This window comes from Didymosphaeria variabile, assembly GCF_027946475.1.
Source record: "Didymosphaeria variabile strain IMI 356815 chromosome Unknown scaffold_11, whole genome shotgun sequence".
NCBI classification, from domain to species: Eukaryota; Fungi; Ascomycota; class Dothideomycetes; order Pleosporales; family Didymosphaeriaceae; genus Didymosphaeria; species Didymosphaeria variabile.
Window position 1 is genome coordinate 1 of NW_026611630.1, and position 144,179 is coordinate 144,179.

Genomic DNA, 144,179 nt, shown 5'->3' on the forward strand with positions numbered 1-144,179 from the left:
ATTATAAGAGATATGAAGGAGTTGAACCTTATATTTATGATCTGGAACCAAAATGCATAGTCTTATGCAACATACCCCTTTTTTTATATTTTTATATTTTAATACTATTAACCTAATCTTTTTATTAAATTTTAACATAACATTTGCATTTCGTTTTTCTTATTAAGAAAAACACAGTACCGTTAACAGATAGAGTTACTGTAGAGTAGACCGTTTAACTCATAAATACTAATGTTTGTATAATTCATTCAATCTCCTAAATTCCTGTATTTGATCAGATAATTGAGAAACATGCTCAGGATTTTCTGCTTTAACTTTAGATAGTTGTAGTCCCTTCTGTAGTAAAGTGTTTATTTCTTGACCTAAGATAGAAGATTTATTTATCTTACTGATGGCAAAACCGGGTTAGATTTGTTATTAAGATCAATAAAAGTATTTTCAACTAGAGTAACACCATACATTACTATAGAAAAATATAGGAAATAAATAACAGTAGATATTTGACCAAACTCTATGAATGGTGATTCAACGTGTTTAGCCCCTAATTAAAATTAAGAAATTAGCTACAAAGATAAAGAAAGCTATTTTACTTAAAGGTCTAAACTGCATTCCTCTAGATCTACTTACATCTGTTATAGGTAATAACAGTAAGATAAGAATAGCAGAAAACATAGCAATAACTCCTAATAATTTATTAGGTATAGATCTTAATATAGCATAGAAAGGTAAAAGATATCACTCTGGCACAATAGCAGCTGGTGTTTGCATAGGATTTGCCATTACATAGTTTTCTGAATCTCCTAGCACATTAGGCATAAAGAACACAAATAAAGATAATACGAATATAAATAAGAATACTGTAATAAGATCTTTAAATAAGTATATTCCGACTGTGCATTAAGCATCATTTCAGATACCCATTAGTGACCCAGCCTGTAGCGATCATATAAATAACCGACGATCTCTAACTCTTAGTTCTATATTTTATTAAGGTTAGCCTTTATCTAAATAAAACAAAACTAACAATTCTTTGATCGTATTCACTAACATTGCCAAAGAAATATAAACATTTCTTCAATAACCCTGTCGGGCTATTCTACTTTACTTTTTATTTTTTCTTATAAATTGCATAAAAAATTTTACTCGTAGGACTATAATTTCAAAACATATGTTATAATTTGGTAATAAAGATTTTAAGTAAAAGTCTTCCAAATCCAACAATTTTTTATTGTTTTCTTTATCAACTATATCAGGGAACAATTCTAAGACTATAAATAAATACCACTAAGACCACGAGTATCATTCAAAACTCTAGATTTAACAGTTTTATCTAATAGATCTTCATATATAAAAATAGGATTAAGATTTTTTTTCAGACATGAATTTAGTTAACTCCTCACTAACTAATCTCCGCGGGGATGCCACAGAAAAATGTCTTCTACCTATTGTATTTGATTTATTTACATTTGTAGAAATACCAGGTCTATAATAAGAGTTGAATTTGTTTACATTGTTGTTTTTGTTGTTATGTTTGAATTGAAACCATTTTGGGCTATTTGACAAACCCAGGAATGCTGTAGCCATCATTAAAATAAATATAACAGTACCAATAGTTCATACTAGAGGTTCTTGGTGCTCTGTATGACCCATAGTACATACCTCTTCCTATGTGTAAATAAACTATGAAGAAAAATGCTGAAGCTGTATTACTATGTAAATAACGAATTAATCATCCATTATTTACATCTCTCATAATATGCTCAACACTGTTAAATGCTTCTGCTACACTAGGGTTGTAATGCATTGCTAAAGTTACACCTGTTATAATCTGTATAATTAAACAAACTGCCAATAAAGAACCAAAGTTTCATAAGTAACTTAAATTTATAGGTTGTGGTGCATCAATTACGTAAGAATTAGCTAATCTTAATATGGGGTGACTTTTTAATAATCTCATTTTTCATTTATTGTTTAATGCTTTTTTTTATATAGTATAAAATTATGATTTACACTAATATGCTTATCTGATCTATATAAATATTATTAATAATTTTAAATATTTAAATTAAGTGTAAATCATAAAGGTGTATTGTTTTAATTTTTATAAATTAATGTTTTTATTTTAATTTTTAATGTATAAGATACCTGAAAATATCTTACACACTATATATTAATATAAGATATATCTTACTTTTTAAAAGAATATTTAATATTGATTTAGATATATTAAATAATAATGTATTAGTATTTTTTATACAAGAGTCTCATAATATTATATGTGAATCCACTTAAAATGTTTAATAACATATGACCTGATAGTCGCTCACAAATTTATCCTTTCTTTAAAGGTTTATATAAACTTTGTCTCTTTATTTAAAAGTGTATATATTTTATCCTTTCTTAAAGGTGTTTTAAAATAAACTTTCGTACAAAAAAATATAAGGATAGGCTAATGTGATATCTTTAATCTTGATTTACTTAATTTCTTCCAAGAACCGGATTTCCCGGCGACTAGAGTACACCTTACCATTATTTTAATATAATGGAAGAACCGTCTACTCGTTGCTGCACCTAATCTCGTCTTTTTATGTTTGCTGCTAATCTAAGACCTAAAGAAACATTTCTAGCTAAATATGAAATGAACTCTATTAACACTAAAAGAGGTAGTAATCCTAAAGGACATCCTGCTGGAACAAATAAAGAAAAGAATTTTAACCCATGTTCTTTGAACCCTAGTACAGTAGCACCTAATACTACTGTGAAACTAAGTGAAAATGTTAAGATAAAATGAGATGTTGATGCAAAACTATATGGTATCATTCCAATAAGATTGTTAATTAAAATGAAAATAAATAATGCATACATAAATGGGAAATAAACTTGCCCATTTTTATTATTAATTTGGTTTATTACTATACTATGTATAGTAGCATATAATGTTTCTTGACTTAAAGATCACTTGTTAGGAGTAATTACTGAATGGTTTGTAGCTAAAATACTAAAGTAAAACGCTAAAAAGGCAGCTATAGTCATATATAGACCTATGTTTGTAATTGATAAATTAATATTCGCTAATAAAGGTGTATCTACACTAAATAGATTTCTTATTTCAAATTGATCAAGGGGACTTATAATATAGTTAAACATGTTTAAAGTTATTTATTTTTACTACAAGTATAAAATATAGTTTAGTTATTCTAAAAGAAAAATAGAATGGTAAATTACTTATGGTTTAGCTATTGTAAATGGTAAAATAATTTATTATTGTTGCATAAGATTACTTAAAAAAATATTATCTCATACATACTATACATTTGTATACTTTTTTTTTTTTTAGTTTAAGGTATCTACGCTAGATTGCAAATATGATATAAAGACAATTTACCATTAGAAAAATAAATGAGTATTTATAATATAAAAGATGGTTTGTAGATTATTTATCGTAAATTACATTAAGATATGTCTAAATTTTCAAGTATAGAATATCTCTATATTCTATTAAAAGATATTATATATAATTAACAATTAACTCTACCTTCTGCAGGGTTTATTTAAAAATACCATATGAGGATCACTCATACTGTTTGACCTCTTTCTAAACAGGCAGGACATCTTCTCCCAGGTACAGGGTCAGATGGTTCTCCAAAGGAATCAATACCAGAAGAGTTTCCAGTCTCGGGTCAATCTTTAACATCAAAGAGATTTTCTCAAGTTTCTGGTCCAGTACAATCAATGATATTAAGATCAAGTGAATAAATTATATACCAAAAATAACGGTAGGCACTACTAAAGTTAATAAAACCATAAACTCTCTTTTATTTAAATCTGGTATATTAATTGTAAACATTCTTGAATATGCCCCTCCAAAGCTTATTTTTTGGTACATATACATAGTATATGCTGCTGAAAAGACTATAGAAGAACTAGCAAATACACCAAACAATGAGGATCTTTCAAATACTCCGTAAAGTGATAAAAACTCTCCTATGAAATTTAAAGATAAGGGAGCACCACAATTAGCAAGACATAATATAAAGAAGAATATTGCAAATAACGGCATTATTTGAGCCATTCCCCTATAAAAAGCTATTAATCTTGTATGTGATCTGTCATATAATATACCACCTGCACATATAAATAGCCCAGGTGAAACCAATCCATGTGCTAGTCCTAAATTAATACCTCCTTCTATCCCTTGTAAACTATTACTAAACCCCTAAAAGATAAACTGCTGCATGAGAAACTGAACTATAAGCTATCAGTTCTTTAACGTCAATTGTTCTTAAAGTACTAAGACTAGCATAGATTATCGTAATAACACCTATTAAATAAATTATATAAGTATACTCCATATAAGCCTTAGGTAATACCGGTAATATTAATCTAAAGATACCATATAAACTTAGTTTAAGAACAATAGCAGCTAGAATAATACTTCCTCCTAAAGGTGATTCAACGTGAGCTTTCAATAGTCAAGTATTTAAAAAAATTGTGGGTGTTTTAACTGCAAAAGCTATAAATATACCATAAAACAGGAAAAGTTGTGTTAAATAAACGAAATTCCCTTTGAAAAGAGTATCAAAATCTGTAGTACTCATAATAGATGACATAGCCAATATAGATAGTAATAAAAATAGAGAACCTAACAAATATGAATAAAGGTGGTAATATACTTTCAAAGAATATATAGAAAAGTAAAATATCTAATACCAAGAAAACTGCTAATAATAAAGTTTCTAACAATAGTATTATTATTACATAAGACTCTACATCTTTTGAAATAGATGTTCAATTAGATAATAAAGATATAATAATCTAACATATAAATACTCCATAAGTATAAACATATAATCTATATGTTAATATTTAATTCACACCATAAATATATTAAGGTAAAAAAGCGTAATTCTATTCTTTATTTCTTTTAGTGTTGTTATCTAAAATTCGAATTTAGATATATAATTTAGGTACTTTTTGTTCTACCGTTAAACTAATAAGAGTTTTTTATTTTATATAAAAAACCTTAAAGATGGAAGATTCTTGTACAAGTTTTTATATCTTTTTTTTTTTTTTTTATTGGGCTTTAATCTTTATAAAGTTTAACCTTTAAAAAGCTTCTCCCTTACAAACCAGGTTGCGGCTGGTATGCAATTTTCAATTAGATGTCAACTCATAAACTGGGGTTTGTTATACTAGAGAGAAAAGGAAGGATTTTTACATCTTTTCTCATAAAATAGGTTTAAGACCTACCTTTTTCTAAATATAACAAGTTTTAACGTAGTATACATTATAAAAGATAGTATAACCTATAACACAGGAAACTATATAAGATACAAGGGACTAGTATAATGAATGCAATAACTATAGGTAATAAGACTGTTCAACAATATGACATTAATTGGTCATATCTTATACGTGGAAATGAGGCTCTCGCCCAGATGAAAGTAAAAATCATAATACAAGCTTTTACACCTATAACTAAACCACTTACTAATGTTCCTATTACTGTACTATAATTATCAAAGTTAATAACATTAAAATTAGATTCATTATCTGTTAAAGACATATAACTATCACCAGCAATATTTTGTAATAACAATAAATATGGATAAAGGAAATAGTTAAAGTCAAAAAGATAACCACCTAAAAATAAAATACTGTTTAAAATACAAATAAGTACAATACTAGCATATTCAGCTAAAAAGAAAAATACAAAAATAACAGCTGAATGTTCAGTCATAAACCCACTAACTAATTCTGATTCAGCCTCTGCCAAATCAAAGGGTGCTCTGTTTGTTTTGCAATAGATCCTATAAAGAACACAAGGAATATAGGAAATAAAGGTATTATATATCAAATAGCTCTTTGAGCTTCTATAATAACAGTTATGTCTAAACTACCTGCTAATAACACTACAAGAAGAATAGCAGAACTTAATATTAATTCATAGCTAATTAATTGAGCTGTACTCCTTAAAGAACCTAAAAAAGCATATTTAGAATTAGCAGATCATCCTGCTAATAATATTCCATATGTAGCTAAGGAAGACATAGCTAAAAGATATAGTATACCAATATTGTAATCTAGTATCATTAAACCAGGACCATATGGTATAACAGCATAACCTAATAATGAAAATATTAAAGTTATAATAGGACCAAGAAAAAATAAAAATATATTCGCTTGTGTAGGAGAAACATATTCTTTTAATAAAAGTTTAAGGGCATCTGCAAAAGCTTGAAGTAGACCGTATCAACCAACTGCATTGGGCCCGTTTTTCTTTCTGCTATGGTTATAAAAGCTACGGTTAATAATACAGGCACGGTAATAGCTAATACCTCCAGAATGGACATAATTGTTTGTAAATATAACATCGTTTAATAAAAATAGACTATTATAAAGTTACACATAAGGATGGCATATTTTAAAGGATAGTACAAGTATATCTGTTAAATAAATATATTAGATATTTTAATAATTTTTAGCGTGTAATTTTAAAGAATATCTTTGTAAATAATACTTATTTCCTATGCTTTATTTTAGAATTTGTATATTATAGATAAAACAAGATAAACTTTGTAATAGCACAAGTATAATTAATAAAATATCCGCTATCTAATATATAAATCAAACCATTTAAGAATAGAGACCAGCTTAGTTTTTTTTTCATTATCTAGGTACCCCGGGTGATTTAAAGGAAAACCCTGGTAATTAAGAGGTCTATTAGGGTTAGCATTATTATGTAAAAGTTGAGCTATTAACATTATACTTAATTTTTGCCTAGGATTAGAGGTTTCACCAGCTGTACTACCCAAAAAATTAGTATTAGCATTATAATTACTAGACATAAGCAATATACTTATAATTATAATACCTAATAAAAAACAACCTGTAATGAATCACACTTCAAGAATGGACATATTTGTTTGTATATATAACATTGTTTAATAAAAATAGACTATTATAAAGTTACACATAAAGATGGCATATTTTAAAGGATAGTACGAGTATATCTGTTAAATAAATATATTAGATATTTTAATAATTTTTTTTAATTGTAAATTTTTGATGTATAAATATGATGTATAAATATGATGTATAAATATGATGTATAAATATGATGTATAAATATGATGTATAAATATGATATGCAGGCTTTCTTTTTAAATAAAATAAAACACGCTAGGTTTTTATTTTTTATATTTTCTGTGAATTACCTAGGCTTGTGCCTCACTTTAATCTCCAAAGTTATGTTTAAATCACGGACTTTCCTGTTATATTATGATCTTTAAGTTAATAAAGTAAATATAACTTACATTTTATATCACAAGTTAGATTTTTAATATTTTTAAGTATCTTTTCTTACCTTTAATAACAACAAACGTAATATCTTGACCTAGTTACTAAAACGTTAATACTTATGTTAAATATTCTGAGATTAGTCCGTTCACTATTGATATTATTAAACCTACTAATGTTTTTATTACAAACTTTACACATAGTCATTGTATTGTTAAGCTGTTAACTCTAAAACCTCTTTGCGTAAAGGTAATTATAATAGGGCTATTATTTATTTCATTTATAAGATTTGTTCTTATGTCATCTAGAAAATAAGTTAATTCCGTTAATTTATATAGAAAACCTAGAAAGCTGAAACCTTTTGCAATATTGTTGGAATTAACCTCACCACTATTACCACCAGATCCATTCTTACCCTTGATGCACTATTACCTCGATAATTCTTATAACCTTTGTAATTAACAGTATTATATGTGTATTGTTGTCAAATGTTTGACTTTGTGAAGCAATAGCATCTTTAACAGGATAGTAATATTCCGTCACACTTTAAATATATTTACAAAATCTGAGTCTGCCTATGGGTTTGAACCATATAAATAAAAACATATTTATGCCTTTTGCACAGGCTTTTTTTGTGTATGCTAATATATTAGCTGAATTTAATAAACTTTATGGGATAAATATAAATGTAATAAGGATACCACTGCTCATACAACGGTCAATTATAAACAATAGTTCTTTCAAAAATAAAAAGTCTTATTTTGATTAAGAGTTATTTAATATATTTAAAAATCTATGTATAGAATAAGTTATAAAAATAAAAATTTTATGGGTAATAAGACTCGAACTTATATGAATTAACTTCACCCCGTCCTAAGCGGGACCTGTCTACCAATTTCAGCATACCCATTTTTTTCCATTTAAATTAAACTAAATATATGAATTCTTAATATCCCCTTAGAAATTTTTAAAGGGTAAGAAATAAAGGATTCGAACCTTTAACCCAATACACTGATCAAGATATATTTTGCTCTACCAATTGAGCTAATTTCTCTTTTGTTTAAAAATTTTCTTGCTCCTAATAAAAGTACAATAAAACCACATTAATCTATTTAAACCGGAGTGGGATTTATATATGTCTCGACTGTGGCCAGTATCTACTAGCTGATATAATTACCACTCTTTCTTCTATAGAGGAAGATCGATGGTTATCTACTCACGCCCAAGATAAGATTTGAACTTATAACCTAAACACCTTCAAAGTTTCGCTCTACCAATTGAGCTACCTGGGCTTTTTTTTTTTTGTAAGTTACCCCTATTTATCTACAGCTAATATACTTCATCTATTTTTAAAGACAGCTCCATTCTTTTTATATTTAGAATAGTTCATTCACTAATCTTTAAGAAATTAGCAGCTTGTACATTATAATTAAAAAGTTTTTCCTTACCTGTTTCAAGATATAGTTATTTAACTGGTGAATATAGACGAGATGAAAAAGACATTTTTAACTTAGACTCTTCACTGTGTTCTCTACCTAAAAAAGGATGGTTATTATTATTTCTTTCCTTCATTTGTACTATAGTGGAGTAAAAATGCTTAAACCCTAATGAAGAACCAGCCAATTTAAGTATATTGTAGGTTGATTTTATAGTATCTAAATAAAACTGTTCTCTCAAAGTAACATCTTCTTTAGCACAACGCTCAAGTATCTCCAACCTGAACACTTAAACCATACTTTAGAATATCTGAGTATATAACAGACCTATGTTTATATGTTTTAAGATAATTAGTATCTAAATAACATTTAATTCTTCTGTTTAGAACCGTACTACTTCCTACATAAGAACTACCAGTAACTGTATTTATTCACCTGTAAACACCAGACTTACCTTTATTATCCTTTCAAAATTCTGCTTTCTGATCTTCCATGTTATCATACACGAATAGGGGAGTAACGGATAGAACTTAATTTAAAATTTAAATCTTAATAGGAAAAGGAAAATAAACTTACAAATAAATAAGGTATTAGAAAGACGCAACATAAAAAGCTCAACATACTTTTTTGTTTTTAAAGAAATCAAAAATAAAATACAATCTTTTTTGCAAAATGATCTTTTGTATTTTTTATATAATAATAAATGAATAATACCAATTAAACTATATCCCCTTAAGTTTATAAACCTTTATTTTTGTTAAGCCCAAACGGGGTTCGAACCCGTGCATAGAACAGTGAAAATGTTATGTCTTAACCACTTGACTATTGGGCCTTAGAGCTGATATAAAACTTAAACCGATAGTTTAAAAAGATAACTAAAGATGATAGCTTAAACTAACAGCTTACAATGTTAGCTAAAATGCTAGTTTAATTCTGCTTTTGCTTCTGTAATAAAATAATAAAGCATGTGTTATACAAAAATATAATGTTTATATAACTGTGTAACTAAAAAGCATATCAGAAAAACAAAAGTATATACGAAACAAATTATAGTAGATTGAAAATACATACTAAAAAAGGAATAACAAAGTAAAATTTAAACATATAAAGCTAAAAAGCTGAAAAATTACTAAACTTTAATAATCTTTTTTATTAATAATAGCATATATTTTATTTAGGCTTATTTAAAGCCTTATCCGAAGAACGACTTGACAGAATGATTCGAACACTCATCTGAGCTATTATGAGCAGCTTGCTTTACCTATTAAGCTATAGCCTTTACGTGTATAGAGGCTATGCGGACAGAGGATTTGCACCCCTATTTACTGGGCATGAGCCAGGTATGTTACTATTACATCAATCCGTATCTGTAACTAGCCCGGTACGAGATTTGCACTCATATCTTCCGATTACAAAACGGGTGCATTACTATTATGCAAACCAGGCTAAAGTGTATTTTTTATGATAAGTATGTTATTTAGTTAGTGAAACCCTGTAATTATCAACTAGTTAATATCCTAGTTCCAAAAAATTAGTACTTTATACCTTAGAACATCAAAGCCCTTACAGCCAAAGCCTATTATCCATTGCAATCGGTTACCATCGCCACGGCGATAGAATGGAATAATTACAGTCTAATATGTTATAACTAACATACGTGCGGATCGTAATGTTATACTACGTTTCTAAGAGTATCCTAAGGTAAGCTTCGTGCCTAGATGCATTCAGCACTTATCTTAACTAACATAGCTTTCCTGCCATGCCTATACTATAAATAAATACTTGAGTATTAAGTATTACCAATCGTAACTAGAGTCATCTTTTTTAGTGTATTCCCTAGTTAGATGTTTTGAATTTGATATAGGAAATTAGTTTTTTACAAATTAATCTGTATTACTGTTCTTATTCACAAGATACCCATTATCCATTTACTAAGAATAACCTATTCTCGTTCTCAACCCTTTTTAATATCTCAGCGTATAAACAACAGGTAAACCATAGGTTACCATACCCAACTCCTTTCGTACGAAGGGGCTATCCTTATTTTACTCTAATTTCCTCTAGAAGATAGAAACCATACTGTCTCACGACGTATTTAACCCAGCTCGTGTAGCTCTTTAATCGACGAACAGTCGTACCCTTCATGATTCCTACATTCATGTGGATGAGCTAAGCCGACATCGAGGTGCCAAACTGCGCACTCAATTTGTACTCTCTGGCGCAATTAGCCTGTTATCCCCAGCGTAGCTTTTTCAATAATACAAGACCTTTCCTTACTGCGTCTTGCGGTCTTTATGCCCTGCTTACGCAACTGATAGACGTGTATGTCAAACAGTAAAGCAAGATTAACCATTAAACTTTGGAAGTATATATCAATATCATTTTTATTATGATTAAAAATAACTGATAGTATTATCTATATAAAAACTTGTAAGTAATTATTAATGATTAATACCATATATACACCTATTTTCCACATAGGTAAAATCTTACTTAGCTTAAATTGTTTTAATTCTAACTCAAATAGAAATATAACTGAATTAGTTATAGATACTTAAACCTTTATTTCGTTTCTTGACTAGTGAATAGTCAATTATGCACCTGGATTGCACATATAAAGTAAATATAAAAAATAACAAACTAAATATAATTAATTTAAAAATACATAAAGCAATAATTTAATAAAGCCCTATGTATTTTGCGTATTGCATATTACAAAATTAAATTTGGATACTCCCAGGTACTCTTTATGGGATCTGTGCCCCGCATAAACCATCTGCTAGCCATTGTCTCCTGAGATTTATCTCCTTTTCTGGATTACCTTCAGACGTCGGTAAACAATATGAATGTAAACATATTCTACTGATATAACAGTCAGAGTAAAGGTGTTTCAATTGTGTATAGCAACTACCTTATTCACTAGAACCTGTCAAATTATACCCTATAACTAGTAACAGTAAAGCTGCATGGGGTCTTCTCGTCTATCTAGAGATAGGCAGTATCTTCACTGCCATTCCAATTTCACTGAGCCAACCATTGAGACAGCTGTTGCATCGTGAGATCATTCATGCGCGACATCATTTAAATGCCAAGGTATTTCGCTACCTTAGGACCCTTATAGGTAAGGCCGCCATTAAATGGGGGGTTCCTTCAAAACCTAAACTATTTTAGTCGTCTAAGAAAATCCGTTAACCAGCCATCATTGGGCAGATAGCGCACTCTATACATTGATTTACATCTTACGCAAAGTGCTGTGTTTTAATTAAACAGTCGTGCAACACCATTCTATGTCTCCTCTTCCTATCCTGATATTAATCAGTAGGAATGGCACACCTTCTCCCTCAGTTACGGTGTCAATTTGCCGAGTTCCTTAATGGTTGTTAGCTCAAACGCCTTCGTATTCTCTACTAGCTTACTTGTGGTAGTTTTTAGGTACGGTTTTTTTTCTTAATCTTAAATTGAGCTATAGTTTATTTCCTAAGAAAAAAAATGCAAAAAAATATTTTAATACTTTTATAGTTTTTTCTCTTTTCGCCCTCGGAATTCATATAATTCCTTCAGAAGTATGTTTTTTTTCCAGAACATTTTACTCTAGTTTATGTTGTCAAAACATTTCCTTTTTCCTCATCACTTTACCCTTTAGGTTAAATTTAGAGACCGATTTAATCCAAGTTCAGCCCTTATAGGGATCATTCTCCTCGACTAACCCATAAGCTTAAGGCGAGAGATTACTCTTTTTCGTTACTCATGTCAGCATTCTCACTTGGGATATTTTATTGTAATTTACTGTTTATGCAGCCAAGCAAACTTTCATCTATATATACAACGTTCATCCTACTCGATAATAAATACAGGTGTTGTTTGATTTTGCAAAGAGTAATTGCTATCTGTGTTTTTATTGAACTCATGGTACCTTCCTCTTATATAGATATACCTAGCATCTGTTTGCAATACTAATTTACCCAACGTTCCGCTACCCCATAAATAATACTTAAATAACTTTAAGTATATTAAAATAGGCTTAACTTATTCCTATCTTTAATGATGGATCCTGCTTAAGCCTAATAATATTCTTATGGACAAGGTGTCGGTGTTTTGTTTTAGATCCGTTATATCTTCGGCGCTTTTAACTTTTAAGGTTAACTAATTAACCTTTTGAACCAGTGCTCTGTTACGAGGTCTTTAAAAATGGCCGCTTCTAAGCCTATTTCCTGGTTGTATAGTTTAAATACTTCCTTACTTTCACTTAACAAAAACTTTGGAACCTTAAACACTTGTTCTGGGCTGTTTCCCTTTTGACATACAACCTTATCGTTAAATGTCTGATAGTTCAACATTCATCATTGCCCTTGAGAGCAAATCCTCGCGAATAGAGTCTTCACGACCCCCCCATATGCACAGGGCATTACAATCCTAAAGAGGGTATATAACCCCAAAGGGTAATAAAATCCCTCCGAAAAATAATGCACAATTGTCCGAGATCACAGTTCTGTACCTGCTATGATGTAATTAAACCACATACTTACATATGTTTCGCGGAAAACCAGCTATAGTAGTCAGGATTGTCTTTCACTAACTTACCACAGTTCTTTGGATATCTTTACAACGATAACCCATTCGGCCTTTTATATGCCTGACCATGGTAAGATCACTACTCTTCGGGTCTCTATTTAGATACTAATTCATTAATTAATAATTGGATTATCTAGGCAAATTATATAATATTAACGTCTAATCTTAGAAAACAATATTAGCTTTCTATATTAGAGTTTTATGTTTTATTTTTAGTTACTTGCTTGCATCTAATTAGAACTTGCTGACCCATTATACAAAAGGTACGCTCTCATATGTTTATTAAACTTACCTTGAGCTGCTTATAAGACTACAATTTATTTCTGGTTTCCTTCACAGTACTTTACTCTATCGCTTGTATATTATATTAAGGCTTAGAGGAAGGTTCCCCTTTATTCAAACAGATTAACCCATTTTACTTGCAGCCTATTATCTAGTTTCATTCACACTACTCATAGAATCTCGTTTGATTTATTTTCCTGAAGCTACTAAGATACTTCAATTCACTCCGTTTCAGTCGAAAAATTTAGCCATTGGGTCTTTTGAATTATACCCAAGTTTTATTTAATATACAGCTTTTTAAGCTCTCTAATAGTCTCTTTATATACTTGCCATAAAATTACCTCTTAAAATATATAACAAATATTTTTAAGAGTTTAAAATTATGAAATAATACATTACATATCAAATACATTACTATATATTTATATATACAATTTTTTTTAATCATATATCGGGTTATTATGATTCGAACATAACTATTCCTCAACCCAAATGAGGCTAACCAACCCGGCCCTAACCCGCTTATAATGCTAAATGTATTTTATAAAAAACATTATATTTATAAAAACACTTTACATTTATATAAAAACATCCTATTTATAAAAACATCCTATTTATAAAAACATCCTATTTATAAAAACATCATACCTTAAAAACACCATATATTTATAAAAACATCCTATATTTATAAAAACATCGTATACCCTATAACTAGTAACAGTAAAGCTGCATGGGGTTTTCTCGTCTATTTATCTCCTTTTCTGGATTACCTTCAGACGTCGGTAAACAATATGAATGTAAACATACTCTACTGATATAACAACCAGAGTAAAGGTGTTTCAATTATGTATAGCAACTACCTTATTGACTAGAACCTATTAAACTATATTTTTATAAAAACATCCTATATCTATATAAACATCTATTTATATAAAAAAATACATTACAGAGAATATCCGATTCGAACGGATGTGGTTTTTCAACCAAATAAGTTTCAAGCTTATCACTATAAACCACTCAGTCAATTCTCTATTAATTTATAAAGCTTATGTTTCAATGTATAATCCTAGTTTTATAAGTAACTGTAAACTCTATAAGTTAACTTTAATAATTGATTAATTAAATTAACGGAGTACTTGTTTTTAAATATCTTTAAGGCCAGTTGTTACTAGTGAACATATTTATAAACATATATATAATTTTTGGTAAACAATATAAATGTTATTTAGAGTAAAAAATATATTAAAACATAAAATATATTTTTCACCCTTAAAGTGCGTACAAGACTCGAACTTGTAAGAACATGTCCGTAGCATGTCATTATACCAATTTAACTAACGCACTGATTGATTCCTCAACGAATTGAACGTCGATCACATCCTTATCAAAAATGCGCTTTACCTATTAAGCTAAGGAACCTTAATTATATAAATAATAACATAATAAAAATTAATAGAATATCCTTAAAAAAATACAACAACTTAAAATGAGATTTAAAACATTTTTATAAAAAAAATTATTAAATTCAAATAAGTGGTATTATAAATTCGAATAAGTGATATTATAAATCTAAATTTATAAACAATATAAGAATATTATCTAGTAATTAATATTTATACTATAAAAATAGTTTTTATAAAATAAATAATCTTAAAATATCATTATATTTATAACAAGAGCATCCAGACTTGAACTGGAAATTTGAAGTTTGAAGCTTCCTATTTTACCAATTAAACTATACTCTTTTTAATAAAATTTCTAACACCATATAATGTAACTAAGGAAGTGTCATAAACTTAAAAATATATTTATCTAAGTTAAACTGTATACCATAAACTATATCAAGTTCAATGTTCTTTTTTTTTAATATATAAGTTAGCATAGTTAAATAATTTTATGATAATTTGGTTATTATATTAATTTAGCTATTTATATAGACATAGTAGTTTTTACCCTTTCCGGAAAAGAGTGGATTTGAACCACCAGGTGTTAAACACAATATTTAGCAAATATCTCGCCTTACCAATAGCAACTTTTCCTTTCCTGCGGGTACCCCCTTAGGGTTCCTAAAGGAACCCTACAAGGGTAGTTATAAATATAGTCTTGTTAAATGTTTTATATTTTTAAATTAAATATAATCTTAAAATCAAATACTATGTTATAATAGAATACAATGTTAGAATCAAATACTATGCTATAATAGAATAAAATGTTAGAATCAAATACAATAAAATACGAGTTAGACCGGACTCGAACCAGCACCTCCTTTCGTGACAAGAAAAGCCTCTACCAATTAAGTTACTAACTCTACGGCTAACCGAATTCGAATCGGTATAAATCGTTTGGAAGACGACAAGTTTACCATTAACCTATAGCCGTATATATTCACAAGATCTAAGGGACTTGAACCCTTATAATAATGATTAAAAGTCATACGCTTTACCATTAAGCTAAGATCTCTTTATATCTACCCACGGCTGTGGGTGGTAAGAAATAAGTGATTCGAACACTTAACCTGCCGCGTGTAAAACGGATGCTCTACCAATTGAGCTAATTTCTTTTTTTTATGTATAAAAATATATATATTATAATATGATTACAATGAATTCTTTTTTTCTTTCAAAGTTATAACTATACAACCCACCATCGCTAATAATAGTATAATAGAAGTAATTATTAATCATATAGAATAATTACCATATAATATGTTTCCTATACTTGTTATATGAGAAGTTTCTGCTAAATATCCGTCTCATGATACAGATGTTACATTCGTTAATTTTTTTTTTATACTAAAATTATAGAATAAACCATTAGTCATCACCATGTAAGGTAAAACATTATTAACAAAATAATTAAAAAAACTACCTAATAATATAGCTAAGGGTATACTATTAATACTGTCTATTAGCAATTCAGATATTCTTACATTTATTAACATCAATATAAATAAAAATAAAATAGATACAGCTCCAATATACACTAACAAGTAAGCTATTCCTATAAATTTAGTCCTGTTAAAATTAAATAACCAGAGATAGATAAAAATAAACCTATTAAAAATAAAACAGATACAATAGGATTTTTACTTATAATAACTAATATACCGAATAATATGGCAATTATGTGTAACAAATCTAAATTATATACACTATAACCATTAAATGTAGTTTCATTAACTATATACAACATATAAAATTGTTAATTACCAGTTTCATGACCATTCTTAGACACCTATTACATTTCTAATCACTAGACTACATTTCTAATCGCTTTATTCCACTTAAAAATTCTTATATTACGCTTAAACAATTCTGATATCACGCTTAAACAAAAAATCCTAAAATGAAAGTTATGACTATTTCAGCCCATAATGCAAAAAAACTAAAAATGATAGTTATGACTATAGCTAAGAAATAATGTAATAGGTAAATAAAATTCTTGTAAATGTTTGAAAAGTAAATAACAAGTTTATATAAAATTGTAAGAAATGTTTGAAACTAAAATATAGGGGTAATTTAAGGGTATTGGATATAGACTATTTACTTTTAATTCGCTAATACCACAAGCCCTTAAAATAAATCGAGCCCTTAAAATAAATCGAGCCCTTAAAATGAATCGAACATTTATCAGAATATTAACAGTATTCTGCTCTACCGTTGAGCTATAAAGGCTATTAATTAAAATATTATACCCAAATATCTAGAAAGCTATTTTACCCTAAGGAATGATATCACTTTGGCTAGGAGACAAGAGATTCGAACTCTTAAAAGCACAAAACTATTGAGTTTACAGCTCAACCCTTCTTACCAATAAAGGAACTCTCCTTTATATTATGTTTTAAATACTTTTTAATATTTTTTTTAGTTTTTACGGTTGTCTTCGTTTTTCAACCGTTTAACTGTCCGGTCACTTTTCAACCGTTTTTACTGCTCAGTAGTTGTTTTTTTGCTTTAAAAGTAATAGTATTAGATAAAAATCTATTTTAATAAGAACACTTAAAAATCTATTTTAATAAGAACACTTAAAAAGCATATTAAAATCACAAAGTAAACAATATATGAGCCTGGCTATGGATTTGAACCATATAAATAAAATCATATTTATGCCTTTTACACAGGCTTTTTTTGGGTGTATCGTTAATATTAATTAATCCCGGGCTAGTTCCCCAACCCGAACCGTATTTCGACTTAACACCAATTAGAGTCACGCATACGAAGATTCTTCTGTCAAAAGATCTAAACCCATAAATTTAGAATACCAAACAACAGCCACCAAACTTATTGCGCATACTCCTTTCAGCGCCTGACGAGTGGTTAGTACCTATCTGAGATAAGATTCACCGTGATGTGATTACTCACGATTACTAGTAATTCCTTTTTCATGCAGTCGAATTTCAGACTACAATCCATACTTTATCCTGTTTTGGGATTAGCTCCAATTCGCATTATTGCATCCCTTTGTAAAGGTACATGTGGCACGTCTATAGCCCACAATATTAAGGCCATGATGACTTGTCTTAGTCCCTGTTATCACATCCAATTGTAGGTGGAGAGCTGTCTTATTGTATTAAATAAAACAAGGGTTTACGTTAATTTAATGGACCTAACCAAATCTCACGACATTAACTGAAGACAGCCATGCAACGCATGTGGTCTAAACCTTAGGTTTACATATAAAGTAAACCTCTTTTTTTTAGATCATTCAAATTGTGGTAAGGTTATTCGAGGATCATCGAATTAAATAACATACTTCACTACTGGTTTCAGAAACGGTCTAATGATTTCAGTTCCTGCGTTGCCACATTACTCTTGAGGTGGAGTGCTTCCACTTTCATTTATAGTTCAGCCTAAGGCTAACCTATGGCACTCATCATTGTCTGCCCAGGCTACGGGGTATCTAATCCTCTTCACTTTCTGAGCCTTCGTCCCTCAACGTCAGTTATAGTACTTTTTATTAAGAATTTTTAGAGTAAAATTTCTTATTCTTAGATTGAACTTTTTGATTGTTGTTTTTGTTTCAATTTTTAAGCACTTGTACATAGAGGTTTGCCTTCGCCGTTATCAGTCTTATTAGTATTAGCCGATTTCATCTGTACTCCAATAATTCTGACATTTTCCTCTCACATATCAAACTCAAGTGTGGCAGGTACTTTTATAAGCCTTTGCACACCGTCTAGGTACCCTATATACCTGTTAAAGATGACTAACACTCGTCTCCCTTGTCTTACCGCGGCTGCTGGCACAAGATTTGGCCGAGACCTATAGATATAAAGTTTTCATTATAAGCTTTATCCAGAATTTTATAAGACCTAGTCAAGCAAGTTAATAAACCATTTATATTAACTCTCATTCCTGCAAGTTGCTGGTTCAGCCGTTAGGCCATTGACCAAAATTCCTCACTGCTGTACTATACGCACTGGGGTTTTTTCAGACCCAGTGTGGTCAATAGACCTCTCAGTCTTGACTACGGACATAAGCTAAATATGACATTACCATACTTACTACTTATCCGATGGTTATTAATAATCAACTAAGAGCGAAATACTTTTTCTTTCAAAAACATTTTATTATTATCTATTAACCTATCAACATAACCTTCAATTTAGCAGGGTATTTGGGGTGGTTAGAGGTTAGATTTAGTATTAATATATAAAAACAAACTGTTAGTATAAGGGATTTATTTTGCCTTACTCTTAGGTAGCCATAACACCACTTACTCACCTGTACACCACTTCAATATACATAATTTTAACAAATTAAATATTGACGTTCGATTAGCATGTGTCAAGCATTTGCATAGCGTTCAATCAGAGCCATCATCAAACTCAAATAAAAAATTGTTTTAAGTAATTCTTATATAAGAATCAAACCTCTACGGAGGTATTATAGATAACAAGTTTTTTATGTTATTTTTTTTATAAACTACCGTTAAACTAATAGAATTATGTAAGATAATTGTTATAAAAATACGTTATCAATTTTTTTTTTTTTAGAAATATTCTTATCTAAGAATTAAACTAATAAGAATTTATTGATGTAATAAATGTTTTTTATTTTTAAATAAAATATTACAATGGGTTGTAATTTTAAATCTAAGAGTTACATTTACATTACTATGTATTAATATATATACCACTTAAATGTATTAATCTATCCATATTATTAGATTACTGTATAATTAAATATTATTACTATCCATTAATCTATACGTTACTGTATATTATGTATAGATAAATAATCTATTGAGGTAAATAACATATAGAGATAACATTTATAGACAAATAACATATTTGATAATAATAAATAACATACTCGGTAATTATAAATAACATATAGGGTATTGATAAATAAGATATTCGGTAATAATAAATAATATATCTGGTAACGATAAATAACTATATTAAGAATCCATTATAAAACTAGATATTTAAATAAATTTATTATGCAATAATATCGTTTTAATATAGAATTATATAAATAGGACTAATTGTATATAATTATTTATAACCTATACATTATATTAATAACTATACATGATATTTATAGCCTATTAATAGTATTAATGGTATACGGTTGTTATCTGGCCTTATATAGGTTAAGACTATCTCTTACTATTACAGGTTATGGTTATAGTTAAAAATAATAATGATACTATTTATACGGCCTTCTACATATTATGTTACATGCTATTCATTATTTCGTTAATACATTTATTTTGTTGTTCGTCGTTATCTTACTTCAACGTTATTTTACTTTCGTTTTAACTTTGCGATTTTACCTAAGTGTTGTTTTACTTCGGTTTTATAAACTAAAATACTACATTTTTATTACTCCCCTTACACCCCACCCATGGATATAATTATATAATTAAATTTAATTTTTTTTTTTATTTAATTTATAAAAATGTTTTTAAATGTTGTTTTCTTAAATCAAATAGATTTTATGTACCACGTAGAACTACCTATTACATCTTTATTTATGGTATTAATTACAGATACTTAGTTTAACTGTATATTATTACCTGTTTAAAGATTTTTTATATAATGAACTAAAATTAGTTTTTAACGGTTAAATTGCTATTAGCTATTTTATTTTGTTCTAATGAGAAATTACTTTAGAATATTTGCAACGTAAAGGTTTTAACTTACTTAAGCGCAAAGAGAGTGAATCTACTAATGTATAGTAAGGTTTTTTGTAAACTGGATTTAGAATAAGCATATCTTTATAGAAAGTTTTAATATCCAAAATTATTTACCCTATTGTTCACAAAGTAAGTCTATCTAATGAACTAGTACTTGCTTTATAAAAGGATCAAGAAAAGTAATGTATCGTTAATATGCTTTCTATAAAGATATGCTTATATAAATAAGAGATTTAATTATCTCGTTTATTTTAAAATTGGACATTTTTTTTTCTACTTCGTCCTAAACTATACTTATAATTATTAATATATTTAATGTTAAATATATTTAAAACAAAAAAAACACTTTTAATGACTTATCGTTAAAACCTAATTACAAGGATGATTCTATAAATAACGAAAAAAATCTTGAAATACAAACTAAAATTCAGAAAGAGGAATATAATAATATTATATATTATCCATCATCCAGTAAAGAATGATTTAGCAGTGTATATAGCTACAACAAAGCATATATTAAACCATTAGTAGTTTTTGACCTTATATCAAACAAACTATTTTCAAGTTATTTTAATATGTTCCGAGATAAAATAAAAATACTTTTTAAACGTAGACGTGATAACAAGAGTCGTTATTCCGCTAATAAAATATATATAAGTAGAGCTGAATTAAAACATACTAATACTAAACTACTTATTATACTTTCTACGTATAATAAACAAAAATCAACCTTATTAAGGTGAACCAGGAAAATTATATATTTTAAAAGAATGTATAAAATATTTGTTGATTTAAAGGATAGGTATGTAGTGGAACATAGACGTTCTTTACTAGATTCTTAAAAAGTATGACAGGTAAATCTAGAATAATTATAGTAGAAAAACTTCTAAAAAATAGAAAAATTAAGCTAGAAAGATATATACCTGCTCAGATAAACAGACTAAATCATAAATGAAATTATGTTTTTAAAAGAAAATTCTTTTTATTTATAAAATGAAATATGCCTTTCTTAAAAAAAAAAAACAATAATAATATTTTAACTAATTTTCTACTAAATCTTAAGAATAAAAAGTTATACAAAGTCCCTGCATATAGTAGATGACTTTTAAAAAATAATTTTAGAGTAGTAAAAATGTTATTTAAAAATACAAGATTAATTAGCTTTAATAAATCTAAATTTAATAACTTTGTTTTAAACTTAAGGAATTTAGGTTTAACTAGTTTATTAGAAAAAATATATGGTAAAAAAGTAGAAATTAAATTAGTTGACTTAAAGTCAATTCATTTAAATAGTGATGTTTTTTCATCAGCTGTAGCTCTAAAATTAAGAGATAGACAAAATAAAGCGGTTAGAGTGTTAAGAAAGGCTATATTACAAATGGTAAGAATTCCTGATTTTCATACACTTATAACATTTGATGATAGTATTCAAACTATGAATAAAAATAACATTGTAAATACTATTAAACAACAAATTGTAAGCGGTGTTAGATTTGAAGCATCAGGTAGGCTTACAAGGCGTTTAACTGCCATGAGATCTGTATTTAAATACAGATACCTAGGTAGTTTAAAAAACATACGTTCATCTTTTAACAACAACCCCTCGACATTACTAAGAGGTTATGCGAAAGCTAATTCTCAATACACACTTATAAACAGTAAGACTAGAAATGGTACTTTTGGCTTAAAAGGATGAGTAATTGCAGATCATAAATATAAGGTTCAACTCCTTCATATCTCTTATAATGGAAACTTATTAGTAAAACCGTTAATTTTTACAAATAAATATTTAAAGGGTTTTGTTTAAAAGACTAACCCTCTAATTTATTTATTTATTTTTTAGAATATTTTACTAAGTATACAACTTTCTAATGTATTCTAAAAGATTTAGGTGGCTTAAAAAAAAAAAACGAACAGTGCAGTAAAAGAGACTTTTATATTTTTTAAAAAAGTATAGAGAACTTCTTTTTAAAAAGTAAAGAGAACTTCTCTTTTTTTAAAATCTAAATTACACTGAACTTTAGATGAAGTATGACCTATTCCTCCGAAGTTATTAATAATAAGGTTATCTTAAGTGATAAGTCTTTATACAAAAACTTACATGTAAAAACATCTGGTATTAGTATGTGATTTGAAAGATGATTTTTATCTTCAAATGCTAAAGATATTGGTGTATTATATTTAATATATGCATTATTTTCTGGATTAGTTAATCAATTATATAATAGTATTATTACTGCTCATGCTATAATTATGATATTCTTTATGGTTATGCCAGCTTTAATAGGAGGGTTTGGTAACTTCCTTCTTCCATTAGGTCTAGGAGGTCCTGATATGGGATTCCCTAGACTTAATAATATAAGTTACTTAAGTTTAATACCTAGTATTGTGTTATTCTTATTTGCAGGTGGAATAGAAAACGGGGTAGGAACAGGGTGAACTTTTAATATGGAGTACTCCGATCAGATGACAGTGCTAGGAGTAATTAAACTTTTTTCGATGCGTGAATACCCCCTACTATTTAACGGATTAAGCTACTCATGATTGTTTAAATCGTATGTAACAACGCTTATGACTCGGGGGCAATACGCCTGGGTAGCAAAAAAAAAGATTTTTTACCTATCAGAGACTTAACAAAGAGTATCTTGAGAGAACAAAAAGAATGCTTTGGACAACGGTTGGTAGAAACAACAGATGGAGAAGGTACTTTTTATTTCTATAAAAAAATAGTACATGAGTATTACATTACATTACAAAATAGCTCAATCTAAATATAATTTAACAGCTTTATACTATATTAAAACTAACTTAGGTATAGGAACCATCGTGAAAGGCAATGGTAAAGCACTATTAATAAGAGATAGAACAAGATTGAATGATGTAATATTTCTTAAACATTATCATACTAAAATAAATACTTTTAGTGGAAATAAATGTTTCTTAACTGATTGAATAATACCAACCTCATCTATTACAGTTAAATTTTTCTTTTTTTGAGTTACTAGGATTATTATCCATAAGGTATTCCGAGGACTATACAAAAACAACTCTGGCTTTTTTTACTATCTATTAAATAAATTTAAATTATATAAATTATTTAATTATATTATTACCTTTGTTTACTCTATCTATGTAAATATAGATAAAATTATTTTAACTTATAATGGGTTGTGCTTTTTTATAATTTTTGGTTTACTTACAGAAGACCCATTTTCATACTATGAAACTTTATGGTTATTATATAGTGTAACTATGCTTAAGAATTATCTAAAATTAACTAAAAATGTTTTATGTAATAATCCTACTATAAAAACATTTTTAATCCTTTTCCTGGATTATGTACAAGTATTTCTATTAGGTAAAATATTAATAAGTATTATAACTAATATTCTATCTTTTTTAAAAAATGTATTAGGATACATACTTAAAACCAATTCTCCGGATAATAATAATCCAGAAAATAATAATCCAGAAAATAATAATCCTCATAGCCATAATAATGAAGATAACAATAATGGTAAAGGTCCTAATAACCATAGTAATATTTTAACAAAAGAAGAAAGTGATAGCGAGGAGGATGACAGGGAAGAGGCTCATTGTTCTACTTATATTGATAAAAACACTTTATCACAATATGGTGAAGGAGTAGAAACAAGTTATGACTATAAGAATAGGAAGATTTCTAAGATTTATTGAAAAAATGTGTTTGTAGATGGTAAATTAAAGAAACAAATTGAAAAAACGGAGTATTATAACAAAAAAGGTGTGCTTTATAATTCTGTTAAATTAAAAGATGGTATTGAACAAGCTACCTATAAGCATAAAAAAAGTTATATATATAGGTAAACTTTAGCTTTTTTCTATAGCATTTTACAGATTAACATCTAATAATAAAACTATTTATCTAAAAAAGATAGAATAGTTCATAATTAAAAGTTATACTTTTAAAATCCTATAGAAGATAATTATTACTACTATTACTGTTCAAAACTTGTTTTTATAAGATAAAGGTATAGTCCGAACAATGCACAAAAACATTGCGTGTAAGGAGTATATCTAGTTTACTAGGAGCTATGAACTTTATGACAACAACATTTAATATGAGAAGTCCTGGGATAAGATTACATAAACTTATCCTATTTGCATGAGCAGTTGTAATTACAGCTGTTTTATTATTATTATCTCTACCCGTGCTTGCCGGTAAACTAACTCTGCCGGCTTTAAACTTGGCTATTTTCTGGGAACCGTTATATATTAATATATCGCAATCAGCAGGTAATCTATTAGGTTTGAACTTTTTAGAGAACCTCAGAGGCCACACGCCAAAATATTTTGGTTGTAGTTTAGAATTTTTAATCCTTCCTTTCTGCACAAAATTTAGATCTATCCATATGGATAATAAGAGTCAAAATTTTAAATCTCTTTTTAGTTATTATTTCACCGGTCTTATGGAAGGTGATGGTACAATAATTACACCTAAAACCTTAAGATCTACTAAGGGTAATTTAACTTACCCTTCTATACAAATAGTTTTTCATTTAAAAGACTTACCTTTAGCTTTACTTGTTCAAAAAGAACTAGGTGTAGGTTCATTATCTAGAAAAAAAGGGGTAAATGCTTATATATTAACTATAAATAGTTATAAAAATATATTGCTAATTATATCATTAATTAATGGAAAGATGAGAACACCTAAAATATACAGTCTTAATACATTAATAGATTTTTTAAATATAACTAAAGGAACTAGTATTGAAAAATACCCTATATGTATAGAGCCTTTATACTCCAATCCTTGGCTGTCAGGGTTTATAGAAGCAAACGCCTCTTTTCAGGTAAGAACTACTCTTTCAGGTAAATATCCTAAATTGGAATGTAAATTAGAGATATGTCAAAGACGAGAAGATCACAAAGGATATGATAATTTAGAGTTTTTAACTTTTATTGCTGAATTCTTAAATACAGAAGTAAAAAAAATAAGATCGGATAAACCAAAACCTGAGTATAGAGTTAGAACTACTAACCTTAAAGGTAATATTCATATTAAATTACCTTTAAAATATCCTTTATTTGGAACTAAACATTTAGATTCCTTAGATTGAATTAAGGTAGTAGACTTATTTGATAAAGGTGAACATAAGACATATGAAGGGAAGGAAAAAATAGTAAAAATCAAATCAGGTATAAATAATTATAGAACAGTTTTTACCTGAGATCATTTACAAAATTTCTACAACGTAAAAATATAAGATATGGTCCGATCAAGCACGAGAGTGTTTGCGTACTTACATTAAGTTTTAAGAACTTTTTAAGCTAGGTGGCAACGCCTAGGCTATGGGATTTTATCCAGTAAGTCAACAATTTTGGGAATTACTATGGTATTAACAGATAGGAACTTTAATACTTCATTCTTTGAGGTAGCAGGTGGTGGTGACCCTATATTATACCAACATCTTTTCTAAAGAGTATTGTTTAAAGAGGATTTGATATTATTAACCTTATTTATATTTGTTTTTGCAAATTTTATATTTGTTTTTGCAAATTGTATATTTGTTTTTGCAAATAGTATATTTGTTTTTGCAAATTTTAGGTTAAATTCTTAAGAGATTTAACTATTAATTATATCGTTCACTTTAAACATGTACCTTTTTTTCTACTTGGACATTTTTTTTTCTACTTGGACATTTTTTGTCTACTTCGTCCTAAACTATACTTATAATTATTAATATATTTAATGTTAAATATATTTAAAACAATAAAAAACATTTTTAATGACTTATCGTTAAAAACTAATTTTGCTCCCGTGTTAAAATGAACATGGGAGAACCCTCCTAGACCTCACGCATTTACCAGTGTATCTTTACAAAGTGGACCTAAGAGAAGTTCTCGTACTGTATGAAGATCAGAAAATCATCGTTATTCGCGTCCATATATAGAATATGTGGATACAGATAGGCCTGTAGAAAGAGCAGGTAGATACATACACTGGCGTAAAGATATTAATACTATGTCCCTCGCGGAACGTCGCATGCATGTAGAACAGGACCTGAGTTTTTACCAGGATATGTTAAAAACACATCCCAATAGTATTTATTTTAGTAGACACGCGGATGCTGCTAGAAATGAACTAGATATACTAAGACTAGGTCCTGTTCAACTGCCTGTTCCTGTTCAAGAACCAGTTCCTGTTCAACGTGGAATACAACCTGCTCCTGTTCAAGAACCAGTTCCTGTTCCACGACGGACACAACCTGCTCGACACCCCTCAGGTTGAACACCTATTAACTGAGATCCTTATAAAAATATCTTTTTTATAATTACTAGTCCTTTAACAATACCCTCATTTGTTAGAGTAATGGTAATTAAATTGATACCATTATTCAGTGTAATTATTGGTTTAGTTTCTTGTTTAATTATTATTAATATACCTTTCATTCCAGATATTTATAACTGGTTGAGTTCATAAGAGTATAGGTAAATATGATAATCTGTTTGAATATATTTCTGTTCATAGATCATCTATTGTAATGTATTTTTTTATCATATTATTAAGTGTAGGATTAGTATACGCTTGTGGTGATTTTGTTGTATTGGATTAATAAAAAAAAAAAAGAATTAAAAATACTAGGACAAAAAAAAAGAAAAAAAAAAATTAAAAATACCAGGAAAAAAAGTCAAGGTTTAACCTCCAAGGTTTTGAAACTATAAAGACAGATGTAAAAAAAAAAATATAAGATCTAAAATAGTGAAATATTTTTATAAAAATATACCTTTACTTAGTTAATATACATAAGTATTACTTGCAACTCTTAAGTTTAAAGGTTATATTCTTTTATATAAAACTTTAAATGTATTTTGGTAATACAAGGAAAAGTAATAAAAATATTAGCGATGCTAGTGCAATAACGGTCAAGAAGTATCTCGCTTAAGACCGTCGGCTATTTAAGCTAGGTCGCTACAGACTGGTTCACTGGTGGGTGTCTGAAAGGATGCTTCATTACAGTCAATTTCTTCTATCATATATGTATGATACACAAGTTAAAAATCTCTTATGGGTTTAATAAAAGATTTTTAAAAGATAGTAGATTTTTAAAAAGATAAGTTAGCGAGATACTTCTTGACCGTTATTGCACTAGCATCGCTAATATTTTTATTACTTTTCCTTGTATTACCAAAATACATTTAAAGTTTTATATAAAAGAATATAACCTTTAAACTTAAGAGTTGCAAGTAATACTTATGTATATTAACTAAGTAAAGGTATATTTTTATAAAAATATTCACTATTTTAGATCTTATATTTTTTTTTACATCTGTCTTTATAGTTTCAAAACCTTGGAGGTTAAACCTTGACTTTTTTTCCTGGTATTTTTAATTTTTTTTTTTTTTTTGTCCTAGTATTTTTAATTTTTTTTTTTTTATTAATCCAATACAACAAAATCACCACAAGCGTATACTAATCCTACACTTAATAATATGATAAAAAAATACATTACAATAGATGATCTATGAACAGAAATAAATAACACCCCAACAATTGACGCAATATACTCACCTAATATACTAGTTAACCAGTTATAAATATCTGGAATGAAAGGTATATTAATAATAATTAAACAAGAAACTAAACCAATAATTACACTGAATAATGGTATCAATTTAATTACCATTACTCTAACAAATGAGGGTATTGTTAAAGGACTAGTAATTATAAAAAAGATATTTTTATAAGGATCTCAGTTAATAGGTGTTCAACCTGAGGGGTGTCGAGCAGGTTGTGTCCGTCGTGGAACAGGAACTGGTTCTTGAACAGGAGCAGGTTGTATTCCACGTTGAACAGGAACTGGTTCTTGAACAGGAACAGGCAGTTGAACAGGACCTAGTCTTAGTATATCTAGTTCATTTCTAGCAGCATCCGCGTGTCTACTAAAATAAATACTATTGGGATGTGTTTTTAACATATCCTGGTAAAAACTCAGGTCCTGTTCTACATGCATGCGACGTTCCGCGAGGGACATAGTATTAATATCTTTACGCCAGTGTATGTATCTACCTGCTCTTTCTACAGGCCTATCTGTATCCACATATTCTATATATGGACGCGAATAACGATGATTTTCTGATCTTCATACAGTACGAGAACTTCTCTTAGGTCCACTTTGTAAAGATACACTGGTAAATGCGTGAGGTCTAGGAGGGTTCTCCCATGTTCATTTTAACACGGGAGCAAAATTAGTTTTTAACGATAAGTCATTAAAAATGTTTTTTATTGTTTTAAATATATTTAACATTAAATATATTAATAATTATAAGTATAGTTTAGGACGAAGTAGACAAAAAATGTCCAAGTAGAAAAAAAAATGTCCAAGTAGAAAAAAAGGTACATGTTTAAAGTGAACGATATAATTAATAGTTAAATCTCTTAAGAATTTAACCTAAAATTTGCAAAAACAAATATACTATTTGCAAAAACAAATATACAATTTGCAAAAACAAATATAAAATTTGCAAAAACAAATATAAATAAGGTTAATAATATCAAATCCTCTTTAAACAATACTCTTTAGAAAAGATGTTGGTATAATATAGGGTCACCACCACCTGCTACCTCAAAGAATGAAGTATTAAAGTTCCTATCTGTTAATACCATAGTAATTCCCAAAATTGTTGACTTACTGGATAAAATCCCATAGCCTAGGCGTTGCCACCTAGCTTAAAAAGTTCTTAAAACTTAATGTAAGTACGCAAACACTCTCGTGCTTGATCGGACCATATCTTATATTTTTACGTTGTAGAAATTTTGTAAATGATCTCAGGTAAAAACTGTTCTATAATTATTTATACCTGATTTGATTTTTACTATTTTTTCCTTCCCTTCATATGTCTTATGTTCACCTTTATCAAATAAGTCTACTACCTTAATTCAATCTAAAATCTAAATGTTTAGTTCCAAATAAAGGATATTTTAAAAGGTAATTTTTAATATGAATATTACCTTTAAGGTTAGTAGTTCTAACTCTATACTCAGGTTTTGGTTTATCCGATCTTATTTTTTTTACTTCTGTATTTAAGAATTCAGCAATAAAAGTTAAAAACTCTAAATTATCATATCCTTTGTGATCTTCTCGTCTTTGACATATCTCTAATTTACATTCCAATTTAGGATATTTACCTGAAAGAGTAGTTCTTACCTGAAAAGAGGCGTTTGCTTCTATAAACCCTGACAGCCAAGGATTGGAGTATAAAGGCTCTATACATATAGGGTATTTTTCAATACTAGTTCCTTTAGTTATATTTAAAAAATCTATTAATGTATTAAGACTGTATATTTTAGGTGTTCTCATCTTTCCATTAATTAATGATATAATTAGCAATATATTTTTATAACTATTTATAGTTAATATATAAGCATTTACCCCTTTTTTTCTAGATATCCTACACCTAGTTCTTTTTGAACAAGTAAAGCTAAAGGTAAGTCTTTTAAATGAAAAACTATTTGTATAGAAGGGTAAGTTAAATTACCCTTAGTAGATCTTAAGGTTTTAGGTGTAATTATTGTACCATCACCTTCCATAAGACCGGTGAAATAATAACTAAAAAGAGATTTAAAATTTTGACTCTTATTATCCATATGGATAGATCTAAATTTTGTGCAGAAAGGAAGGATTAAAAATTCTAAACTACAACCAAAATATTTTGGCGTGTGGCCTCTGAGGTTCTCTAAAAAGTTCAAACCTAATAGATTACCTGCTGATTGCGATATATTAATATATAACGGTTCCCAGAAAATAGCCAAGTTTAAAGCCGGCAGAGTTAGTTTACCGGCAAGCACGGGTAGAGATAATAATAATAAAACAGCTGTAATTACAACTGCTCATGCAAATAGGATAAGTTTATGTAATCTTATCCCAGGACTTCTCATATTAAATGTGTTGTTGTCATAAAGTTCATAGCTCCTAGTAAACTAGATATACCAGATAAATGTAATCCAAAGATAGCTAAATCAACACTTGGACCACTATGACTCTGTATACCTGATAACGGAGGGTATCAATAATGTGGGTAAGCTCATAGTAGTATGTACAACTATCCTTACACGCAATGTTTTTGTGCATTGTTCGGACTATACCTTTATCTTATAAAAACAAGTTTTGAACAGTAATAGTAGTAATAATTATCTTCTATAGGATTTTAAAAGTATAACTTTTAATTATGAACTATTCTATCTTTTTTAGATAAATAGTTTTATTATTAGATGTTAATCTGTAAAATGCTATAGAAAAAAGCTAAAGTTTACCTATATATATAACTTTTTTTATGCTTATAGGTAGCTTGTTCAATACCATCTTTTAATTTAACAGAATTATAAAGCACACCTTTTTGTTATAATACTCCGTTTTTTCAATTTGTTTCTTTAATTTACCATCTACAAACACATTTTTTCAATAAATCTTAGAAATCTTCCTATTCTTATAGTCATAACTTGTTTCTACTCCTTCACCATATTGTGATAAAGTGTTTTTATCAATATAAGTAGAACAATGAGCCTCTTCCCTGTCATCCTCCTCGCTATCACTTTCTTCTTTTGTTAAAATATTACTATGGTTATTAGGACCTTTACCATTATTGTTATCTTCATTATTATGGCTATGAGGATTATTATTTTCTGGATTATTATTTTCTGGATTATTATTATCCGGAGAATTGGTTTTAAGTATGTATCCTAATACATTTTTTAAAAAAGATAGAATATTAGTTATAATACTTATTAATATTTTACCTAATAGAAATACTTGTACATAATCCAGGAAAAGGATTAAAAATGTTTTTATAGTAGGATTATTACATAAAACATTTTTAGTTAATTTTAGATAATTCTTAAGCATAGTTACACTATATAATAACCATAAAGTTTCATAGTATGAAAATGGGTCTTCTGTAAGTAAACCAAAAATTATAAAAAGCACAACCCATTATAAGTTAAAATAATTTTATCTATATTTACATAGATAGAGTAAACAAAGGTAATAATATAATTAAATAATTTATATAATTTAAATTTATTTAATAGATAGTAAAAAAAGCCAGAGTTGTTTTTGTATAGTCCTCGGAATACCTTATGGATAATAATCCTAGTAACTCAAAAAAAGAAAAATTTAACTGTAATAGATGAGGTTGGTATTATTCAATCAGTTAAGAAACATTTATTTCCACTAAAAGTATTTATTTTAGTATGATAATGTTTAAGAAATATTACATCATTCAATCTTGTTCTATCTCTTATTAATAGTGCTTTACCATTGCCTTTCACGATGGTTCCTATACCTAAGTTAGTTTTAATATAGTATAAAGCTGTTAAATTATATTTAGATTGAGCTATTTTGTAATGTAATACTCATGTACTATTTTTTTTATAGAAATAAAAAGTCCTTCTCCATCTGTTGTTTCTACCAACCGTTGTCCAAAGCATTCTTTTTGTTCTCTACAAGATACTCTTTGTTAAGTCTCTGATAGGTAAAAAATCTTTTTTGCTACCCAGGCGTATTGCCCCCGAGTCATAAGCGTTGTTACATACGATTTAAACAATCATGAGTAGCTTAATCCGTTAAATAGTAGGGGGTATTCACGCATCGAAAAAAGTTTAATTACTCCTAGCACTGTCATCTGATCGGAGTACTCCATATTAAAAGTTCACCCTGTTCCTACCCCGTTTTCTATTCCACCTGCAAATAAGAATAACACAATACTAGGTATTAAACTTAAGTAACTTATATTATTAAGTCTAGGGAATCCCATATCAGGACCTCCTAGACCTAATGGAAGAAGGAAGTTACCAAACCCTCCTATTAAAGCTGGCATAACCATAAAGAATATCATAATTATAGCATGAGCAGTAATAATACTATTATATAATTGATTATCCGCAATAAATTGTACACCTGGTCCAGACAACTCTAATCTGATCAATACAGAAAATGCAGTACCTACTAATCCAGAAAATAATGCATATATTAAATATAATACACCAATATCTTTAGCATTTGAAGATAAAAATCATCTTTCAAATCACATACTAATACCAGATGTTTTTACATGTAAGTTTTTGTATAAAGACTTATCACTTAAGATAACCTTATTATTAATAACTTCGGAGGAATAGGTCATACTTCATCTAAAGTTCAGTGTAATTTAGATTTTAAAAAAAGAGAAGTTCTCTTTACTTTTTAAAAAGAAGTTCTCTATACTTTTTTAAAAAATATAAAAGTCTCTTTTACTGCACTGTTCGTTTTTTTTTTTTAAGCCACCTAAATCTTTTAGAATACATTAGAAAGTTGTATACTTAGTAAAATATTCTAAAAAATAAATAAATAAATTAGAGGGTTAGTCTTTTAAACAAAACCCTTTAAATATTTATTTGTAAAAATTAACAGTTTACTAATAAGTTTCCATTATAAGAGATATGAAGGAGTTGAACCTTATATTTATGATCTGCAATCAAAATGCATAACCCTATGCAACATACCCCATTTTATAGAGCTAATTAAATCTAGCACGATAATTGGATGAGCACGATCATTTAATGAGCACACCTAAGTTTAAGTATAATAGTTACTAGTGACTGCTTACTCATCCTTTTAAGCCAAAAGTACCATTTCTAGTCTTACTGTTTATAAGTGTGTATTGAGAATTAGCTTTCGCATAACCTCTTAGTAATGTCGAGGGGTTGTTGTTAAAAGATGAACGTATGTTTTTAAACTACCTAGGTATCTGTATTTAAATACAGATCTCATGGCAGTTAAACGCCTTGTAAGCCTACCTGATGCTTCAAATCTAACACCGCTTACAATTTGTTGTTTAATAGTATTTACAATGTTATTTTTATTCATAGTTTGAATACTATCATCAAATGTTATAAGTGTATGAAAATCAGGAATTCTTACCATTTGTAATATAGCCTTTCTTAACACTCTAACCGCTTTATTTTGTCTATCTCTTAATTTTAGAGCTACAGCTGATGAAAAAACATCACTATTTAAATGAATTGACTTTAAGTCAACTAATTTAATTTCTACTTTTTTACCATATATTTTTTCTAATAAACTAGTTAAACCTAAATTCCTTAAGTTTAAAACAAAGTTATTAAATTTAGATTTATTAAAGCTAATTAATCTTGTATTTTTAAATAACATTTTTACTACTCTAAAATTATTTTTTAAAAGTCATCTACTATATGCAGGGACTTTGTATAACTTTTTATTCTTAAGATTTAGTAGAAAATTAGTTAAAATATTATTATTTTTTTTTTTTTTTTAAGAAAGGCATATTTCATTTTATAAATAAAAAGAATTTTCTTTTAAAAACATAATTTCATTTATGATTTAGTCTGTTTATCTGAGCAGGTATATATCTTTCTAGCTTAATTTTTCTATTTTAAGTTTTTCTACTATAATTATTCTAGATTTACCTGTCATACTTTTTAAGAATCTAGTAAAGAAACGTCTATGTTCCACTACATACCTATCCTTTAAATCAACAAATATTTTATACATTCTTTTAAAATATATAATTTTCCTGGTTCACCTTAATAAGGTTGATTTTTGTTTATTATACGTAGAAAGTATAATAAGTAGTTTAGTATTAGTATGTTTTAATTCAGCTCTACTTATATATATTTTATTAGCGGAATAACGACTCTTGTTATCACGTCTACGTTTAAAAAGTATTTTTATTTTATCTCGGAACATATTAAAATAACTTGAAAATAGTTTGTTTGATATAAGGTCAAAAACTACTAATGGTTTAATATATGCTTTGTTGTAGCTATATACACTGCTAAATCATTCTTTACTGGATGATGGATAATATATAATATTATTATATTCCTCTTTCTGAATTTTAGTTTGTATTTCAAGATTTTTTTCGTTATTTATAGAATCATCCTTGTAATTAGGTTTTAACGATAAGTCATTAAAAGTGTTTTTTTTTGTTTTAAATATATTTAACATTAAATATATTAATAATTATAAGTATAGTTTAGGACGAAGTAGAAAAAAAAATGTCCAATTTTAAAATAAACGAGATAATTAAATCTCTTATTTATATAAGCATATCTTTATAGAAAGCATATTAACGATACATTACTTTTCTTGATCCTTTTATAAAGCAAGTACTAGTTCATTAGATAGACTTACTTTGTGAACAATAGGGTAAATAATTTTGGATATTAAAACTTTCTATAAAGATATGCTTATTCTAAATCCAGTTTACAAAAAACCTTACTATACATTAGTAGATTCACTCTCTTTGCGCTTAAGTAAGTTAAAACCTTTACGTTGCAAATATTCTAAAGTAATTTCTCATTAGAACAAAATAAAATAGCTAATAGCAATTTAACCGTTAAAAACTAATTTTAGTTCATTATATAAAAAATCTTTAAACAGGTAATAATATACAGTTAAACTAAGTATCTGTAATTAATACCATAAATAAAGATGTAATAGGTAGTTCTACGTGGTACATAAAATCTATTTGATTTAAGAAAACAACATTTAAAAACATTTTTATAAATTAAATAAAAAAAAAATTAAATTTAATTATATAATTATATCCATGGGTGGGGTGTAAGGGGAGTAATAAAAATGTAGTATTTTAGTTTATAAAACCGAAGTAAAACAACACTTAGGTAAAATCGCAAAGTTAAAACGAAAGTAAAATAACGTTGAAGTAAGATAACGACGAACAACAAAATAAATGTATTAACGAAATAATGAATAGCATGTAACATAATATGTAGAAGGCCGTATAAATAGTATCATTATTATTTTTAACTATAACCATAACCTGTAATAGTAAGAGATAGTCTTAACCTATATAAGGCCAGATAACAACCGTATACCATTAATACTATTAATAGGCTATAAATATCATGTATAGTTTAATATAATGTATAGGTTATAAATAATTATATACAATTAGTCCTATTTATATGATATAAATTCTATATTAAAACGATATTATTGCATAATAAATTTATTTAAATATCTAGTTTTATAATGGATTCTTAATATAGTTATTTATCGTTACCAGATATATTATTTATTATTACCGAATATCTTATTTATCAATACCCTATATGTTATTTATAATTACCGAGTATGTTATTTATTATTATCAAATATGTTATTTGTCTATAAATGTTATCTCTATATGTTATTTACCTCAATAGATTATTTATCTATACATAATATACAGTAACGTATAGATTAATGGATAGTAATAATATTTAATTATACAGTAATCTAATAATATGGATAGATTAATACATTTAAGTGGTATATATATTAATACATAGTAATGTAAATGTAACTCTTAGATTTAAAATTACAACCCATTGTAATATTTTATTTAAAAATAAAAAACATTTATTACATCAATAAATTCTTATTAGTTTAATGGTAGAACAAGATACTTCTAATATCTGAATCTAAGTTCGAGTCTTAGATAAGAATATTTCTAAAAAAAAAATTGATAACGTATTTTTATAACAATTATCTTACATAATTCTATTAGTTTAACGGTAGTTTATAAAAAAAAATAACATAAAAAACTTGTTATCTATAATACCTCCGTAGAGGTTTGATTCTTATATAAGAATTACTTAAAACAATTTTTTATTTGAGTTTGATGATGGCTCTGATTGAACGCTATGCAAATGCTTGACACATGCTAATCGAACGTCAATATTTAATTTGTTAAAATTATGTATATTGAAGTGGTGTACAGGTGAGTAAGTGGTGTTATGGCTACCTAAGAGTAAGGCAAAATAAATCCCTTATACTAACAGTTTGTTTTTATATATTAATACTAAATCTAACCTCTAACCACCCCAAATACCCTGCTAAATTGAAGGTTATGTTGATAGGTTAATAGATAATAATAAAATGTTTTTGAAAGAAAAAGTATTTCGCTCTTAGTTGATTATTAATAACCATCGGATAAGTAGTAAGTATGGTAATGTCATATTTAGCTTATGTCCGTAGTCAAGACTGAGAGGTCTATTGACCACACTGGGTCTGAAAAAACCCCAGTGCGTATAGTACAGCAGTGAGGAATTTTGGTCAATGGCCTAACGGCTGAACCAGCAACTTGCAGGAATGAGAGTTAATATAAATGGTTTATTAACTTGCTTGACTAGGTCTTATAAAATTCTGGATAAAGCTTATAATGAAAACTTTATATCTATAGGTCTCGGCCAAATCTTGTGCCAGCAGCCGCGGTAAGACAAGGGAGACGAGTGTTAGTCATCTTTAACAGGTATATAGGGTACCTAGACGGTGTGCAAAGGCTTATAAAAGTACCTGCCACACTTGAGTTTGATATGTGAGAGGAAAATGTCAGAATTATTGGAGTACAGATGAAATCGGCTAATACTAATAAGACTGATAACGGCGAAGGCAAACCTCTATGTACAAGTGCTTAAAAATTGAAACAAAAATCAACAACAATCAAAAAAGTTCAATCTAAGAATAAGAAATTTTACTCTAAAAATTCTTAATAAAAAAGTACTATAACTGACGTTGAGGGACGAAGGCTCAGAAAGTGAAGAGGATTAGATACCCCCGTAGCCTGGGCAGACAATGATGAGTGCCATAGGTTAGCCTTAGGCTGAACTATAAATGAAAGTGGAAGCACTCCACCTCAAGAGTAATGTGGCAACGCAGGAACTGAAATCATTAGACCGTTTCTGAAACCAGTAGTGAAGTATGTTATTTAATTCGATGATCCTCGAATAACCTTACCACAATTTGAATGATCTAAAAAAAAGAGGTTTACTTTATATGTAAACCTAAGGTTTAGACCACATGCGTTGCATGGCTGTCTTCAGTTAATGTCGTGAGATTTGGTTAGGTCCATTAAATTAACGTAAACCCTTGTTTTATTTAATACAATAAGACAGCTCTCCACCTACAATTGGATGTGATAACAGGGACTAAGACAAGTCATCATGGCCTTAATATTGTGGGCTATAGACGTGCCACATGTACCTTTACAAAGGGATGCAATAATGCGAATTGGAGCTAATCCCCAAAACAGGATAAAGTATGGATTGTAGTCTGAAATTCGACTGCATGAAAAAGGAATTACTAGTAATCGTGAGTAATCACATCACGGTGAATCTTATCTCAGATAGGTACTAACCACTCGTCAGGCGCTGAAAGGAGTATGCGCAATAAGTTTGGTGGCTGTTGTTTGGTATTCTAAATTTATGGGTTTAGATCTTTTGACAGAAGAATCTTCGTATGCGTGACTCTAATTGGTGTTAAGTCGAAATACGGTTCGGGTTGGGGAACTAGCCCGGGATTAATTAATATTAACGATACACCCAAAAAAAAAGCCTGTGTAAAAGGCATAAATATGATTTTATTTATATGGTTCAAATCCATAGCCAGGCTCATATATTGTTTACTTTGTGATTTTAATATGCTTTTTAAGTGTTCTTATTAAAATAGATTTTTAAGTGTTCTTATTAAAATAGATTTTTATCTAATACTATTACTTTTAAAGCAAAAAAAACAACTACTGAGCAGTAAAAACGGTTGAAAAGTGACCGGACAGTTAAACGGTTGAAAAACGAAGACAACCGTAAAAACTAAAAAAAAATATTAAAAAGTATTTAAAACATAATATAAAGGAGAGTTCCTTTATTGGTAAGAAGGGTTGAGCTGTAAACTCAATAGTTTTGTGCTTTTAAGAGTTCGAATCTCTTGTCTCCTAGCCAAAGTGATATCATTCCTTAGGGTAAAATAGCTTTCTAGATATTTGGGTATAATATTTTAATTAATAGCCTTTATAGCTCAACGGTAGAGCAGAATACTGTTAATATTCTGATAAATGTTCGATTCATTTTAAGGGCTCGATTTATTTTAAGGGCTCGATTTATTTTAAGGCTTGTGGTATTAGCGAATTAAAAGTAAATAGTCTATATCCAATACCCTTAAATTACCCCCCTATATTTTAGTTTCAAACATTTCTTACAATTTTATATAAACTTGTTATTTACTTTTCAAACATTTACAAGAATTTTATTTACCTATTACATTATTTCTTAGCTATAGTCATAACTATCATTTTTAGTTTTTTTGCATTATGGGCTGAAATAGTCATAACTTTCATTTTAGGATTTTTTGTTTAAGCGTGATATCAGAATTGTTTAAGCGTAATATAAGAATTTTTAAGTGGAATAAAGCGATTAGAAATGTAGTCTAGTGATTAGAAATGTAATAGGTGTCTAAGAATGGTCATGAAACTGGTAATTAACAATTTTATATGTTGTATATAGTTAATGAAACTACATTTAATGGTTATAGTGTATATAATTTAGATTTGTTACACATAATTGCCATATTATTCGGTATATTAGTTATTATAAGTAAAAATCCTATTGTATCTGTTTTTTTTTTAATAGGTTTATTTTTATCTATCTCTGGTTATTTAATTTTAACAGGACTAAATTTTATAGGAATAGCTTACTTGTTAGTGTATATTGGAGCTGTATCTATTTTATTTTTATTTATATTGATGTTAATAAATGTAAGAATATCTGAATTGCTAATAGACAGTATTAATAGTATACCCTTAGCTATATTATTAGGTAGTTTTTTTAATTATTTTGTTAATAATGTTTTACCTTACATGGTGATGACTAATGGTTTATTCTATAATTTTAGTATAAAAAAAAAATTAACGAATGTAACATCTGTATCATGAGACGGATATTTAGCAGAAACTTCTCATATAACAAGTATAGGAAACATATTATATGGTAATTATTCTATATGATTAATAATTACTTCTATTATACTATTATTAGCGATGGTGGGTTGTATAGTTATAACTTTGAAAGAAAAAAAGAATTCATTGTAATCATATTATAATATATATATTTTTACATAAAAAAGAAATTAGCTCAATTGGTAGAGCATCCGTTTTACACGCGGCAGGTTAAGTGTTCGAATCACTTATTTCTTACCACCCACAGCCGTGGGTAGATATAAAGAGATCTTAGCTTAATGGTAAAGCGTATGACTTTTAATCATTATTATAAGGGTTCAAGTCCCTTAGATCTTGTGAATATATACGGCTATAGGTTAATGGTAAACTTGTCGTCTTCCAAACGATTTATACCGATTCGAATTCGGTTAGCCGTAGAGTTAGTAACTTAATTGGTAGAGGCTTTTCTTGTCACGAAAGGAGGTGCTGGTTCGAGTCCGGTCTAACTCGTATTTTATTGTATTTGATTCTAACATTTTATTCTATTATAGCATAGTATTTGATTCTAACATTGTATTCTATTATAACATAGTATTTGATTTTAAGATTATATTTAATTTAAAAATATAAAACATTTAACAAGACTATATTTATAACTACCCTTGTAGGGTCTTTAGGAACCCTAAGGGTACCTGCAGGAAAGGAAAAGTTGCTATTGGTAAGGCGAGATATTTGCTAAATATTGTGTTTAACACCTGGTGGTTCAAATCCACTCTTTTCCGGAAAGGGTAAAAACTACTATGTCTATATAAATAGCTAAATTAATATAATAACCAAATTATCATAAAATTATTTAACTATGCTAACTTATATATTAAAAAAAAAGAACATTGAACTTGATATAGTTTATGGTATACAGTTTAACTTAGATAAATATATTTTTAAGTTTATGACACTTCCTTAGTTACATTATATGGTGTTAGAAATTTTATTAAAAAGAGTATAGTTTAATTGGTAAAATAGGAAGCTTCAAACTTCAAATTTCCAGTTCAAGTCTGGATGCTCTTGTTATAAATATAATGATATTTTAAGATTATTTATTTTATAAAAACTATTTTTATAGTATAAATATTAATTACTAGATAATATTCTTATATTGTTTATAAATTAGATTTATAATATCACTTATCGAATTTATAATACCACTTATTTGAATTTAATAATTTTTTTATAAAAATGTTTTAAATCTCATTTTAAGTTGTTGTATTTTTTTAAGGATATTCTATTAATTTTTATTATGTTATTATTTATATAATTAAGGTTCCTTAGCTTAATAGGTAAAGCGCATTTTTGATAAGGATGTGATCGACGTTCAATTCGTTGAGGAATCAATCAGTGCGTTAGTTAAATTGGTATAATGACATGCTACGGACATGTTCTTACAAGTTCGAGTCTTGTACGCACTTTAAGGGTGAAAAATATATTTTATGTTTTAATATATTTTTTACTCTAAATAACATTTATATTGTTTACCAAAAATTATATATATGTTTATAAATATGTTCACTAGTAACAACTGGCCTTAAAGATATTTAAAAACAAGTACTCCGTTAATTTAATTAATCAATTATTAAAGTTAACTTATAGAGTTTACAGTTACTTATAAAACTAGGATTATACATTGAAACATAAGCTTTATAAATTAATAGAGAATTGACTGAGTGGTTTATAGTGATAAGCTTGAAACTTATTTGGTTGAAAAACCACATCCGTTCGAATCGGATATTCTCTGTAATGTATTTTTATATAAATAGATGTTTATATAGATATAGGATGTTTTTATAAAAATATAGTTTAATAGGTTCTAGTCAATAAGGTAGTTGCTATACATAATTGAAACACCTTTACTCTGGTTGTTATATCAGTAGAGTATGTTTACATTCATATTGTTTACCGACGTCTGAAGGTAATCCAGAAAAGGAGATAAATAGACGAGAAAACCCCATGCAGCTTTACTGTTACTAGTTATAGGGTATACGATGTTTTTATAAATATAGGATGTTTTTATAAATATATGGTGTTTTTAAGGTATGATGTTTTTATAAATAGGATGTTTTTATAAATAGGATGTTTTTATAAATAGGATGTTTTTATATAAATGTGAGTGTTTTTATAAATATAATGTTTTTTATAAAATACATTTAGCATTATAAGCGGGTTAGGGCCGGGTTGGTTAGGCGCCTCATTTGGGTTGAGGAATAGTTATGTTCGAATCATAATAACCCGATATATGATTAAAAAAAAATTGTATATATAAATATATAGTAATGTATTTGATATGTAATGTATTATTTCATAATTTTAAACTCTTAAAAATATTTGTTATATATTTTAAGAGGTAATTTTATGGCAAGTATATAAAGAGACTATTAGAGAGCTTAAAAAGCTGTATATTAAATAAAACTTGGGTATAATTCAAAAGACCCAATGGCTAAATTTTTCGACTGAAACGGAGTGAATTGAAGTATCTTAGTAGCTTCAGGAAAATAAATCAAACGAGATTCTATGAGTAGTGTGAATGAAACTAGATAATAGGCTGCAAGTAAAATGGGTTAATCTGTTTGAATAAAGGGGAACCTTCCTCTAAGCCTTAATATAATATACAAGCGATAGAGTAAAGTACTGTGAAGGAAACCAGAAATAAATTGTAGTCTTATAAGCAGCTCAAGGTAAGTTTAATAAACATATGAGAGCGTACCTTTTGTATAATGGGTCAGCAAGTTCTAATTAGATGCAAGCAAGTAACTAAAAATAAAACATAAAACTCTAATATAGAAAGCTAATATTGTTTTCTAAGATTAGACGTTAATATTATATAATTTGCCTAGATAATCCAATTATTAATTAATGAATTAGTATCTAAATAGAGACCCGAAGAGTAGTGATCTTACCATGGTCAGGCATATAAAAGGCCGAATGGGTTATCGTTGTAAAGATATCCAAAGAACTGTGGTAAGTTAGTGAAAGACAATCCTGACTACTATAGCTGGTTTTCCGCGAAACATATGTAAGTATGTGGTTTAATTACATCATAGCAGGTACAGAACTGTGATCTCGGACAATTGTGCATTATTTTTCGGAGGGATTTTATTACCCTTTGGGGTTATATACCCTCTTTAGGATTGTAATGCCCTGTGCATATGGGGGGGTCGTGAAGACTCTATTCGCGAGGATTTGCTCTCGGAAGGGCAATGATGAATGTTGAACTATCAGACATTTAACGATAAGGTTGTATGTCAAAAGGGGAAACAGCCCAGAACAAGTGTTTAAGGTTCCAAAGTTTTTGTTAAGTGAAAGTAAGGAAGTATTTAAACTATACAACCAGGAAATAGGCTTAGAAGCGGCCATTTTTAAAGACCTCGTAACAGAGCACTGGTTCAAAAGGTTAATTAGTTAACCTTAAAAGTTAAAAGCGCCGAAGATATAACGGATCTAAAACAAAACACCGACACCTTGTCCATAAGAATATTATTAGGCTTAAGCAGGATCCATCATTAAAGATAGGAATAAGTTAAGCCTATTTTAATATACTTAAAGTTATTTAAGTATTATTTATGGGGTAGCGGAACGTTGGGTAAATTAGTATTGCAAACAGATGCTAGGTATATCTATATAAGAGGAAGGTACCATGAGTTCAATAAAAACACAGATAGCAATTACTCTTTGCAAAATCAAACAACACCTGTAGATTTATTATCGAGTAGGATGAACGTTGTATATATAGATGAAAGTTTGCTTGGCTGCATAAACAGTAAATTACAATAAAATATCCCAAGTGAGAATGCTGACATGAGTAACGAAAAAGAGTAATCTCTCGCCTTAAGCTTATGGGTTAGTCGAGGAGAATGATCCCTATAAGGGCTGAACTTGGATTAAATCGGTCTCTAAATTTAACCTAAAGGGTAAAGTGATGAGGAAAAAGGAAATGTTTTGACAACATAAACTAGAGTAAAATGTTCTGGAAAAAAAACATACTTCTGAAGGAATTATATGAATTCCGAGGGCGAAAAAAGAAAAAACTATAAAAGTATTAAAATATTTTTTTGCATTTTTTTTCTTAGGAAATAAACTATAGCTCAATTTAAGATTAAGAAAAAAAACCGTACCTAAAAACTACCACAAGTAAGCTAGTAGAGAATACGAAGGCGTTTGAGCTAACAACCATTAAGGAACTCGGCAAATTGACACCGTAACTGAGGGAGAAGGTGTGCCATTCCTACTGATTAATATCAGGATAGGAAGAGGAGACATAGAATGGTGTTGCACGACTGTTTAATTAAAACACAGCACTTTGCGTAAGATGTAAATCAATGTATAGAGTGCGCTATCTGCCCAATGATGGCTGGTTAACGGATTTTCTTAGACGACTAAAATAGTTTAGGTTTTGAAGGAACCCCCATTTAATGGCGGCCTTACCTATAAGGGTCCTAAGGTAGCGAAATACCTTGGCATTTAAATGATGTCGCGCATGAATGATCTCACGATGCAACAGCTGTCTCAATGGTTGGCTCAGTGAAATTGGAATGGCAGTGAAGATACTGCCTATCTCTAGATAGACGAGAAGACCCCATGCAGCTTTACTGTTACTAGTTATAGGGTATAATTTGACAGGTTCTAGTGAATAAGGTAGTTGCTATACACAATTGAAACACCTTTACTCTGACTGTTATATCAGTAGAATATGTTTACATTCATATTGTTTACCGACGTCTGAAGGTAATCCAGAAAAGGAGATAAATCTCAGGAGACAATGGCTAGCAGATGGTTTATGCGGGGCACAGATCCCATAAAGAGTACCTGGGAGTATCCAAATTTAATTTTGTAATATGCAATACGCAAAATACATAGGGCTTTATTAAATTATTGCTTTATGTATTTTTAAATTAATTATATTTAGTTTGTTATTTTTTATATTTACTTTATATGTGCAATCCAGGTGCATAATTGACTATTCACTAGTCAAGAAACGAAATAAAGGTTTAAGTATCTATAACTAATTCAGTTATATTTCTATTTGAGTTAGAATTAAAACAATTTAAGCTAAGTAAGATTTTACCTATGTGGAAAATAGGTGTATATATGGTATTAATCATTAATAATTACTTACAAGTTTTTATATAGATATACTATCAGTTATTTTTAATCATAATAAAAATGATATTGATATATACTTCCAAAGTTTAATGGCTTAATCTTGCTTTACTGTTTGACATACACGTCTATCAGTTGCGTAAGCAGGGCATAAAGACCGCAAGACGCAGTAAGGAAAGGTCTTGTATTATTGAAAAAGCTACGCTGGGGATAACAGGCTAATTGCGCCAGAGAGTACAAATTGAGTGCGCAGTTTGGCACCTCGATGTCGGCTTAGCTCATCCACATGAATGTAGGAATCATGAAGGGTACGACTGTTCGTCGATTAAAGAGCTACACGAGCTGGGTTAAATACGTCGTGAGACAGTATGGTTTCTATCTTCTAGAGGAAATTAGAGTAAAATAAGGATAGCCCCTTCGTACGAAAGGAGTTGGGTATGGTAACCTATGGTTTACCTGTTGTTTATACGCTGAGATATTAAAAAGGGTTGAGAACGAGAATAGGTTATTCTTAGTAAATGGATAATGGGTATCTGTGAATAAGAACAGTAATACAGATTAATTTGTAAAAAACTAATTTCCTATATCAAATTCAAAACATCTAACTAGGGAATACACTAAAAAAGATGACTCTAGTTACGATTGGTAATACTTAATACTCAAGTATTTATTTATAGTATAGGCATGGCAGGAAAGCTATGTTAGTTAAGATAAGTGCTGAATGCATCTAGGCACGAAGCTTACCTTAGGATACTCTTAGAAACGTAGTATAACATTACGATCCGCACGTATGTTAGTTATAACATATTAGACTGTAATTATTCCATTCTATCGCCGTGGCGATGGTAACCGATTGCAATGGATAATAGGCTTTGGCTGTAAGGGCTTTGATGTTCTAAGGTATAAAGTACTAATTTTTTGGAACTAGGATATTAACTAGTTGATAATTACAGGGTTTCACTAACTAAATAACATACTTATCATAAAAAATACACTTTAGCCTGGTTTGCATAATAGTAATGCACCCGTTTTGTAATCGGAAGATATGAGTGCAAATCTCGTACCGGGCTAGTTACAGATATCTAAATTAATGCGGATTGATGTAATAGTAACATACCTGGCTCATGCCCAGTAAATAGGGGTGCAAATCCTCTGTCCGCATAGCCTCTATACACGTAAAGGCTATAGCTTAATAGGTAAAGCAAGCTGCTCATAATAGCTCAGATGAGTGTTCGAATCATTCTGGCCTTAAAAGGTGAGATCTACATCCACTATGCATACTAGTACCCACTAAACCTGTATTCGCCTACTGTAGGCCAGTAATTGGTTAAAAAGGTGGGGGGGCGACAGTATGTAACACTACTGCGTATTTACACGTAAAGTTACCAAATACTTACAAAGCAGAGAGCATACTATAAAAATATATTATAAATCAATTTAGCTTATGAATTATATAAGAAAAAATTTATATGTAATTCACTATAGCTTGTTTTATAAAACATTTTTTTTTTTATGTTTTATTCATAAAAAAATCGAGAGTGCTGGAATTGGTAGACAGGACAAATTTAAGCTTTGTTGACATTATGTCGTGAACGTTCAAGTCGTTCTTCGGATAAGGCTTTAAATAAGCCTAAATAAAATATATGCTATTATTAATAAAAAAGATTATTAAAGTTTAGTAATTTTTCAGCTTTTTAGCTTTATATGTTTAAATTTTACTTTGTTATTCCTTTTTTTAGTATGTATTTTCAATCTACTATAATTTGTTTCGTATATACTTTTGTTTTTCTGATATGCTTTTTAGTTACACAGTTATATAAACATTATATTTTTGTATAACACATGCTTTATTATTTTATTACAGAAGCAAAAGCAGAATTAAACTAGCATTTTAGCTAACATTGTAAGCTGTTAGTTTAAGCTATCATCTTTAGTTATCTTTTTAAACTATCGGTTTAAGTTTTATATCAGCTCTAAGGCCCAATAGTCAAGTGGTTAAGACATAACATTTTCACTGTTCTATGCACGGGTTCGACCCCGTTTGGGCTTAACAAAAAATAAAGGTTTATAAACTTAAGGGGATATAGTTTAATTGGTAAAACTGCGATTTTGCATATCGTTATTTTAGGATCGAGTCCTAATATCTCCAGATGGTAAAATTAAATTTAAAATTATTATTCATTTATTATTATATAAAAAATACAAAAGATCATTTTGCAAAAAAGATTGTATTTTATTTTTGATTTCTTTAAAAACAAAAAAGTATGTTGAGCTTTTTATGTTGCGTCTTTCTAATACCTTATTTATTTGTAAGTTTATTTTCCTTTTCCTATTAAGATTTAAATTTTAAATTAAGTTCTATCCGTTACTCCCTATTCGTGTATGATAACATGGAAGATCAGAAAGCAGAATTTTGAAAGGATAATAAAGGTAAGTCTGGTGTTTACAGGTGAATAAATACAGTTACTGGTAGTTCTTATGTAGGAAGTAGTACGGTTCTAAACAGAAGAATTAAATGTTATTTAGATACTAATTTCTTAAAACATATAAACATAGGTCTGTTATATACTCAGATATTCTAAAGTATGGTTTAAGTGTATTCAGGTTGGAGATACTTGAGCGTTGTGCTAAAGAAGATGTTACTTTGAGAGAACAGTTTTATTTAGATACTATAAAATCAACCTACAATATACTTAAATTGGCTGGTTCTTCATTAGGGTTTAAGCATTTTTACTCCACTATAGTACAAATGAAGGAAAGAAATAATAATAACCATCCTTTTTAGGTAGAGAACACAGTGAAGAGTCTAAGTTAAAAATGTCTTTTTCATCTCGTCTATATTCACCAGTTAAATAACTATATCTTGAAACAGGTAAGGAAAAACTTTTTAATTATAATGTACAAGCTGCTAATTTCTTAAAGATTAGTGAATGAACTATTCTAAATATAAAAAGAATGGAGCTGTCTTTAAAAATAGATGAAGTATATTAGCTGTAGATAAATAGGGGTAACTTACAAAAAAAAAAAGCCCAGTAGCTAATTGGTAGTAGAGCGAAACTTTGAAGGTGTTTAGGTTATAAGTTCAAATCTTATCTTGGGCAAGGTGAGTAGATAACCATCGATCTTCCTCTATAGAAGAAAGAGTGGTAATTATATCAGCTAGTAGATACTGGCCACAGTCGAGACATATATAAATCCCACTCCGGTTTAAATAGATTAATGTGGTTTTATTGTACTTTTATTAGAGCAAGAAAATTTTTAAACAAAAGAGAAATTAGCTCAATTGGTAGAGCAAAATATATCTTGATCAGTGTATTGGGTTAAAGGTTCGAATCCTTTATTTCTTACCCTTTAAAAATTTCTAAGGGGATATTAAGAATTCATATATTTAGTTTAATTTAAATGGAAAAAAATGGGTATGCTGAAATTGGTAGACAGGTCCCGCTTAGGACGGGGTGAAGTTAATTCATATAAGTTCGAGTCTTATTACCCATAAAATTTTTATTTTTATAACTTATTCTATACATAGATTTTTAAATATATTAAATAACTCTTAATCAAAATAAGACTTTTTATTTTTGAAAGAACTATTGTTTATAATTGAAATACTTATTTTAATATGTAGTAGACTAATGGTAAGTCATAAATTTTTGGTATTTACTTATGGGTGTTCGAATCACCCCTACATAGAACAAACAATTTAAGGTGGATATAGTTCAATCGGTAGAACAACTGTATGTGGAACAGTAAGTTCCCTGTTCGATTCAGGGTATCCTCCCAGGCTCAGGCCTTCTCAACGACAATTATAAAAAAAAAAATACTGCACAGCTTCTTTTTGAGCTATGTAAGATCGAAAATATGGCGAATTTAGGTGAGTAAGCCAGGATAGTTCAATCGGTAGAACATTAATTTCATGCATTAAGAATGGGAATTCAATTTTCTCTCCTGGCTTAAAACAACAAAAAATGTTAATTCTATCACTAATTATATCATAACATTATATGGAATCCGTTGTATGAGCAGTGGTATCCTTATTTACATTTATATTTATCCCATAAAGTTTATTAAATTCAGCTAATATATTAGCATACACAAAAAAAGCCTGTGCAAAAGGCATAAATATGTTTTTATTTATATGGTTCAAACCCATAGGCAGACTCAGATTTTGTAAATATATTTAAAGTGTGACGGAATATTACTATCCTGTTAAAGATGCTATTGCTTCACAAAGTCAAACATTTGACAACAATACACATATAATACTGTTAATTACAAAGGTTATAAGAATTATCGAGGTAATAGTGCATCAAGGGTAAGAATGGATCTGGTGGTAATAGTGGTGAGGTTAATTCCAACAATATTGCAAAAGGTTTCAGCTTTCTAGGTTTTCTATATAAATTAACGGAATTAACTTATTTTCTAGATGACATAAGAACAAATCTTATAAATGAAATAAATAATAGCCCTATTATAATTACCTTTACGCAAAGAGGTTTTAGAGTTAACAGCTTAACAATACAATGACTATGTGTAAAGTTGTAATAAAAACATTAGTAGGTTTAATAATATTATAGAGTTTATTTGAAATATTCCAGAGCATCATAGGTATTTCTTCAATAGTGAACGGACTAATCTCAGAATATTTAACATAAGTATTAACGTTTTAGTAACTAGGTCAAGATATTACGTTTGTTGTTATTAAAGGTAAGAAAAGATACTTAAAAATATTAAAAATCTAACTTGTGATATAAAATGTAAGTTATATTTACTTTATTAACTTAAAGATCATAATATAACAGGAAAGTCCGTGATTTAAACATAACTTTGGAGATTAAAGTGAGGCACAAGCCTAGGTAATTCACAGAAAATATAAAAAATAAAAACCTAGCGTGTTTTATTTTATTTAAAAAGAAAGCCTGCATAAATCTTTTTTAGTCAAATCTTACAAGACAAGACTCGGCTTACTGCTATCCAAGTAATTTATAAAAAAAGTTATATATTTTAAAAAAGATATATATTTTAAAAAGATATTCTACAAAATATACATATATAAATATATAATAATGTGTACATCGTATTTATACATCATATTTATACATCATATTTATACATCATATTTATACATCATATTTATACATCATATTTATACATCATATTTATACATCATATTTATACATCATATTTATACATCAAAAATTTACAATTAAAAAAAATTATTAAAATATCTAATATATTTATTTAACAGATATACTCGTACTATCCTTTAAAATATGCCATCTTTATGTGTAACTTTATAATAGTCTATTTTTATTAAACAATGTTATATATACAAACAAATATGTCCATTCTTGAAGTGTGATTCATTACAGGTTGTTTTTTATTAGGTATTATAATTATAAGTATATTGCTTATGTCTAGTAATTATAATGCTAATACTAATTTTTTGGGTAGTACAGCTGGTGAAACCTCTAATCCTAGGCAAAAATTAAGTATAATGTTAATAGCTCAACTTTTACATAATAATGCTAACCCTAATAGACCTCTTAATTACCAGGGTTTTCCTTTAAATCACCCGGGGTACCTAGATAATGAAAAAAAAACTAAGCTGGTCTCTATTATAAGATCTTCCACCATTTCTGATCAGTATAGGTTTGGGTCATCGATTAATAACTTCTATATTAAACACACATATAACTATCCAGTTATAACTCCAGAAATCATAGGTACAGTTTTAGAGGTAGAATCCTTATCTTAAATGGTTTGATTTATATATTAGATAGCGGATATTTTATTAATTATACTTGTGCTATTACAAAGTTTATCTTGTTTTATCTATAATATACAAATTCTAAAATAAAGCATAGGAAATAAGTATTATTTACAAAGATATTCTTTAAAATTACACGCTAAAAATTATTAAAATATCTAATATATTTATTTAACAGATATACTTGTACTATCCTTTAAAATATGCCATCCTTATGTGTAACTTTATAATAGTCTATTTTTATTAAACGATGTTATATTTACAAACAATTATGTCCATTCTGGAGGTATTAGCTATTACCGTGCCTGTATTATTAACCGTAGCTTTTATAACCATAGCAGAAAGAAAAACAATGGCTAGTATGCAAAGAAGAGTAGGGCCCAATGCAGTTGGTTGATACGGTCTACTTCAAGCTTTTGCAGATGCCCTTAAACTTTTATTAAAAGAATATGTTTCTCCTACACAAGCGAATATATTTTTATTTTTTCTTGGTCCTATTATAACTTTAATATTTTCATTATTAGGTTATGCTGTTATACCATATGGTCCTGGTTTAATGATACTAGATTACAATATTGGTATACTATATCTTTTAGCTATGTCTTCCTTAGCTACATATGGAATATTATTAGCAGGATGATCTGCTAATTCTAAATATGCTTTTTTAGGTTCTTTAAGGAGTACAGCTCAATTAATTAGCTATGAATTAATATTAAGTTCTGCTATTCTTCTTGTAGTGTTATTAGCAGGTAGTTTAGACATAACTGTTATTATAGAAGCTCAAAGAGCTATTTGATATATAATACCTTTATTTCCTATATTCCTTGTGTTCTTTATAGGATCTATTGCAGAAACAAACAGAGCACCCTTTGATTTGGCAGAGGCTGAATCAGAATTAGTTAGTGGGTTTATGACTGAACATTCAGCTGTTATTTTTGTATTTTTCTTTTTAGCTGAATATGCTAGTATTGTACTTATTTGTATTTTAAACAGTATTTTATTTTTAGGTGGTTATCTTTTTGACTTTAACTATTTCCTTTATCCATATTTATTGTTATTACAAAATATTGCTGGTGATAGTTATATGTCTTTAACAGATAATGAATCTAATTTTAATGTTATTAACTTTGATAATTATAGTACAGTAATAGGAACATTAGTAAGTGGTTTAGTTATAGGTGTAAAAGCTTGTATTATGATTTTTACTTTCATCTGGGCGAGAGCCTCATTTCCACGTATAAGATATGACCAATTAATGTCATATTGTTGAACAGTCTTATTACCTATAGTTATTGCATTCATTATACTAGTCCCTTGTATCTTATATAGTTTTGATATTATACCTTGTAATATTCCTGTGTTATAGGTTATACTATCTTTTATAATGTATACTACGTTAAAACTTGTTATATTTAGAAAAAGGTAGGTCTTAAACCTATTTTATGAGAAAAGATGTAAAAATCCTTCCTTTTCTCTCTAGTATAACAAACCCCAGTTTATGAGTTGACATCTAATTGGAAAATTGCATACCAGCCGCAACCTGGTTTGTAAGGGAGAAGCTTTTTTAAAGGTTAAACTTTATAAAGATTAAAGCCCAATAAAAAAAAAGATATAAAAAACTTGTACAAGAATCTTCCATCTTTAAGGTTTTTTATATAAAATAAAAAACTCTTATTAGTTTAACGGTAGAACAAAAAGTACCTAAATTATATATCTAAATTCGAATTTTAGATAACAACACTAAAAGAAATAAAGAATAGAATTACGCTTTTTTACCTTAATATATTTATGGTGTGAATTAAATATTAACATATAGATTATATGTTTATACTTATGGAGTATTTATATGTTAGATTATATATGCAATAATAGGCTATACAATACTCCATAGAGAGGTACTTATCCTTTTTTTTATTATAAATGTTATTATTATCTTTACTTTTAATTCCGATTTTTGGTGTAGTTGCAATATTAGTGAATAAAGAGAATGGAGTTTCATTAAAAATGTTAAATTAATAGCTCTAACTACCTCTATAGTTAATTTATTCATTTCTTTAATTATTTTCATTTTATTTGACTTTAGTACAAATCAATTTCAGTTTGTACAAGAATACCATGAAATAAGTTATTTTGATTTTTATTTAGGTGTAGACGGTTTATCTATCTATTTTGTATTACTAACTACAATAATTATCCCTATATCTTTATTATCTAATTGAACATCTATTTCAAAAGATGTAGAGTCTTATGTAATAATATATACTATTATTAGAAACTTTATTATTAGCAGTTTTCTTGGTATTAGATATTTTACTTTTCTATATATTCTTTGAAAGTATATTACCACCTTTATTCATATTAATTGGTATTTTTGGGTCAGATAATAGAGTAAAAGCGAGTTTTTATTTATTTTTATATACATTGTTAGGTTCTCTATTTTTATTACTATCTATATTGGCTATGTCATCTATTATGAGTACTACAGATTTTGATACTCTTTTCAAAGGGAATTTCGTTTATTTAACACAACTTTTCCTGTTTTATGGTATATTTATAGCTTTTGCAGTTAAAACACCCACAATTTTTTTAAATACTTGACTATTGAAAGCTCACGTTGAATCACCTTTAGGAGGAAGTATTATTCTAGCTGCTATTGTTCTTAAACTAAGTTTATATGGTATCTTTAGATTAATATTACCGGTATTACCTAAGGCTTATATGGAGTATACTTATATAATTTATTTAATAGGTGTTATTACGATAATCTATGCTAGTCTTAGTACTTTAAGAACAATTGACGTTAAAGAACTGATAGCTTATAGTTCAGTTTCTCATGCAGCAGTTTATCTTTTAGGGGTATTTAGTAATAGTTTACAAGGGATAGAAGGAGGTATTAATTTAGGACTAGCACATGGATTGGTTTCACCTGGGCTATTTATATGTGCAGGTGGTATATTATATGACAGATCACATACAAGATTAATAGCTTTTTATAGGGGAATGGCTCAAATAATGCCGTTATTTGCAATATTCTTCTTTATATTATGTCTTGCTAATTGTGGTGCTCCCTTATCTTTAAATTTCATAGGAGAGTTTTTATCACTTTACGGAGTATTTGAAAGATCCTCATTGTTTGGTGTATTTGCTAGTTCTTCTATAGTCTTTTCAGCAGCATATACTATGTATATGTACCAAAAAATAAGCTTTGGAGGGGCATATTCAAGAATGTTTACAATTAATATACCAGATTTAAATAAAAGAGAGTTTATGTTTATTATTAACTTTAGTAGTGCCTACCGTTATTTTTGGTATATACCCTGCAGTTATATTAGACGCTATTCATTACTCGGTTACTACATTAATTTATTCACTTGATCTTAATATCATTGATTGTACTGGACCAGAAACTTGAGAAAATCTCTTTGATGTTAAAGATTGACCCGAGACTGGAAACTCTTCTGGTATTGATTCCTTTGGAGAACCATCTGACCCTGTACCTGGGAGAAGATGTCCTGCCTGTTTAGAAAGAGGTCAAACAGTATGAGTGATACCTGGTAAGTGTTGTTGTGTTTGTGGTACACCAGTTAACTAGTGTACCCATTTAATTTTATTAAATTTTTCTGGTTTTACATTAATTATTTAATGAAAAAAAGGGGGGTATATGGTATAAATTTTTCTATGTTTATAAAGGTTCGATTCCTTCACCCCCTATGTTTTTAATCTATAAACATGTAAATTTAACCTAAATCTAACTTTAGCTAAATAAGAGTAAAAAAAAATATTTTATTTTTTAATAGTATAGCATACCGATGTCTCTTTCCCTTTCGCTAATTCTTTAAGGTTTCCCTGTTCAAGTGAAAAAACCTCATATGGTATTTTTAAATAAACCCTGCAGAAGGTAGAGTTAATTGTTAATTATATATAATATCTTTTAATAGAATATAGAGATATTCTATACTTGAAAATTTAGACATATCTTAATGTAATTTACGATAAATAATCTACAAACCATCTTTTATATTATAAATACTCATTTATTTTTCTAATGGTAAATTGTCTTTATATCATATTTGCAATCTAGCGTAGATACCTTAAACTAAAAAAAAAGTATACAAATGTATAGTATGTATGAGATAATATTTTTTTAAGTAATCTTATGCAACAATAATAAATTATTTTACCATTTACAATAGCTAAACCATAAGTAATTTACCATTCTATTTTTCTTTTAGAATAACTAAACTATATTTTATACTTGTAGTAAAAATAAATAACTAAACATGTTTAACTATATTATAAGTCCCCTTGATCAATTTGAAATAAGAAATCTATTTAGTGTAGATACACCTTTATTAGCGAATATTAATTTATCAATTACAAACATAGGTCTATATATGACTATAGCTGCCTTTTTAGCGTTTTACTTTAGTATTTTAGCTACAAACCATTCAGTAATTACTCCTAACAAGTGATCTTTAAGTCAAGAAACATTATATGCTACTATACATAGTATAGTAATAAACCAAATTAATAATAAAAATGGGCAAGTTTATTTCCCATTTATGTATGCATTATTTATTTTCATTTTAATTAACAATCTTATTGGAATGATACCATATAGTTTTGCATCAACATCTCATTTTATCTTAACATTTTCACTTAGTTTCACAGTAGTATTAGGTGCTACTGTACTAGGGTTCAAAGAACATGGGTTAAAATTCTTTTCTTTATTTGTTCCAGCAGGATGTCCTTTAGGATTACTACCTCTTTTAGTGTTAATAGAGTTCATTTCATATTTAGCTAGAAATGTTTCTTTAGGTCTTAGATTAGCAGCAAACATAAAAAGACGAGATTAGGTGCCTCAGACTTATTGTGTAAAAGAACCAAACTCCGGGGAAGCCCTAAAGCTCTAATAACTAAGGATAAGACGGAAACTTCTTATCTGGCCTCGCTAATCACGAAGGGTATAGTAAGATCATTAGAGATACTAGTAATAGTAATGGGTGATCGCGGATCTAAATCAGAATACAAAAAGTCATTTTATTTTTATTTTCTGTAAAAGAGCAACGAGTAGACGGTTCTTCCATTATATTAAAATAATGGTAAGGTGTACTCTAGTCGCCGGGAAATCCGGTTCTTGGAAGAAATTAAGTAAATCAAGATTAAAGATATCACATTAGCCTATCCTTATATTTTTTTGTACGAAAGTTTATTTTAAAACACCTTTAAGAAAGGATAAAATATATACACTTTTAAATAAAGAGACAAAGTTTATATAAACCTTTAAAGAAAGGATAAATTTGTGAGCGACTATCAGGTCATATGTTATTAAACATTTTAAGTGGATTCACATATAATATTATGAGTTCTGGGTTCATTTTCTTCCTATTAGGGCTGTTACCATTAGCATTTATAATTGCATTTTCTGGTCTTGAATTGGGTATTGCCTTTATACAATCACAAGTATTTGTGGTTTTATCATGTTCTTATATAAAAGATGCATTAGAATTACATTAATTAAAGTTTGTTAAAGTAAATTACTATGCTTTTTTTTATAAGTTTACTGTATTTTAAATGTATAGTAACAATCTATATTTAAAACAGATATTATACTATATTTAGCGATGGTAGGTTGTATAGTATTAACTTTGAAAGAAAAAAAAAGAGTACTAGTAGAGGAATAATTATGGTTGGATAACTGTTCTTAAGGGTGCAACTCCCTTGACTCTTGTATAAAAAATACTAATACATTATTATTTAATATATCTAAATCAATTAAATATTCTTTTAAAAAGTAAGATATATCTTATATTAATATATAGTGTGTAAGATATTTTCAGGTATCTTATACATTAAAAATTACATAAAATAAAAACATTAATTTATAAAAAATTAAAACAATACACCTTTATGATTTACACTTAATTTAAATATTTAAAATTATTAATAATATTTATATAGATCAGATAAGCATATTAGTGTAAATCATAATTTTATACTATATAAAAAAAAAAAAGCATTAAACAATAAATGAAAAATGAGATTATTAAAAAGTCACCCCATATTAAGATTAGCTAATTCTTACGTAATTGATGCACCACAACCTATAAATTTAAGTTACTTATGAAACTTTGGTTCTTTATTGGCAGTTTGTTTAATTATACAGATTATAACAGGTGTAACTTTAGCAATGCATTACAACCCTAGTGTAGCAGAAGCATTTAACAGTGTTGAGCATATTATGAGAGATGTAAATAATGGATGATTAATTCGTTATTTACATAGTAATACAGCTTCAGCATTTTTCTTCATAGTTTATTTACACATAGGAAGAGGTATGTACTATGGGTCATACAGAGCACCAAGAACTCTAGTATGAACTATTGGTACTGTTATATTTATTTTAATGATGGCTACAGCATTCCTGGGTTTGTCAAATAGCCCAAAATGGTTTCAATTCAAACATAACAACAAAAACAACAATGTAAACAAATTCAACTCTTATTATAGACCTGGTATTTCTACAAATGTAAATAAATCAAATACAATAGGTAGAAGACATTTTTCTGTGGCATCCCCGCGGAGATTAGTTAGTGAGGAGTTAACTAAATTCATGTCTGAAAAAAATCTTAATCCTATTTTTATATATGAAGATCTATTAGATAAAACTGTTAAATCTAGAGTTTTGAATGATACTCGTGGTCTTAGTGGTATTTATTTAATATTAAATAAAGTTACTTTTGATTATTATATAGGATCGGCTTCAACTAGTAAATTCTATGCTAGATTTTCTAACCATTTATTTAATTTTAATGGTAGTAAAGTAGTTAAGAATGCAGTAAAGAAACATGGTATATCTTCTTTTGCATTTATAGTCTTAGAATTGTTCCCTGATATAGTTGATAAAGAAAACAATAAAAAATTGTTGGATTTGGAAGACTTTTACTTAAAATCTTTATTACCAAATTATAACATATTGACTGAGGCGGGTTCAAGTTTTGGTTATAAACATAATGAAACTACTAGATTAAATATGAAAGCTAATTATAGTGAAGAGCGTAGATTAGCTATAGGTAGTTTAAATAAAGGTAAAAGCCTTTCTCCTAGTACTATTGAAGCAATGAAACAATCTGCTTTAAATAGAATAAAACCTATTTATTCAGATAAGAGTATTCAAAACATAAAAAAAAATTCTAAAGCTATACTTGTTTATAACATGGACTATACAGTGTATGGTGAATTTCCTAGTATAACAGAGGCATCTAAATCTTTAGGTTGTTCTTCAAAAACCATAACTCGGGCTTTGCAAACACAAAAAAAAATATTAAGAAGACGTTGAATTATTAAATATGTTTAAAAATTGTTGTAGATTTGTTTTGAAATTATAGTCCTACGAGTAAAATTTTTTATGCAATTTATAAGAAAAAATAAAAAGTAAAGTAGAATAGCCCGACAGGGTTATTGAAGAAATGTTTATATTTCTTTGGCAATGTTAGTGAATACGATCAAAGAATTGTTAGTTTTGTTTTATTTAGATAAAGGCTAACCTTAATAAAATATAGAACTAAGAGTTAGAGATCGTCGGTTATTTATATGATCGCTACAGGCTGGGTCACTAATGGGTATCTGAAATGATGCTTAATGCACAGTCGGAATAATTAGTTATATAATATGACTAATAGAATATACGAATTCAAAGTTATTCTAGCTTTTTATAAATGTCTTTTAATTTATATTAAGTATATTTGTATGTATTACCATACGGTCAAATGAGCCCTGAGGTGCAACAGTTATTACTAATCTTATGAGTGCCATCCCTTGAGTAGGACAAGATATTGTAGAATTTATTTGAGGAGGGTTTTCTGTAAACAATGCTACTTTAAATAGATTCTTTTCACTACACTTTGTACTACCTTTCGTATTAGCCGCTTTAGCACTTATGCATTTAATAGTATTACATGACACAGCTGGATCAGGTAATCCTTTAGGTTTATCAGGTAATTATGACAGAATATCTATGGCACCATACTACTTATTTAAAGATCTTATTACAGTATTCTTATTTATATTCGTATTATCTTTATTTGTGTTCTTTATGCCTAATGTGCTAGGAGATTCAGAAAACTATGTAATGGCAAATCCTATGCAAACACCAGCTGCTATTGTGCCAGAGTGATATCTTTTACCTTTCTATGCTATATTAAGATCTATACCTAATAAATTATTAGGAGTTATTGCTATGTTTTCTGCTATTCTTATCTTACTGTTATTACCTATCAGATGTAAGTAGATCTAGAGGAATGCAGTTTAGACCTTTAAGTAAAATAGCTTTCTTTATCTTTGTAGCTAATTTCTTAATTTTAATGCAATTAGGGGCTAAACACGTTGAATCACCATTCATAGAGTTTGGTCAAATATCTACTGTTATTTATTTCCTATATTTTTCTATAGTAATGTATGGTGTTACTCTAGTTGAAAATACTTTTATTGATCTTAATAACAAATCTAACCCGGTTTTGCCATCAGTAAGATAAATAAATCTTCTATCTTTTCAGGATTTAGTATATTAAATATGAATCCATTTAAATTTTATTACTTCAATTCTAATTTACCTAAGCCTCATTCCTTTGCAACTGTAGCCTTACATTCTGATACGGGTTTATTAGATATAGTATCAGAAGTAGGTAAATTGTTACCACAGCTATCTAATTTTATTGGTCAGTTTGATACTACAGTTGTTAAAACAGGGGTTAATGTAATTACTGATACAGCAGGTATATGAGTATAGATGTTCCTAACAGTATGTCAGATGTTGAAGCTAACAAAATTAGTACGAGGTTAGGTATAATTGATCGTCTTATAACAACAAGAGGTCAAGAAATAAACACTTTACTACAGAAGGGACTACAACTATCTAAAGTTAAAGCAGAAAATCCTGAGCATGTTTCTCAATTATCTGATCAAATACAGGAATTTAGGAGATTGAATGAATTATACAAACATTAGTATTTATGAGTTAAACGGTCTACTCTACAGTAACTCTATCTGTTAACGGGTACTGTGTTTTTCTTAATAAGAAAAACGAAATGCAAATGTTATGTTAAAATTTAATAAAAAGATTAGGTTAATAAACTTGTTATATTTTTATAGAAAAAGGGGTAGGTTTTAAAGCCTATTTTATGAGAAAAGATGTAAAAACCCTTCTTTTTCTCTCTAGTATAACAAATCCCAGTTTATGAGTTGACACCTGACTGGAAAATTGCATTATAAATAATGTTATAATGTAATGGGGAGAAGAGCTTTTGGAGATTAAAACCTTTTTGTCTAAAGCCCCTTAAAACCAAAATAAAATGAATTATTTATAAACATAGCTTGAGTATTAAAATATAAAAATATAAAAAAAGGGGGGGGGGTATGTTGCATAAGACTATGCATTTTGGTTCCAGATCATAAATATAAGGTTCAACTCCTTCATATCTCTTATAATACAGGAGTATTACAAGAGATAATATCTTTTATATTAATAAATATAATATTTTATAATAATATATAGTAGGCATTTAAAAATGTCTTACACACACACATCAAAATTTTTGGTTAATTTTGATGTATGAGACATCTAAAAAATCTTAGAGATAAAAAAGTTTTTTTTTAGTTTTTATAAATAAGAATAGTGGATTATGAAATTATATATATATATAATGTTAAACTTAAACAGGAGTAATTTTCAAGCTCATCCTTTTCATTTAGTATCTCCTTCACCATGACCTCTTTATACAGATTAGTTTATTAAGTCTTACTACATCAGCAGTTTTATCCTTCCATGGATTTGCTTATGCAGAATATAATTTACTTTTAAGTATTACATCTTTAGTATTATCTATGTCATTCTGATTTAGAGATATTATAGCAGAGGGTACTTATATAGGTAACCACACTCTTGCTGTACAGAGAGGATTAAACCTAGGGGTAGGTTTATTTATAGTAAGTGAAGCTTTATTTTTCTTAGCTATATTTTGAACATTTTTCCATAGTGCTCTTTCACCTGCAGTTGAATTAGGTGCTATGTGACCTCCTTTAGGTATAGAAGCTATAGATCCTTTCGAATTACCATTAGTAAATACAGTAATTTTACTTTCTTCAGGGTTTACTGTTACATATGGACATCATTTTTTAATTAATGGAAAGAGAGGTAAAGCTTTATATGGTTTACTATATACTATAATATTAGCAGTAATATTTACAGGTTTACAGGGTGTGGAATACTCAGTATCATCATTTATTATTTCAGACGGAGCTTTTGGATCATGTTTTTACTTTGGAACAGGGTTAATTATGGAGCCCCTATTCTATTTATTTGATTTAATTAAAAAACAAAGAAACTTAAAATTTATTCCATTTAAAAGTATAAATCTCTTGCTATTAATAATACAAATAGGTTTAAAGCATAGATAAATATATAACGATTCTAAATTTACAAAATTAAATTAACAAAGAAAATTAAAATAAATATAAGACAAAGAATAAACAATTTCTTTTAGAGTAAATAGAATAGAAAATAGGGTAAATTGCATAAAACTATTAAATATATAATACAATATGCAGCCAAGTATAAAGATATTCCCTTCTAGAAGAAAAGATTATGGGGAGGGAGTCATATTTATAAAGGTTCAACGACTAGTAAGTTTGTTTGTTATAAACAAAGGATCTTACCTTAAAACCCTACAATTAAATATTTTATTTAGTTGATGACATAGTCTAGACCATTTTATAAAAATGGGAGTGAAGGAATTCTAATTCTTTTACTGTAAAAAGTCCATGGATTACATGTAATGATAGGTACAGCATTTTTAGCTGTAGGTCTGTGACGTCTATTAGCATATCATTTAACAAATAACCATCATCTAGGATTAGAAGCTGGTATACTTTATTGACATTTTGTTGATGTTGTATGATTATTTTTATTTGTATCGATATATTATTGAGGATCTTAAACTTAAATATTTAAGTTTCCAAATATACTATATTTTAAAGTAATGTAAAGAAAAATAATTATATTTAACTATAAATTTTTTAGTTTAAACTAAAAATAATAAAAAAAAATTAAACCAAAAAAAATGTTAATTCTATCACTAATTATATTAATATTATCTAATTCTATTACATTAAGACGAGATAAATCAATTCTGTACTCAAGAGCGACAATAACTATCTTAGTTATCGCTTCTCTAATTTCATATGATAACTTAAACTTTTTATTTTTAAATAAAGGTATAGGAATTTTGGCGGATTATTTCATGCTACATCCATTACTTCTATATTTCAAATATTTATAATGTTAATTAGTGCGGCAGTATTATTATTAACATCTTTTTACCCTAGAAAAGTTTGACTTAGAGAATATAGTTCTATGGATAAAATACTATTTACTAAACTTATTTATTATCAAACTGTTATATTAAACAAAATGGGAGAACAATACAAGATTATAGAGTATTCTTTAATCATTTTATTTATTGTTACTGGGGGTATTTTTTTAGTATCTACTAGTGATTTAGTATCTATCTTTTTAGCGATAGAATTACAAAGTTATGGGTTGTACCTTCTATCTACTATCTATAGAGATTCAGAACCCGCAACATCAGGGGGTCTTATGTACTTTTTACTGGGTGGTTTATCGTCCTGTTTTATACTTTTAAGTACAGGTTTACTGTATGCAAATACAGGTACTACGAACTTAGACAGTCTATATATTATTACTAGTATACATAAAATAAGTTGAAATGAATATTCAAATCTAAGTGTAGTAGGACTGGAAAACTTATCTAGCTTACTATATTGATACGAATCCTACTATATAGATATCAGTTTACTATTTATGGCTGTAGGATTTTTATTTAAAGTTTCAGCTGCTCCATTCCATTTTTGAAGTCCTGATGTTTATGATGCAATACCAACTGTTGTTACAACTTTTGTTGCTATTATTGCCAAAATTTCTATTTTTATTTTCTTATTGGAATTGGTACACTACACAAGCAAATCCTTTTTTGACTCTGATTTTAGTTGAACTATGAGTTTATTAATCAGCTCTCTCTTATCTTTAATCATAGGAACTATTGTAGGATTAACACAAAAGAGAATAAAAAGATTATATGCCTTTAGTACTATATCTCACGTCGGATTTATATTATTAGGTTTAAGTATACACACAGTAGAATCAACACAAGCATTTATGTTTTATTTAATACAATATTCTATTTCTAACTTAAATGCTTTTGTATTAATAATAGCGATAGGTTATTCTTTATACTGTTACGTGTATAAAGTTAAGGCTACAGAAGATAAAAAGGAAAATGATAATAATGATAATCTAAAGGATATTGATAACCTAAAGGATATTGATAACTCTCCAATTCAACTTATTGATCAATTAAAAGGTTATTATTACATAAACCCTGTATTATCCCTAAGTTTAGCTATAACTTTATTTTCTTTTGCAGGAATACCACCATTAATTGGTTTTTTTGGTAAACAGATGATTTTAAGTGCAGCTATTGACAATGGATACATTTTCATGTCACTTGTTGCTATATTAACTAGTGTTATTAGTGCGGTATATTATCTAGCAATTATAAAACAGATATTCTTTTATAAACCTGATTACGAATTAAACAATGAACTAACTGATTTTAAAGCAGAGAGTTTAATCACTGAAAAAGATATTACCATTAAAAAAGTAAATATTAAAATGCATAACATAGTCTTATCAAGTTCCTTGAGTTTAACTGTATCCATTATAACATTAATAATAACATTATTTATATTTATCCCTGAAAGTTTATTAAATATGTCTAATATATTAGCTCTAATCTTTTTTAATATTTAAATGACATCAACAACCTTTTTTATTATATTTATACCTATATTATCTTTTATTTTATTATTCGTAAATTTACTATTAGCACCCCACAATCCTTATCAAGAAAAAGATAGTGTGTTCGAATGTGGGTTTCATTCTTTTTTAGGACAAAATAGAACACAATTTAGTGTATCCTTTTTCATATTTGGTCTCTTATTCCTTTTATTTGACTTAGAAATATTATTAGTTTATCCATATAGTGTAAGTGGGTATAATAATGATATTTATGGCTTAGCAGTAATGATGATTTTTTTCGTGTTACTAACCTTGGGATTTATATTTGAATTAGGTAAAAATGCATTAACTATAGATAGCAAACAAACATTAACATATCATAGTAAAGAGGCACCTGGTTCAAAAATTTTTCTGGGGGAACCCTCACCAGTCGCTCTACTAGAAAGTGGGCCTGGTTTTTTCTTAGGTATGAAGTCCTTTTATTTGAGAATAAAAGGAGTCACTTCTATTTTATTTTCCAGGCGTTACATTACATATCTTCTTAGCAAATTATTTACTAAGAAGACCCTTTGTATAGTGGTATCATCTATAGTAATAGGAAATGTTGTAAGGTATTTTGCTATTAAGTATGGTGTAAATACACCTTTACTATTACATCCTGTGCTATTTTCATCTGCAACTGGTATTAGTTCATTTTTATCTATAGCAAGTAAAATTACTATTGAAATGATATTCAATATATTTGATAATAAACAATTCGCTATGATTGTAGATGAGCACCCTGTTGTATTTAATACCAATGAATTAGATATAAATTTTAAGTCGGACAACAATAATGATGGTTTGGGATCTAGCGCACCTAAAACTAATCTAGATACTACATTCTCCCAGAACAAAGTGGAAGAGGTATCTCTTCCCCCGCTGGATTTTAGTAAACTAGATAATTTACTGAATGAGCTAAAAGGAAATATTAATACCATTAATCAAGAAAGATTAAAAATTATAAAAAAAAGAAATTAAGGTCCAAATAGATCTTTTACAAGGGTTAAGTTCTGAAGCTCAACAACAACATATACCAAATTATCTTAATTTAATAGCTAATTTTCGTTCATTAAGGGAATTTAGGGAATTTAATGATGTAAAGCCTGTTGTAGACAGTTTATTTGAAATAATGCGTAATGATCTGCACGCACCTGATAAAGATTTACTAGAATCAAACCCTGAAAAGTTTTGAAAGGATAAAGTTAAACATGTTAACAAGGTGAGGGAAAACACCAATTTACAATGTAAGGTAATGAAGAACTATATTAAAGATAATAATGTTTTATCACATGAAGATAAAATTCACTTCTTTACTGCTATTAACAAAGTTAAGAAAAACACAGCTATTATAGCTGATGCAGATAATTCTATCGTTAAAAAAAGATTGATAATTCTGTAATTTTAACAGAATTAAATAGAAAAATAAATAAATAACCTCTAATCTTATAGGAGGAATATCCACGATATAGTCTTGCATAAATATCTTATATAAAAAGTATAGTAAATATATTATATCGTAATTATATTATAGCGTAATAACTATATATATTTAAGAATCATTTTTATGATATTTTTATTTGCCATATTAAATTGTATAGTTATAACTTTAACAGAAAAACTTGTCAATAACTCAAAGTACTTTGTAATAGTAAATTAGCTCAATTGGTAGAAAAAAAAAATAAATTAGCTCAACTGGTAGAGCATCCGTTTTACACGCGGCAGGTTAAGTGTTCGAATCACTTATTTATTATTTGTTATTATTATAGCTACAAATATGAGTATTAAGCTAAATCGTTCTAATGCTTAAGTATTAACCATTGATATATCATTACCTTTAGTACTTGCACAGAATAGTATTTTTAATAAATCATTGTTTTAAAGAAAAAATGTTTTTAATCTATTTAGTATATAGATTAAAAATAGCATATACAATTTATATGGGCAAAATAAAGTGGTATTTAAAATTTTACTTTAACAAAATATTTTTTTTTATGTAGTAGATTTGTGTGTGGGAATGTTCCTTTTTAAATAAGTTTATTAGATAGCCGTATTTATTCATAAAGTATAAAGAGATAGCATACTTTTGTTTTTTCAAGCTGGTATGTAAGGTTTACCATTTAAATTTGATTTAAGGTATATCTTTAAAAACTTTCACGTAAATAGGTAGTTATTTCAAGTATATTATATGTAACTATTAGGGTGTACTTAATCTTTTGTAATATTTATATTAAAACACTATGCTATTAGAATACTACAACTCTAAGGTTCTATCACAAACCTCTTAATGATACTATCTATAGCTTTTTTTATATATAGCTAATGTAATTAGCTATAATGTAAAAATATTTTAATAAAAAGTAAATAGGTAATAAGTATTATTTGTGATAGACATAATTTATAAATATAGGTGTTAAACATAATATGTGTAAGTTCTAAAGAATGGTAACCCTAAATTTTAGATAATGGCAAGTCTAAATTTTAAAGAATGGTAAATATAAATATTAAGTACTGGTAAGTTTAAACTACTAACTGTGGAAAATCTAGATACTAAATAATGGGGAATCTAATAGGTGTCCAATCTATCAGGTATACAATATATTAGGTGTAGAGTATTATTAAAAGACTAATTAAAATAATAAAATTCATTTGATTAATTAAGAGGGTTTAATAATCACTTACTTATGTGTTATAAGGATAAGTGTTAAAGTTCGTTTTTTAATTAAAAAGCAAAAGCAAACTAAAAGCAAAAACAATAACGAGCTAAAATGCTTGAAATTGCAAGGGAAATAATAATCTTTTATTACCCTAATATTAAATCCCTTAGAAAGTTTGTATAAATATCTTTTTTACGAGGTATTAAGGAATCGAACCTCTATAAACTTATAAAAGTCTATACCATCTATACCCTTTTTTTTTTGTATAATATAAAAATTGTCTAACACAAAAATTAAACTATACAATATGAAAGCTACTAAACCTATAATACAGGAATATTACCAATTATACAATCAGAGGTGTGTGTTATCAAGTCACTGTACTAGCTTATAAAAAACTATTACAGTTCCCCCTTGATCAACTAAACCTACTGATCTTGCTGCTACCGCAGGTCCCTTATAGGATCAACAAAACCTACTGATCTTGCTGCTATGGCTGCCTGCCTCGCAGCATTGGAAGCTTGTATTGCGTCTTGTGATGCCCTATCAGCCAAATGGTTAACATACAACCGCATTTGTACTGATTGGAGACCCATGCTATTTGTTATTCCTTCGGTTTGAGTATGGGCTGAATGATATGCCTGTTGTGCGTTATTAGCAAACATTCGAGCTTGACTTAAAGGTACGTTTGCAGTAGAAGTAAAGGAAGCATACCTTTCGGCCTACCCGAGCGGATTCAAATGCTGCTCTTGCTGACTCGGAAGCTTTTAGTACTTCTTTCTGCGCGAAATAATAATCAATATCTTTAGTTGTTACCTCCGGTAGATTATAAGAATGAGGTCTCAACCTATTAAGCTCTGAGGCTCAAAAATTCAACTTGTTTATTTTATCTATCCTAGCTGGTAAGTTCGGATCATCGTAAACCCGGTCATGAGCATGATCATAGTTCTGTAGAGCCTGCGTAAATTCTTCCTGGGCATTACTGTACCTACTACGTAATTGGTTATGTTGAAATATACCTTTGTCGTCCGGAGAACTGGTCATAGCAAATGTAGGAATGTCTTTATCAACATCGCCACTATTGTTCATGTCATAACCCGAAAAATGAAAGTCTTCACTTGTATAGGTCAAAAAGTTATAAACTCATGAAATAAAATCTATTTGACCCGTGAAAAGTAAATATAGATTTTCAGTTAAGAGATAAAAATCTATAGAATAAAAAGTGAATAATAACCAAAGATTAAGCTACCTAATAAAGTAGCTAAAAACGTAAAGATTAAAAAAACTAAATATACAGATATAAAAAAATTTTTCTATAAACTTTAATAGAAAATTACGATAATTAAGAATAGTACTTACTATTTATTTTTTTTTTTTACCCAACAAAGAATAAAAAAAAGAGTTCATATTAATAAACAAAAGACTGTGGAAAAAAATCTTGTGAGAATCTCTAAATAGATTTTCTCAAGTTTCTGGTGCAGTACAATCAATGATATTAATATGCAGTGAATAAATTCATACAACATTACCAATACTACTAATATTGGCCTTAAATTCAATAACTTCTTCTCAAATATACTCAATAATATTTACTAATATTGAGAATTCTACAGAAGACTTTAGAATATCACTAGATAAAATATTACCCTTATTTCTGTATGAAATTAATGATAGAGAAATAAGAAGTGCTAATACAATAACAATGTTATCAAAGTATGAGTAGAATAACATATAAAATATTAACCCTACTAAAATATACAATGCATAAGATGTTATTACTCCAGTATTTAGTTTACCTATATTACTACTCATGTTTAATAGTAGTTTCTCTAGTCCATATGGTCCTAAATATTCTATGGATCCTTTATCTAGTACTTTAGTTGTTTGACCCCCCTAGTTTTAATAGAAGACCTGTAATGAATCTGTTATAGAATAGTTCTATTAAGAAACGTTGATTAAAGAAACTAAATATGTTGTAACCCACTCTAGATAATTTAAAATAAATTAATATAAGAGATAAATATTCAGATAATACAATAGAAATAACACTCAATGTAATAGTAAATATTAAAGGTAATAATTTAAATACTGTTGGTACTCCAAACTCCGTGTCTAACAGTATTTCATGAGAAGGGTGTATAAACAAGGCATTGTCTGAAAAGAACCCTGAACCTAATCCTATAAATATATCTTTTGTTATAAAACCAAAGAATATAGAGAATACAGCTAAAATCATTAACGGTAAGCTCATAAAGATATCACCTTCATGTGCTTGTTTATAATTGATTAAAGGTCCATTAGGATTAGTTAAGAATGTTAAATATAATACTTTTACAGAGTATAATGTGGTAAACATTGCTCCTATTGTGGCTATTATATAAACAACTGTACTAGAAAAATGGTATTGTCCATATGCAGATTCAAGTATTAAATCTTTTGAATAAAACCCAGTCATAAAGGGGAATGCTACTAAACTTAAGGATGCTATAAGCATTACTGAGTATGTAAGTGGTAAGAAAGATCTTAACCCTCCATATCTTCTAAAATCTTGGTTATCAGCTACAGCATGAATAACCGACCCAGCTCCTAAGAATAAAAGTGCTTTATAGAATGCATGATTAACCAAATGAAATAAAGCTATGTTGTAACAAGATAAACCAACAGCTATAACCATCATTCCTAATTGACTCATTGTAGAATAAGCTATAACTTTTTTTAATATCTTGTTGGAATAAACCGATTAGAGAACTAAATACAGTTGTAATAGCACCTAATCATAAACATAACATTAATACTGTTGAACTATATTCTATTAAAGGAGATGAACGCATTAATAAATATACACCCGCTGTAACCATTGTAGCAGCGTGTATTAATGCAGACACAGGTGTAGGACCTTCCATCGCCATAGGAAGTCAAACATGAAGTCCAACTTGTGAACTTTTAGCCATGGCTCCTATTAATAGACATATTCCTACTAGAGTTACAATATTTTCATTCATGTAAGGAGCCAGAGAAAATACAGTAGCATAATCTAAATTACCAAACGATCATATAATACCAAACATCCCTATAGTCAAGAAGCAATCTCCCACTCTATTAGTTAAAAAGGCTGAAAGAGCACTTTGGTTTGCTGCTATTCTAGTAAATCAAAAACAAACTAAAAGATATGAACAAACCCCTACACCCTCTCAACCGACGAACATTAATAAATAGTTATTAGCTGTAACTAATATAACCATCATAAAAGTGAATAAGCTTAAATAGCTAAAGAACCTTTGGTTATGAGGGTCATTAGCCATATAACCAATTGAATATATATGTACTAAAGAAGAGACGATTAGTACAGGTATAAGCATAGAAACTGTTAAGGAATCAAAATGAAATCCTCATCACACATTTAATGATTCAGAGTCAATTCATCTAAATACCTCAATGGACACAGGTATATTATTATATCCAACTTCAAAGAAAGCTACTACAGCTAATAGGGTTGTTAATACAACCCCTGTACATGTAATGACTTGAGCTCCTGAGACTCCGATTTTTCTACCAAAAAAACCAGATGCTATTGATCCTAATAGTGGTAAGATAATTATAGCTAGATACATTATTTAAATTCTATTGCAATACTACCTCTTAGTCTATAAAAAGCTACTAAAATACCTAAACCTATAGCAGATTCTGCTCCAGCAATGGCAATAATATAAATAGCATAAGTTTGACCTAATATATCGTCAAAGCTAAGTGAACTAACCAAAATTAAAAATGTAATAGCTAATAACATTATTTCTATTGAAATAAGCATTAAGATAATGTTTTTTCTATTTAAAACAAAGCCTAAAATACCAATGGTAAATAAAATTAGTGATAAATTCATTGTATAAAAAAAATAAGTAATGTCTTTATAATATGCTTTTTTGTATAGATCCTCTTATCTAAGAATCGAACTTAGATATATAATTTAGGAAATTATTGTTCTACCGTTAAACTAATAAGAGTTTTTTATTTTATATAAAAAACCTTAAAGATGGAAGATTCTTGTACAAGTTTTTTATATCTTTTTTTTTATTGGGCTTTAATCTTTATAAAGTTTAACCTTTAAAAAAGCTTCTCCCTTACAAACCAGGTTGCGGCTGGTATGCAATTTTCCAGTCAGGTGTCAACTCATAAACTGGGATTTGTTATACTAGAGAGAAAAGGAAGGGTTTTACATCTTTCATAAAATAGGTTTAAGACCTACCTTTTTCTAAATATAACAAGTTTTAACGTTAAATATTTTTTATGTTTAAATAAACGGATTATGGATTCAATTTACCAAGATAACCATGAAATCTAAAATAAGAATATTAAATATTACCTTTTAGGACGTTTGGAAGGTCTTGATTCTTCAGACGAAGAATCTTCACTTGAAGACTCTTCACTACTATCTGGAGGGTTATATTCATCTTCAGGTTGTATATTTAGCACCTCTCTTAGATATTGTAGGTAGTTATCAAATTGGGCAACTTCACTCCTAAGGTAAAGAGATTTACTTAGTAAGTTTGCCCTTTGTTCTTGAGACAGAATAATCTCATCACTATTTAACTTTATAGCAATATCATTGAATTCCTTTGCCATATCTCTACGGATCCCAGAAATTCTACGGTAACGTTCAGGCGACAATTCTGAACTATCTTCTTCTTGTGTTTCAGTTAAATTACTTTGCTCTAAACTCGCACGTTCTTTTGAAGATTCATCTTGTTCATGCCTTTTTAAAGAATCCAATCTAGCTTGATCATCCTCCCTTTGTAAAGAATCCAATCTAGCTTGATCATCCTCCCTTTGTAAAGAATCCAATCTAGCTTGATCATCCTCCCTTTGCTGTAAAGAATTTAATCTAGCTTGATCATCCTCCCTTTGCTGTAAAGTTGCACCATCTTTTGAAGATTCACCTATTTTATTCACTCTCAAAGACTCTAATCTAGCCTTTTCAAGATCATTTTGAAAAGTTTTTTCTTCAAACTCTCTAGAGAGTTTTTCAAGTTCTTCAGGTGTTAACTCAGGAGTAGTCTCTTTCGCCTTACCCTTACCTTTATCTAATTTCTTATTTTTAGAATCATTATCTTCAGGTTCAGAATCATCTCCATCAGGTCCAGGCCCAGGCCCAGGTCCATCCGGGTCATCAGGATCATCAGGAAGATCATTATCAGAACCATCTTGACTTTTGTTATTATTAAGCAATGAAATTAACTGAGGAATAAGAGTCCCTCACTCAACAATAACAGGTATTAAATCATCATAAAACTTTATTACATTTTCATTAAACTCTAACATTAAATTATAAAACTCTGCGATTCAACCATAAAACCTTAACATTGGATCAAAAAACATTGATGTAAAATTATAAAAATTTGTCATAGAATATTTATTGTTCTTGTAATCAGCTAAGAAATTTTACTAAAGGTACTGATTCTACAACAATAGGCATAGAACTGTGTAATATACCACAAATTTCTGAACATTGACCATAAAATACTCCTAATCTATTTATAAGTACGGAAAATTGATTTAGTCTTCCAGGATATGCATCACATTTTACACCTAATGCAGGAATAGCAAATGAATGAATAACATCCGCAGCAGTAAGAATGAATCTAGTATGTGTAATTTCTGGAAGAATTTATGAATCAAACTCTACAAAATCTCCATCACTATTTAAGAAGTCTGGGTATTCATAGCTTCAGTATCATTGATGTCCCTCTGCTAACACAGATAACGAAGGATCTGTAACTTCGTCCATTAAATATAGTAGTTTGAAAGAAGGAAAGCGATTAATACTAATATTAATGCAGGTGTTATTGTTCAAATTAATTCTATCAGTGTACCGTGGTTAAGATATTTATTACTAATAGGAGATCTAGAACTTTGGAAGTTTCTAATTATTGCTCCTTGTATTCAACCAACCGCAAATAAAATAGCTACTAAGTAATACATAATATTATCATGTAATTCCACAAGAGCTTCCATTTGTGGACTAGCACTATCTTGGAAATAAAGCCCTCAAGCTCTAGGAGCATCACAACTAATACTACCTAATAAACTTGCAACTGCTCCTACTGCAACACCAGCAGAAGTTACACTTTGTAACGGTAAGCTAGTAAATGCGTGAGGTTTAGGTGGGTTATGTAATGCTCATTCTAGACCAGGAGCACATTTATCTTTAAGTATACGTAAATAATCACTGAATAATTGAGGTACTGCTCAAGGGTAGCCGAATACAGCTTTACCTTTTACAAGTTGTAAGTATACTATGTGTAAGAATAGTGCAGTAGCAGCTACAGATATAATTGAACCAATACTACTAATAAAGTTTCAACCTGTGAAAGCATCAGGGTAATCGCTTACCCGACGTGGCATTCCTTGTAGACCTAAGAAATGTTGAGGGAAGAAAGTTAAATTAACCCCAGCAAATAACACTCAGAAATGAGCTTTAGAGTATAATAAATTATAATCTAATCCTAATATTTTCGGTATTCAGAAATATCATCCACTATATAAGGCAAATACAGCACCCATACTTAAAACGTAGTGAAAATGAGCAACAACGTAGTAAGTATCGTGGAAAGCAATATCAAGAGACGCATTCGCAAGAACTACACCTGATAATCCCCCCAATAGTAAACATAAACACAAAACCTAATGCAAATAATAAGGATGGTACTAAATGTAAAGAACCACCGTAACAAGTGGCTAATCATGAGAATATTTTAATACCAGTAGGTACTGCAATAATTAAAGTTGCAGCAGTGAAATACGCTCTTGTATCCACATCTAAACCAACAGTGTACATGTGATGGCTTCAAACTACAAATCCTAAAATTCCAATAGAACACATGGCATAAACCATACCTAGGTATCCAAAAACGCTTTTATTGGAATTAGATGAAATTACAGTACTTATTATACCAAACCCAGGGATAATTAAAATGTAAACCTCAGGGTGCCCAAAAAATCCATTTCTTCAAATTTAACTTATCTTTTAAAAAATCTCTTATCTTTTAAAAAATCTCTTATTAAACCCAGGTAGAGGGTAGCCTTACTCCCTAACTTGTGTATCATACATATATGATAGAAGAAACCGACTGTACATGAAGCATCCTTTCAGACACCCACCAGTGAACCAGTCTTGTAGCGACCGCTTAAATAGCCGACGGTCTTTAAGCGAGATACTTCTTGACCGTTATTGCACTAGCATCGCTAATATTTTTATTACTTTTCCTTGTATTACCAAAATACATTTAAAGTTTTATATAAAAGAATATAACCTTTAAACTTAAGAGTTGCAAGTAATACTTATGTATATTAACTAAGTAAAGGTATATTTTTATAAAAATATTCACTATTTTAGATCTTATATTTTTTTTTTACATCTGTCTTTATAGTTTCAAAACCTTGGAGGTTAAACCTTGACTTTTTTTCCTGGTATTTTTAATTTTTTTTTTTTTTTCTTTTTTTTGTCCTAGTATTTTTAATTTTTTTTTTTTTTTTTTTATTAATCCAATACAACAAAATCACCACAAGCGTATACTAATCCTACACTTAATAATATGATAAAAAAATACATTACAATAGATGATCTATGAACAGAAATATATTCAAACAGATTATCATATTTACCTATACTCTTATGAACTCTACGTACCATAAGTAGTAGACTAATTAAAAAATTTATAACTAAAAATAACACCCCAACAATTGACGCAATATACTCACCTAATATACTAGTTAACCAGTTATAAATATCTGGAATGAAAGGTATATTAATAATAATTAAACAAGAAACTAAACCAATAATTACACTGAATAATGGTATCAATTTAATTACCATTACTCTAACAAATGAGGGTATTGTTAAAGGACTAGTAATTATAAAAAAGATATTTTTATAAGGATCTCAGTTAATAGGTGTTCAACCTGAGGGGTGTCGAGCAGGTTGTGTCCGTCGTGGAACAGGAACTGGTTCTTGAACAGGAGCAGGTTGTATTCCACGTTGAACAGGAACTGGTTCTTGAACAGGAACAGGCAGTTGAACAGGACCTAGTCTTAGTATATCTAGTTCATTTCTAGCAGCATCCGCGTGTCTACTAAAATAAATACTATTGGGATGTGTTTTTAACATATCCTGGTAAAAACTCAGGTCCTGTTCTACATGCATGCGACGTTCCGCGAGGGACATAGTATTAATATCTTTACGCCAGTGTATGTATCTACCTGCTCTTTCTACAGGCCTATCTGTATCCACATATTCTATATATGGACGCGAATAACGATGATTTTCTGATCTTCATACAGTACGAGAACTTCTCTTAGGTCCACTTTGTAAAGATACACTGGTAAATGCGTGAGGTCTAGGAGGGTTCTCCCATGTTCATTTTAACACGGGAGCAAAATTAGTTTTTAACGATAAGTCATTAAAAATGTTTTTTATTGTTTTAAATATATTTAACATTAAATATATTAATAATTATAAGTATAGTTTAGGACGAAGTAGACAAAAAATGTCCAAGTAGAAAAAAAAATGTCCAAGTAGAAAAAAAGGTACATGTTTAAAGTGAACGATATAATTAATAGTTAAATCTCTTAAGAATTTAACCTAAAATTTGCAAAAACAAATATACTATTTTTGCAAAAAAACAAATATACAATTTGCAAAAACAAATATAAAATTTGCAAAAACAAATATAAATAAGGTTAATAATATCAAATCCTCTTTAAACAATACTCTTTAGAAAAGATGTTGGTATAATATAGGGTCACCACCACCTGCTACCTCAAAGAATGAAGTATTAAAGTTCCTATCTGTTAATACCATAGTAATTCCCAAAATTGTTGACTTACTGGATAAAATCCCATAGCCTAGGCGTTGCCACCTAGCTTAAAAAGTTCTTAAAACTTAATGTAAGTACGCAAACACTCTCGTGCTTGATCGGACCATATCTTATATTTTTACGTTGTAGAAATTTTGTAAATGATCTCAGGTAAAAACTGTTCTATAATTATTTATACCTGATTTGATTTTTACTATTTTTTCCTTCCCTTCATATGTCTTATGTTCACCTTTATCAAATAAGTCTACTACCTTAATTCAATCTAAGGAATCTAAATGTTTAGTTCCAAATAAAGGATATTTTAAAAGGTAATTTTTAATATGAATATTACCTTTAAGGTTAGTAGTTCTAACTCTATACTCAGGTTTTGGTTTATCCGATCTTATTTTTTTTACTTCTGTATTTAAGAATTCAGCAATAAAAGTTAAAAACTCTAAATTATCATATCCTTTGTGATCTTCTCGTCTTTGACATATCTCTAATTTACATTCCAATTTAGGATATTTACCTGAAAGAGTAGTTCTTACCTGAAAAGAGGCGTTTGCTTCTATAAACCCTGACAGCCAAGGATTGGAGTATAAAGGCTCTATACATATAGGGTATTTTTCAATACTAGTTCCTTTAGTTATATTTAAAAAATCTATTAATGTATTAAGACTGTATATTTTAGGTGTTCTCATCTTTCCATTAATTAATGATATAATTAGCAATATATTTTTATAACTATTTATAGTTAATATATAAGCATTTACCCCTTTTTTTCTAGATAATGAACCTACACCTAGTTCTTTTTGAACAAGTAAAGCTAAAGGTAAGTCTTTTAAATGAAAAACTATTTGTATAGAAGGGTAAGTTAAATTACCCTTAGTAGATCTTAAGGTTTTAGGTGTAATTATTGTACCATCACCTTCCATAAGACCGGTGAAATAATAACTAAAAAGAGATTTAAAATTTTGACTCTTATTATCCATATGGATAGATCTAAATTTTGTGCAGAAAGGAAGGATTAAAAATTCTAAACTACAACCAAAATATTTTGGCGTGTGGCCTCTGAGGTTCTCTAAAAAGTTCAAACCTAATAGATTACCTGCTGATTGCGATATATTAATATATAACGGTTCCCAGAAAATAGCCAAGTTTAAAGCCGGCAGAGTTAGTTTACCGGCAAGCACGGGTAGAGATAATAATAATAAAACAGCTGTAATTACAACTGCTCATGCAAATAGGATAAGTTTATGTAATCTTATCCCAGGACTTCTCATATTAAATGTTGTTGTCATAAAGTTCATAGCTCCTAGTAAACTAGATATACCAGATAAATGTAATCCAAAGATAGCTAAATCAACACTTGGACCACTATGACTCTGTATACCTGATAACGGAGGGTATCAATAATGTGGGTAAGCTCATAGTAGTATGTACAACTATCCTTACACGCAATGTTTTTGTGCATTGTTCGGACTATACCTTTATCTTATAAAAACAAGTTTTGAACAGTAATAGTAGTAATAATTATCTTCTATAGGATTTTAAAAGTATAACTTTTAATTATGAACTATTCTATCTTTTTTAGATAAATAGTTTTATTATTAGATGTTAATCTGTAAAATGCTATAGAAAAAAAGCTAAAGTTTACCTATATATATAACTTTTTTATGCTTATAGGTAGCTTGTTCAATACCATCTTTTAATTTAACAGAATTATAAAGCACACCTTTTTGTTATAATACTCCGTTTTTTCAATTTGTTTCTTTAATTTACCATCTACAAACACATTTTTTCAATAAATCTTAGAAATCTTCCTATTCTTATAGTCATAACTTGTTTCTACTCCTTCACCATATTGTGATAAAGTGTTTTTATCAATATAAGTAGAACAATGAGCCTCTTCCTGTCATCCTCCTCGCTATCACTTTCTTCTTTTGTTAAAATATTACTATGGTTATTAGGACCTTTACCATTATTGTTATCTTCATTATTATGGCTATGAGGATTATTATTTTCTGGATTATTATTTTCTGGATTATTATTATCCGGAGAATTGGTTTTAAGTATGTATCCTAATACATTTTTTAAAAAAGATAGAATATTAGTTATAATACTTATTAATATTTTACCTAATAGAAATACTTGTACATAATCCAGGAAAAGGATTAAAAATGTTTTTATAGTAGGATTATTACATAAAACATTTTTAGTTAATTTTAGATAATTCTTAAAACAACTCTGGCTATTATATTTACATATTATAAACAAATAATAATATAAAAATAATTTATATAATTTAATTATTTAATAATTATAAATTAAATTATATTACCTTTGTATACTCTATTATGTAAATATGGATTAATTATTTTAACTTATAATGGGTTGTGCTTTTTTTATAATTTTGGTTTACTTACAGAAGACCCATTTTCATACTATGAAACTTTATGGTTATTATATAGTGTAACTATGCTTAAGAATTATCTAAAATTAACTAAAAATGTTTTATGTAATAATCCTACTATAAAAACATTTTTAATCCTTTTCCTGGATTATGTACAAGTATTTCTATTAGGTAAAATATTAATAAGTATTATAACTAATATTCTATTTTTTAAAAAATGTATTAGGATACATACTTAAAACCAATTCTCCGGATAATAATAATCCAGAAAATAATAATCCAGAAAATAATAATCCTCATAGCCATAATAATGAAGATAACAATAATGGTAAAGGTCCTAATAACCATGTAATATTTTACAAAAAAAGAAGAAAGTGATAGCGAGGAGGATGACAGGAAGAGGCTCATTGTTCTACTTATATTGATAAAAACACTTTATCACAATATGGTGAAGGAGTAGAAACAAGTTATGACTATAAGAATAGGAAGATTTCTAAGATTTATTGAAAAAATGTGTTTGTAGATGGTAAATTAAAGAAACAAATTGAAAAAACGGAGTATTATAACAAAAAGGTGTGCTTTATAATTCTGTTAAATTAAAAGATGGTATTGAACAAGCTACCTATAAGCATAAAAAAGTTATATATATAGGTAAACTTTAGCTTTTTTCTATAGCATTTTACAGATTAACATCTAATAATAAAACTATTTATCTAAAAAAGATAGAATAGTTCATAATTAAAAGTTATACTTTTAAAATCCTATAGAAGATAATTATTACTACTATTACTGTTCAAAACTTGTTTTTATAAGATAAAGGTATAGTCCGAACAATGCACAAAAACATTTATCAGGTATACAGAGTCATAGTGGTCCAAGTGTTGATTTAGCTATCTTTGGATTACATTTATCTGGTATATCTAGTTTACTAGGAGCTATGAACTTTATGACAACAACATTTAATATGAGAAGTCCTGGGATAAGATTACATAAACTTATCCTATTTGCATGAGCAGTTGTAATTACAGCTGTTTTATTATTATTATCTCTACCCGTGCTTGCCGGTAAACTAACTCTGCCGGCTTTAAACTTGGCTATTTTCTGGGAACCGTTATATATTAATATATCGCAATCAGCAGGTAATCTATTAGGTTTGAACTTTTTAGAGAACCTCAGAGGCCACACGCCAAAATATTTTGGTTGTAGTTTAGAATTTTTAATCCTTCCTTTCTGCACAAAATTTAGATCTATCCATATGGATAATAAGAGTCAAAATTTTAAATCTCTTTTTAGTTATTATTTCACCGGTCTTATGGAAGGTGATGGTACAATAATTACACCTAAAACCTTAAGATCTACTAAGGGTAATTTAACTTACCCTTCTATACAAATAGTTTTTCATTTAAAAGACTTACCTTTAGCTTTACTTGTTCAAAAAGAACTAGGTGTAGGTTCATTATCTAGAAAAAAAGGGGTAAATGCTTATATATTAACTATAAATAGTTATAAAAATATATTGCTAATTATATCATTAATTAATGGAAAGATGAGAACACCTAAAATATACAGTCTTAATACATTAATAGATTTTTTAAATATAACTAAAGGAACTAGTATTGAAAAATACCCTATATGTATAGAGCCTTTATACTCCAATCCTTGGCTGTCAGGGTTTATAGAAGCAAACGCCTCTTTTCAGGTAAGAACTACTCTTTCAGGTAAATATCCTAAATTGGAATGTAAATTAGAGATATGTCAAAGACGAGAAGATCACAAAGGATATGATAATTTAGAGTTTTTAACTTTTATTGCTGAATTCTTAAATACAGAAGTAAAAAAAAATAAGATCGGATAAACCAAAACCTGAGTATAGAGTTAGAACTACTAACCTTAAAGGTAATATTCATATTAAAAATTACCTTTTAAAATATCCTTTATTTGGAACTAAACATTTAGATTCCTTAGATTGAATTAAGGTAGTAGACTTATTTGATAAAGGTGAACATAAGACATATGAAGGGAAGGAAAAAATAGTAAAAATCAAATCAGGTATAAATAATTATAGAACAGTTTTTACCTGAGATCATTTACAAAATTTCTACAACGTAAAAATATAAGATATGGTCCGATCAAGCACGAGAGTGTTTGCGTACTTACATTAAGTTTTAAGAACTTTTTAAGCTAGGTGGCAACGCCTAGGCTATGGGATTTTATCCAGTAAGTCAACAATTTTGGGAATTACTATGGTATTAACAGATAGGAACTTTAATACTTCATTCTTTGAGGTAGCAGGTGGGACCCTATATTATACCAACATCTTTTCTAAAGAGTATTGTTTAAAGAGGATTTGATATTATTAACCTTATTTATATTTGTTTTTGCAAATTTTATATTTGTTTTTGCAAATTGTATATTTGTTTTTGCAAATAGTATATTTGTTTTTGCAAATTTTAGGTTAAATTCTTAAGAGATTTAACTATTAATTATATCGTTCACTTTAAACATGTACCTTTTTTCTACTTGGACATTTTTTTTTCTACTTGGACATTTTTTGTCTACTTCGTCCTAAACTATACTTATAATTATTAATATATTTAATGTTAAATATATTTAAAACAATAAAAACATTTTTAATGACTTATCGTTAAAAACTAATTTTGCTCCCGTGTTAAAATGAACATGGGAGAACCCTCCTAGACCTCACGCATTTACCAGTGTATCTTTACAAAGTGGACCTAAGAGAAGTTCTCGTACTGTATGAAGATCAGAAAATCATCGTTATTCGCGTCATATATAGAATATGTGGATACAGATAGGCCTGTAGAAAGAGCAGGTAGATACATACACTGGCGTAAAGATATTAATACTATGTCCTCGCGGAACGTCGCATGCATGTAGAACAGGACCTGAGTTTTTACCAGGATATGTTAAAAACACATCCCAATAGTATTTATTTTAGTAGACACGCGGATGCTGCTAGAAATGAACTAGATATACTAAGACTAGGTCCTGTTCAACTGCCTGTTCCTGTTCAAGAACCAGTTCCTGTTCAACGTGGAATACAACCTGCTCCTGTTCAAGAACCAGTTCCTGTTCCACGACGGACACAACCTGCTCGACACCCCTCAGGTTGAACACCTATTAACTGAGATCCTTATAAAAATATCTTTTTTTATAATTACTAGTCCTTTAACAATACCCTCATTTGTTAGAGTAATGGTAATTAAATTGATACCATTATTCAGTGTAATTATTGGTTTAGTTTCTTGTTTAATTATTATTAATATACCTTTCATTCCAGATATTTATAACTGGTTAACTAGTATATTAGGTGAGTATATTGCGTCAATTGTTGGGGTGTTATTTTTAGTTATAAATTTTTTAATTAGTCTACTACTTATGGTACGTAGAGTTCATAAGAGTATAGGTAAATATGATAATCTGTTTGAATATATTTCTGTTCATAGATCATCTATTGTAATGTATTTTTTTATCATATTATTAAGTGTAGGATTAGTATACGCTTGTGGTGATTTTGTTGTATTGGATTAATAAAAAAAAAAAAGAATTAAAAATACTAGGACAAAAAAAAAGAAAAAAAAAAATTAAAAATACCAGGAAAAAAAGTCAAGGTTTAACCTCCAAGGTTTTGAAACTATAAAGACAGATGTAAAAAAAAAATATAAGATCTAAAATAGTGAATATTTTTATAAAAATATACCTTTACTTAGTTAATATACATAAGTATTACTTGCAACTCTTAAGTTTAAAGGTTATATTCTTTTATATAAAACATAAGTTAAATTTGAAGAAATGGATTTTTGGGCACCCTGAGGTTTACATTTTAATTATCCCTGGGTTTGGTATAATAAGTACTGTAATTTCATCTAATTCCAATAAAAGCGTTTTTGGATACCTAGGTATGGTTTATGCCATGTGTTCTATTGGAATTTTAGGATTTGTAGTTTGAAGCCATCACATGTACACTGTTGGTTTAGATGTGGATACAAGAGCGTATTTCACTGCTGCAACTTTAATTATTGCAGTACCTACTGGTATTAAAATATTCTCATGATTAGCCACTTGTTACGGTGGTTCTTTACATTTAGTACCATCCTTATTATTTGCATTAGGTTTTGTGTTTATGTTTACTATTGGGGATTATCAGGTGTAGTTCTTGCGAATGCGTCTCTTGATATTGCTTTCCACGATACTTACTACGTTGTTGCTCATTTTCACTACGTTTTAAGTATGGGTGCTGTATTTGCCTTATATAGTGGATGATATTTCTGAATACCGAAAATATTAGGATTAGATTATAATTTATTATACTCTAAAGCTCATTTCTGAGTGTTATTTGCTGGGGTTAATTTAACTTTCTTCCCTCAACATTTCTTAGGTCTACAAGGAATGCCACGTCGGGTAAGCGATTACCCTGATGCTTTCACAGGTTGAAACTTTATTAGTAGTATTGGTTCAATTATATCTGTAGCTGCTACTGCACTATTCTTACACATAGTATACTTACAATTGTAAAAGGTAAAGCTGTATTCGGCTACCCTTGAGCAGTACCTCAATTATTCAGTGATTATTTACGTATACTTAAAGATAAATGTGCTCCTGGTCTAGAATGAGCATTACATAACCCACCTAAACCTCACGCATTTACTAGCTTACCGTTACAAAGTGTAACTTCTGCTGGTGTTGCAGTAGGAGCAGTTGCAAGTTTATTAGGTAGTATTAGTTGTGATGCTCCTAGAGCTTGAGGGCTTTATTTCCAAGATAGTGCTAGTCCACAAATGGAAGCTCTTGTGGAATTACATGATAATATTATGTATTACTTAGTAGCTATTTTATTTGCGGTTGGTTGAATACAAGGAGCAATAATTAGAAACTTCCAAAGTTCTAGATCTCCTATTAGTAATAAATATCTTAACCACGGTACACTGATAGAATTAATTTGAACAATAACACCTGCATTAATATTAGTATTAATCGCTTTCCCTTCTTTCAAACTACTATATTTAATGGACGAAGTTACAGATCCTTCGTTATCTGTGTTAGCAGAGGGACATCAATGATACTGAAGCTATGAATACCCAGACTTCTTAAATAGTGATGGAGATTTTGTAGAGTTTGATTCATACTTAGTACCAGAATCAGACTTAGAAGAAGGAAGCCTAAGAATGTTAGAAGTAGATAATAGAGTAATTCTTCCAGAAATTACACATACTAGATTCATTCTTACTGCTGCGGATGTTATTCATTCATTTGCTATTCCTGCATTAGGTGTAAAATGTGATGCATATCCTGGAAGACTAAATCAATTTTCCGTACTTATAAATAGATTAGGAGTATTTTATGGTCAATGTTCAGAAATTTGTGGTATATTACACAGTTCTATGCCTATTGTTGTAGAATCAGTACCTTTAGTAAAATTTCTTAGCTGATTACAAGAACAATAAATATTCTATGACAAATTTTTATAATTTTACATCAATGTTTTTTGATCCAATGTTAAGGTTTTATGTTGAATCGCAGAGTTTTATAATTTAATGTTAGAGTTTAATGAAAATGTAATAAAGTTTTATGATGATTTAATACCTGTTATTGTTGAGTGAGGGACTCTTATTCCTCAGTTAATTTCATTGCTTAATAATAACAAAAGTCAAGATGGTTCTGATAATGATCTTCCTGATGATCCTGATGACCCGGATGGACCTGGGCCTGGGCCTGGACCTGATGGAGATGATTCTGAACCTGAAGATAATGATTCTAAAAATAAGAAATTAGATAAAGGTAAGGGTAAGGCGAAAGAGACTACTCCTGAGTTAACACCTGAAGAACTTGAAAAACTCTCTAGAGAGTTTGAAGAAAAAACTTTTCAAAATGATCTTGAAAAGGCTAGATTAGAGTCTTTGAGAGTGAATAAAATAGGTGAATCTTCAAAAGATGGTGCAACTTTACAGCAAAGGGAGGATGATCAAGCTAGATTAAATTCTTTACAGCAAAGGGAGGATGATCAAGCTAGATTGGATTCTTTACAAAGGGAGGATGATCAAGCTAGATTGGATTCTTTACAAAGGGAGGATGATCAAGCTAGATTGGATTCTTTAAAAAGGCATGAACAAGATGAATCTTCAAAAGAACGTGCGAGTTTAGAGCAAAGTAATTTAACTGAAACACAAGAAGAAGATAGTTCAGAATTGTCGCCTGAACGTTACCGTAGAATTTCTGGGATCCGTAGAGATATGGCAAAGGAATTCAATGATATTGCTATAAAGTTAAATAGTGATGAGATTATTCTGTCTCAAGAACAAAGGGCAAACTTACTAAGTAAATCTCTTTACCTTAGGAGTGAAGTTGCCCAATTTGATAACTACCTACAATATCTAAGAGAGGTGCTAAATATACAACCTGAAGATGAATATAACCCTCCAGATAGTAGTGAAGAGTCTTCAAGTGAAGATTCTTCGTCTGAAGAATCAAGACCTTCCAAACGTCCTAAAAGGTAATATTTAATATTCTTATTTAGATTTCATGGTTATCTTGGTAAATTGAATCCATAATCCGTTTATTTAAACATAAAAAATATTTAACGTTAAAACTTGTTATATTTAGAAAAAGGTAGGTCTTAAACCTATTTTATGAGAAAAGATGTAAAAACCCTTCCTTTTCTCTCTAGTATAACAAATCCCAGTTTATGAGTTGACACCTGACTGGAAAATTGCATACCAGCCGCAACCTGGTTTGTAAGGGAGAAGCTTTTTTAAAGGTTAAACTTTATAAAGATTAAAGCCCAATAAAAAAAAAGATATAAAAAACTTGTACAAGAATCTTCCATCTTTAAGGTTTTTTATATAAAATAAAAAACTCTTATTAGTTTAACGGTAGAACAATAATTTCCTAAATTATATATCTAAGTTCGATTCTTAGATAAGAGGATCTATACAAAAAAGCATATTATAAAGACATTACTTATTTTTTTTATACAATGAATTTATCACTAATTTTATTTACCATTGGTATTTTAGGCTTTGTTTTAAATAGAAAAAACATTATCTTAATGCTTATTTCAATAGAAATAATGTTATTAGCTATTACATTTTTAATTTTGGTTAGTTCACTTAGCTTTGACGATATATTAGGTCAAACTTATGCTATTTATATTATTGCCATTGCTGGAGCAGAATCTGCTATAGGTTTAGGTATTTTAGTAGCTTTTTATAGACTAAGAGGTAGTATTGCAATAGAATTTAAATAATGTATCTAGCTATAATTATCTTACCACTATTAGGATCAATAGCATCTGGTTTTTTTGGTAGAAAAATCGGAGTCTCAGGAGCTCAAGTCATTACATGTACAGGGGTTGTATTAACAACCCTATTAGCTGTAGTAGCTTTCTTTGAAGTTGGATATAATAATATACCTGTGTCCATTGAGGTATTTAGATGAATTGACTCTGAATCATTAAATGTGTGATGAGGATTTCATTTTGATTCCTTAACAGTTTCTATGCTTATACCTGTACTAATCGTCTCTTCTTTAGTACATATATATTCAATTGGTTATATGGCTAATGACCCTCATAACCAAAGGTTCTTTAGCTATTTAAGCTTATTCACTTTTATGATGGTTATATTAGTTACAGCTAATAACTATTTATTAATGTTCGTCGGTTGAGAGGGTGTAGGGGTTTGTTCATATCTTTTAGTTTGTTTTTGATTTACTAGAATAGCAGCAAACCAAAGTGCTCTTTCAGCCTTTTTAACTAATAGAGTGGGAGATTGCTTCTTGACTATAGGGATGTTTGGTATTATATGATCGTTTGGTAATTTAGATTATGCTACTGTATTTTCTCTGGCTCCTTACATGAATGAAAATATTGTAACTCTAGTAGGAATATGTCTATTAATAGGAGCCATGGCTAAAAGTTCACAAGTTGGACTTCATGTTTGACTTCCTATGGCGATGGAAGGTCCTACACCTGTGTCTGCATTAATACACGCTGCTACAATGGTTACAGCGGGTATATTTATTAATGCGTTCATCTCCTTTAATAGAATATAGTTCAACAGTATTAATGTTATGTTTATGATTAGGTGCTATTACAACTGTATTTAGTTCTCTAATCGGTTTATTCCAACAAGATATTAAAAAAGTTATAGCTTATTCTACAATGAGTCAATTAGGAATGATGGTTATAGCTGTTGGTTTATCTTGTTACAACATAGCTTTATTTCATTTGGTTAATCATGCATTCTATAAAGCACTTTTATTCTTAGGAGCTGGGTCGGTTATTCATGCTGTAGCTGATAACCAAGATTTTAGAAGATATGGAGGGTTAAGATCTTTCTTACCACTTACATACTCAGTAATGCTTATAGCATCCTTAAGTTTAGTAGCATTCCCCTTTATGACTGGGTTTTATTCAAAAGATTTAATACTTGAATCTGCATATGGACAATACCATTTTTCTAGTACAGTTGTTTATATAATAGCCACAATAGGAGCAATGTTTACCACATTATACTCTGTAAAAGTATTATATTTAACATTCTTAACTAATCCTAATGGACCTTTAATCAATTATAAACAAGCACATGAAGGTGATATCTTTATGAGCTTACCGTTAATGATTTTAGCTGTATTCTCTATATTCTTTGGTTTTATAACAAAAGATATATTTATAGGATTAGGTTCAGGGTTCTTTTCAGACAATGCCTTGTTTATACACCCTTCTCATGAAATACTGTTAGACACGGAGTTTGGAGTACCAACAGTATTTAAATTATTACCTTTAATATTTACTATTACATTGAGTGTTATTTCTATTGTATTATCTGAATATTTATCTCTTATATTAATTTATTTTAAATTATCTAGAGTGGGTTACAACATATTTAGTTTCTTTAATCAACGTTTCTTAATAGAACTATTCTATAACAGATTCATTACAGGTCTTCTATTAAAACTAGGGGTCAAACAACTAAAGTACTAGATCACTGCATATTAATATCATTGATTGTACTGCACCAGAAACTTGAGAAAATCTATTTAGAGATTCTCACAAGATTTTTTTCCACAGTCTTTTGTTTATTAATATGAACTTTTTTTTTATTCTTTGTTGGGTAAAAAAAAAAAAACAAATAGTAAGTACTATTCTTAATTATCGTTTTCTATTAAAGTTTATAGAAAAATTTTTTTTTATATCTGTATATTTAGTTTTTTTAATCTTTACGTTTTTAGCTACTTTATTAGGTAGCTTAATCTTTGGTTATTATTCACTTTTTTATTCTATAGATTTTTATCTCTTAACTGAAAATCTATATTTACTTTTCACGGGTCAAATAGATTTTATTTCATGAGTTTATAACTTTTTGACCTATACAAGTGAAGACTTTCATTTTTCGGGTTATGACATGAACAATAGTGGCGATGTTGATAAAGACATTCCTACATTTGCTATGACCAGTTCTCCGGACGACAAAGGTATATTTCAACATAACCAATTACGTAGTAGGTACAGTAATGCCCAGGAAGAATTTACGCAGGCTCTACAGAACTATGATCATGCTCATGACCGGGTTTACGATGATCCGAACTTACCAGCTAGGATAGATAAAATAAACCCTCATTCTTATAATCTACCGGAGGTAACAACTAAAGATATTGATTATTATTTCGCGCAGAAAGAAGTACTAAAAGCTTCCGAGTCAGCAAGAGCAGCATTTGAATCCGCTCGGGTAGCCGAAAGGTATGCTTCCTTTACTTCTACTGCAAACGTACCTTTAAGTCAAGCTCGAATGTTTGCTAATAACGCACAACAGGCATATCATTCAGCCCATACTCAAACCGAAGGAATAACAAATAGCATGGGTCTCCAATCAGTACAAATGCGGTTGTATGTTAACCATTTGGCTGATAGGGCATCACAAGACGCAATACAAGCTTCCAATGCTGCGAGGCAGGCAGCCATAGCAGCAAGATCAGTAGGTTTTGTTGATCCTATAAGGGACCTGCGGTAGCAGCAAGATCAGTAGGTTTAGTTGATCAAGGGGGAACTGTAATAGTTTTTTATAAGCTAGTACAGTGACTTGATAACACACACCTCTGATTCCTGTATTATAGGTTTAGTAGCTTTCATATTGTATAGTTTAATTTTTGTGTTAGACAATTTTTATATTATACAAAAAAAAAAGGGTATAGATGGTATAGACTTTTATAAGTTTATAGAGGTTCGATTCCTTAATACCTCGTAAAAAAGATATTTATACAAACTTTCTAAGGGATTTAATATTAGGGTAATAAAAGATTATTATTTCCCTTGCAATTTCAAGCATTTTAGCTCGTTATTGTTTTTGCTTTTAGTTTGCTTTTGCTTTTTAATTAAAAAACGAACTTTAACACTTATCCTTATAACACATAAGTAAGTGATTATTAAACCCTCTTAATTAATCAAATGAATTTTATTATTTTAATTAGTCTTTTAATAATACTCTACACCTAATATATTGTATACCTGATAGATTGGACACCTATTAGATTCCCCATTATTTAGTATCTAGATTTTCCACAGTTAGTAGTTTAAACTTACCAGTACTTAATATTTATATTTACCATTCTTTAAAATTTAGACTTGCCATTATCTAAAATTTAGGGTTACCATTCTTTAGAACTTACACATATTATGTTTAACACCTATATTTATAAATTATGTCTATCACAAATAATACTTATTACCTATTTACTTTTTATTAAAATATTTTTACATTATAGCTAATTACATTAGCTATATATAAAAAAAAGCTATAGATAGTATCATTAAGAGGTTTGTGATAGAACCTTAGAGTTGTAGTATTCTAATAGCATAGTGTTTTAATATAAATATTACAAAAGATTAAGTACACCCTAATAGTTACATATAATATACTTGAAATAACTACCTATTTACGTGAAAGTTTTTAAAGATATACCTTAAATCAAATTTAAATGGTAAACCTTACATACCAGCTTGAAAAAACAAAAGTATGCTATCTCTTTATACTTTATGAATAAATACGGCTATCTAATAAACTTATTTAAAAAGGAACATTCCCACACACAAATCTACTACATAAAAAAAAATATTTTGTTAAAGTAAAATTTTAAATACCACTTTATTTTGCCCATATAAATTGTATATGCTATTTTTAATCTATATACTAAATAGATTAAAAACATTTTCTTTTAAAACAATGATTTATTAAAAATACTATTCTGTGCAAGTACTAAAGGTAATGATATATCAATGGTTAATACTTAAGCATTAGAACGATTTAGCTTAATACTCATATTTGTAGCTATAATAATAACAAATAATAAATAAGTGATTCGAACACTTAACCTGCCGCGTGTAAAACGGATGCTCTACCAGTTGAGCTAATTTATTTTTTTTTTCTACCAATTGAGCTAATTTACTATTACAAAGTACTTTGAGTTATTGACAAGTTTTTCTGTTAAAGTTATAACTATACAATTTAATATGGCAAATAAAAATATCATAAAAATGATTCTTAAATATATATAGTTATTACGCTATAATATAATTACGATATAATATATTTACTATACTTTTTATATAAGATATTTATGCAAGACTATATCGTGGATATTCCTCCTATAAGATTAGAGGTTATTTATTTATTTTTCTATTTAATTCTGTTAAAATTACAGAATTATCAATCTGTTTTTTAACGATAGAATTATCTGCATCAGCTATAATAGCTGTGTTTTTCTTAACTTTGTTAATAGCAGTAAAGAAGTGAATTTTATCTTCATGTGATAAAACATTATTATCTTTAATATAGTTCTTCATTACCTTACATTGTAAATTGGTGTTTTCCCTCACCTTGTTAACATGTTTAACTTTATCCTTTCAAAACTTTTCAGGGTTTGATTCTAGTAAATCTTTATCAGGTGCGTGCAGATCATTACGCATTATTTCAAATAAACTGTCTACAACAGGCTTTACATCATTAAATTCCCTAAATTCCCTTAATGAACGAAAATTAGCTATTAAATTAAGATAATTTGGTATATGTTGACCTTAATTTCTTTTTTTTTATAATTTTTAATCTTTCTTGATTAATGGTATTAATATTTCCTTTTAGCTCATTCAGTAAATTATCTAGTTTACTAAAATCCAGCGGGGGAAGAGATACCTCTTCCACTTTGTTCTGGGAGAATGTAGTATCTAGATTAGTTTTAGGTGCGCTAGATCCCAAACCATCATTATTGTTGTCCGACTTAAAATTTATATCTAATTCATTGGTATTAAATACAACAGGGTGCTCATCTACAATCATAGCGAATTGTTTATTATCAAATATATTGAATATCATTTCAATAGTAATTTTACTTGCTATAGATAAAAATGAACTAATACCAGTTGCAGATGAAAATAGCACAGGATGTAATAGTAAAGGTGTATTTACACCATACTTAATAGCAAAATACCTTACAACATTTCCTATTACTATAGATGATACCACTATACAAAGGGTCTTCTTAGTAAATAATTTGCTAAGAAGATATGTAATGTAACGCCTGGAAAATAAAATAGAAGTGACTCCTTTTATTCTCAAATAAAAGGACTTCATACCTAAGAAAAAACCAGGCCCACTTTCTAGTAGAGCGACTGGTGAGGGTTCCCCCAGAAAAATTTTTGAACCAGGTGCCTCTTTACTATGATATGTTAATGTTTGTTTGCTATCTATAGTTAATGCATTTTTACCTAATTCAAATATAAATCCCAAGGTTAGTAACACGAAAAAAATCATCATTACTGCTAAGCCATAAATATCATTATTATACCCACTTACACTATATGGATAAACTAATAATATTTCTAAGTCAAATAAAAGGAATAAGAGACCAAATATGAAAAAGGATACACTAAATTGTGTTCTATTTTGTCCTAAAAAAGAATGAAACCCACATTCGAACACACTATCTTTTTCTTGATAAGGATTGTGGGGTGCTAATAGTAAATTTACGAATAATAAAATAAAAGATAATATAGGTATAAATATAATAAAAAAGGTTGTTGATGTCATTATATTAAAAAAGATTAGAGCTAATATATTAGACATATTTAATAAACTTTCAGGGATAAATATAAATAATGTTATTATTAATGTTATAATGGATACAGTTAAACTCAAGGAACTTGATAAGACTATGTTATGCATTTTAATATTTACTTTTTTAATGGTAATATCTTTTTCAGTGATTAAACTCTCTGCTTTAAAATCAGTTAGTTCATTGTTTAATTCGTAATCAGGTTTATAAAAGAATATCTGTTTTATAATTGCTAGATAATATACCGCACTAATAACACTAGTTAATATAGCAACAAGTGACATGAAAATGTATCCATTGTCAATAGCTGCACTTAAAATCATCTGTTTACCAAAAAAACCAATTAATGGTGGTATTCCTGCAAAAGAAAATAAAGTTATAGCTAAACTTAGGGATAATACAGGGTTTATGTAATAATAACCTTTTAATTGATCAATAAGTTGAATTGGAGAGTTATCAATATCCTTTAGGTTATCAAAGTATAAAGAATAACCTATCGCTATTATTAATACAAAAGCATTTAAGTTAGAAATAGAATATTGTATTAAATAAAACATAAATGCTTGTGTTGATTCTACTGTGTGTATACTTAAACCTAATAATATAAATCCGACGTGAGATATAGTACTAAAGGCATATAATCTTTTTATTCTCTTTTGTGTTAATCCTACAATAGTTCCTATGATTAAAGATAAGAGAGAGCTGATTAATAAACTCATAGTTCAACTAAAATCAGAGTCAAAAAAGGATTTGCTTGTGTAGTGTACCAATTCCAATAAGAAAATAAAAATAGAAATTTTGGCAATAATAGCAACAAAAGTTGTAACAACAGTTGGTATTGCATCATAAACATCAGGACTTCAAAAATGGAATGGAGCAGCTGAAACTTTAAATAAAAATCCTACAGCCATATAGTAAACTGATATCTATATAGTAGGATTCGTATCAATATAGTAAGCTAGATAAGTTTTCCAGTCCTACTACACTTAGATTTGAATATTCATTTCAACTTATTTTATGTATACTAGTAATAATATATAGACTGTCTAAGTTCGTAGTACCTGTATTTGCATACAGTAAACCTGTACTTAAAAGTATAAAACAGGACGATAAACCACCCAGTAAAAAGTACATAAGACCCCCTGATGTTGCGGGTTCTGAATCTCTATAGATAGTAGATAGAAGGTACAACCCATAACTTTGTAATTCTATCGCTAAAAAGATAGATACTAAATCACTAGTAGATACTAAAAAAATACCCCCAGTAACAATAAATAAAATGATTAAAGAATACTCTATAATCTTGTATTGTTCTCCCATTTTGTTTAATATAACAGTTTGATAATAAATAAGTTTAGTAAATAGTATTTTATCCATAGAACTATATTCTCTAAGTCAAACTTTTCTAGGTAAAAAGATGTTAATAATAATACTGCCGCACTAATTAACATTATAAATATTTGAAATATAGAAGTAATGGATGTAGCATGAAATAATCCGCCGAAAATTCCTATACCTTTATTTAAAAATAAAAAGTTTAAGTTATCATATGAAATTAGAGAAGCGATAACTAAGATAGTTATTGTCGCTCTTGAGTACAGAATTGATTTATCTCGTCTTAATGTAATAGAATTAGATAATATTAATATAATTAGTGATAGAATTAACATTTTTTTTGGTTTAATTTTTTTTTATTATTTTTAGTTTAAACTAAAAAATTTATAGTTAAATATAATTATTTTTCTTTACATTACTTTAAAATATAGTATATTTGGAAACTTAAATATTTAAGTTTAAGATCCTCAATAATATATCGATACAAATAAAAATAATCATACAACATCAACAAAATGTCAATAAAGTATACCAGCTTCTAATCCTAGATGATGGTTATTTGTTAAATGATATGCTAATAGAAGCTAAAAATGCTGTACCTATCATTACATGTAATCCATGGACTTTTTACAGTAAAAGAATTAGAATTCCTTCACTCCCATTTTTATAAAATGGTCTAGACTATGTCATCAACTAAATAAAATATTTAATTGTAGGGTTTTAAGGTAAGATCCTTTGTTTATAACAAACAAACTTACTAGTCGTTGAACCTTTATAAATATGACTCCCTCCCCATAATCTTTTCTTCTAGAAGGGAATATCTTTATACTTGGCTGCATATTGTATTATATATTTAATAGTTTTATGCAATTTACCCTATTTTCTATTCTATTTACTCTAAAAGAAATTGTTTATTCTTTGTCTTATATTTATTTTAATTTTCTTTGTTAATTTAATTTTGTAAATTTAGAATCGTTATATATTTATCTATGCTTTAAACCTATTTGTATTATTAATAGCAAGAGATTTATACTTTTAAATGGAATAAATTTTAAGTTTCTTTGTTTTTTAATTAAATCAAATAAATAGAATAGGGGCTCCATAATTAACCCTGTTCCAAAGTAAAAACATGATCCAAAAGCTCCGTCTGAAATAGTAAATGATGATACTGAGTATTCCACACCCTGTAAACCTGTAAATATTACTGCTAATATTATAGTATATAGTAAACCATATAAAGCTTTACCTCTCTTTCCATTAATTAAAAAATGATGTCCATATGTAACAGTAAACCCTGAAGAAAGTAAAATTACTGTATTTACTAATGGTAATTCGAAAGGATCTATAGCTTCTATACCTAAAGGAGGTCACATAGCACCTAATTCAACTGCAGGTGAAAGAGCACTATGGAAAAATGTTCAAAATATAGCTAAGAAAAATAAAGCTTCACTTACTATAAATAAACCTACCCCTAGGTTTAATCCTCTCTGTACAGCAAGAGTGTGGTTACCTATATAAGTACCCTCTGCTATAATATCTCTAAATCAGAATGACATAGATAATACTAAAGATGTAATACTTAAAAGTAAATTATATTCTGCATAAGCAAATCCATGGAAGGATAAAACTGCTGATGTAGTAAGACTTAATAAACTAATCGATGTATAAAGAGGTCATGGTGAAGGAGATACTAAATGAAAAGGATGAGCTTGAAAATTACTCCTGTTTAAGTTTAACATTATATATATATATAATTTCATAATCCACTATTCTTATTTATAAAAACTAAAAAAAAACTTTTTTTATCTCTAAGATTTTTTAGATGTCTCATACATCAAAATTAACCAAAAATTTTGATGTGTGTGTGTAAGACATTTTTAAATGCCTACTATATATTATTATAAAATATTATATTTATTAATATAAAAGATATTATCTCTTGTAATACTCCTGTATTATAAGAGATATGAAGGAGTTGAACCTTATATTTATGATCTGGAACCAAAATGCATAGTCTTATGCAACATACCCCTTTTTTTTTATATTTTTATATTTTAATACTCAAGCTATGTATAAATAATTCATTTTATTTTGGTTTTAAGGGGCTTTAGACAAAAAAGGTTTTAATCTCCAAAAGCTCTTCTCCCCATTACATTATAAACATTATTTATAATGCAATTTTCCAGTCAGGTGTCAACTCATAAACTGGGATTTGTTATACTAGAGAGAAAAAGAAGGGTTTTTACATCTTTTCTCATAAAATAGGCTTTAAAACCTACCCCTTTTTCTATAAAAATATAACAAGTTTATTAACCTAATCTTTTTATTAAATTTTAACATAACATTTGCATTTCGTTTTTCTTATTAAGAAAAACACAGTACCCGTTAACAGATAGAGTTACTGTAGAGTAGACCGTTTAACTCATAAATACTAATGTTTGTATAATTCATTCAATCTCCTAAATTCCTGTATTTGATCAGATAATTGAGAAACATGCTCAGGATTTTCTGCTTTAACTTTAGATAGTTGTAGTCCCTTCTGTAGTAAAGTGTTTATTTCTTGACCTCTTGTTGTTATAAGACGATCAATTATACCTAACCTCGTACTAATTTTGTTAGCTTCAACATCTGACATACTGTTAGGAACATCTATACTCATACTACCTGCTGTATCAGTAATTACATTAACCCCTGTTTTAACAACTGTAGTATCAAACTGACCAATAAAATTAGATAGCTGTGGTAACAATTTACCTACTTCTGATACTATATCTAATAAACCCGTATCAGAATGTAAGGCTACAGTTGCAAAGGAATGAGGCTTAGGTAAATTAGAATTGAAGTAATAAAATTTAAATGGATTCATATTTAATATACTAAATCCTGAAAAGATAGAAGATTTATTTATCTTACTGATGGCAAAACCGGGTTAGATTTGTTATTAAGATCAATAAAAGTATTTTCAACTAGAGTAACACCATACATTACTATAGAAAAATATAGGAAATAAATAACAGTAGATATTTGACCAAACTCTATGAATGGTGATTCAACGTGTTTAGCCCCTAATTGCATTAAAATTAAGAAATTAGCTACAAAGATAAAGAAAGCTATTTTACTTAAAGGTCTAAACTGCATTCCTCTAGATCTACTTACATCTGTTATAGGTAATAACAGTAAGATAAGAATAGCAGAAAACATAGCAATAACTCCTAATAATTTATTAGGTATAGATCTTAATATAGCATAGAAAGGTAAAAGATATCACTCTGGCACAATAGCAGCTGGTGTTTGCATAGGATTTGCCATTACATAGTTTTCTGAATCTCCTAGCACATTAGGCATAAAGAACACAAATAAAGATAATACGAATATAAATAAGAATACTGTAATAAGATCTTTAAATAAGTAGTATGGTGCCATAGATATTCTGTCATAATTACCTGATAAACCTAAAGGATTACCTGATCCAGCTGTGTCATGTAATACTATTAAATGCATAAGTGCTAAAGCGGCTAATACGAAAGGTAGTACAAAGTGTAGTGAAAAGAATCTATTTAAAGTAGCATTGTTTACAGAAAACCCTCCTCAAATAAATTCTACAATATCTTGTCCTACTCAAGGGATGGCACTCATAAGATTAGTAATAACTGTTGCACCTCACAGGCTCATTTGACCGTATGGTAATACATACAAATATACTTAATATAAATTAAAAGACATTTATAAAAAGCTAGAATAACTTTGAATTCGTATATTCTATTAGTCATATTATATAACTAATTATTCCGACTGTGCATTAAGCATCATTTCAGATACCCATTAGTGACCCAGCCTGTAGCGATCATATAAATAACCGACGATCTCTAACTCTTAGTTCTATATTTTATTAAGGTTAGCCTTTATCTAAATAAAACAAAACTAACAATTCTTTGATCGTATTCACTAACATTGCCAAAGAAATATAAACATTTCTTCAATAACCCTGTCGGGCTATTCTACTTTACTTTTTATTTTTTCTTATAAATTGCATAAAAAATTTTACTCGTAGGACTATAATTTCAAAACAAATCTACACAATTTTTAAACATATTTAATAATTCAACGTCTTCTTAATATTTTTTTTTGTGTTTGCAAAGCCCGAGTTATGGTTTTTGAAGAACAACCTAAAGATTTAGATGCCTCTGTTATACTAGGAAATTCACCATACACTGTATAGTCCATGTTATAAACAAGTATAGCTTTAGAATTTTTTTTTATGTTTTGAATACTCTTATCTGAATAAATAGGTTTTATTCTATTTAAAGCAGATTGTTTCATTGCTTCAATAGTACTAGGAGAAAGGCTTTTACCTTTATTTAAACTACCTATAGCTAATCTACGCTCTTCACTATAATTAGCTTTCATATTTAATCTAGTAGTTTCATTATGTTTATAACCAAAACTTGAACCCGCCTCAGTCAATATGTTATAATTTGGTAATAAAGATTTTAAGTAAAAGTCTTCCAAATCCAACAATTTTTTATTGTTTTCTTTATCAACTATATCAGGGAACAATTCTAAGACTATAAATGCAAAGAAGATATACCATGTTTCTTTACTGCATTCTTAACTACTTTACTACCATTAAAATTAAATAAATGGTTAGAAAATCTAGCATAGAATTTACTAGTTGAAGCCGATCCTATATAATAATCAAAAGTAACTTTATTTAATATTAAATAAATACCACTAAGACCACGAGTATCATTCAAAACTCTAGATTTAACAGTTTTATCTAATAGATCTTCATATATAAAAATAGGATTAAGATTTTTTTCAGACATGAATTTAGTTAACTCCTCACTAACTAATCTCCGCGGGGATGCCACAGAAAAATGTCTTCTACCTATTGTATTTGATTTATTTACATTTGTAGAAATACCAGGTCTATAATAAGAGTTGAATTTGTTTACATTGTTGTTTTTGTTGTTATGTTTGAATTGAAACCATTTTGGGCTATTTGACAAACCCAGGAATGCTGTAGCCATCATTAAAATAAATATAACAGTACCAATAGTTCATACTAGAGTTCTGTGCTCTGTATGACCCATAGTACATACCTCTTCCTATGTGTAAATAAACTATGAAGAAAAATGCTGAAGCTGTATTACTATGTAAATAACGAATTAATCATCCATTATTTACATCTCTCATAATATGCTCAACACTGTTAAATGCTTCTGCTACACTAGGGTTGTAATGCATTGCTAAAGTTACACCTGTTATAATCTGTATAATTAAACAAACTGCCAATAAAGAACCAAAGTTTCATAAGTAACTTAAATTTATAGGTTGTGGTGCATCAATTACGTAAGAATTAGCTAATCTTAATATGGGGTGACTTTTTAATAATCTCATTTTTCATTTATTGTTTAATGCTTTTTTTTATATAGTATAAAATTATGATTTACACTAATATGCTTATCTGATCTATATAAATATTATTAATAATTTTAAATATTTAAATTAAGTGTAAATCATAAAGGTGTATTGTTTTAATTTTTATAAATTAATGTTTTTATTTTATGTAATTTTAAATGTATAAGATACCTGAAAATATCTTACACACTATATATTAATATAAGATATATCTTACTTTTTAAAAGAATATTTAATATTGATTTAGATATATTAAATAATAATGTATTAGTATTTTTTATACAAGAGTCAAGGGAGTTGCACCCTTAAGAACAGTTATCCAACCATAATTATTCCTCTACTAGTACTCTTTTTTTTTCTTTCAAAGTTAATACTATACAACCTACCATCGCTAAATATAGTATAATATCTGTTTTAAATATAGATTGTTACTATACATTTAAAATACAGTAAACTTATAAAAAAAAAAAAAGCATAGTAATTTACTTTAACAAACTTTAATTAATGTAATTCTAATGCATCTTTTATATAAGAACATGATAAAACCACAAATACTTGTGATTGTATAAAGGCAATACCCAATTCAAGACCAGAAAATGCAATTATAAATGCTAATGGTAACAGCCCTAATAGGAAGAAAATGAACCCAGAACTCATAATATATGTGAATCCACTTAAAATGTTTAATAACATATGACCTGATAGTCGCTCACAAATTTATCCTTTCTTTAAAGGTTTATATAAACTTTGTCTCTTTATTTAAAAGTGTATATATTTTATCCTTTCTTAAAGGTGTTTTAAAATAAACTTTCGTACAAAAAAATATAAGGATAGGCTAATGTGATATCTTTAATCTTGATTTACTTAATTTCTTCCAAGAACCGGATTTCCCGGCGACTAGAGTACACCTTACCATTATTTTAATATAATGGAAGAACCGTCTACTCGTTGCTCTTTTACAGAAAATAAAAATAAAATGACTTTTTGTATTCTGATTTAGATCCGCGATCACCCATTACTATTACTAGTATCTCTAATGATCTTACTATACCCTTCGTGATTAGCGAGGCCAGATAAGAAGTTTCCGTCTTATCCTTAGTTATTAGAGCTTTAGGGCTTCCCGGAGTTTGGTTCTTTTACACAATAAGTCTGAGGCAATCTCGTCTTTTTATGTTTGCTGCTAATCTAAGACCTAAAGAAACATTTCTAGCTAAATATGAAATGAACTCTATTAACACTAAAAGAGGTAGTAATCCTAAAGGACATCCTGCTGGAACAAATAAAGAAAAGAATTTTAACCCATGTTCTTTGAACCCTAGTACAGTAGCACCTAATACTACTGTGAAACTAAGTGAAAATGTTAAGATAAAATGAGATGTTGATGCAAAACTATATGGTATCATTCCAATAAGATTGTTAATTAAAATGAAAATAAATAATGCATACATAAATGGGAAATAAACTTGCCCATTTTTATTATTAATTTGGTTTATTACTATACTATGTATAGTAGCATATAATGTTTCTTGACTTAAAGATCACTTGTTAGGAGTAATTACTGAATGGTTTGTAGCTAAAATACTAAAGTAAAACGCTAAAAAGGCAGCTATAGTCATATATAGACCTATGTTTGTAATTGATAAATTAATATTCGCTAATAAAGGTGTATCTACACTAAATAGATTTCTTATTTCAAATTGATCAAGGGGACTTATAATATAGTTAAACATGTTTAAAGTTATTTATTTTTACTACAAGTATAAAATATAGTTTAGTTATTCTAAAAGAAAAATAGAATGGTAAATTACTTATGGTTTAGCTATTGTAAATGGTAAAATAATTTATTATTGTTGCATAAGATTACTTAAAAAATATTATCTCATACATACTATACATTTGTATACTTTTTTTTTTTTTTTTAGTTTAAGGTATCTACGCTAGATTGCAAATATGATATAAAGACAATTTACCATTAGAAAAATAAATGAGTATTTATAATATAAAAGATGGTTTGTAGATTATTTATCGTAAATTACATTAAGATATGTCTAAATTTTCAAGTATAGAATATCTCTATATTCTATTAAAAGATATTATATATAATTAACAATTAACTCTACCTTCTGCAGGGTTTATTTAAAAATACCACTGAGGTTTTTTTCACTTGAACAGGGAAACCTTAAAGAATTAGCGAAAGGGAAAGAGACATCGGTATGCTATACTATTAAAAAATAAAATATTTTTTTTTACTCTTATTTAGCTAAAGTTAGATTTAGGTTAAATTTACATGTTTATAGATTAAAAACATAGGGGGTGAAGGAATCGAACCTTTATAAACATAGAAAAATTTATACCATATACCCCCCTTTTTTTCATTAAATAATTAATGTAAAACCAGAAAAATTTAATAAAATTAAATGGGTACACTAGTTAACTGGTGTACCACAAACACAACAACACTTACCAGGTATCACTCATACTGTTTGACCTCTTTCTAAACAGGCAGGACATCTTCTCCCAGGTACAGGGTCAGATGGTTCTCCAAAGGAATCAATACCAGAAGAGTTTCCAGTCTCGGGTCAATCTTTAACATCAAAGAGATTTTCTCAAGTTTCTGGTCCAGTACAATCAATGATATTAAGATCAAGTGAATAAATTAATGTAGTAACCGAGTAATGAATAGCGTCTAATATAACTGCAGGGTATATACCAAAAATAACGGTAGGCACTACTAAAGTTAATAAAACCATAAACTCTCTTTTATTTAAATCTGGTATATTAATTGTAAACATTCTTGAATATGCCCCTCCAAAGCTTATTTTTTGGTACATATACATAGTATATGCTGCTGAAAAGACTATAGAAGAACTAGCAAATACACCAAACAATGAGGATCTTTCAAATACTCCGTAAAGTGATAAAAACTCTCCTATGAAATTTAAAGATAAGGGAGCACCACAATTAGCAAGACATAATATAAAGAAGAATATTGCAAATAACGGCATTATTTGAGCCATTCCCCTATAAAAAGCTATTAATCTTGTATGTGATCTGTCATATAATATACCACCTGCACATATAAATAGCCCAGGTGAAACCAATCCATGTGCTAGTCCTAAATTAATACCTCCTTCTATCCCTTGTAAACTATTACTAAATACCCTAAAAGATAAACTGCTGCATGAGAAACTGAACTATAAGCTATCAGTTCTTTAACGTCAATTGTTCTTAAAGTACTAAGACTAGCATAGATTATCGTAATAACACCTATTAAATAAATTATATAAGTATACTCCATATAAGCCTTAGGTAATACCGGTAATATTAATCTAAAGATACCATATAAACTTAGTTTAAGAACAATAGCAGCTAGAATAATACTTCCTCCTAAAGGTGATTCAACGTGAGCTTTCAATAGTCAAGTATTTAAAAAAATTGTGGGTGTTTTAACTGCAAAAGCTATAAATATACCATAAAACAGGAAAAGTTGTGTTAAATAAACGAAATTCCCTTTGAAAAGAGTATCAAAATCTGTAGTACTCATAATAGATGACATAGCCAATATAGATAGTAATAAAAATAGAGAACCTAACAATGTATATAAAAATAAATAAAAACTCGCTTTTACTCTATTATCTGACCCAAAAATACCAATTAATATGGAAAAGGTGGTAATATACTTTCAAAGAATATATAGAAAAGTAAAATATCTAATACCAAGAAAACTGCTAATAATAAAGTTTCTAACAATAGTATTATTATTACATAAGACTCTACATCTTTTGAAATAGATGTTCAATTAGATAATAAAGATATAGGGATAATTATTGTAGTTAGTAATACAAAATAGATAGATAAACCGTCTACACCTAAATAAAAATCAAAATAACTTATTTCATGGTATTCTTGTACAAACTGAAATTGATTTGTACTAAAGTCAAATAAAATGAAAATAATTAAAGAAATGAATAAATTAACTATAGAGGTAGTTAGAGCTATTAATTTAACATTTTTAATGAAACTCCATTCTCTTTATTCACTAATATTGCAACTACACCAAAAATCGGAATTAAAAGTAAAGATAATAATAACATTTATAATAAAAAAAAATAGGATAAGTACCTCTCTATGGAGTATTGTATAGCCTATTATTGCATATATAATCTAACATATAAATACTCCATAAGTATAAACATATAATCTATATGTTAATATTTAATTCACACCATAAATATATTAAGGTAAAAAGCGTAATTCTATTCTTTATTTCTTTTAGTGTTGTTATCTAAAATTCGAATTTAGATATATAATTTAGGTACTTTTTGTTCTACCGTTAAACTAATAAGAGTTTTTTATTTTATATAAAAAACCTTAAAGATGGAAGATTCTTGTACAAGTTTTTATATATTTTTTTTTTTTTTATTGGGCTTTAATCTTTATAAAGTTTAACCTTTAAAAAGCTTCTCCCTTACAAACCAGGTTGCGGCTGGTATGCAATTTTCCAATTAGATGTCAACTCATAAACTGGGGTTTGTTATACTAGAGAGAAAAGGAAGGATTTTTACATCTTTTCTCATAAAATAGGTTTAAGACCTACCTTTTTCTAAATATAACAAGTTTTAACGTAGTATACATTATAAAAGATAGTATAACCTATAACACAGGAATTACAAGGTATAATATCAAAACTATATAAGATACAAGGGACTAGTATAATGAATGCAATAACTATAGGTAATAAGACTGTTCAACAATATGACATTAATTGGTCATATCTTATACGTGGAAATGAGGCTCTCGCCCAGATGAAAGTAAAAATCATAATACAAGCTTTTACACCTATAACTAAACCACTTACTAATGTTCCTATTACTGTACTATAATTATCAAAGTTAATAACATTAAAATTAGATTCATTATCTGTTAAAGACATATAACTATCACCAGCAATATTTTGTAATAACAATAAATATGGATAAAGGAAATAGTTAAAGTCAAAAAGATAACCACCTAAAAATAAAATACTGTTTAAAATACAAATAAGTACAATACTAGCATATTCAGCTAAAAAGAAAAATACAAAAATAACAGCTGAATGTTCAGTCATAAACCCACTAACTAATTCTGATTCAGCCTCTGCCAAATCAAAGGGTGCTCTGTTTGTTTCTGCAATAGATCCTATAAAGAACACAAGGAATATAGGAAATAAAGGTATTATATATCAAATAGCTCTTTGAGCTTCTATAATAACAGTTATGTCTAAACTACCTGCTAATAACACTACAAGAAGAATAGCAGAACTTAATATTAATTCATAGCTAATTAATTGAGCTGTACTCCTTAAAGAACCTAAAAAAGCATATTTAGAATTAGCAGATCATCCTGCTAATAATATTCCATATGTAGCTAAGGAAGACATAGCTAAAAGATATAGTATACCAATATTGTAATCTAGTATCATTAAACCAGGACCATATGGTATAACAGCATAACCTAATAATGAAAATATTAAAGTTATAATAGGACCAAGAAAAAATAAAAATATATTCGCTTGTGTAGGAGAAACATATTCTTTTAATAAAAGTTTAAGGGCATCTGCAAAAGCTTGAAGTAGACCGTATCAACCAACTGCATTGGGCCCTACTCTTCTTTGCATACTAGCCATTGTTTTTTTCTGCTATGGTTATAAAAGCTACGGTTAATAATACAGGCACGGTAATAGCTAATACCTCCAGAATGGACATAATTGTTTGTAAATATAACATCGTTTAATAAAAATAGACTATTATAAAGTTACACATAAGGATGGCATATTTTAAAGGATAGTACAAGTATATCTGTTAAATAAATATATTAGATATTTTAATAATTTTTAGCGTGTAATTTTAAAGAATATCTTTGTAAATAATACTTATTTCCTATGCTTTATTTTAGAATTTGTATATTATAGATAAAACAAGATAAACTTTGTAATAGCACAAGTATAATTAATAAAATATCCGCTATCTAATATATAAATCAAACCATTTAAGATAAGGATTCTACCTCTAAAACTGTACCTATGATTTCTGGAGTTATAACTGGATAGTTATATGTGTGTTTAATATAGAAGTTATTAATCGATGACCCAAACCTATACTGATCAGAAATGGTGGAAGATCTTATAATAGAGACCAGCTTTTTTTTTTTTCATTATCTAGGTACCCTGGGTGATTTAAAGGAAAACCCTGGTAATTAAGAGGTCTATTAGGGTTAGCATTATTATGTAAAAGTTGAGCTATTAACATTATACTTAATTTTTGCCTAGGATTAGAGGTTTCACCAGCTGTACTACCCAAAAAAATTAGTATTAGCATTATAATTACTAGACATAAGCAATATACTTATAATTATAATACCTAATAAAAAACAACCTGTAATGAATCACACTTCAAGAATGGACATATTTGTTTGTATATATAACATTGTTTAATAAAAATAGACTATTATAAAGTTACACATAAAGATGGCATATTTTAAAGGATAGTACGAGTATATCTGTTAAATAAATATATTAGATATTTTAATAATTTTTTTAATTGTAAAATTTTTGATGTATAAATATGATGTATAAATATGATGTATAAATATGATGTATAAATATGATGTATAAATATGATGTATAAATATGATGTATAAATATGATGTATAAATATGATGTATAAATACGATGTACACATTATTATATATTTATATATGTATATTTTGTTAAGAATATCTTTTTTAAAATATATATCTTTTTTAAAATATATAACTTTTTTTTTTTTATAAATTACTTGGATAGCAGTAAGCCGAGTCTTGTCTTGTAAGATTTGACTAAAAAAGATTTATGCAGGCTTTCTTTTTAAATAAAATAAAACACGCTAGGTTTTTATTTTTTATATTTTCTGTGAATTACCTAGGCTTGTGCCTCACTTTAATCTCCAAAGTTATGTTTAAATCACGGACTTTCCTGTTATATTATGATCTTTAAGTTAATAAAGTAAATATAACTTACATTTTATATCACAAGTTAGATTTTTAATATTTTTAAGTATCTTTTCTTACCTTTAATAACAACAAACGTAATATCTTGACCTAGTTACTAAAACGTTAATACTTATGTTAAATATTCTGAGATTAGTCCGTTCACTATTGAAGAAATACCTATGATGCTCTGGAATATTTCAAATAAACTCTATAATATTATTAAACCTACTAATGTTTTTATTACAAACTTTACACATAGTCATTGTATTGTTAAGCTGTTAACTCTAAAACCTCTTTGCGTAAAGGTAATTATAATAGGGCTATTATTTATTTCATTTATAAGATTTGTTCTTATGTCATCTAGAAAATAAGTTAATTCCGTTAATTTATATAGAAAACCTAGAAAGCTGAAACCTTTTGCAATATTGTTGGAATTAACCTCACCACTATTACCACCAGATCCATTCTTACCCTTGATGCACTATTACCTCGATAATTCTTATAACCTTTGTAATTAACAGTATTATATGTGTATTGTTGTCAAATGTTTGACTTTGTGAAGCAATAGCATCTTTAACAGGATAGTAATATTCCGTCACACTTTAAATATATTTACAAAATCTGAGTCTGCCTATGGGTTTGAACCAATAAATAAAAACATATTTATGCCTTTTGCACAGGCTTTTTTGTGTATGCTAATATATTAGCTGAATTTAATAAACTTTATGGGATAAATATAAATGTAATAAGGATACCACTGCTCATACAACGGATTCCATATAATGTTATGATATAATTAGTGATAGAATTAACATTTTTTGTTGTTTTAAGCCAGAGAGAAAATTGAATTCCCATTCTTAATGCATGAAATTAATGTTCTACCGATTGAACTATCCTGGCTTACTCACCTAAATTCGCCATATTTTCGATCTTACATAGCTCAAAAAGAAGCTGTGCAGTATTTTTTTTTTTATAATTGTCGTTGAGAAGGCCTGAGCCTGGGAGGATACCCTGAATCGAACAGGGAACTTACTGTTCCACATACAGTTGTTCTACCGATTGAACTATATCCACCTTAAATTGTTTGTTCTATGTAGGGGTGATTCGAACACCCATAAGTAAATACCAAAAATTTATGACTTACCATTAGTCTACTACATATTAAAATAAGTATTTCAATTATAAACAATAGTTCTTTCAAAAATAAAAAGTCTTATTTTGATTAAGAGTTATTTAATATATTTAAAAATCTATGTATAGAATAAGTTATAAAAATAAAAATTTTATGGGTAATAAGACTCGAACTTATATGAATTAACTTCACCCCGTCCTAAGCGGGACCTGTCTACCAATTTCAGCATACCCATTTTTTTCCATTTAAATTAAACTAAATATATGAATTCTTAATATCCCCTTAGAAATTTTTAAAGGGTAAGAAATAAAGGATTCGAACCTTTAACCCAATACACTGATCAAGATATATTTTGCTCTACCAATTGAGCTAATTTCTCTTTTGTTTAAAAATTTTCTTGCTCCTAATAAAAGTACAATAAAACCACATTAATCTATTTAAACCGGAGTGGGATTTATATATGTCTCGACTGTGGCCAGTATCTACTAGCTGATATAATTACCACTCTTTCTTCTTAGAGGAAGATCGATGGTTATCTACTCACCTTGCCCAAGATAAGATTTGAACTTATAACCTAAACACCTTCAAAGTTTCGCTCTACCAATTGAGCTACCTGGGCTTTTTTTTTGTAAGTTACCCCTATTTATCTACAGCTAATATACTTCATCTATTTTTAAAGACAGCTCCATTCTTTTTATATTTAGAATAGTTCATTCACTAATCTTTAAGAAATTAGCAGCTTGTACATTATAATTAAAAAGTTTTTCCTTACCTGTTTCAAGATATAGTTATTTAACTGGTGAATATAGACGAGATGAAAAAGACATTTTTAACTTAGACTCTTCACTGTGTTCTCTACCTAAAAAAGGATGGTTATTATTATTTCTTTCCTTCATTTGTACTATAGTGGAGTAAAAATGCTTAAACCCTAATGAAGAACCAGCCAATTTAAGTATATTGTAGGTTGATTTTATAGTATCTAAATAAAACTGTTCTCTCAAAGTAACATCTTCTTTAGCACAACGCTCAAGTATCTCCAACCTGAATACACTTAAACCATACTTTAGAATATCTGAGTATATAACAGACCTATGTTTATATGTTTTAAGATAATTAGTATCTAAATAACATTTAATTCTTCTGTTTAGAACCGTACTACTTCCTACATAAGAACTACCAGTAACTGTATTTATTCACCTGTAAACACCAGACTTACCTTTATTATCCTTTCAAAATTCTGCTTTCTGATCTTCCATGTTATCATACACGAATAGGGAGTAACGGATAGAACTTAATTTAAAATTTAAATCTTAATAGGAAAAGGAAAATAAACTTACAAATAAATAAGGTATTAGAAAGACGCAACATAAAAAGCTCAACATACTTTTTGTTTTTAAAGAAATCAAAAATAAAATACAATCTTTTTTGCAAAATGATCTTTTGTATTTTTATATAATAATAAATGAATAATAATTTTAAATTTAATTTTACCATCTGGAGATATTAGGACTCGATCCTAAAATAACGATATGCAAAATCGCAGTTTTACCAATTAAACTATATCCCCTTAAGTTTATAAACCTTTATTTTTTGTTAAGCCCAAACGGGGTTCGAACCCGTGCATAGAACAGTGAAAATGTTATGTCTTAACCACTTGACTATTGGGCCTTAGAGCTGATATAAAACTTAAACCGATAGTTTAAAAAGATAACTAAAGATGATAGCTTAAACTAACAGCTTACAATGTTAGCTAAAATGCTAGTTTAATTCTGCTTTTGCTTCTGTAATAAAATAATAAAGCATGTGTTATACAAAAATATAATGTTTATATAACTGTGTAACTAAAAAGCATATCAGAAAAACAAAAGTATATACGAAACAAATTATAGTAGATTGAAAATACATACTAAAAAAAGGAATAACAAAGTAAAATTTAAACATATAAAGCTAAAAAGCTGAAAAATTACTAAACTTTAATAATCTTTTTTATTAATAATAGCATATATTTTATTTAGGCTTATTTAAAGCCTTATCCGAAGAACGACTTGAACGTTCACGACATAATGTCAACAAAGCTTAAATTTGTCCTGTCTACCAATTCCAGCACTCGGATTTTTTTATGAATAAAACATAAAAAAAAAAAATGTTTTATAAAACAAGCTATAGTGAATTACATATAAATTTTTTCTTATATAATTCATAAGCTAAATTGATTTATAATATATTTTTATAGTATGCTCTCTGCTTTGTAAGTATTTGGTAACTTTACGTGTAAATACGCAGTAGTGTTACATACTGTCGCCCCCCCACCTTTTTAACCAATTACTGGCCTACAGTAGGCGAATACAGGTTTAGTGGGTACTAGTATGCATAGTGGATGTAGATCTCACCTTTTAAGGCCAGAATGATTCGAACACTCATCTGAGCTATTATGAGCAGCTTGCTTTACCTATTAAGCTATAGCCTTTACGTGTATAGAGGCTATGCGGACAGAGGATTTGCACCCCTATTTACTGGGCATGAGCCAGGTATGTTACTATTACATCAATCCGCATTAATTTAGATATCTGTAACTAGCCCGGTACGAGATTTGCACTCATATCTTCCGATTACAAAACGGGTGCATTACTATTATGCAAACCAGGCTAAAGTGTATTTTTTTATGATAAGTATGTTATTTAGTTAGTGAAACCCTGTAATTATCAACTAGTTAATATCCTAGTTCCAAAAAATTAGTACTTTATACCTTAGAACATCAAAGCCCTTACAGCCAAAGCCTATTATCCATTGCAATCGGTTACCATCGCCACGGCGATAGAATGGAATAATTACAGTCTAATATGTTATAACTAACATACGTGCGGATCGTAATGTTATACTACGTTTCTAAGAGTATCCTAAGGTAAGCTTCGTGCCTAGATGCATTCAGCACTTATCTTAACTAACATAGCTTTCCTGCCATGCCTATACTATAAATAAATACTTGAGTATTAAGTATTACCAATCGTAACTAGAGTCATCTTTTTTAGTGTATTCCCTAGTTAGATGTTTTGAATTTGATATAGGAAATTAGTTTTTTACAAATTAATCTGTATTACTGTTCTTATTCACAAGATACCCATTATCCATTTACTAAGAATAACCTATTCTCGTTCTCAACCCTTTTTAATATCTCAGCGTATAAACAACAGGTAAACCATAGGTTACCATACCCAACTCCTTTCGTACGAAGGGGCTATCCTTATTTTACTCTAATTTCCTCTAGAAGATAGAAACCATACTGTCTCACGACGTATTTAACCCAGCTCGTGTAGCTCTTTAATCGACGAACAGTCGTACCCTTCATGATTCCTACATTCATGTGGATGAGCTAAGCCGACATCGAGGTGCCAAACTGCGCACTCAATTTGTACTCTCTGGCGCAATTAGCCTGTTATCCCCAGCGTAGCTTTTTCAATAATACAAGACCTTTCCTTACTGCGTCTTGCGGTCTTTATGCCCTGCTTACGCAACTGATAGACGTGTATGTCAAACAGTAAAGCAAGATTAAGCCATTAAACTTTGGAAGTATATATCAATATCATTTTTATTATGATTAAAAATAACTGATAGTATTATCTATATAAAAACTTGTAAGTAATTATTAATGATTAATACCATATATACACCTATTTTCCACATAGGTAAAATCTTACTTAGCTTAAATTGTTTTAATTCTAACTCAAATAGAAATATAACTGAATTAGTTATAGATACTTAAACCTTTATTTCGTTTCTTGACTAGTGAATAGTCAATTATGCACCTGGATTGCACATATAAAGTAAATATAAAAAATAACAAACTAAATATAATTAATTTAAAAATACATAAAGCAATAATTTAATAAAGCCCTATGTATTTTGCGTATTGCATATTACAAAATTAAATTTGGATACTCCCAGGTACTCTTTATGGGATCTGTGCCCGCATAAACCATCTGCTAGCCATTGTCTCCTGAGATTTATCTCCTTTTCTGGATTACCTTCAGACGTCGGTAAACAATATGAATGTAAACATATTCTACTGATATAACAGTCAGAGTAAAGGTGTTTCAATTGTGTATAGCAACTACCTTATTCACTAGAACCTGTCAAATTATACCCTATAACTAGTAACAGTAAAGCTGCATGGGGTCTTCTCGTCTATCTAGAGATAGGCAGTATCTTCACTGCCATTCCAATTTCACTGAGCCAACCATTGAGACAGCTGTTGCATCGTGAGATCATTCATGCGCGACATCATTTAAATGCCAAGGTATTTCGCTACCTTAGGACCCTTATAGGTAAGGCCGCCATTAAATGGGGGTTCCTTCAAAACCTAAACTATTTTAGTCGTCTAAGAAAATCCGTTAACCAGCCATCATTGGGCAGATAGCGCACTCTATACATTGATTTACATCTTACGCAAAGTGCTGTGTTTTAATTAAACAGTCGTGCAACACCATTCTATGTCTCCTCTTCCTATCCTGATATTAATCAGTAGGAATGGAATGGCACACCTTCTCCCTCAGTTACGGTGTCAATTTGCCGAGTTCCTTAATGGTTGTTAGCTCAAACGCCTTCGTATTCTCTACTAGCTTACTTGTGGTAGTTTTTAGGTACGGTTTTTTTTTCTTAATCTTAAATTGAGCTATAGTTTATTTCCTAAGAAAAAAAATGCAAAAAAATATTTTAATACTTTTATAGTTTTTTCTCTTTTCGCCCTCGGAATTCATATAATTCCTTCAGAAGTATGTTTTTTTTCCAGAACATTTTACTCTAGTTTATGTTGTCAAAACATTTCCTTTTTCCTCATCACTTTACCCTTTAGGTTAAATTTAGAGACCGATTTAATCCAAGTTCAGCCCTTATAGGGATCATTCTCCTCGACTAACCCATAAGCTTAAGGCGAGAGATTACTCTTTTTCGTTACTCATGTCAGCATTCTCACTTGGGATATTTTATTGTAATTTACTGTTTATGCAGCCAAGCAAACTTTCATCTATATATACAACGTTCATCCTACTCGATAATAAATCTACAGGTGTTGTTTGATTTTGCAAAGAGTAATTGCTATCTGTGTTTTTATTGAACTCATGGTACCTTCCTCTTATATAGATATACCTAGCATCTGTTTGCAATACTAATTTACCCAACGTTCCGCTACCCCATAAATAATACTTAAATAACTTTAAGTATATTAAAATAGGCTTAACTTATTCCTATCTTTAATGATGGATCCTGCTTAAGCCTAATAATATTCTTATGGACAAGGTGTCGGTGTTTTGTTTTAGATCCGTTATATCTTCGGCGCTTTTAACTTTTAAGGTTAACTAATTAACCTTTTGAACCAGTGCTCTGTTACGAGGTCTTTAAAAAATGGCCGCTTCTAAGCCTATTTCCTGGTTGTATAGTTTAAATACTTCCTTACTTTCACTTAACAAAAACTTTGGAACCTTAAACACTTGTTCTGGGCTGTTTCCCTTTTGACATACAACCTTATCGTTAAATGTCTGATAGTTCAACATTCATCATTGCCCTTCCGAGAGCAAATCCTCGCGAATAGAGTCTTCACGACCCCCCCCCATATGCACAGGGCATTACAATCCTAAAGAGGGTATATAACCCCAAAGGGTAATAAAATCCCTCCGAAAAATAATGCACAATTGTCCGAGATCACAGTTCTGTACCTGCTATGATGTAATTAAACCACATACTTACATATGTTTCGCGGAAAACCAGCTATAGTAGTCAGGATTGTCTTTCACTAACTTACCACAGTTCTTTGGATATCTTTACAACGATAACCCATTCGGCCTTTTATATGCCTGACCATGGTAAGATCACTACTCTTCGGGTCTCTATTTAGATACTAATTCATTAATTAATAATTGGATTATCTAGGCAAATTATATAATATTAACGTCTAATCTTAGAAAACAATATTAGCTTTCTATATTAGAGTTTTATGTTTTATTTTTAGTTACTTGCTTGCATCTAATTAGAACTTGCTACCCATTATACAAAAGGTACGCTCTCATATGTTTATTAAACTTACCTTGAGCTGCTTATAAGACTACAATTTATTTCTGGTTTCCTTCACAGTACTTTACTCTATCGCTTGTATATTATATTAAGGCTTAGAGGAAGGTTCCCCTTTATTCAAACAGATTAACCCATTTTACTTGCAGCCTATTATCTAGTTTCATTCACACTACTCATAGAATCTCGTTTGATTTATTTTCCTGAAGCTACTAAGATACTTCAATTCACTCCGTTTCAGTCGAAAAATTTAGCCATTGGGTCTTTTGAATTATACCCAAGTTTTATTTAATATACAGCTTTTTAAGCTCTCTAATAGTCTCTTTATATACTTGCCATAAAATTACCTCTTAAAATATATAACAAATATTTTTAAGAGTTTAAAATTATGAAATAATACATTACATATCAAATACATTACTATATATTTATATATACAATTTTTTTTAATCATATATCGGGTTATTATGATTCGAACATAACTATTCCTCAACCCAAATGAGGCGCCTAACCAACCCGGCCCTAACCCGCTTATAATGCTAAATGTATTTTATAAAAAACATTATATTTATAAAAACACTTTACATTTATATAAAAACATCCTATTTATAAAAACATCCTATTTATAAAAACATCCTATTTATAAAAACATCATACCTTAAAAACACCATATATTTATAAAAACATCCTATATTTATAAAAACATCGTATACCCTATAACTAGTAACAGTAAAGCTGCATGGGGTTTTCTCGTCTATTTATCTCCTTTTCTGGATTACCTTCAGACGTCGGTAAACAATATGAATGTAAACATACTCTACTGATATAACAACCAGAGTAAAGGTGTTTCAATTATGTATAGCAACTACCTTATTGACTAGAACCTATTAAACTATATTTTTATAAAAACATCCTATATCTATATAAACATCTATTTATATAAAAATACATTACAGAGAATATCCGATTCGAACTGTGTTTTTTTTCAACCAAATAAGTTTCAAGCTTATCACTATAAACCACTCAGTCAATTCTCTATTAATTTATAAAGCTTATGTTTCAATGTATAATCCTAGTTTTATAAGTAACTGTAAACTCTATAAGTTAACTTTAATAATTGATTAATTAAATTAACGGAGTACTTGTTTTTAAATATCTTTAAGGCCAGTTGTTACTAGTGAACATATTTATAAACATATATATAATTTTTGGTAAACAATATAAATGTTATTTAGAGTAAAAAATATATTAAAACATAAAATATATTTTTCACCCTTAAAGTGCGTACAAGACTCGAACTTGTAAGAACATGTCCGTAGCATGTCATTATACCAATTTAACTAACGCACTGATTGATTCCTCAACGAATTGAACGTCGATCACATCCTTATCAAAAATGCGCTTTACCTATTAAGCTAAGGAACCTTAATTATATAAATAATAACATAATAAAAATTAATAGAATATCCTTAAAACAACAACAACTTAAAATGAGATTTAAAACATTTTTATAAAAAAATTATTAAATTCAAATAAGTGGTATTATAAATTCGAATAAGTGATATTATAAATCTAAATTTATAAACAATATAAGAATATTATCTAGTAATTAATATTTATACTATAAAAATAGTTTTTATAAAATAAATAATCTTAAAATATCATTATATTTATAACAAGAGCATCCAGACTTGAACTGGAAATTTGAAGTTTGAAGCTTCCTATTTTACCAATTAAACTATACTCTTTTTAATAAAATTTCTAACACCATATAATGTAACTAAGGAAGTGTCATAAACTTAAAAATATATTTATCTAAGTTAAACTGTATACCATAAACTATATCAAGTTCAATGTTTTTTTTTTAATATATAAGTTAGCATAGTTAAATAATTTTATGATAATTTGGTTATTATATTAATTTAGCTATTTATATAGACATAGTAGTTTTTACCCTTTCCGGAAAAGAGTGGATTTGAACCACCAGGTGTTAAACACAATATTTAGCAAATATCTCGCCTTACCAATAGCAACTTTTCTTTTTCCTGCAGGTACCCTTAGGGTTCCTAAAGGAACCCTACAAGGGTAGTTATAAATATAGTCTTGTTAAATGTTTTATATTTTTAAATTAAATATAATCTTAAAATCAAATACTATGTTATAATAGAATACAATGTTAGAATCAAATACTATGCTATAATAGAATAAAATGTTAGAATCAAATACAATAAAATACGAGTTAGACCGGACTCGAACCAGCACCTCCTTTCGTGACAAGAAAAGCCTCTACCAATTAAGTTACTAACTCTACGGCTAACCGAATTCGAATCGGTATAAATCGTTTGGAAGACGACAAGTTTACCATTAACCTATAGCCGTATATATTCACAAGATCTAAGGGACTTGAACCCTTATAATAATGATTAAAAGTCATACGCTTTACCATTAAGCTAAGATCTCTTTATATCTACCCACGGCTGTGGGTGGTAAGAAATAAGTGATTCGAACACTTAACCTGCCGCGTGTAAAACGGATGCTCTACCAATTGAGCTAATTTCTTTTTTTTATGTATAAAAATATATATATTATAATATGATTACAATGAATTCTTTTTTTCTTTCAAAGTTATAACTATACAACCCACCATCGCTAATAATAGTATAATAGAAGTAATTATTAATCATATAGAATAATTACCATATAATATGTTTCCTATACTTGTTATATGAGAAGTTTCTGCTAAATATCCGTCTCATGATACAGATGTTACATTCGTTAATTTTTTTTTATACTAAAATTATAGAATAAACCATTAGTCATCACCATGTAAGGTAAAACATTATTAACAAAATAATTAAAAAAACTACCTAATAATATAGCTAAGGGTATACTATTAATACTGTCTATTAGCAATTCAGATATTCTTACATTTATTAACATCAATATAAATAAAAATAAATAGATACAGCTCCAATATACACTAACAAGTAAGCTATTCCTATAAAATTTAGTCCTGTTAAAATTAAATAACCAGAGATAGATAAAAATAAACCTATTAAAAATAAAACAGATACAATAGGATTTTTACTTATAATAACTAATATACCGAATAATATGGCAATTATGTGTAACAAATCTAAATTATATACACTATAACCATTAAATGTAGTTTCATTAACTATATACAACATATAAAATTGTTAATTACCAGTTTCATGACCATTCTTAGACACCTATTACATTTCTAATCACTAGACTACATTTCTAATCGCTTTATTCCACTTAAAAATTCTTATATTACGCTTAAACAATTCTGATATCACGCTTAAACAAAAAATCCTAAAATGAAAGTTATGACTATTTCAGCCCATAATGCAAAAAAACTAAAAATGATAGTTATGACTATAGCTAAGAAATAATGTAATAGGTAAATAAAATTCTTGTAAATGTTTGAAAAGTAAATAACAAGTTTATATAAAATTGTAAGAAATGTTTGAAACTAAAATATAGGGGGGTAATTTAAGGGTATTGGATATAGACTATTTACTTTTAATTCGCTAATACCACAAGCCCTTAAAATAAATCGAGCCCTTAAAATAAATCGAGCCCTTAAAATGAATCGAACATTTATCAGAATATTAACAGTCTTCTGCTCTACCGTTGAGCTATAAAGGCTATTAATTAAAATATTATACCCAAATATCTAGAAAGCTATTTTACCCTAAGGAATGATATCACTTTGGCTAGGAGACAAGAGATTCGAACTCTTAAAAGCACAAAACTATTGAGTTTACAGCTCAACCCTTCTTACCAATAAAGGAACTCTCCTTTATATTATGTTTTAAATACTTTTTAATATTTTTTTTAGTTTTTACGGTTGTCTTCGTTTTTCAACCGTTTAACTGTCCGGTCACTTTTCAACCGTTTTTACTGCTCAGTAGTTGTTTTTTTGCTTTAAAGTAATAGTATTAGATAAAAATCTATTTTAATAAGAACACTTAAAAATCTATTTTAATAAGAACACTTAAAAAGCATATTAAAATCACAAAGTAAACAATATATGAGCCTGGCTATGGATTTGAACCATATAAATAAAATCATATTTATGCCTTTTACACAGGCTTTTTTTGGGTGTATCGTTAATATTAATTAATCCCGGGCTAGTTCCCCAACCCGAACCGTATTTCGACTTAACACCAATTAGAGTCACGCATACGAAGATTCTTCTGTCAAAAGATCTAAACCCATAAATTTAGAATACCAAACAACAGCCACCAAACTTATTGCGCATACTCCTTTCAGCGCCTGACGAGTGGTTAGTACCTATCTGAGATAAGATTCACCGTGATGTGATTACTCACGATTACTAGTAATTCCTTTTTCATGCAGTCGAATTTCAGACTACAATCCATACTTTATCCTGTTTTGGGGATTAGCTCCAATTCGCATTATTGCATCCCTTTGTAAAGGTACATGTGGCACGTCTATAGCCCACAATATTAAGGCCATGATGACTTGTCTTAGTCCCTGTTATCACATCCAATTGTAGGTGGAGAGCTGTCTTATTGTATTAAATAAAACAAGGGTTTACGTTAATTTAATGGACCTAACCAAATCTCACGACATTAACTGAAGACAGCCATGCAACGCATGTGGTCTAAACCTTAGGTTTACATATAAAGTAAACCTCTTTTTTTTAGATCATTCAAATTGTGGTAAGGTTATTCGAGGATCATCGAATTAAATAACATACTTCACTACTGGTTTCAGAAACGGTCTAATGATTTCAGTTCCTGCGTTGCCACATTACTCTTGAGGTGGAGTGCTTCCACTTTCATTTATAGTTCAGCCTAAGGCTAACCTATGGCACTCATCATTGTCTGCCCAGGCTACGGGGGTATCTAATCCTCTTCACTTTCTGAGCCTTCGTCCCTCAACGTCAGTTATAGTACTTTTTTAAAAATTTTTAGAGTAAAATTTCTTATTCTTAGATTGAACTTTTTGATTGTTGTTGATTTTTGTTTCAATTTTTAAGCACTTGTACATAGAGGTTTGCCTTCGCCGTTATCAGTCTTATTAGTATTAGCCGATTTCATCTGTACTCCAATAATTCTGACATTTTCCTCTCACATATCAAACTCAAGTGTGGCAGGTACTTTTATAAGCCTTTGCACACCGTCTAGGTACCCTATATACCTGTTAAAGATGACTAACACTCGTCTCCCTTGTCTTACCGCGGCTGCTGGCACAAGATTTGGCCGAGACCTATAGATATAAAGTTTTCATTATAAGCTTTATCCAGAATTTTATAAGACCTAGTCAAGCAAGTTAATAAACCATTTATATTAACTCTCATTCCTGCAAGTTGCTGGTTCAGCCGTTAGGCCATTGACCAAAATTCCTCACTGCTGTACTATACGCACTGGGTTTTTTCAGACCCAGTGTGGTCAATAGACCTCTCAGTCTTGACTACGGACATAAGCTAAATATGACATTACCATACTTACTACTTATCCGATGGTTATTAATAATCAACTAAGAGCGAAATACTTTTTCTTTCAAAAACATTTTATTATTATCTATTAACCTATCAACATAACCTTCAATTTAGCAGGGTATTTGGGGTGGTTAGAGGTTAGATTTAGTATTAATATATAAAAACAAACTGTTAGTATAAGGGATTTATTTTGCCTTACTCTTAGGTAGCCATAACACCACTTACTCACCTGTACACCACTTCAATATACATAATTTTAACAAATTAAATATTGACGTTCGATTAGCATGTGTCAAGCATTTGCATAGCGTTCAATCAGAGCCATCATCAAACTCAAATAAAAAATTGTTTTAAGTAATTCTTATATAAGAATCAAACCTCTACGGAGGTATTATAGATAACAAGTTTTTTATGTTATTTTTTTTATAAACTACCGTTAAACTAATAGAATTATGTAAGATAATTGTTATAAAAATACGTTATCAATTTTTTTTTAGAAATATTCTTATCTAAGACTCGAACTTAGATTCAGATATTAGAAGTATCTTGTTCTACCATTAAACTAATAAGAATTTATTGATGTAATAAATGTTTTTATTTTTAAATAAAATATTACAATGGGTTGTAATTTTAAATCTAAGAGTTACATTTACATTACTATGTATTAATATATATACCACTTAAATGTATTAATCTATCCATATTATTAGATTACTGTATAATTAAATATTATTACTATCCATTAATCTATACGTTACTGTATATTATGTATAGATAAATAATCTATTGAGGTAAATAACATATAGAGATAACATTTATAGACAAATAACATATTTGATAATAATAAATAACATACTCGGTAATTATAAATAACATATAGGGTATTGATAAATAAGATATTCGGTAATAATAAATAATATATCTGGTAACGATAAATAACTATATTAAGAATCCATTATAAAACTAGATATTTAAATAAATTTATTATGCAATAATATCGTTTTAATATAGAATTTATATCATATAAATAGGACTAATTGTATATAATTATTTATAACCTATACATTATATTAATAACTATACATGATATTTATAGCCTATTAATAGTATTAATGGTATACGGTTGTTATCTGGCCTTATATAGGTTAAGACTATCTCTTACTATTACAGGTTATGGTTATAGTTAAAAATAATAATGATACTATTTATACGGCCTTCTACATATTATGTTACATGCTATTCATTATTTCGTTAATACATTTATTTTGTTGTTCGTCGTTATCTTACTTCAACGTTATTTTACTTTCGTTTTAACTTTGCGATTTTACCTAAGTGTTGTTTTACTTCGGTTTTATAAACTAAAATACTACATTTTTATTACTCCCCTTACACCCCACCCATGGATATAATTATATAATTAAATTTAATTTTTTTTTATTTAATTTATAAAAATGTTTTTAAATGTGTTTCTTAAATCAAATAGATTTTATGTACCACGTAGAACTACCTATTACATCTTTATTTATGGTATTAATTACAGATACTTAGTTTAACTGTATATTATTACCTGTTTAAAGATTTTTATATAATGAACTAAAATTAGTTTTTAACGGTTAAATTGCTATTAGCTATTTTATTTTGTTCTAATGAGAAATTACTTTAGAATATTTGCAACGTAAAGGTTTTAACTTACTTAAGCGCAAAGAGAGTGAATCTACTAATGTATAGTAAGGTTTTTTGTAAACTGGATTTAGAATAAGCATATCTTTATAGAAAGTTTTAATATCCAAAATTATTTACCCTATTGTTCACAAAGTAAGTCTATCTAATGAACTAGTACTTGCTTTATAAAAGGATCAAGAAAAGTAATGTATCGTCTAAACTATACTTATAATTATTAATATATTTAATGTTAAATATATTTAAAACAAAAAAACACTTTTAATGACTTATCGTTAAAACCTAATTACAAGGATGATTCTATAAATAACGAAAAAAATCTTGAAATACAAACTAAAATTCAGAAAGAGGAATATAATAATATTATATATTATCCATCATCCAGTAAAGAATGATTTAGCAGTGTATATAGCTACAACAAAGCATATATTAAACCATTAGTAGTTTTGACCTTATATCAAACAAACTATTTTCAAGTTATTTTAATATGTTCCGAGATAAAATAAAAATACTTTTTAAACGTAGACGTGATAACAAAAGTCGTTATTCCGCTAATAAAATATATATAAGTAGAGCTGAATTAAAACATACTAATACTAAACTACTTATTATACTTTCTACGTATAATAAACAAAAATCAACCTTATTAAGGTGAACCAGGAAAATTATATATTTTAAAAGAATGTATAAAATATTTGTTGATTTCCCTAGGATAGGTATGTAGTGGAACAAATATAAGTAGTTTAGTATTAGTATGTTTTAATTCAGCTCTACTTATATATATTTTATTAGCGGAATAACGACTCTTGTTATCACGTCTACGTTTAAAAAGTATTTTTATTTTATCTCGGAACATATTAAAATAACTTGAAAATAGTTTGTTTGATATAAGGTCAAAAACTACTAATGGTTTAATATATGCTTTGTTGTAGCTATATACACTGCTAAATCATTCTTTACTGGATGATGGATAATATATAATATTATTATATTCCTCTTTCTGAATTTTAGTTTGTATTTCAAGATTTTTTTCGTTATTTATAGAATCATCCTTGTAATTAGGTTTTAACGATAAGTCATTAAAAGTGTTTTTTTTGTTTTAAATATATTTAACATTAAATATATTAATAATTATAAGTATAGTTTAGGACGAAGTAAAAAATGTCCAATTTTAAAATAAACGAGATAATTAAATCTCTTATTTATATAAGCATATCTTTATAGAAAGCATATTAACGATACATTACTTTTCTTGATCCTTTTATAAAGCAAGTACTAGTTCATTAGATAGACTTACTTTGTGAACAATAGGGTAAATAATTTTGGATATTAAAACTTTCTATAAAGATATGCTTATTCTAAATCCAGTTTACAAAAAACCTTACTATACATTAGTAGATTCACTCTCTTTGCGCTTAAGTAAGTTAAAACCTTTACGTTGCAAATATTCTAAAGTAATTTCTCATTAGAACAAAATAAAATAGCTAATAGCAATTTAACCGTTAAAAACTAATTTTAGTTCATTATATAAAAAATCTTTAAACAGGTAATAATATACAGTTAAACTAAGTATCTGTAATTAATACCATAAATAAAGATGTAATAGGTAGTTCTACGTGGTACATAAAATCTATTTGATTTAAGAAAACAACATTTAAAAACATTTTTATAAATTAAATAAAAAAAAAAAAAATTAAATTTAATTATATAATTATATCCATGGGTGGGGTGTAAGGGGAGTAATAAAAATGTAGTATTTTAGTTTATAAAACCGAAGTAAAACAACACTTAGGTAAAATCGCAAAGTTAAAACGAAAGTAAAATAACGTTGAAGTAAGATAACGACGAACAACAAAATAAATGTATTAACGAAATAATGAATAGCATGTAACATAATATGTAGAAGGCCGTATAAATAGTATCATTATTATTTTTAACTATAACCATAACCTGTAATAGTAAGAGATAGTCTTAACCTATATAAGGCCAGATAACAACCGTATACCATTAATACTATTAATAGGCTATAAATATCATGTATAGTTATTAATATAATGTATAGGTTATAAATAATTATATACAATTAGTCCTATTTATATGATATAAATTCTATATTAAAACGATATTATTGCATAATAAATTTATTTAAATATCTAGTTTTAACGTATAGATTAATGGATAGTAATAATATTTAATTATACAGTAATCTAATAATATGGATAGATTAATACATTTAAGTGGTATATATATTAATACATAGTAATGTAAATGTAACTCTTAGATTTAAAATTACAACCCATTGTAATATTTTATTTAAAAATAAAAACATTTATTACATCAATAAATTCTTATTAGTTTAATGGTAGAACAAGATACTTCTAATATCTGAATCTAAGTTCGAGTCTTAGATAAGAATATTTCTAAAAAAAAAAATTGATAACGTATTTTTATAACAATTATCTTATAATTCTATTAGTTTAACGGTAGTTTATAAAAAAATAACATAAAAAACTTGTTATCTATAATACCTCCGTAGAGGTTTGATTCTTATATAAGAATTACTTAAAACAATTTTTTATTTGAGTTTGATGATGGCTCTGATTGAACGCTATGCAAATGCTTGACACATGCTAATCGAACGTCAATATTTAATTTGTTAAAATTATGTATATTGAAGTGGTGTACAGGTGAGTAAGTGGTGTTATGGCTACCTAAGAGTAAGGCAAAATAAATCCCTTATACTAACAGTTTGTTTTTATATATTAATACTAAATCTAACCTCTAACCACCCCAAATACCCTGCTAAATTGAAGGTTATGTTGATAGGTTAATAGATAATAATAAAATGTTTTTGAAAGAAAAAAAGTATTTCGCTCTTAGTTGATTATTAATAACCATCGGATAAGTAGTAAGTATGGTAATGTCATATTTAGCTTATGTCCGTAGTCAAGACTGAGAGTGACCACACTGGGTCTGAAAAAACCCCAGTGCGTATAGTACAGCAGTGAGGAATTTTGGTCAATGGCCTAACGGCTGAACCAGCAACTTGCAGGAATGAGAGTTAATATAAATGGTTTATTAACTTGCTTGACTAGGTCTTATAAAATTCTGGATAAAGCTTATAATGAAAACTTTATATCTATAGGTCTCGGCCAAATCTTGTGCCAGCAGCCGCGGTAAGACAAGGGAGACGAGTGTTAGTCATCTTTAACAGGTATATAGGGTACCTAGACGGTGTGCAAAGGCTTATAAAAGTACCTGCCACACTTGAGTTTGATATGTGAGAGGAAAATGTCAGAATTATTGGAGTACAGATGAAATCGGCTAATACTAATAAGACTGATAACGGCGAAGGCAAACCTCTATGTACAAGTGCTTAAAAATTGAAACAAAAATCAACAACAATCAAAAAGTTCAATCTAAGAATAAGAAATTTTACTCTAAAAATTCTTAATAAAAAGTACTATAACTGACGTTGAGGGACGAAGGCTCAGAAAGTGAAGAGGATTAGATACCCCGTAGCCTGGGCAGACAATGATGAGTGCCATAGGTTAGCCTTAGGCTGAACTATAAATGAAAGTGGAAGCACTCCACCTCAAGAGTAATGTGGCAACGCAGGAACTGAAATCATTAGACCGTTTCTGAAACCAGTAGTGAAGTATGTTATTTAATTCGATGATCCTCGAATAACCTTACCACAATTTGAATGATCTAAAAAAAAGAGGTTTACTTTATATGTAAACCTAAGGTTTAGACCACATGCGTTGCATGGCTGTCTTCAGTTAATGTCGTGAGATTTGGTTAGGTCCATTAAATTAACGTAAACCCTTGTTTTATTTAATACAATAAGACAGCTCTCCACCTACAATTGGATGTGATAACAGGGACTAAGACAAGTCATCATGGCCTTAATATTGTGGGCTATAGACGTGCCACATGTACCTTTACAAGGGATGCAATAATGCGAATTGGAGCTAATCCCCAAAACAGGATAAAGTATGGATTGTAGTCTGAAATTCGACTGCATGAAAAAGGAATTACTAGTAATCGTGAGTAATCACATCACGGTGAATCTTATCTCAGATAGGTACTAACCACTCGTCAGGCGCTGAAAGGAGTATGCGCAATAAGTTTGGTGGCTGTTGTTTGGTATTCTAAATTTATGGGTTTAGATCTTTTGACAGAAGAATCTTCGTATGCGTGACTCTAATTGGTGTTAAGTCGAAATACGGTTCGGGTTGGGGAACTAGCCCGGGATTAATTAATATTAACGATACACCCAAAAAAAGCCTGTGTAAAAGGCATAAATATGATTTTATTTATATGGTTCAAATCCATAGCCAGGCTCATATATTGTTTACTTTGTGATTTTAATATGCTTTTTAAGTGTTCTTATTAAAATAGATTTTTAAGTGTTCTTATTAAAATAGATTTTTATCTAATACTATTACTTTTAAAGCAAAAAAAACAACTACTGAGCAGTAAAAACGGTTGAAAAGTGACCGGACAGTTAAACGGTTGAAAAACGAAGACAACCGTAAAAACTAAAAAAAATATTAAAAAGTATTTAAAACATAATATAAAGGAGAGTTCCTTTATTGGTAAGAAGGGTTGAGCTGTAAACTCAATAGTTTTGTGCTTTTAAGAGTTCGAATCTCTTGTCTCCTAGCCAAAGTGATATCATTCCTTAGGGTAAAATAGCTTTCTAGATATTTGGGTATAATATTTTAATTAATAGCCTTTATAGCTCAACGGTAGAGCAGAATACTGTTAATATTCTGATAAATGTTCGATTCATTTTAAGGGCTCGATTTATTTTAAGGGCTCGATTTATTTTAAGGGCTTGTGGTATTAGCGAATTAAAAGTAAATAGTCTATATCCAATACCCTTAAATTACCCCTATATTTTAGTTTCAAACATTTCTTACAATTTTATATAAACTTGTTATTTACTTTTCAAACATTTACAAGAATTTTATTTACCTATTACATTATTTCTTAGCTATAGTCATAACTATCATTTTTAGTTTTTTTGCATTATGGGCTGAAATAGTCATAACTTTCATTTTAGGATTTTTTGTTTAAGCGTGATATCAGAATTGTTTAAGCGTAATATAAGAATTTTTAAGTGGAATAAAGCGATTAGAAATGTAGTCTAGTGATTAGAAATGTAATAGGTGTCTAAGAATGGTCATGAAACTGGTAATTAACAATTTTATATGTTGTATATAGTTAATGAAACTACATTTAATGGTTATAGTGTATATAATTTAGATTTGTTACACATAATTGCCATATTATTCGGTATATTAGTTATTATAAGTAAAAATCCTATTGTATCTGTTTTATTTTTAATAGGTTTATTTTTATCTATCTCTGGTTATTTAATTTTAACAGGACTAAATTTTATAGGAATAGCTTACTTGTTAGTGTATATTGGAGCTGTATCTATTTATTATTTTATTTATATTGATGTTAATAAATGTAAGAATATCTGAATTGCTAATAGACAGTATTAATAGTATACCCTTAGCTATATTATTAGGTAGTTTTTTTAATTATTTTGTTAATAATGTTTTACCTTACATGGTGATGACTAATGGTTTATTCTATAATTTTAGTATAAAAAAAAATTAACGAATGTAACATCTGTATCATGAGACGGATATTTAGCAGAAACTTCTCATATAACAAGTATAGGAAACATATTATATGGTAATTATTCTATATGATTAATAATTACTTCTATTATACTATTATTAGCGATGGTGGGTTGTATAGTTATAACTTTGAAAGAAAAAAAGAATTCATTGTAATCATATTATAATATATATATTTTTATACATAAAAAAAAAAAAGAAATTAGCTCAATTGGTAGAGCATCCGTTTTACACGCGGCAGGTTAAGTGTTCGAATCACTTATTTCTTACCACCCACAGCCGTGGGTAGATATAAAGAGATCTTAGCTTAATGGTAAAGCGTATGACTTTTAATCATTATTATAAGGGTTCAAGTCCCTTAGATCTTGTGAATATATACGGCTATAGGTTAATGGTAAACTTGTCGTCTTCCAAACGATTTATACCGATTCGAATTCGGTTAGCCGTAGAGTTAGTAACTTAATTGGTAGAGGCTTTTCTTGTCACGAAAGGAGGTGCTGGTTCGAGTCCGGTCTAACTCGTATTTTATTGTATTTGATTCTAACATTTTATTCTATTATAGCATAGTATTTGATTCTAACATTGTATTCTATTATAACATAGTATTTGATTTTAAGATTATATTTAATTTAAAAATATAAAACATTTAACAAGACTATATTTATAACTACCCTTGTAGGGTTCCTTTAGGAACCCTAAGGGTACCTGCAGGAAAGGAAAAGTTGCTATTGGTAAGGCGAGATATTTGCTAAATATTGTGTTTAACACCTGGTGGTTCAAATCCACTCTTTTCCGGAAAGGGAAACTACTATGTCTATATAAATAGCTAAATTAATATAATAACCAAATTATCATAAAATTATTTAACTATGCTAACTTATATATTAAAAAAAAAAAGAACATTGAACTTGATATAGTTTATGGTATACAGTTTAACTTAGATAAATATATTTTTAAGTTTATGACACTTCCTTAGTTACATTATATGGTGTTAGAAATTTTATTAAAAAGAGTATAGTTTAATTGGTAAAATAGGAAGCTTCAAACTTCAAATTTCCAGTTCAAGTCTGGATGCTCTTGTTATAAATATAATGATATTTTAAGATTATTTATTTTATAAAAACTATTTTTATAGTATAAATATTAATTACTAGATAATATTCTTATATTGTTTATAAATTTAGATTTATAATATCACTTATTCGAATTTATAATACCACTTATTTGAATTTAATAATTTTTTTATAAAAATGTTTTAAATCTCATTTTAAGTTGTTGTATTTTTTTAAGGATATTCTATTAATATTATGTTATTATTTATATAATTAAGGTTCCTTAGCTTAATAGGTAAAGCGCATTTTTGATAAGGATGTGATCGACGTTCAATTCGTTGAGGAATCAATCAGTGCGTTAGTTAAATTGGTATAATGACATGCTACGGACATGTTCTTACAAGTTCGAGTCTTGTACGCACTTTAAGGGTGAAAAATATATTTTATGTTTTAATATATTTTTTACTCTAAATAACATTTATATTGTTTACCAAAAATTATATATATGTTTATAAATATGTTCACTAGTAACAACTGGCCTTAAAGATATTTAAAAACAAGTACTCCGTTAATTTAATTAATCAATTATTAAAGTTAACTTATAGAGTTTACAGTTACTTATAAAACTAGGATTATACATTGAAACATAAGCTTTATAAATTAATAGAGAATTGACTGAGTGGTTTATAGTGATAAGCTTGAAACTTATTTGGTTGAAAAACCACATCCGTTCGAATCGGATATTCTCTGTAATGTATTTTTATATAAATAGATGTTTATATAGATATAGGATGTTTTTATAAAAATATAGTTTAATAGGTTCTAGTCAATAAGGTAGTTGCTATACATAATTGAAACACCTTTACTCTGGTTGTTATATCAGTAGAGTATGTTTACATTCATATTGTTTACCGACGTCTGAAGGTAATCCAGAAAAGGAGATAAATAGACGAGAAAACCCCATGCAGCTTTACTGTTACTAGTTATAGGGTATACGATGTTTTTATAAATATAGGATGTTTTTATAAATATATGGTGTTTTTAAGGTATGATGTTTTTATAAATAGGATGTTTTTATAAATAGGATGTTTTTATAAATAGGATGTTTTTTATATAAATGTAAAGTGTTTTTATAAATATAATGTTTTTTATAAAATACATTTAGCATTATAAGCGGGTTAGGGCCGGGTTGGTTAGGCGCCTCATTTGGGTTGAGGAATAGTTATGTTCGAATCATAATAACCCGATATATGATTAAAAAAAATTGTATATATAAATATATAGTAATGTATTTGATATGTAATGTATTATTTCATAATTTTAAACTCTTAAAAATATTTGTTATATATTTTAAGAGGTAATTTTATGGCAAGTATATAAAGAGACTATTAGAGAGCTTAAAAAGCTGTATATTAAATAAAACTTGGGTATAATTCAAAAGACCCAATGGCTAAATTTTTCGACTGAAACGGAGTGAATTGAAGTATCTTAGTAGCTTCAGGAAAATAAATCAAACGAGATTCTATGAGTAGTGTGAATGAAACTAGATAATAGGCTGCAAGTAAAATGGGTTAATCTGTTTGAATAAAGGGGGAACCTTCCTCTAAGCCTTAATATAATATACAAGCGATAGAGTAAAGTACTGTGAAGGAAACCAGAAATAAATTGTAGTCTTATAAGCAGCTCAAGGTAAGTTTAATAAACATATGAGAGCGTACCTTTTGTATAATGGGTCAGCAAGTTCTAATAGATGCAAGCAAGTAACTAAAAATAAAACATAAAACTCTAATATAGAAAGCTAATATTGTTTTCTAAGATTAGACGTTAATATTATATAATTTGCCTAGATAATCCAATTATTAATTAATGAATTAGTATCTAAATAGAGACCCGAAGAGTAGTGATCTTACCATGGTCAGGCATATAAAAGGCCGAATGGGTTATCGTTGTAAAGATATCCAAAGAACTGTGGTAAGTTAGTGAAAGACAATCCTGACTACTATAGCTGGTTTTCCGCGAAACATATGTAAGTATGTGGTTTAATTACATCATAGCAGGTACAGAACTGTGATCTCGGACAATTGTGCATTATTTTTCGGAGGGATTTTATTACCCTTTGGGGTTATATACCCTCTTTAGGATTGTAATGCCCTGTGCATATGGGGGGGTCGTGAAGACTCTATTCGCGAGGATTTGCTCTCGGAAGGGCAATGATGAATGTTGAACTATCAGACATTTAACGATATGTATGTCAAAAGGAAACAGCCCAGAACAAGTGTTTAAGGTTCCAAAGTTTTTGTTAAGTGAAAGTAAGGAAGTATTTAAACTATACAACCAGGAAATAGGCTTAGAAGCGGCCATTTTTAAAGACCTCGTAACAGAGCACTGGTTCAAAAGGTTAATTAGTTAACCTTAAAAGTTAAAAGCGCCGAAGATATAACGGATCTAAAACAAAACACCGACACCTTGTCCATAAGAATATTATTAGGCTTAAGCAGGATCCATCATTAAAGATAGGAATAAGTTAAGCCTATTTTAATATACTTAAAGTTATTTAAGTATTATTTATGGGGTAGCGGAACGTTGGGTAAATTAGTATTGCAAACAGATGCTAGGTATATCTATATAAGAGGAAGGTACCATGAGTTCAATAAAAACACAGATAGCAATTACTCTTTGCAAAATCAAACAACACCTGTAGATTTATTATCGAGTAGGATGAACGTTGTATATATAGATGAAAGTTTGTTTGCTTGGCTGCATAAACAGTAAATTACAATAAAATATCCCAAGTGAGAATGCTGACATGAGTAACGAAAAAGAGTAATCTCTCGCCTTAAGCTTATGGGTTAGTCGAGGAGAATGATCCCTATAAGGGCTGAACTTGGATTAAATCGGTCTCTAAATTTAACCTAAAGGGTAAAGTGATGAGGAAAAAGGAAATGTTTTGACAACATAAACTAGAGTAAAATGTTCTGGAAAAAAAACATACTTCTGAAGGAATTATATGAATTCCGAGGGCGAAAAGAGAAAAAACTATAAAAGTATTAAAATATTTTTTTGCATTTTTTTTCTTAGGAAATAAACTATAGCTCAATTTAAGATTAAGAAAAAAAACCGTACCTAAAAACTACCACAAGTAAGCTAGTAGAGAATACGAAGGCGTTTGAGCTAACAACCATTAAGGAACTCGGCAAATTGACACCGTAACTGAGGGAGAAGGTGTGCCATTCCTACTGATTAATATCGGATAGGAAGAGGAGACATAGAATGGTGTTGCACGACTGTTTAATTAAAACACAGCACTTTGCGTAAGATGTAAATCAATGTATAGAGTGCGCTATCTGCCCAATGATGGCTGGTTAACGGATTTTCTTAGACGACTAAAATAGTTTAGGTTTTGAAGGAACCCCCATTTAATGGCGGCCTTACCTATAAGGGTCCTAAGGTAGCGAAATACCTTGGCATTTAAATGATGTCGCGCATGAATGATCTCACGATGCAACAGCTGTCTCAATGGTTGGCTCAGTGAAATTGGAATGGCAGTGAAGATACTGCCTATCTCTAGATAGACGAGAAGACCCCATGCAGCTTTACTGTTACTAGTTATAGGGTATAATTTGACAGGTTCTAGTGAATAAGGTAGTTGCTATACACAATTGAAACACCTTTACTCTGACTGTTATATCAGTAGAATATGTTTACATTCATATTGTTTACCGACGTCTGAAGGTAATCCAGAAAAGGAGATAAATCTCAGGAGACAATGGCTAGCAGATGGTTTATGCGGGGCACAGATCCCATAAAGAGTACCTGGGAGTATCCAAATTTAATTTTGTAATATGCAATACGCAAAATACATAGGGCTTTATTAAATTATTGCTTTATGTATTTTTAAATTAATTATATTTAGTTTGTTATTTTTTATATTTACTTTATATGTGCAATCCAGGTGCATAATTGACTATTCACTAGTCAAGAAACGAAATAAAGGTTTAAGTATCTATAACTAATTCAGTTATATTTCTATTTGAGTTAGAATTAAAACAATTTAAGCTAAGTAAGATTTTACCTATGTGGAAAATAGGTGTATATATGGTATTAATCATTAATAATTACTTACAAGTTTTTATATAGATAATACTATCAGTTATTTTTAATCATAATAAAAATGATATTGATATATACTTCCAAAGTTTAATGGCTTAATCTTGCTTTACTGTTTGACATACACGTCTATCAGTTGCGTAAGCAGGGCATAAAGACCGCAAGACGCAGTAAGGAAAGGTCTTGTATTATTGAAAAAGCTACGCTGGGGATAACAGGCTAATTGCGCCAGAGAGTACAAATTGAGTGCGCAGTTTGGCACCTCGATGTCGGCTTAGCTCATCCACATGAATGTAGGAATCATGAAGGGTACGACTGTTCGTCGATTAAAGAGCTACACGAGCTGGGTTAAATACGTCGTGAGACAGTATGGTTTCTATCTTCTAGAGGAAATTAGAGTAAAATAAGGATAGCCCCTTCGTACGAAAGGAGTTGGGTATGGTAACCTATGGTTTACCTGTTGTTTATACGCTGAGATAAAAAGGGTTGAGAACGAGAATAGGTTATTCTTAGTAAATGGATAATGGGTATCTTGTGAATAAGAACAGTAATACAGATTAATTTGTAAAAAACTAATTTCCTATATCAAATTCAAAACATCTAACTAGGGAATACACTAAAAAAGATGACTCTAGTTACGATTGGTAATACTTAATACTCAAGTATTTATTTATAGTATAGGCATGGCAGGAAAGCTATGTTAGTTAAGATAAGTGCTGAATGCATCTAGGCACGAAGCTTACCTTAGGATACTCTTAGAAACGTAGTATAACATTACGATCCGCACGTATGTTAGTTATAACATATTAGACTGTAATTATTCCATTCTATCGCCGTGGCGATGGTAACCGATTGCAATGGATAATAGGCTTTGGCTGTAAGGGCTTTGATGTTCTAAGGTATAAAGTACTAATTTTTTGGAACTAGGATATTAACTAGTTGATAATTACAGGGTTTCACTAACTAAATAACATACTTATCATAAAAAATACACTTTAGCCTGGTTTGCATAATAGTAATGCACCCGTTTTGTAATCGGAAGATATGAGTGCAAATCTCGTACCGGGCTAGTTACAGATATCTAAATTAATGCGGATTGATGTAATAGTAACATACCTGGCTCATGCCCAGTAAATAGGGGTGCAAATCCTCTGTCCGCATAGCCTCTATACACGTAAAGGCTATAGCTTAATAGGTAAAGCAAGCTGCTCATAATAGCTCAGATGAGTGTTCGAATCATTCTGGCCTTAAAAGGTGAGATCTACATCCACTATGCATACTAGTACCCACTAAACCTGTATTCGCCTACTGTAGGCCAGTAATTGGTTAAAAAGGTGGGGGGGGGCGACAGTATGTAACACTACTGCGTATTTACACGTAAAGTTACCAAATACTTACAAAGCAGAGAGCATACTATAAAAATATATTATAAATCAATTTAGCTTATGAATTATATAAGAAAAAATTTATATGTAATTCACTATAGCTTGTTTTATAAAACATTTTTTTTTTTATGTTTTATTCATAAAAAAAAATCCGAGTGCTGGAATTGGTAGACAGGACAAATTTAAGCTTTGTTGACATTATGTCGTGAACGTTCAAGTCGTTCTTCGGATAAGGCTTTAAATAAGCCTAAATAAAATATGCTGCTATTATTAATAAAAAAGATTATTAAAGTTTAGTAATTTTTCAGCTTTTTAGCTTTATATGTTTAAATTTTACTTTGTTATTCCTTTTTTTAGTATGTATTTTCAATCTACTATAATTTGTTTCGTATATACTTTTGTTTTTCTGATATGCTTTTTAGTTACACAGTTATATAAACATTATATTTTTGTATAACACATGCTTTATTATTTTATTACAGAAGCAAAAGCAGAATTAAACTAGCATTTTAGCTAACATTGTAAGCTGTTAGTTTAAGCTATCATCTTTAGTTATCTTTTTAAACTATCGGTTTAAGTTTTATATCAGCTCTAAGGCCCAATAGTCAAGTGGTTAAGACATAACATTTTCACTGTTCTATGCACGGGTTCGAACCCCGTTTGGGCTTAACAAAAATAAAGGTTTATAAACTTAAGGGGATATAGTTTAATTGGTAAAACTGCGATTTTGCATATCGTTATTTTAGGATCGAGTCCTAATATCTCCAGATGGTAAAATTAAATTTAAAATTATTATTCATTTATTATTATATAAAAATACAAAAGATCATTTTGCAAAAAAGATTGTATTTTATTTTTGATTTCTTTAAAAACAAAAAAGTATGTTGAGCTTTTTATGTTGCGTCTTTCTAATACCTTATTTATTTGTAAGTTTATTTTCCTTTTCCTATTAAGATTTAAATTTTAAATTAAGTTCTATCCGTTACTCCCCTATTCGTGTATGATAACATGGAAGATCAGAAAGCAGAATTTTGAAAGGATAATAAAGGTAAGTCTGGTGTTTACAGGTGAATAAATACAGTTACTGGTAGTTCTTATGTAGGAAGTAGTACGGTTCTAAACAGAAGAATTAAATGTTATTTAGATACTAATTATCTTAAAACATATAAACATAGGTCTGTTATATACTCAGATATTCTAAAGTATGGTTTAAGTGTATTCAGGTTGGAGATACTTGAGCGTTGTGCTAAAGAAGATGTTACTTTGAGAGAACAGTTTTATTTAGATACTATAAAATCAACCTACAATATACTTAAATTGGCTGGTTCTTCATTAGGGTTTAAGCATTTTTACTCCACTATAGTACAAATGAAGGAAAGAAATAATAATAACCATCCTTTTTAGGTAGAGAACACAGTGAAGAGTCTAAGTTAAAAATGTCTTTTTCATCTCGTCTATATTCACCAGTTAAATAACTATATCTTGAAACAGGTAAGGAAAAACTTTTTAATTATAATGTACAAGCTGCTAATTTCTTAAAGATTAGTGAATGAACTATTCTAAATATAAAAAGAATGGAGCTGTCTTTAAAAATAGATGAAGTATATTAGCTGTAGATAAATAGGGTAACTTACAAAAAAAAAAGCCCAGGTAGCTCAATTGGTAGAGCGAAACTTTGAAGGTGTTTAGGTTATAAGTTCAAATCTTATCTTGGGCAAGGTGAGTAGATAACCATCGATCTTCCTCTATAGAAGAAAGAGTGGTAATTATATCAGCTAGTAGATACTGGCCACAGTCGAGACATATATAAATCCCACTCCGGTTTAAATAGATTAATGTGGTTTTATTGTACTTTTATTAGAGCAAGAAAATTTTTAAACAAAAGAGAAATTAGCTCAATTGGTAGAGCAAAATATATCTTGATCAGTGTATTGGGTTAAAGGTTCGAATCCTTTATTTCTTACCCTTTAAAAATTTCTAAGGGGATATTAAGAATTCATATATTTAGTTTAATTTAAATGGAAAAAAATGGGTATGCTGAAATTGGTAGACAGGTCCGCTTAGGACGGGGTGAAGTTAATTCATATAGTTCGAGTCTTATTACCCATAAAATTTTTATTTTTATAACTTATTCTATACATAGATTTTTAAATATATTAAATACTTAATCAAAATAAGACTTTTTATTTTTGAAAGAACTATTGTTTATAATTGAAATACTTATTTTAATATGTAGTAGACTAATGGTAAGTCATAAATTTTTGGTATTTACTTATGGGTGTTCGAATCACCCCTACATAGAACAAACAATTTAAGGTGGATATAGTTCAATCGGTAGAACAACTGTATGTGGAACAGTAAGTTCCCTGTTCGATTCAGGGTATCCTCCCAGGCTCAGGCCTTCTCAACGACAATTATAAAAAAAAATACTGCACAGCTTCTTTTTGAGCTATGTAAGATCGAAAATATGGCGAATTTAGGTGAGTAAGCCAGGATAGTTCAATCGGTAGAACATTAATTTCATGCATTAAGAATGGGAATTCAATTTTCTCTCCTGGCTTAAAACAACAAAAAATGTTAATTCTATCACTAATTATATCATAACATTATATGGAATCCGTTGTATGAGCAGTGGTATCCTTATTACATTTATATTTATCCCATAAAGTTTATTAAATTCAGCTAATATATTAGCATACACAAAAAAAGCCTGTGCAAAAGGCATAAATATGTTTTTATTTATATGGTTCAAACCCATAGGCAGACTCAGATTTTGTAAATATATTTAAAGTGTGACGGAATATTACTATCCTGTTAAAGATGCTATTGCTTCACAAAGTCAAACATTTGACAACAATACACATATAATACTGTTAATTACAAAGGTTATAAGAATTATCGAGGTAATAGTGCATCAAGGGTAAGAATGGATCTGGTGGTAATAGTGGTGAGGTTAATTCCAACAATATTGCAAAAGGTTTCAGCTTTCTAGGTTTTCTATATAAATTAACGGAATTAACTTATTTTCTAGATGACATAAGAACAAATCTTATAAATGAAATAAATAATAGCCCTATTATAATTACCTTTACGCAAAGAGGTTTTAGAGTTAACAGCTTAACAATACAATGACTATGTGTAAAGTTTGTAATAAAAACATTAGTAGGTTTAATAATATTATAGAGTTTATTTGAAATATTCCAGAGCATCATAGGTATTTCTTCAATAGTGAACGGACTAATCTCAGAATATTTAACATAAGTATTAACGTTTTAGTAACTAGGTCAAGATATTACGTTTGTTGTTATTAAAGGTAAGAAAAGATACTTAAAAATATTAAAAATCTAACTTGTGATATAAAATGTAAGTTATATTTACTTTATTAACTTAAAGATCATAATATAACAGGAAAGTCCGTGATTTAAACATAACTTTGGAGATTAAAGTGAGGCACAAGCCTAGGTAATTCACAGAAAATATAAAAAATAAAAACCTAGCGTGTTTTATTTTATTTAAAAAGAAAGCCTGCATAAATCTTTTTTTTAGTCAAATCTTACAAGACAAGACTCGGCTTACTGCTATCCAAGTAATTTATAAAAAAAAGTTATATATTTTAAAAAAGATATATATTTTAAAAAAGATATTCTTAACAAAATATACATATATAAATATTACATCATATTTATACATCATATTTATACATCATATTTATACATCATATTTATACATCATATTTATACATCATATTTATACATCATATTTATACATCAAAAATTTACAATTAAAAAAAATTATTAAAATATCTAATATATTTATTTAACAGATATACTCGTACTATCCTTTAAAATATGCCATCTTTATGTGTAACTTTATAATAGTCTATTTTTATTAAACAATGTTATATATACAAACAAATATGTCCATTCTTGAAGTGTGATTCATTACAGGTTGTTTTTTATTAGGTATTATAATTATAAGTATATTGCTTATGTCTAGTAATTATAATGCTAATACTAATTTTTTGGGTAGTACAGCTGGTGAAACCTCTAATCCTAGGCAAAAATTAAGTATAATGTTAATAGCTCAACTTTTACATAATAATGCTAACCCTAATAGACCTCTTAATTACCAGGGTTTCTTTAAATCACCCAGGGTACCTAGATAATGAAAAAAAAACTAAGCTGGTCTCTATTATAAGATCTTCCACCATTTCTGATCAGTATAGGTTTGGGTCATCGATTAATAACTTCTATATTAAACACACATATAACTATCCAGTTATAACTCCAGAAATCATAGGTACAGTTTTAGAGGTAGAATCCTTATCTTAAATGGTTTGATTTATATATTAGATAGCGGATATTTTATTAATTATACTTGTGCTATTACAAAGTTTATCTTGTTTTATCTATAATATACAAATTCTAAAATAAAGCATAGGAAATAAGTATTATTTACAAAGATATTCTTTAAAATTACACGCTAAAAATTATTAAAATATCTAATATATTTATTTAACAGATATACTTGTACTATCCTTTAAAATATGCCATCCTTATGTGTAACTTTATAATAGTCTATTTTTATTAAACGATGTTATATTTACAAACAATTATGTCCATTCTGGAGGTATTAGCTATTACCGTGCCTGTATTATTAACCGTAGCTTTTATAACCATAGCAGAAAGAAAAACAATGGCTAGTATGCAAAGAAGAGTAGGGCCCAATGCAGTTGGTTGATACGGTCTACTTCAAGCTTTTGCAGATGCCCTTAAACTTTTATTAAAAGAATATGTTTCTCCTACACAAGCGAATATATTTTTATTTTTTCTTGGTCCTATTATAACTTTAATATTTTCATTATTAGGTTATGCTGTTATACCATATGGTCCTGGTTTAATGATACTAGATTACAATATTGGTATACTATATCTTTTAGCTATGTCTTCCTTAGCTACATATGGAATATTATTAGCAGGATGATCTGCTAATTCTAAATATGCTTTTTTAGGTTCTTTAAGGAGTACAGCTCAATTAATTAGCTATGAATTAATATTAAGTTCTGCTATTCTTCTTGTAGTGTTATTAGCAGGTAGTTTAGACATAACTGTTATTATAGAAGCTCAAAGAGCTATTTGATATATAATACCTTTATTTCCTATATTCCTTGTGTTCTTTATAGGATCTATTGCAGAAACAAACAGAGCACCCTTTGATTTGGCAGAGGCTGAATCAGAATTAGTTAGTGGGTTTATGACTGAACATTCAGCTGTTATTTTTGTATTTTTCTTTTTAGCTGAATATGCTAGTATTGTACTTATTTGTATTTTAAACAGTATTTTATTTTTAGGTGGTTATCTTTTTGACTTTAACTATTTCCTTTATCCATATTTATTGTTATTACAAAATATTGCTGGTGATAGTTATATGTCTTTAACAGATAATGAATCTAATTTTAATGTTATTAACTTTGATAATTATAGTACAGTAATAGGAACATTAGTAAGTGGTTTAGTTATAGGTGTAAAAGCTTGTATTATGATTTTTACTTTCATCTGGGCGAGAGCCTCATTTCCACGTATAAGATATGACCAATTAATGTCATATTGTTGAACAGTCTTATTACCTATAGTTATTGCATTCATTATACTAGTCCCTTGTATCTTATATAGTTTTGATATTATACCTTGTAATATTCCTGTGTTATAGGTTATACTATCTTTTATAATGTATACTACGTTAAAACTTGTTATATTTAGAAAAAGGTAGGTCTTAAACCTATTTTATGAGAAAAGATGTAAAAATCCTTCCTTTTCTCTCTAGTATAACAAACCCCAGTTTATGAGTTGACATCTAATTGGGAAAATTGCATACCAGCCGCAACCTGGTTTGTAAGGGAGAAGCTTTTTTAAAGGTTAAACTTTATAAAGATTAAAGCCCAATAAAAAAAAAGATATAAAAAACTTGTACAAGAATCTTCCATCTTTAAGGTTTTTTATATAAAATAAAAAACTCTTATTAGTTTAACGGTAGAACAAAAAGTACCTAAATTATATATCTAAATTCGAATTTTAGATAACAACACTAAAAGAAATAAAGAATAGAATTACGCTTTTTTACCTTAATATATTTATGGTGTGAATTAAATATTAACATATAGATTATATGTTTATACTTATGGAGTATTTATATGTTAGATTATATATGCAATAATAGGCTATACAATACTCCATAGAGAGGTACTTATCCTATTTTTTTTTATTATAAATGTTATTATTATCTTTACTTTTAATTCCGATTTTTGGTGTAGTTGCAATATTAGTGAATAAAGAGAATGGAGTTTCATTAAAAAATGTTAAATTAATAGCTCTAACTACCTCTATAGTTAATTTATTCATTTCTTTAATTATTTTCATTTTATTTGACTTTAGTACAAATCAATTTCAGTTTGTACAAGAATACCATGAAATAAGTTATTTTGATTTTTATTTAGGTGTAGACGGTTTATCTATCTATTTTGTATTACTAACTACAATAATTATCCCTATATCTTTATTATCTAATTGAACATCTATTTCAAAAGATGTAGAGTCTTATGTAATAATAATACTATTGTTAGAAACTTTATTATTAGCAGTTTTTTCTTGGTATTAGATATTTTACTTTTCTATATATTCTTTGAAAGTATATTACCACCTTTATTCATATTAATTGGTATTTTTGGGTCAGATAATAGAGTAAAAGCGAGTTTTTATTTATTTTTATATACATTGTTAGGTTCTCTATTTTTATTACTATCTATATTGGCTATGTCATCTATTATGAGTACTACAGATTTTGATACTCTTTTCAAAGGGAATTTCGTTTATTTAACACAACTTTTCCTGTTTTATGGTATATTTATAGCTTTTGCAGTTAAAACACCCACAATTTTTTTAAATACTTGACTATTGAAAGCTCACGTTGAATCACCTTTAGGAGGAAGTATTATTCTAGCTGCTATTGTTCTTAAACTAAGTTTATATGGTATCTTTAGATTAATATTACCGGTATTACCTAAGGCTTATATGGAGTATACTTATATAATTTATTTAATAGGTGTTATTACGATAATCTATGCTAGTCTTAGTACTTTAAGAACAATTGACGTTAAAGAACTGATAGCTTATAGTTCAGTTTCTCATGCAGCAGTTTATCTTTTAGGGGTATTTAGTAATAGTTTACAAGGGATAGAAGGAGGTATTAATTTAGGACTAGCACATGGATTGGTTTCACCTGGGCTATTTATATGTGCAGGTGGTATATTATATGACAGATCACATACAAGATTAATAGCTTTTTATAGGGGAATGGCTCAAATAATGCCGTTATTTGCAATATTCTTCTTTATATTATGTCTTGCTAATTGTGGTGCTCCCTTATCTTTAAATTTCATAGGAGAGTTTTTATCACTTTACGGAGTATTTGAAAGATCCTCATTGTTTGGTGTATTTGCTAGTTCTTCTATAGTCTTTTCAGCAGCATATACTATGTATATGTACCAAAAAATAAGCTTTGGAGGGGCATATTCAAGAATGTTTACAATTAATATACCAGATTTAAATAAAAGAGAGTTTATGGTTTTATTAACTTTAGTAGTGCCTACCGTTATTTTTGGTATATACCCTGCAGTTATATTAGACGCTATTCATTACTCGGTTACTACATTAATTTATTCACTTGATCTTAATATCATTGATTGTACTGGACCAGAAACTTGAGAAAATCTCTTTGATGTTAAAGATTGACCCGAGACTGGAAACTCTTCTGGTATTGATTCCTTTGGAGAACCATCTGACCCTGTACCTGGGAGAAGATGTCCTGCCTGTTTAGAAAGAGGTCAAACAGTATGAGTGATACCTGGTAAGTGTTGTTGTGTTTGTGGTACACCAGTTAACTAGTGTACCCATTTAATTTTATTAAATTTTTCTGGTTTTACATTAATTATTTAATGAAAAAAAGGGGGGTATATGGTATAAATTTTTCTATGTTTATAAAGGTTCGATTCCTTCACCCCCTATGTTTTTAATCTATAAACATGTAAATTTAACCTAAATCTAACTTTAGCTAAATAAGAGTAAAAAAAAATATTTTATTTTTTAATAGTATAGCATACCGATGTCTCTTTCCCTTTCGCTAATTCTTTAAGGTTTCCCTGTTCAAGTGAAAAAACCTCATATGGTATTTTTAAATAAACCCTGCAGAAGGTAGAGTTAATTGTTAATTATATATAATATCTTTTAATAGAATATAGAGATATTCTATACTTGAAAATTTAGACATATCTTAATGTAATTTACGATAAATAATCTACAAACCATCTTTTATATTATAAATACTCATTTATTTTTCTAATGGTAAATTGTCTTTATATCATATTTGCAATCTAGCGTAGATACCTTAAACTAAAAAAAAAGTATACAAATGTATAGTATGTATGAGATAATATTTTTTTAAGTAATCTTATGCAACAATAATAAATTATTTTACCATTTACAATAGCTAAACCATAAGTAATTTACCATTCTATTTTTCTTTTAGAATAACTAAACTATATTTTATACTTGTAGTAAAAATAAATAACTTTAAACATGTTTAACTATATTATAAGTCCCCTTGATCAATTTGAAATAAGAAATCTATTTAGTGTAGATACACCTTTATTAGCGAATATTAATTTATCAATTACAAACATAGGTCTATATATAGCTATAGCCTTTTTAGCGTTTTACTTTAGTATTTTAGCTACAAACCATTCAGTAATTACTCCTAACAAGTGATCTTTAAGTCAAGAAACATTATATGCTACTATACATAGTATAGTAATAAACCAAATTAATAATAAAAATGGGCAAGTTTATTTCCCATTTATGTATGCATTATTTATTTTCATTTTAATTAACAATCTTATTGGAATGATACCATATAGTTTTGCATCAACATCTCATTTTATCTTAACATTTTCACTTAGTTTCACAGTAGTATTAGGTGCTACTGTACTAGGGTTCAAAGAACATGGGTTAAAATTCTTTTCTTTATTTGTTCCAGCAGGATGTCCTTTAGGATTACTACCTCTTTTAGTGTTAATAGAGTTCATTTCATATTTAGCTAGAAATGTTTCTTTAGGTCTTAGATTAGCAGCAAACATAAAAAGACGAGATTAGGTGCCTCAGACTTATTGTGTAAAAGAACCAAACTCCGGGGAAGCCCTAAAGCTCTAATAACTAAGGATAAGACGGAAACTTCTTATCTGGCCTCGCTAATCACGAAGGGTATAGTAAGATCATTAGAGATACTAGTAATAGTAATGGGTGATCGCGGATCTAAATCAGAATACAAAAAGTCATTTTATTTTTATTTTCTGTAAAAGAGCAACGAGTAGACGGTTCTTCCATTATATTAAAATAATGGTAAGGTGTACTCTAGTCGCCGGGAAATCCGGTTCTTGGAAGAAATTAAGTAAATCAAGATTAAAGATATCACATTAGCCTATCCTTATATTTTTTTGTACGAAAGTTTATTTTAAAACACCTTTAAGAAAGGATAAAATATATACACTTTTAAATAAAGAGACAAAGTTTATATAAACCTTTAAAGAAAGGATAAATTTGTGAGCGACTATCAGGTCATATGTTATTAAACATTTTAAGTGGATTCACATATAATATTATGAGTTCTGGGTTCATTTTCTTCCTATTAGGGCTGTTACCATTAGCATTTATAATTGCATTTTCTGGTCTTGAATTGGGTATTGCCTTTATACAATCACAAGTATTTGTGGTTTTATCATGTTCTTATATAAAAGATGCATTAGAATTACATTAATTAAAGTTTGTTAAAGTAAATTACTATGCTTTTTTATAAGTTTACTGTATTTTAAATGTATAGTAACAATCTATATTTAAAACAGATATTATACTATATTTAGCGATGGTAGGTTGTATAGTATTAACTTTGAAAGAAAAAAAAAGAGTACTAGTAGAGGAATAATTATGGTTGGATAACTGTTCTTAAGGGTGCAACTCCCTTGACTCTTGTATAAAAAATACTAATACATTATTATTTAATATATCTAAATCAATATTAAATATTCTTTTAAAAGTAAATAAGATATATCTTATATTAATATATAGTGTGTAAGATATTTTCAGGTATCTTATACATTAAAAATTACATAAAATAAAAACATTAATTTATAAAAAAATTAAAACAATACACCTTTATGATTTACACTTAATTTAAATATTTAAAATTATTAATAATATTTATATAGATCAGATAAGCATATTAGTGTAAATCATAATTTTATACTATATAAAAAAAAGCATTAAACAATAAATGAAAAATGAGATTATTAAAAAGTCACCCCATATTAAGATTAGCTAATTCTTACGTAATTGATGCACCACAACCTATAAATTTAAGTTACTTATGAAACTTTGGTTCTTTATTGGCAGTTTGTTTAATTATACAGATTATAACAGGTGTAACTTTAGCAATGCATTACAACCCTAGTGTAGCAGAAGCATTTAACAGTGTTGAGCATATTATGAGAGATGTAAATAATGGATGATTAATTCGTTATTTACATAGTAATACAGCTTCAGCATTTTTCTTCATAGTTTATTTACACATAGGAAGAGGTATGTACTATGGGTCATACAGAGCACCAAGAACTCTAGTATGAACTATTGGTACTGTTATATTTATTTTAATGATGGCTACAGCATTCCTGGGTTTGTCAAATAGCCCAAAATGGTTTCAATTCAAACATAACAACAAAAACAACAATGTAAACAAATTCAACTCTTATTATAGACCTGGTATTTCTACAAATGTAAATAAATCAAATACAATAGGTAGAAGACATTTTTCTGTGGCATCCCCGCGGAGATTAGTTAGTGAGGAGTTAACTAAATTCATGTCTGAAAAAAAATCTTAATCCTATTTTTATATATGAAGATCTATTAGATAAAACTGTTAAATCTAGAGTTTTGAATGATACTCGTGGTCTTAGTGGTATTTATTTAATATTAAATAAAGTTACTTTTGATTATTATATAGGATCGGCTTCAACTAGTAAATTCTATGCTAGATTTTCTAACCATTTATTTAATTTTAATGGTAGTAAAGTAGTTAAGAATGCAGTAAAGAAACATGGTATATCTTCTTTTGCATTTATAGTCTTAGAATTGTTCCCTGATATAGTTGATAAAGAAAACAATAAAAAATTGTTGGATTTGGAAGACTTTTACTTAAAATCTTTATTACCAAATTATAACATATTGACTGAGGCGGGTTCAAGTTTTGGTTATAAACATAATGAAACTACTAGATTAAATATGAAAGCTAATTATAGTGAAGAGCGTAGATTAGCTATAGGTAGTTTAAATAAAGGTAAAAGCCTTTCTCCTAGTACTATTGAAGCAATGAAACAATCTGCTTTAAATAGAATAAAACCTATTTATTCAGATAAGAGTATTCAAAACATAAAAAAAAATTCTAAAGCTATACTTGTTTATAACATGGACTATACAGTGTATGGTGAATTTCCTAGTATAACAGAGGCATCTAAATCTTTAGGTTGTTCTTCAAAAACCATAACTCGGGCTTTGCAAACACAAAAAAAAAAAATATTAAGAAGACGTTGAATTATTAAATATGTTTAAAAATTGTTGTAGATTTGTTTTGAAATTATAGTCCTACGAGTAAAATTTTTTATGCAATTTATAAGAAAAAATAAAAAGTAAAGTAGAATAGCCCGACAGGGTTATTGAAGAAATGTTTATATTTCTTTGGCAATGTTAGTGAATACGATCAAAGAATTGTTAGTTTTGTTTTATTTAGATAAAGGCTAACCTTAATAAAATATAGAACTAAGAGTTAGAGATCGTCGGTTATTTATATGATCGCTACAGGCTGGGTCACTAATGGGTATCTGAAATGATGCTTAATGCACAGTCGGAATAATTAGTTATATAATATGACTAATAGAATATACGAATTCAAAGTTATTCTAGCTTTTTATAAATGTCTTTTAATTTATATTAAGTATATTTGTATGTATTACCATACGGTCAAATGAGCCTGTGAGGTGCAACAGTTATTACTAATCTTATGAGTGCCATCCCTTGAGTAGGACAAGATATTGTAGAATTTATTTGAGGAGGGTTTTCTGTAAACAATGCTACTTTAAATAGATTCTTTTCACTACACTTTGTACTACCTTTCGTATTAGCCGCTTTAGCACTTATGCATTTAATAGTATTACATGACACAGCTGGATCAGGTAATCCTTTAGGTTTATCAGGTAATTATGACAGAATATCTATGGCACCATACTACTTATTTAAAGATCTTATTACAGTATTCTTATTTATATTCGTATTATCTTTATTTGTGTTCTTTATGCCTAATGTGCTAGGAGATTCAGAAAACTATGTAATGGCAAATCCTATGCAAACACCAGCTGCTATTGTGCCAGAGTGATATCTTTTACCTTTCTATGCTATATTAAGATCTATACCTAATAAATTATTAGGAGTTATTGCTATGTTTTCTGCTATTCTTATCTTACTGTTATTACCTATAACAGATGTAAGTAGATCTAGAGGAATGCAGTTTAGACCTTTAAGTAAAATAGCTTTCTTTATCTTTGTAGCTAATTTCTTAATTTTAATGCAATTAGGGGCTAAACACGTTGAATCACCATTCATAGAGTTTGGTCAAATATCTACTGTTATTTATTTCCTATATTTTTCTATAGTAATGTATGGTGTTACTCTAGTTGAAAATACTTTTATTGATCTTAATAACAAATCTAACCCGGTTTTGCCATCAGTAAGATAAATAAATCTTCTATCTTTTCAGGATTTAGTATATTAAATATGAATCCATTTAAATTTTATTACTTCAATTCTAATTTACCTAAGCCTCATTCCTTTGCAACTGTAGCCTTACATTCTGATACGGGTTTATTAGATATAGTATCAGAAGTAGGTAAATTGTTACCACAGCTATCTAATTTTATTGGTCAGTTTGATACTACAGTTGTTAAAACAGGGGTTAATGTAATTACTGATACAGCAGGTAGTATGAGTATAGATGTTCCTAACAGTATGTCAGATGTTGAAGCTAACAAAATTAGTACGAGGTTAGGTATAATTGATCGTCTTATAACAACAAGAGGTCAAGAAATAAACACTTTACTACAGAAGGGACTACAACTATCTAAAGTTAAAGCAGAAAATCCTGAGCATGTTTCTCAATTATCTGATCAAATACAGGAATTTAGGAGATTGAATGAATTATACAAACATTAGTATTTATGAGTTAAACGGTCTACTCTACAGTAACTCTATCTGTTAACGGGTACTGTGTTTTTCTTAATAAGAAAAACGAAATGCAAATGTTATGTTAAAATTTAAT

At 28.4% G+C, this 144,179-nt stretch overlaps 50 non-coding genes across 50 annotated transcripts; 27 read left to right on the top strand and 23 right to left on the bottom strand.

Annotated features, from left to right (window-relative positions):
• Positions 1-8,274: 8,274 nt before the first annotated feature.
• On the bottom strand, positions 8,275-8,353 carry N0V89_012643. Its single transcript has one exon. It is a non-coding gene; the product is annotated as a tRNA-Ile (tRNA).
• Positions 8,354-8,518: 165 nt separating this feature from the next.
• On the bottom strand, positions 8,519-8,591 carry N0V89_012644. Its single transcript has one exon. It is a non-coding gene; the product is annotated as a tRNA-Phe (tRNA).
• A 903-nt stretch (positions 8,592-9,494) lies between these two features.
• N0V89_012645 lies at positions 9,495-9,567 on the bottom strand. Its single transcript has one exon. It is a non-coding gene; the product is annotated as a tRNA-Glu (tRNA).
• Positions 9,568-10,110: 543 nt separating this feature from the next.
• N0V89_012646 lies at positions 10,111-10,181 on the bottom strand. The gene has a single exon. It is a non-coding gene; the product is annotated as a tRNA-Thr (tRNA).
• Positions 10,182-14,936: 4,755 nt separating this feature from the next.
• On the bottom strand, positions 14,937-15,008 carry N0V89_012647. Its single transcript has one exon. It is a non-coding gene; the product is annotated as a tRNA-Ile (tRNA).
• An 816-nt stretch (positions 15,009-15,824) lies between these two features.
• On the bottom strand, positions 15,825-15,897 carry N0V89_012648. Its single transcript has one exon. It is a non-coding gene; the product is annotated as a tRNA-Asp (tRNA).
• Positions 15,898-15,977: 80 nt separating this feature from the next.
• Positions 15,978-16,049, bottom strand: N0V89_012649. The gene has a single exon. It is a non-coding gene; the product is annotated as a tRNA-Lys (tRNA).
• Positions 16,050-16,076: 27 nt separating this feature from the next.
• N0V89_012650 lies at positions 16,077-16,149 on the bottom strand. The gene has a single exon. It is a non-coding gene; the product is annotated as a tRNA-Val (tRNA).
• A 1,043-nt stretch (positions 16,150-17,192) lies between these two features.
• Positions 17,193-17,263, bottom strand: N0V89_012651. The gene has a single exon. It is a non-coding gene; the product is annotated as a tRNA-Asn (tRNA).
• Positions 17,264-36,170: 18,907 nt separating this feature from the next.
• On the top strand, positions 36,171-36,241 carry N0V89_012652. Its single transcript has one exon. It is a non-coding gene; the product is annotated as a tRNA-Arg (tRNA).
• A 2,335-nt stretch (positions 36,242-38,576) lies between these two features.
• Positions 38,577-38,647, top strand: N0V89_012653. Its single transcript has one exon. It is a non-coding gene; the product is annotated as a tRNA-Asn (tRNA).
• Positions 38,648-39,688: 1,041 nt separating this feature from the next.
• N0V89_012654 lies at positions 39,689-39,761 on the top strand. Its single transcript has one exon. It is a non-coding gene; the product is annotated as a tRNA-Val (tRNA).
• A 27-nt stretch (positions 39,762-39,788) lies between these two features.
• N0V89_012655 lies at positions 39,789-39,860 on the top strand. The gene has a single exon. It is a non-coding gene; the product is annotated as a tRNA-Lys (tRNA).
• Positions 39,861-39,940: 80 nt separating this feature from the next.
• On the top strand, positions 39,941-40,013 carry N0V89_012656. Its single transcript has one exon. It is a non-coding gene; the product is annotated as a tRNA-Asp (tRNA).
• Positions 40,014-40,822: 809 nt separating this feature from the next.
• N0V89_012657 lies at positions 40,823-40,894 on the top strand. Its single transcript has one exon. It is a non-coding gene; the product is annotated as a tRNA-Ile (tRNA).
• Positions 40,895-45,653: 4,759 nt separating this feature from the next.
• N0V89_012658 lies at positions 45,654-45,724 on the top strand. The gene has a single exon. It is a non-coding gene; the product is annotated as a tRNA-Thr (tRNA).
• Positions 45,725-45,832: 108 nt separating this feature from the next.
• Positions 45,833-45,905, top strand: N0V89_012659. Its single transcript has one exon. It is a non-coding gene; the product is annotated as a tRNA-Met (tRNA).
• Positions 45,906-46,631: 726 nt separating this feature from the next.
• On the top strand, positions 46,632-46,703 carry N0V89_012660. The gene has a single exon. It is a non-coding gene; the product is annotated as a tRNA-Glu (tRNA).
• A 28-nt stretch (positions 46,704-46,731) lies between these two features.
• Positions 46,732-46,803, top strand: N0V89_012661. The gene has a single exon. It is a non-coding gene; the product is annotated as a tRNA-Ala (tRNA).
• Positions 46,804-47,681: 878 nt separating this feature from the next.
• N0V89_012662 lies at positions 47,682-47,755 on the top strand. The gene has a single exon. It is a non-coding gene; the product is annotated as a tRNA-Phe (tRNA).
• A 604-nt stretch (positions 47,756-48,359) lies between these two features.
• Positions 48,360-48,432, top strand: N0V89_012663. The gene has a single exon. It is a non-coding gene; the product is annotated as a tRNA-His (tRNA).
• Positions 48,433-48,533: 101 nt separating this feature from the next.
• On the top strand, positions 48,534-48,605 carry N0V89_012664. Its single transcript has one exon. It is a non-coding gene; the product is annotated as a tRNA-Met (tRNA).
• A 16,409-nt stretch (positions 48,606-65,014) lies between these two features.
• N0V89_012665 lies at positions 65,015-65,087 on the top strand. The gene has a single exon. It is a non-coding gene; the product is annotated as a tRNA-Val (tRNA).
• A 23,524-nt stretch (positions 65,088-88,611) lies between these two features.
• On the bottom strand, positions 88,612-88,684 carry N0V89_012666. Its single transcript has one exon. It is a non-coding gene; the product is annotated as a tRNA-Val (tRNA).
• A 16,283-nt stretch (positions 88,685-104,967) lies between these two features.
• Positions 104,968-105,040, bottom strand: N0V89_012667. The gene has a single exon. It is a non-coding gene; the product is annotated as a tRNA-Met (tRNA).
• Positions 105,041-105,140: 100 nt separating this feature from the next.
• On the bottom strand, positions 105,141-105,213 carry N0V89_012668. The gene has a single exon. It is a non-coding gene; the product is annotated as a tRNA-His (tRNA).
• A 604-nt stretch (positions 105,214-105,817) lies between these two features.
• On the bottom strand, positions 105,818-105,890 carry N0V89_012669. Its single transcript has one exon. It is a non-coding gene; the product is annotated as a tRNA-Phe (tRNA).
• Positions 105,891-106,766: 876 nt separating this feature from the next.
• Positions 106,767-106,838, bottom strand: N0V89_012670. The gene has a single exon. It is a non-coding gene; the product is annotated as a tRNA-Ala (tRNA).
• Positions 106,839-106,866: 28 nt separating this feature from the next.
• Positions 106,867-106,939, bottom strand: N0V89_012671. Its single transcript has one exon. It is a non-coding gene; the product is annotated as a tRNA-Glu (tRNA).
• A 726-nt stretch (positions 106,940-107,665) lies between these two features.
• On the bottom strand, positions 107,666-107,738 carry N0V89_012672. The gene has a single exon. It is a non-coding gene; the product is annotated as a tRNA-Met (tRNA).
• A 108-nt stretch (positions 107,739-107,846) lies between these two features.
• N0V89_012673 lies at positions 107,847-107,917 on the bottom strand. Its single transcript has one exon. It is a non-coding gene; the product is annotated as a tRNA-Thr (tRNA).
• A 4,767-nt stretch (positions 107,918-112,684) lies between these two features.
• N0V89_012674 lies at positions 112,685-112,756 on the bottom strand. The gene has a single exon. It is a non-coding gene; the product is annotated as a tRNA-Ile (tRNA).
• Positions 112,757-113,566: 810 nt separating this feature from the next.
• N0V89_012675 lies at positions 113,567-113,639 on the bottom strand. The gene has a single exon. It is a non-coding gene; the product is annotated as a tRNA-Asp (tRNA).
• Positions 113,640-113,719: 80 nt separating this feature from the next.
• N0V89_012676 lies at positions 113,720-113,791 on the bottom strand. Its single transcript has one exon. It is a non-coding gene; the product is annotated as a tRNA-Lys (tRNA).
• A 27-nt stretch (positions 113,792-113,818) lies between these two features.
• On the bottom strand, positions 113,819-113,891 carry N0V89_012677. Its single transcript has one exon. It is a non-coding gene; the product is annotated as a tRNA-Val (tRNA).
• Positions 113,892-114,935: 1,044 nt separating this feature from the next.
• N0V89_012678 lies at positions 114,936-115,006 on the bottom strand. The gene has a single exon. It is a non-coding gene; the product is annotated as a tRNA-Asn (tRNA).
• A 2,323-nt stretch (positions 115,007-117,329) lies between these two features.
• N0V89_012679 lies at positions 117,330-117,400 on the bottom strand. The gene has a single exon. It is a non-coding gene; the product is annotated as a tRNA-Arg (tRNA).
• A 3,453-nt stretch (positions 117,401-120,853) lies between these two features.
• N0V89_012680 lies at positions 120,854-120,924 on the top strand. Its single transcript has one exon. It is a non-coding gene; the product is annotated as a tRNA-Arg (tRNA).
• A 2,321-nt stretch (positions 120,925-123,245) lies between these two features.
• Positions 123,246-123,316, top strand: N0V89_012681. Its single transcript has one exon. It is a non-coding gene; the product is annotated as a tRNA-Asn (tRNA).
• A 1,048-nt stretch (positions 123,317-124,364) lies between these two features.
• N0V89_012682 lies at positions 124,365-124,437 on the top strand. Its single transcript has one exon. It is a non-coding gene; the product is annotated as a tRNA-Val (tRNA).
• A 27-nt stretch (positions 124,438-124,464) lies between these two features.
• On the top strand, positions 124,465-124,536 carry N0V89_012683. The gene has a single exon. It is a non-coding gene; the product is annotated as a tRNA-Lys (tRNA).
• Positions 124,537-124,616: 80 nt separating this feature from the next.
• N0V89_012684 lies at positions 124,617-124,689 on the top strand. The gene has a single exon. It is a non-coding gene; the product is annotated as a tRNA-Asp (tRNA).
• An 808-nt stretch (positions 124,690-125,497) lies between these two features.
• On the top strand, positions 125,498-125,569 carry N0V89_012685. Its single transcript has one exon. It is a non-coding gene; the product is annotated as a tRNA-Ile (tRNA).
• A 4,756-nt stretch (positions 125,570-130,325) lies between these two features.
• On the top strand, positions 130,326-130,396 carry N0V89_012686. The gene has a single exon. It is a non-coding gene; the product is annotated as a tRNA-Thr (tRNA).
• A 108-nt stretch (positions 130,397-130,504) lies between these two features.
• Positions 130,505-130,577, top strand: N0V89_012687. Its single transcript has one exon. It is a non-coding gene; the product is annotated as a tRNA-Met (tRNA).
• A 730-nt stretch (positions 130,578-131,307) lies between these two features.
• N0V89_012688 lies at positions 131,308-131,380 on the top strand. Its single transcript has one exon. It is a non-coding gene; the product is annotated as a tRNA-Glu (tRNA).
• A 27-nt stretch (positions 131,381-131,407) lies between these two features.
• N0V89_012689 lies at positions 131,408-131,479 on the top strand. The gene has a single exon. It is a non-coding gene; the product is annotated as a tRNA-Ala (tRNA).
• An 877-nt stretch (positions 131,480-132,356) lies between these two features.
• Positions 132,357-132,429, top strand: N0V89_012690. The gene has a single exon. It is a non-coding gene; the product is annotated as a tRNA-Phe (tRNA).
• A 599-nt stretch (positions 132,430-133,028) lies between these two features.
• Positions 133,029-133,101, top strand: N0V89_012691. The gene has a single exon. It is a non-coding gene; the product is annotated as a tRNA-His (tRNA).
• Positions 133,102-133,200: 99 nt separating this feature from the next.
• On the top strand, positions 133,201-133,272 carry N0V89_012692. Its single transcript has one exon. It is a non-coding gene; the product is annotated as a tRNA-Met (tRNA).
• The last annotated feature ends 10,907 nt before the right edge of the window (positions 133,273-144,179 follow it).